Consider the following 144,179-nt stretch of genomic DNA (forward strand, 5'->3'; position numbering starts at 1 on the left):
TTTATACACATGAACATACAAAATTTAGTCTATTCATCTCAAATTTTAATCAAATATATGTAGGCCTACATTCACACTATTTTTACATTGATACATTCGCTTTACTTATTACATTATTATTTCGTTTAATTGTTTACAAAACACTCTCAGTGACTATATCGACAGTAATGCGCAAATAAAGACCCGCGGGTCGCGGGTAACATATGTCTAGTATATTTATAAAGAAACAAAATATAACAGTATTTCTAAAGTTACCTTGGTTGTCCTCATCCATCTTTTCTTGTATCGATGTAAATCTTCAGTGTTCAGTGCGGTAAAGGAAGTAGCTCAACTACGGTTTATTGGCATCTACGAGATATATAAATGTTTGTTTTATTAAGGAGGCAAAAGAAATGTAAACTTACAATAGTATATAGAGTGAGTCCCTGTTTCAACGTTGCTCCTCATATTCAAATCTTACAAACGGCAAACATTCTTTCAATCTTATCTTATAAACATTCTTTCTATCTTATCTTATAAACATTCTTTCTATCTTATCTAACAAAGTACAAACATTCTTTCTATCTTATCTTATAAACATTCTTTCTATCTTATCTTACAAAGTACAAACATTCTTTCTATCTTATCTAACAAAGTACAAACATTCTTTCTATCTTATCTTATAAACATTCTTTCTATCTTATCTTATAAACATTCTTTCTATCTTATCTAACAAAGTACAAACATTCTTTCTATCTTATCTTATAAACATTCTTTCTATCTTATCTAACAAAGTATAAACATTCTTTCTATCTTATCTTATAAACATTCTTTCTATCTTATCTTACAAAGTACAAACATTCTTTCTATCTTATCTAACAAAGTACAAACATTCTTTCTATCTTATCTTATAAACATTCTTTCTATCTTATCTTATAAACATTCTTTCTATCTTATCTAACAAAGTACAAACATTCTTTCTATCTTATCTTATAAACATTCTTTCTATCTTATCTTATAAACATTCTTTCTATCTTATCTTATAAACATTCTTTCTATCTTATCTAACAAAGTACAAACATTCTTTCTATCTTATCTTACAAAGTGCAAACATTCTTTCCATCTCATCTTATAAACATTCTATCTAACCTTTCTTACAAAGTACAAACTTTCTTTCTAGTTTTATCTTACAAAGTACAAACATTCTTTTCATTTTATCTTAATAAGTAGAAACATTCTTTCTATCTTATCTTACAAAGTACAAACATTCTTTCTATCTTATCTTACAAAGTACAATAATATTTTCTTTTTTATCTTACAAAGTGCAAACATTCTTTCTACCTTATCTTACTAAGTACAAACATTCTTTCTACCTTATCTTACTAAGTACAAACATTCTTTCTAACCTATCTTACAAAGTACAAACTTTCTTTCTATTTTATCTTACAAAAAAACAAATAATATTTCTATCTTATCACAAACTACAATTATTCTATCAAAATTATCTTATAAATTAAGTACAAACATTATTTCTATTTTTTATTACAAAGTGCAAACATTCTATCTATCTTGTCTTACAAAGTGCAGCAAACATTATTTTTATTTTATCTTACAAAGTACAAACGTTTATTATATCTTATCTTACAAAGTACAAACGTTTGTTATATCTTATCTTACAAAGTTCAAACATACTTTCTATCTTATCTTACAAAGTACAAACGTTCTTTCTATTTTTTCTTACAAAGTACAAACATTGCTTCTATCTTATATTACAAAGTAGAAACTTTCTCTCTAGTTTATCTTACAAAGTACAAACATTCTTTCTGTCTTATATAACGTTGGTAAATTTAAATCATAAAGATCCAGGCCTTAAGGAAAACTAAATAAACGCACACATATTTACGAATAATTACTTACAACAAGCCAAACGAGGAAGGGTCAAAGCTCTTCAATAACTTCAGGCATTGTACCACAGCAATTTCAGTATGCACTTGTTAGGCCCTTATTTAAGAAATCCAGTCTTGACCCGGAATGTCTAAAAAACTATCTTCCCTTCCTGTCAAAGCTTCTGGAGTGCATCGTGTTAGCGCAAAGTATTTCTCATCTTGAACAGTACTGTCTCTTGGAAGAATTTTCATCAGCATATAGGAAGTGCCGTAGCACAGAGACGGCAGTGGTCAGGGTACTAAACGACTTACTTCACAATTCCGACAAAGGCCACATATCAATTCTTTCCATGCTGGACTTGTCCGCAGCCTTTGATACGCTAGACCATGAAATTATGATGGCCAGATTCTCTGCAAGTTTTGGTTTAGCAGGAGTCGTCCTAAAGTGGCTTGGATGCTACCTGACGGAACGCACCCTAAGTGTCGCTGTTAACGGGACAGAATCAACAAGCTTACGCTTGAAGTAAGGAGTACCCCAAGGATCAGTTCTAGGCAAGGGTGAGCGATTGGATGGTTGAAAATAAACTCAAGATGAACGAAGACAAAACAGAAATAATTAAGATTGGCACTAGGAACAATGTCTCAAAAGTTGAAAGCACATATTCTCTCTTTATCACAAATTGTCATGATCCTTATGTCCATGTAGTGCGGAATCTTGGAGTTTTCTTCGACTCAACACTATCTTTCGACCCATACATAAGTCAGCCCTGCAAAGGTCTTTATCTGCAGCTGCGCAGATTAGGCCAGATCCGACCATATTTAACAACGGAGTCAACAAAAACGCTAGCTGTGGCATTCAAACTCTCAGGTATACCTGATGACTAAATAGCCAAGCTGCAACGTATACAGAACAACGCCGCTCGAATAGTCCTTAAAAAAACTAGAATCTACTACGCTCTTGCGCACGCTCCATTGGCTTCCCGTGAAAGCGAGAATGGATTATAAGGTCGCCACACTTTGTCATCAGTGTATATATAACAACGACATGCCCTTGTAACTTAGCGAACTGATTACTCCATATTTCCTCCAGAGAGTCCTGCGCTCAATGGACTCAACGCTTTTAGTAGTGCCACGTTTCTCCCTCAAAAGCTACGGTCTGCGGACTTTTTCAGTTCACGGACCAAAGGTTTGGAACTCACTCCCCATTGAGCTCAGACAGACAACATGCTACACCACTTCTAAGAAGAACATTAAGACCTATCTGTTTAAAACTTTTTTAGATTAACTGTCATTCTAACTGTCGTGTTTGTGTTTGTAATGTTATTACAGCGCCTTTAGCCTAGATTTTGTTTGTTAACAGCGCTTTATAAATAAAATTATTATTATTATTATTATTAAGTCTCGGTGATATCTATGTAAAAACAACAAAACGATCTGCCGATCAACTCACTTCATTCTGATACATTTAAAAACATTTTACGCATGTCCATTATTAACCTTGTCGTGCATGTTCTTTAGGCCCTCCCAAGCTGCAGATTACGGTGCTCTACGTCAAGCTGTTCAAATCACTAAGACGGTCAACGCCATTCCACCGTTAATAGACTGTTCTAAGTCACCAAATGATCACTCCATAATAACATATAATATCATAAAAGAAACTATGCTCTATAGAATAGCGGGAAGGACTATCTCTGTAGCGCTTCCTGTGGTCAATATCAGTGGTGTAGCTTCCATGGCCCGAAGGGGTTCAATAAACCCGGGCCAACAGCTTTTAGTGGCCCATAGCCTGTGGTGTAGCAACCAAGACGCAAACGAATTCATTGCGTTTGTGCCCATGACTAACGACCAACTGGGGCCCACATAATGAGCTCTAAGATATGACACCAAAGAAACAAAAAAAACTTTTGTAAAAGCAGATAAAAAATAGCTCATTAAATATTCAAAATAGTTAAGATCTATTTACATGGTAACTGAATTAAATGGAACTAGATAATACATTTTATTAATGTTCAATAGTTTGACACATAGAAGTGTTTTTTTTTATGTAAATGTTTATAATGGGGAAAACAAAAAGACAACATATGTTTGTTCGTTTGAACCATATTTTTTTTGTCTTTAGAATTTATACAAACATTGAATTTGAAGACACTATTACTTGATGAGTCAGAACTGAATCAAACGTAATGACTCTATAACCTGGAAATTGTACCGATACAAGTAAATGACTCGATATTTTTTGTAACACACGAAATTCATGTTATTGGAAAGAGGGGGCCCACCAACATATACTTGAACTCGGGCCCACGGGTACCCACTGGCGGATCCAGGGGGGGGGTAGGGGCGATCGCCCCCCCCCCCTCCCATTCGGCCGACTTTATTATAGAATTCACACAATTTGTATACGAATTTATTACTTGTGTAAAATATATACTAATTATTTATATTTCAACCTATTTTTAGATTATTTCGCCCCCCCTCTAGTATGTTGGCCGATTTGATGGGGTCGGCAGGGGGCGATGGTATCATTGCCGCCCCCCCCCCATACACTTTCATGTACTGCCCTCCCAACTCTAGCTCACTGAGTGCTGGGGAAGGGCGGTCCTATTTTTGTGGAGAATCATTGTTTGTGAACAAAATTAGTTGAATATCTATATAATATAAACTACGTATTGATATGTGACCAATTGTATATTATGTCGTACCACACTCTCAAATTGTATCATTAGTAAATTTAAATGAAAAAGGGTTGTACCAGGTGGGAGGGGCGATACATGCAATCGCATTTTCCCCATTGGACAGATCAATACTTTTTGTTTATGTATTATAGTTAAGAAATTACAAAATTTAAAAAAATCTGTCACTAATATAATTTATATGTACTATAAATTTAATTCTTATATCGAGTCGCCCCACCCCTATTCTTTAATGCTAAATGCAATCTTTAGCAGAAATTATTAATTATTTCACTCTACCGCCCCTCCCATTTCCAGACAGAGTTTATGTAATTTCACATGAATTTATCATAATTATTTTTAGAAAGACTTTGCATTGGAAAAGTTAGAATTCAAACGAAATTTTTAAGTATAAGAGTCATGATTGAGATGAGTTCTAAACTCAAATAGAATCGTCATAGTCGCCTTTTCCCAAACTTTACTCAATCTGATATTTTTCTAGTTGAATAAATTTGGGACTATAACTCACAATTTATACTTTAATTTTATTGAATATTATTTATCGATTTTTTTTTTCGGTGGTGATCCTCAAAGCCAAAATCTAAATATGTGCGGTATCTTATCTTTTCAAGGAATAAATCGATTTTATTTGCAATGTATTTAGGGCCTATAAATTCATATTAGAATATTTTTCAAGTACAACATTATTCAAAAGGTCCTTTTTTAATAGTATGAATAATGAGCTTTAGGTCAGGAGAATTCGTTTCTGCATTGAAGAATGCAAGAAAACGCTTTTGGCGTTGGGGCTTCGCCCCGAACTCCATTGGTGTATAATGAGCTGTAGATGTCAGGAGAATGCGTTTCTGCAATGAAGAATGCAAGAAAACGCTTTTTGCGTCGGGGCTTCGCCCCGAACTCCACAAGAGAACCTTATAACGCTGCCCCGGTTTTTTTGTTTTGTACGCACGTTTATGCATAGGGTTAGGGTTTACTTGGCGTTAGGGTTAGGATTTGGAAAAAAATCAACCCCCCCACTCCAAAGTTCTGGATCCGCTAGTGCGGGTACCTTACTACGCCACTGGTCAATATTAAATGTATCCACGTCTGCCCTGGGCTGCTGGTAATTTTTTTCCTTCACTCTTATTAATTAACGGTAAGACTGGGCAATATAATAATGGTTTTAGTGAGAAGTTATTTCTTAACAGATCTGGTGATGATGCTGATCCCAAACTGCATCGGCACCACTGGCGTATCCGGGGGAAGGGGGTCAGTAGGAGTGATTATATATAGTTTCCCCACCCTCCGATTCTAGCTTTTTGAGGAGGAGGGGAGGTCTTTTTTTTTCAGTCACAGTTTGTAAATTAAATTATTCAAATACCTGTAAAATCTAGTATAAGCTAGCCATAGATAATACAACTTATTTGAATATAGATATTCGTCTGTAAGATCTAGATTAGATCTAGTAAATTTCAAAGAGTTAATGTTTTAACTATTTTAAGTGTTTTTAGATTTTTTATTATCTCGTATTGATATTAAAATGATCTAAAGGTTTGGATCCGACCATGCCTGGGTAAGAAAATGACTTATGGTTTTAAATTGGTATAATTTTAAATTTACAATGGGGTATAACTTTAATGCTGTTTTTTCTTTCCGTTAAAAAGTTTTTTTCTTAATATTTTAATTTGACTAATTTTTTTATTTGAAGCACATCGACACAATTTAGGCCATGTCGTAATATTTATATTTGCTTTAGACTTTAGATCCTCTCCTCGATAGACAAATTCAATCTAACTTAGTTCTCTTAAGATACAGATTATAAGACCTCTAGTGACTCAAACATAAGAAGATAGATCCAGATAATCTTTTGTTTACATTTGTATGGCGTCTCTCGGAAATACATTTTAGGCAAGACAGTTTCTGTTGTGAATAGTGCTCCAATTTAATCTAGAACTAAATTTAGAGCTATTGCAGCTCACAAAAAAAGATTTTGGTGCGTTTCCAGAGTAAGAGCATTATTTTTCTAAACTTTCTAATATAGTCCATGCATTCTTCTTCTTCTTTGTTCTCATCTTAAATGTCAGAGGGTTCAGATCAGTAATCCTATCTTATCTTATCTTATATAATATAGATTTTACCTAAAAAAAAAAGATTATTACGTCCTACGTGTCATGCATTTAGAAATGCATATTAACCAATGACCTAAATTCTGTCAAGTCACTGGTTATCCTGGCTAGCTCAGGCAACCCATTCCATGCTCTAATATCGCTAGGGAAGAAGGAGCATATCAGAGATAATAGGCGCAGTTGTTTCCAGATCATGCATTTTTTCGAATAGTGTTCCTTCTACAGGAGGGTTTTAAAGCCAAAGTCTTGTTCAGTTATCTATTCACTTAGCAGATTTCTTACATACAACAATAGCTAATGAAATATACGTTCTTCCCGCACCGTTCGGCGTATTGGACAGCAAGCTGTCTTCATAGAAATAGATCATGGGCAACGTCTGCCGCCTCTTACCAGCCAGTGTTCACTGCTCATGGATGTGTGGCGTCGTTATACAAGGATGTCCCTGTTTCGTGCTTTCTTCGTATCGGCATACAGGTCATTTCAACTCTGAAGATGTGTGTTTCATTCTGACGGAGGAAGTGTCCTGCAAACTAGGCCGTCACTTCAATAAGTGGTACAACATAAGTTGGAGTGTGATAAACATTATTCCCCCCCCCCCACTACTATAATATAGTATGTATATTTAATATACATCTGCCCCCGCCGAAAAAAAAGTTTAAGCATTTTGTTGGCTGCCTGGTCGTATGAATTGTGCTCGAGACATTGTCCCGAGTTGAAACCCTTATCCGTAACAGTTCCGAGCCATTACGCAGGATGTGATAATTATCAATTGAGAGAACATCTCAAACAAGTAAAACATGTAAACTATGAAATGTCAGTTCTCTATATGAGCATCCCCCCCTCCCCTCCACCTCCATAAATTACGGGAGGTGTGTTCGAAACGCATGTATCTATAATAAAGAAATGCCCTTGTTCCTTAGCAAACTGATCACTCATATGTCCCTCAGAGAGTCCTGCGCTCAATGGACTGAACGCCTATAGTGGCGCCACGTTTCTCCCTCAAAATCTCCGGTCTGCCGTTTTTTCAGTGCACGGACCAAAGGTTTGGAGCTCACTCCCCATTGATCTCAGACAGACAAAATGCTACACTACTTTTAAGAAGAACATTAAGACCTGTCTGTATAAAACTTTTTTAGATTAGTTTGTCATTTTAGCTCTCATGTTTGTGTTTGTAATGTTATCAGAGCTCCTGGAACCTACATTTTGTTTGTTAACAGCGCTCTATAAATAAAATTATTATTATTATTATTATTATTAATATTATTATTATTATTTTAACAACACATAAAAGTATTACCAGAGCCTGCTCATCTTTGAATACGGCATTGCATTTAATAAGCAATTAAACCTATCAATGTTATAACAATTAGTCACATGATATAATCAGTTTTTGAATATGAAATAACAAACTAGTCAACATATGACCATAGGAAGAGATCTCACTGGAATTTTTAAAGTTATGCAAACACATTTAAAAACGCGTTTATACACCTATATATTGTTGATGTGTGTTATATATATTTGCACCAGTCTGTGTTTGGGAGTAACATCCCTTGTGACTGTTGTTGTCAACCAAGATGGCGTTAGATAAAACAGCTGATTTCATGTCTTATCTTCTTATCTTATCTTATATAATACAGACGTTACTTCAAAAAAGAAGATGATTACGTCCTACGCGTCATGCATTTAGTCATACATATTAACCAATGACTTAAATTCTGCCAAGTCACTGGTTTTCCTGGCTAGCTCAGACAACCCATTCCATGCTATAATAGCACTAGGGAAGAAGGAGTATTTGTACAAATTTGTCCTAGCATATGGGACGAGGAATGTGCCTTTATCTTTGTGTCTTTCAGAGTATTTTATTAAATTTTGTTTTTGTATATGAAGATTTAAGGAACGAATTTATGTAAAAATGCTTTTGAAAGACAAATTTGAAGCTTAATTTTATTAGATAATGAAATCAATAGACTATATTTTGTAATTTTGAGTGTCAAAGTAAAAAACTATCTGTGCAAAGTGTAGTTTGTGGCAACACAAACTCAGAGGCGGCCCCCGTAGGAGACGGATCCCTGTCGGATCCGCATATTCGCTGGTCGACTGAGGATGGCATCGAGCAGGGTATGAAACCGAGACCATAGAGATAATCAGTCCTGCGCGCTAACCGCACGACCAGGCAGTGCTCTTAATCTAATGACAAACTGGTTACAAACAAATAGCCTACTATTGATAAAATACCTACACATTACGGAATGACAACTACCGGATATGTACAATATGTCAGAAGAGCGATTTTAGATAATCTTTTGGTATTGAGCATTTTCATTTAAATGGAACTAGAATGAGGAAGTAGATCTACCTAAATTAAACTACTAATTTAGCACTCTCAATATCTATATCTACTAGATCTAGATCTAAAATATATATTTGGGATAATGGAGATGTAATTTAGACAAGATTTATATATATAAAAAAACCTAGATAATCAATTAATAGACTAATTGCAATATGAAATATTAAAATAGTAGATTAGTTTTAGTATTTTATAACATTGTAATATTGACATATTGAAAATCTAGACTTAAGAAATAAAAATCCAAACTTTAAGCCTAGAAGTTAAAATTACAGATCTTGATCTAGTCTAAATCTTGGCTGTCTGGTAGTGCGGTTTGCGCGCTGGACTGTCGTTTGGATTCATCGATGGTCCCAGGTTCAAACCCTGCCCGCTCCCATCCACCGTCGTCCTACGGGAGGTTTGGACTACAACTCTGAAGGAACATCCGAAACATGTAAAACAACAAACATTCTAAACTAGACCAAGAAATTCTAGATCTAGATTTTATAATGATTTTAATTAGAACTTAAATCTAAATTTAATTTTAATAAAAAAAATCTAGCTCGTGTAAGAAAAAAATCTAGATCTAGTGTAAAACATCTAGCTCTAGTGTAAAAAAAACCCCTAGATTTTCAGTGTCAAAAATCTAGCTTAGATCTAAATCTAGCTATTATGTCTTTTTAAAATGCGAGTCACATTACGAGGTTTAATAAACATTACTCTACCGAGTTGTTTTAGCATTAACCACTTTTAAGAAGAACATTAAGACCTACTTGTTTAAAACTTTTTTAGATTAACTGTTATTTCAGCAGTTGTGTTTATGTTTGTAATGTTGTTACAGCGCCTTGAGCCTACATTTTGTTTGTTAACAGCGCTTTATAAATAAAATTATTATTATGTTAGAAATGAACGAGTAGTCATTCTCTGGCGCTGCCAGGGTCGAGTTTCGCTAAAGAGAAACAAAATTCATCGTAGTCCCTTTAACAGTTTCCACTGAGGAATTTTCTGATGATGTGGCAGGTCTGCAGCAGTACCGCCCTCTGACAGGCAACGAAGATGTTCCTAGGAATGTTAAGGGCCTTGAAGGTGTCTGTGAGGTCAGTTGTTATTATCCCCTCGGTTGATATAACAATGGGGTATATTGTTATTTTGGACAATTTCCATAGACGCTAAATCTCCAAGCCTAGGTTCCCATATTTTCTTTGTTTTTCTATCTCAGTTTTTCTTAAATTATGAGACAGTGGTACGGCGATATCGATAATGGTAGCGGTTTTTTCTTTTTTATCGATGAACAGCAGATCCGGGCGATTGAAATCTACCGTTTTGTCGGTCAGAATAGGCCTATCCCAGTACAGCAGATGATCAGTAGACTCGAGAACCTCTTGCGGAGAGTATTTATAATAAGGGGGAGTGTCCTTACCGATCAATTTGTACGTCAAAGCCAAGTGTTGGTGTATTAACTTTGCAACTTGGTTATGGCGACCTAGGTAGGCTGATTCTGATAGGGCTGGAGAGTGTTTTTTCTTCCCATTGGCGAATCTCATGCCCTACGTCGTCCAAACCGATATTGACATCAGCATTGTGTAGGTTCAGAGGGGTTGCATCGGAGTCGTATTTCCGTAGGAAGGAAACTAATTTGTTGCTGGAGGCGAGCAGTTTTGATCGTATTTTTAAAACTTGCATCTTACACAATTTGAAGATGTTCTGCAATCCACGACCCCCATCCTTCCTGGGCAGGTATAACCTTATGGTGGAGGACTTGGGGTGTAGGCATCGAAACTTGGTTAGTAATTTTCTAGTGAGTCTGTCAATGTCATGTAGGTCGGTGTCAGTCCATTTGATCACACCGAACGTGTAAAGGAGCACAGGGACGGCCCAGCTGTTTATTGCAGTGATGAGATTACTGCCAGACAGTTTGGTGTTGAGGATTTTATTAACTCTTTGCCTATATTTGCCAAGAAAGTCCTCTTTTAATTTCTTATGGTTTATCTTGGCATTCTGGTTTATTCCAAGATATTTATAAATAGAGGCGGAGTTCAATTCCTCGATGCCTTCAAGTTCAATGTTGGTGTTCGTTGCCTTGCCCTTTTTAATGCTTATGATGCCACACTTATCCAGGCCAAAAGACATACAGATATCGTCACTAAAGCATTATTATTATGTTAGAAATGAACGAGTAGTCATTCTCTGGCGCTGCCAGGGTCGAGTTTCGCTAAAGAGAAACAAAATTCATCGTAGTCCCTTTAACAGTTTCCACTGAGGAATTTTCTGGTGATGTGGCAGGTCTGCAGCAGTACCGCCCTCTGACAGGCAACGAAGATGTTCCTAGGAATGTTAAGGGCCTTGAAGGTGTCTGTGAGGTCAGTTGTTATTATCCCCTCGGTTGATATAACAATGGGGTATATTGTTATTTTGGACAATTTCCATAGACGCTTAATCTCCAAGCCTAGGTTCCCATATTTTCTTTGTTTTTCTATCTCAGTTTTTCTTAAATTATGAGACAATGATACGGCGATATCGATAATGGTAGCGGTTTTTTCTTTTTTATCGATGAACAGCAGATCCGGGCGATTGAAATCTACCGTTTTGTCGGTCAGAATAGGCCTATCCCAGTACAGCAGATGATCAGTAGACTCAAGAACCTCTTGCGGAGAGTATTTATAATAAGGGGGAGTGTCCTTGCCGATCAATTTGTACGTCAAAGCCAAGTGTTGGTGTATTAACTTTGCAACTTGGTTATGGCGACCTAGGTAGGCTGATTCTGATAGGGCTGGACATCCTGCCATAATGTGTTCAATCGACTCGCCCACATTTCCACATTTTCGGCATTTGTCGACAACATTGAGTTTCAGGATATGCTTCTCGTAATTTTTTGTCCTGATTACTCTGTCCTGTATTGCTGTAACAAAGCCTTCTGTTTCAGGGTAGAGATGACCTGCTTTGAGCCATGTTAAGGAAGCAGCCTTGTCGATGTTGTCCCCATATAATGAAGCCGGAAATTTTCCGTGGAGTGTTTTTTCTTCCCATTGGCGAATCTCATGCCCTACGTCGTCCAAACCGATATTGACATCAGCATTGTGTAGGTTCAGGGGGGTTGCATCGGAGTCGTATTTCCGTAGGAAGGAAACTAATTTGTTGCTGGAGGCGAGCAGTTTTGATCGTATTTTTAAAACTTGCATCTTACACAATTTGAAGATGTTCTGCAATCCACGACCCCCATCCTTCCTGGGCAGGTATAACCTTATGGTGGAGGACTTGGGGTGTAGGCATCGAAACTTGGTTAGTAATTTCCTAGTGAGTCTGTCAATGTCATGTAGGTCGGTGTCAGTCCATTTGATCACACCGAACGTGTAAAGGAGCACAGGGACGGCCCAGCTGTTTATTGCAGTGATGAGATTACTGCCAGACAGTTTGGTGTTGAGGATTTTATTAACTCTTTGCTTATATTTGCCAAGAAAGTCCTCTTTTAATTTCTTATGGTTTATCTTGGCATTCTGGTTTATTCCACGATATTTATAAATAGAGGCGGAGTTCAATTCCTCGATGCCTTCACATTCAATGTTGGTGTTCGTTGCCTTGCCCTTTTTAATGCTTATGATGCCACACTTATCCAGGCCAAAAGACATACAGATATCGTCACTAAAGCATTTTACCGTTTTGATTAAGGTGTGTAATTTTTGCTCGGTTTCTGCATATAGCTTTAGATCATCCATGTATAATAAGTGGGACACACATTTTGTACATTTAGTGTCAACCCTAAAACCGTTTGTAGAGTCTTGGAGTAATGTAGATAGAGGATTAATCGCTAGGCAGAACCAGAGTGGAGATAGTGAGTCACCCTGGTATATACCTCTTCTTATGTGCACAGAACCTAGTTTATCACGATTAAGGTGCAGGTTTATTTTCCAATTATCCATACAGACTTTCAATAGTTGTTTTATTCTTGGGTTGATTCTATGGATGTCCAGGGTTTTTAATAGCCAATCATGCGGAACTGAATCGAAAGCTTTTTTGTAGTCGATGTAACACATGTGTAAATTTCTCTTTCTTCTATTAGCTTGATGCAATATAATACCATCTATAGTTAGCTGTACTTTACAGCCCATCGACTCTTCAATGCAACCTTGTTGTTCATCTGCTAGTAGCTTATGGGCAGAACAAAATTTATACATTTTACTTTTTAAAAGTGAAGTTAATAGTTTATACACCACTGACAGACAAGTGATAGGGCGATAGTTTGATGGTTGGTTCGGATCCCCTTTTTTGGGGAGGAGAGATGTTCTCCCTTCAGTGAGTTCTAACAGCATTGAAGACGGTTCTGATATTAGCTCGTTAAAACTTGATGTTAGTGGTGCATGTACGGCTGTAAGTTTTTTCAGCCAAAAGTTGTGTATATTGTCCGGTCCAGGAGCAGTCCAGTTGTGGGTTTTTGAAATAGCTGCGGAGACTTCCTCAGCTGTGAAATCCTCATCAGACATTTCTGGTATTAGGTTGTTTTTAGTTTGGATTTCCTCGATCCAGTCAGCCTGCACATTGTACTGTAGCGGGTCGGACCAAAGCGCCGTCCAGTAGTCGGTAAAGGAGCCGTGTTTAGTGCTATCAATTTATTATTATTATTATTATTAAAAGAATTTATTCCATATGACGTCAAAGGAAAAAAAATCAACTACGTCACACGGCCTAGTTAGACTAAAAAATGTCATCTATACGAGCAGCTTGTTGAGGGTTCATAGACATTGGTGCACCGAGTGAGATCTTTTAGCATTTCATTTAAAGAATTAACTCCATATGACGTCAACGAAAAAAAATTCCATTACGTCACACGGCCTAGTTAGACTAAAAAATATCATTTATACGAGAAGCTTGTCGAGTGTTCATAGACATTGGTGCATCGAGTGATTTCTTTTAGCATTTCATTTAAAGAATTAACTCCATATGAGGTCAACGGAAAAAAATTCCATTACGTCACACGTCCTAGTTAGACAAAAAAAAATGTCATCTATACGAGCAGCTTGTCGAGTGTTCATAGACATTGGTGCACCGAGTGAGTTCTTTTAGCATTTCATTTGATGGACTAGTTAGACTAACTACATATATATATAAGGATTAAAGACGCTTTTTTTTTTGTTTTGTCCGTCAGTCTGTCTGTCCATTATGTTAATAACGAGAAAAAAAAGACTAAAAGCTATTGAAAATCTGATTAAAATTTAATTTCCTTTCCGAAACATGGCATTAGTTTTAAGTTTCTATTATAGATTGTTCCGGATGTTTATATATTTATAGTGAGAGAAAATAAGAATTCCAGATTAATCAAATGCCGTTTATTAAATTTGTGGGATGGTCTGTTATGAAAATTAGATGTACCATAGCCTTATGGAGATTTTTTCAAACCATACTTTGGTGTTAGGAAGTTGTTTTCCTTAAAAATCGTAGCATAATATTAACGATAATTAGAATATAAGTGTAATATTAGTCAATTATGCGATTTCAAACAATCTTTTGACATAATTTATTTTTTATAAAACAATATCCGGAACAACTTTATAGCTAATGAAATATAAATCAGTAAAGATATTTTTATTTAGCATTTATATGCAATTTACATTAAAAAACCGGAACGATATATTAAAGATCATGTGTTTCTTGCAACGTTTAAGCATGGAAATAAAATTTAATATAAGTTAGAAGAGCAAACAATATTCATTGACATTGATTTGTTTTTCAAAAAACATCCGGAACAATTTATTATAGATACTTAAAATTATTGAAATATTTCTGAATGAAAAATTAAAGGTTAAATCAGATTTACAATTGCCTCTAGTGTTATTTGTTAATCTAATCATGACGGAAAGACCGACCAACAGACAAAACGCAAAAAAATAATCTTCTTTTATTAGGATGCGGCACTAAACAAAAACTCCTTTCAAAATATAACTATCCATTGTTAGGTACTTTTCCTCTTTAGTTCTTTAGCAAAAAGGCTCACAAGTCTAGCTAACTCTGCATATCTGATAGTTCCTGTGGAAAATAGAAAACAGCATTACATTACAAAACGCATTTAAATTATATTGTCTTTTATTAACAAATGTGAAGGGCAAAAGAGGGAGTTTCTTATTGTTTTTTTTTTCAATACCGCCCCATAACGCAAAAGAAGTTATTTTGTATAGTATAACGACAACAGCTCTGACTCAATTATCTTTTTTCTACAACTGTGACATAATGGGGAAATAACTATTTTTGATTACTTGTATAATTAGGAGTGATTCCACTTATGTAGTTTATAAAAGGCCTTGCAAACTGTGTTTAGTTGCCACTTGCTCCTGAGTTACCAGCTTGACCACTTGACCTGTGTTGTGTATAGTATTTTTTCTGTTAGTGGTCGTGTGTCATGGGGTACTCGGAGAAGTGTGCCCTGCTCTGGAGATCTTTGGGCTAAGTATGTCTTTAGTATTAATGTATTTTATATAATGTATTTATTAATAGATATAGCCCCAAATGATTTCCAGGCAGTATATTTTTTTTTACCCTGATGTTCTGCATCCTGGGGTACTCCCAAACGTGACATATTTTTGTAACCTTTTTCTGAGGGATTCAACCTGTATTGAATCATCAGATGGACTTTACATATTTTTATAGCCTTGTCTCTGAGGGATTCAACCTGTATTGAATCATCAGATGGGCTTTACCAAACGGATGGCTATAGGTGGGATTCTATGAAGCTTGTAGGCTCATAGGTTTCCCTGAAGCCTATAGTTCATCATGACCATTTTGTTTGTTTTTTTTTGGCTAAAAGTGGCTAGTGTAAGCCTGAAGCCTGTAACCATAGTGTAGCCAAAAGTGGTCGTATTTCGACCTGAGGCATGTGACCTTTAGTTGGCTGTGTAAGCCGGAAGTTTGTAACCCAATGGTCAAAAGTGGTCATGTGTTGACCTGAGGCCTGTGACCTGTATTTTTGATAACCAGAATGTGACGATAATGTAACATATGACTAGGGCTGTGTGCCATATTATTTTTGAGTATCTTTTGTTTACTTTTTGTTATGTCGGCCTGTGAGTTAATGGCCATGTATTTACACCTTTATTTTATTCATGTAAATAAACCATGTAAATATGTTTACCTGCGACTTTGTAAAGTCTTTTGTTGCATACATTAGTTGAATTGTATACCTGGAGGTTATACTTAATAACCTAGGCAGTACAAGAAGGGACCAGTACACCTCTGGACGAACATGCCAGCACACTTAACACTGACCTTTTGATCTAAATACCTAAATCTAGCTATAATTCTAATTGAATATTTTTAGCTATACCCGCTACTAGGTAATGTGAACTCATATTGGTTCATGAATCCTCTTTAGGTCACAACAGCTTATACTTGTTATGGCTCTTCCGCGGTGTCGAATGCAAACAATGTAATAAACAGGAAGTAACCTTCAACTAAATCAGGAACACCGGCGAAATGCCAAAACAATCAATAGAAGTAGTCGACACTAGTATCAAACAAATATAAATAGTTTAATACTTAAGAAGGGATCCGTCCAATGTCTTTCAGTAAAGCCGTATATCTATTACTTGTTATTCCTACTGTTCTACACAAAACGTCTTGTTTGTAGCGTCACTTAAAGCGTTCTTGTTTTTTAACTATCTGTCACGTCACTTGTCGCTAAGTAAAACTTTCCCCTTATTCCAGATATAAATACTAAATTCTAATCATGTCATAACAACTATTTAAAAAAAAGGGAAGGCTTTATTAATTATGTTTAGCCTAATCACCTTTCGCGATGGAAGCGGTACCTTTTAGTTTTCCCCAAACCAATTTTTCCTTTATATTTTCGCCTACTTCCTTTTTAAAAAATGCAAAGCACATACAATAAAATATTTCGAGCTGGAAATAAAAAAACAAAACATTTTCCCTAATTTCACATTTAGGGACGCTATCGAGGTGACATGTGGGCCCGCATTATATAGTTCCCAATACAAATGCTTTGGAGACATCTTTAGAAAAAAATTTATTGAGCTAGAATTTGTCTATTTACATTGAACCTGTCTGTACATTATTCAGAGGGGAAAAAACTCTAGTGCTTGCATTAAGTTCTTCCATATATTTCTACTTTTATAATTATTTGACATTGAAATACTTACTTTACAAAACCTCGTAACCCAGAGGCTTTATCATGAGCTGTAGGTTTGTCTTGTCCTCCAGACTGAGGTTCTGTCACGGGTTGGAAGCAGTTTTCCTTAGAAGGATCAACACAGTGTACTTGACTAGCAGAGATTAAAAAAAAAAGATAAATGCCGATAGAGTTTAAACCCGACATGTCACATACTTGTTTGAGACTCACTGTGACTTAGTAATCATTTGATTATCTCGTGCTTTTTTTCGCGAGGAGACTTATTAATCTGTAACTGACCATGAGTACGAAACCTCAATTAACTTTGGGTTTCTGCAGATTAAGGAGATACATGTAATTTCTCTGCGTAACAATATATACTTTGTGAAGTCTTATGCATTTGGAACACGGAGATGTGCTTATATTTGATGGTATTGCTATATGTAACTTTGTGGCTACATTAGCCAGGATATATTTAATCATTAAACTCGTCCTCTGCTGACATCTGCCTTATACATAGTATTCAAGTACAACAAGAAAAGACCACGCAATACAACACAAGACTACACACTCACGATAACCTACAATAAAGAGGTTACACGGCACCATTTAAACTCCATCAGGGTGTAACTATGCAAGTGCAAGTTGCCTCAGTATCGACTGTAATGCCATTTTAATGTCGACTTCCAAAGCCTTTTAATGTTTTGTGTATAGAGTAGATTTGAATTCAGAGTGTTCTTTCTTTTTGGGTGGCTAGCAATTTATAAAATAGCTTTTAAAAAGTTTTCTAATAAATGTTAGTAACTAATATACCAAGAAACACTCATAAAAGTATTATATTTTTTAAAAACTATTTTTACAATGAAAAAAAATTTTACGTATTAAATAATTATTTTAAATTTTGCCAAATTAATTTTAAAAAAATAAAAGCGAAAAGCGCTTCCAAAGAAAGAATGTATCTGTTACATGTAAAATTTCCGAGCATCTAAATAGCGATCTAAACCTACAAAACGGTCAGACAGACAGATAGACTACAAAAAAAAAAAAAACAGACAATGGCTCTTCCTTTTGGTTCGTAAAAAAAAATTACACTACCTAAAATAAGATAAATAGAAATAAATTAATGAAAGTAGAAAACTTACCTCTCTTGGACCGGTTGCAGACCTGTATGAACTAATAACGAAGCACTTGACTCGGTGTCGACACTGTAAAACACAAAAAAAAAAGTCCTAATTCAAAACAAAGCAGACCAAATGATAGGTGAAAGTGAATGTAAAGTTAAATGCGATTCTGGCCTAACTGATGTCTTTTAGTGAATATCTAATTAATCTATTTTTTTGTTTAAGCGTCAATCAAATCCTCAAAAAATAAGATTACAAAGAGAGTTTGTGTTGCCACACAAACCCAGAGGCGGCCCCCGAGTGACACGGATCCCTGTCGTATCCGCCTATTCGTAAGGAATATTCAAGACGTGTTTATGTTTTGATTGTTAAAAGTAATAATGTTTCAAAGATTCATTTGGAGTTCTAAATAATTTTTTTTTAATGTAAAATCTCCCGCAGGTCGACGGAGGCGTGCATCGAGCAGAGTATGAAATCGAGACAGTAGAGATAATCAGTCCTGCGCGCTAACCGCAAGACCATGTATTGCTTTTAACCTAATGACAAGTGGTTACAAACTAATAGCCTATTATTGATAATATACCAACACTTTACGGAATGACAACTACCGGATACGTACAATATGTCAGGAGAGCGATTTTAGATAATCTTTTATGTATTGAGAATTTTCATTTAAATGGAACAAAACTAAAATTTAGCACTCTCAATATCCATATCTACTATATCTAGATATAGAATACATATTTGGGAAAATGTAGATGTAACAGACTAGATAATCGATTAGAGACTAATCGCAATATACAATTTTAAAATATTAGTTTTAGTATTTTATAACATTGCAATATTGACATATTGACAATCTAGACTTTAGAAATAAAAATCTACACTTTAAGCCTAGAAATTAAAATTATATATCTTGATCTAGTCTAAATCATTGCTGTCTGGTAGTGCGGTTGGCGCGCTGGACTGTCGTTTGGATTCATCGATGGTCCCAGGTTCAAACCCTGTCCGCTCCCATCCCCCGTCGTCCTGCGGAAGGTTTGGACTACAACTCTGATAGAACATCCGAAACATGTAAAACAACAAACATTCTAAACTTTACCAAGAAATTCTAGATCTAGATTCTACAATGATTTTAATTAGAACTTAAATATAAATCTAGTTTTAAAAATCTAGCTCTAGTGGAAAAAAATCTAGATCTAGTATAAAAAAACTAGATTAGATCTAAATCTAGCTATTATATCTTTTTAAAATGCGCGTCACATTACGAGGTTTAAAAAACATTACTATACCGAGTTGTTTTAGCATTTTATTTAATGAAGTTATTCCATATGACATTAAAGGAAAAAAAATCCACTACGTCACACGGCCAAGTTAGACTAAAAAATATCATCTATACGAGCAGCTTGTTCATAGACATTGGTGCACCGAGTGAGATCTTTTAGCATTTCATTTAAAGAATTAACTCCATATGACGTCAAATGAAAAAAATGCCATTACGTCACACATCCTAGTTTGACTAAAAAATGTCATCTTTACGAGCAGCTTCTCGAGGGATCATAGACATTGGTGCACCGAGTTTGTTCTTTTAGCTTTTCATTTGATGGACTAGTTAGACCAAATATGTATATAACATATATATAAAAGGATTAAAGACGCATTTTTTTTTGTTTTGTCTATCAGTCTGTCTGTCCGTCATGTTAATAGCGAGAGAAAAAAAGACTAAATGCTATTGAAAATCTGATTAAAATTTAACTTCCCTTCCGAAACATCGCATTAGTTTTAAGTTTCTATAATAGATTGTTCCGATGTTTATATATTTATAGTGAGTGAAAATATGAATTCCAGATAAATCAAATACAGTTTATTAAATTTGTGGGATGGTCTGTTATAAAAACTAGATATACCTTAGCCTTATGGAGAATTTTTCAAACCATACTTTGGTGTCTCTATGTATCGCGTGTAAAATAGCGGAACATAATATTAACGATAATTAGATTTTTAATTGATGTTTTACATTATGTCCAACTTATATGCATGCTGAATAGATTTGTTTCTCTTAAAAAAAGTAAACATTATTTTTGGGTAAATGTAGTAGTTGGTATGACAGGACTTACATAACTTAGCAATAAAAATGTAAAAAAAATATTTAAACAAAAAGTTTAAAACCATTTTTGTAAATGTGTTAAAAATATGGTAAATTGTCATCTCCCCTACTAAAGAGCCTCCCGAGTTAGTTACTATAAATAGTGAATAGTTGTAAAAATGGTGTATTTTTTACCTCTCTTGGTTTGAAGTATCTCTTTCATTTTCGGGCAATATAGGACATGATTCGGATTTTGGCAAAACACTGTGAAACAGAAAAAAAAAGTCCTAATTCAGATTAAAGCAAGAAAGAAAAAACAAGGTTAAAATGACAGTTTGTGTAGAATCACAAACTCAAAATGGACCCCCGAAGTGGCTCACCCAGGTAGGTAAAAAGGCAGATTTTTATATTTTCAGAAACAATATCAGAATGAAATTTTATCAAATGCAAAAAAAAAAAAAAAAAAAAGAATTGAGAAAAAAGGGTGTCAGATCTTGCGTAGTGCCCCAACGGTCGAGCAGACCAAGGGATAGGTGAAAGTGAATGTAAAGTTAGACGTGAACTTGGTCTAATTGATGTCTTGAAATACTTATCTAATTGATCTTATTGTTTTGTAAAGAGTCAATCTCTATTTCAAAACTTAAAGGAAGAAAAAAAATTCCGTAAAAAAACAAATTCCTTTAGTTTAATGTTCCATACTTGCAGTGCATTGCTACAGCTCACCGATAATAAGAAAGTGTATTTTTATGAAAACCTTCTTACATAGTTGATTTTAAAAATTTGATTTTTCGCTTTCAGAAAAGAAAAAAAGTAGCCTTTGTATCAGAGCTTTGAATGATCTAAAATATTATGATGTCGGATTTTCATTTTTTATTCTAGTTTCTGAGATCTAACTGACGGACGGACAGACAGACCACACAAAACTAGTAGCGTCTTTTCCCTCTGCTAGATAAAAAAAAAAAGACAAATATGTATTTCGAAAATTGTTACAGATTACATACTCTTTCACAGCTAATTCTTCTTGTTTGCGTCTCCTGTAAAGATAAATTGAAAGTTTAGTTTAGATTAATATGCCCAATATTTTTCACGTTATAAAATATATTTTTAAAACATAAAATATTTTCTTAAATGACTGCTCGTGAAACGGCCTTAAAAACACATTTTTGTCTCTAACTTACAGAAAAACAATAATTGAAACATGGCAAAGCAAACCTTCTTTTCTATATGTTACGTCTACAGGCCAAGTATAACTAGAGATGTATAAAAAAAAATGTACCAGTCACAATTTCCAGATAAAACGTTTAAAACGGTTGACTTCATATGTTTGTTTTACATGATTCTGAAAGCATGTATGCTAAGAGAGTTACTATATAGCTGCACGAAACTAGATTCTAATGGCACCAACACAAAAAACAACTGAAAGAAAATACATATTTTATCAACAACCGAAACGCCTTCAAACCACTATGCCAAAGTCTAAACAATTAAAGACAACAATACTGCACAAAGAACGAAGAAAAAACAAAACCTCAAGAAAATTGCAACCCATATACAAAGTGTTATATTATTATCGAAAATAAACAATAAGATAATCTACTAAGACTTGAAAAACATTATATTACCAGAAATACAAATGATGTGGACTATGAAAAGTAAATAAAAACAACTGAAACGAAAAGCTTAATTAATGAATACTGGTATATTAAGAAAGTTTTTCTTACTTTAGTATGTATTTAGTCTTCAATTTCTTTTTAACATCTTTTTTGGTCACTCGACCTTGCTTGACTCTTTCTCTTTGTTTCTTCAGGTCTGAACTAGAACAAGCAGAACTGGTGGAACTAGCAGAATCAACTTGGGAGACAACATGACTTTGTTCCTTGTTCTTAGTATTCTCAATACAACCTCGACATATATTGATCTATGATATATATATATATATATATATATATATATATATATATATATATATATATATATATATATATATATATATATATATATATATATATATATATATATATATATATATATATATATATATATATATATGTGTGTGTGTGTGTGTTTGTGTGTGTGTATGTGTGTATCGATGGATGGATGGATGTATATATATATATATGTATGTATGTATGTATGTTTGTATGTATGGATGGATGCATGGATGGATGCATGGATCGATGGATGGATGGGTGTTTGTATGTGTCTGTCTATATTAATTTCATTTAAATATATAAATAAAAGAACATTGATAATTAATTAATTAGTATTACTATTAATTTCATTTAAATATATAAATAAAAGAACATTGATAATTAATTAATTAGTATTATTATTGACATGGGCAGTGGCGTAGCCAGCCATGTGCTAGTGGTGCGGGCCACACGGGGCATCAAGTGGTGAGGAACATCAAACTAAGGATATTTTTTTCTCAGTAAAAACTGCACATTGTACAAACATGAACAATGACAAACCACTCTATTTTTAATGTTAACTAATGTTGATTTAAATTTTGCTACTTTGTTATTTTTACTTTCTTTCTTCAATTTAATGTAAGCTGTAGACCAGGTAGAATCAAATTGACACTATGTTTGTTTCAATCTCTTAATGCAATTCACTTTTAAAAGCTCACTTTCTTTGGGGCTCATGATACATGTTGTTACTTCATTGCTCAGTACGCTGCCTACCCCTAGATCTAGATAATTGTTGTAGTTTATTTTATTTCACTATGAATCTTTTTAGTTTCAGTCAGTTTGAAAACAAATTCGTGTAAAGTCTAATGACCACTGAGCAATGAAAGTGATATAATAAAAATTTTGTTATCCAAATTATATTTTATGTGTGTGTGTGTTTTTTCTTTTTCCTCACCAACTAGTTAATTGTGATACTGTAATGTAAAGATGCCTTTCCAAAACACACACGATTCTTAAAAACAACCTGCACCCATTAAACCACTGCTACATAAGATCTGAACGAAGTGGTCGTCTCCTTTCCATTTCGTCATCGAGAAGTACATTGAAGTCTTATAAAGCGCTGGTTGTTAGTGTGTTTGTGTTTCATGTGTAAATATTGTTCGTATGTGCATCTATATTGTTATTGTACATTAGTTACGCTGAGGTGGTCAATTGTAGTCAAACTGTATTTCCATTTGATTGGATCAATAAAATTTATCTTATCTTTTCTTATATCATGGTCATTTCTGAAGACTAAAAAATCCGGTAGGCGCGCCAAATGCTAACTCAGACTGAGAATTGTCAGCTCTGGTTCAAATGGTTGACGGTAGGGATTAAAAGGTCTAAAGTGTAAAAATCTGACAATGCTACCTGAAAAGAATCTTGTACATCATTTCTTTTCTTTCAAAACAGAATTAGGCACTTAATGGGCATTGCGAACAAATAGAACAAGAATAGCAATGAAAAAATCTAGGTAATTTCTAGGAGTTTGTGAAATAACTTTCCAAGTACGATCCACTCCTCAGAGTAGATGTGTTCATACCCAAGCTAGTTCCAGACCAAATAAGTACGTCCCCTTAAATACAAAACAAACTAATTGTGCCGCTAGATGATTCAGTTCTAAATATTGTCTTTATTGGAATATTTCTGCCGATTGCGGTACGTTCCTCATTTAAACGAGTGAAACTTTTCAGACTTAAGTATTAATTTGGGCCATTGATGGGGAAAAATGGCACTATTTTAACAATCACTACACATAAGATCGAAAAAAAAAAGTAGTTTTGCTATTTTATTTCGTTGGAGGGAGGGCCATCATGAGAAACTGCCGCACTGGGCATCATATACCCTTGCTACGCCACTGGACATGGGTCAACTGCAATAAGACTGCTCCTTAAATCAACTATTCAAAACATATCCACTCAGCGGTGTCATACGGCCAACCGGCATCTTATACCATTTCTTTGCCTATGACTCACAGTTATACGATTCATCAGTACCCTCAGAGGTGTCGCATCTCGCATAGAAAATCAGTGGTACCGTTGCAAGGGTGGGCGATTGGATGGTTGAAAATAAACTCAAGATGAACGAAGACAAGACAGAAATAATTAACTTTGACACTAGGAACAACGTCTTAAAAGTTGAAAGCACAGATTCTCTCTTTATCACGAACTGCCATGTTCTTTATGTCCATGTAGTGCGAAGTCTTGGAGTTTTCTTCGACTCAACACTATCTTTCGACCCACACATAAGTCAGCCCTAGAAAGGTCTTTATCTGCAACTGCGCAGATTAGACCAGATCGACCATATTTAACAACGGAGTCAACAAAAACGCTAGCTGTGGCATTCAAACTCTCCCGCCTTGACTACTGCAACGCTGTGCTAGCAGGTATACCTGATGACAAAATAGCCAAGCTGCAACGTATACAGAACAACGCCGCTCTTGCGCACTCTCCATTGGCTTCCCGTGAAAGCGAGAATCGATTACAAGGTCGCCACACTTTGTCATCAGTGTATATATAACAACGAGATGACCTTGTACCTTAGCGAACTGATTACTCCATATGTCTTCCAGAGAGCCATGCGCTCAATGGACTCAACGCTTTTAGTAGTGCCACGTTTCTCCCTCAAAAGCTACGGTCTGCGTACTTTTTCAGTTCACGGACCAAAGGTTTGGAACTCACTCCCCATTGATATCAGACAGACAACATGCTACACCACTTTTAAGAAGAACATTAAGACCTATCTGTTTAAAACTTTTTTAGATTAACTGTCATTTTAGCTGTCGTGTTTGTGTTTGTAATGTTATTACAGCGCCTTTAGCCTAGATTTTGTTTGTCAACAGCGCTTTATAAATAAAATTATTAAATTATTAAACAAACTGAAGAAATGAATTTCTGTTGAGTTAAATAGATATAAATCTAATATGGTCCTGTATCTAATTCGCCGTTTCCTTTTATATCTAATTTTGGCTAGTTTTAGTCATATTAGATATTTAGATTAGATCTAGATTAGCCGTGATTACAAATCTAGATTAAAAATTTACCATCTCCATATGCTATATCATAAGCGTAGCCGGGGGTGGGAGTTAGGGTGTTCAAACCCCATTCCCGATAAGAAATCCCTCTGGGGGGGGGAAGTTTACTGACTGATTTTTTGCTTTGATTTAGTTGGGGTTTTTTTTAGGTGAGATCTTAATACCAAACAATCACTTTTCCCAGCGCAACCAAGGGGGTTTTGAGTTTAAAATCCCCTACCAGGGGTTTTGTTGTTAAATCCCCCTTTTCTATAAAACAAAAAAAAAAGAAAAATGCAAACGACTATTTCAAGAGCATAGGTAAAGAAGATTTTGATTTTAAAACTCCCTCCGAAATTTACGATAAGACCCCTTTGTCACGACTAAACCATACATCAGTCACCAGATTATATGAGCGTAGCCAAGAAGAGTTTGTTGTTTACCCCCTCCCCTCCAGCGGGGTTAGCAGCTAAAAAAAACACCTCTTCAAAATAAAAAAGCAAATTTCATACTCAAAATTCTATGAGCAAAAAAATCCTGGCTACGCCCATGAGCCATATGATATATTAACTGCAAAGATAAGCGCTCCTTTTCCACCCGCCCCCACATAAGAAAAATAAGGTAAAATTTACGGTCTAGATCAGCGGTTCCCAAATTCTTGCCTCGTAGACCCCTTGCCATGTTTTCCAGTCTTCGGTAAACCCCTAGCATTTTTTTTAAATTCGTCAACTTCAAATGTGTTTTCTTCGTTTATAGTTTAACTATACAATATATTTTTATAGCATAGACTTTTGTACTACAGTACTAGATCCAGTTGATAACTCTATTATACTCTATAGCAGTGATGCTCAACCTTATTCGACCTGCGGGCCATTTTAACTTTCGAAACGCATGTCGCGGGAGACATCAACAAAAAGGTACAAAAAATGAAATCAAAATTCACTGAAACTATTTGAAACTATTGGATCTAGTACTTACATTAATAAATGGGATAGTTAAAGTCTATCATTTTTTACGCGTCTTATAAGTTAAAATGGTTTCATTTTTCTACTTAAAATGTGAGCAACATTGTAGCTACCTTTACCACCAACTTATTTTCTTGTCTCTTTTCGGTAAATATTCTCATCGGTCCTCCAATCTCTAGGCGTAGTTTAACCAAGACGCTGCTTAAACCAAGAAGGCCGCCATATTTGTTTTATAATGCCGCTGTATATGTTTTTTTTTGTTTGAAACAGTCAGACTTTCTTTACAAAACAAACTATGTTGGCTTATCATGTTTCACAAAAAAGATCCATTCACTTTTCCTGGTAGATTCTACATTCAGAGTTCCATTTCAAAAACTCAAAATCGCACACTCGTTAAAGGTCATGGTATCAATCCATCACAGAAAAAGTGAGGGCCCTAACGAAGGTAAAAATACATTTACAACTATTTTTAAGGGGGGAGGATTTTCTACTTTTTGTGCCGACGTTTCGGTGGGCCGAATGAAACAACATCGTGGGCCGGTTCTGGCCCGCGGGCCGTACTTTGGGCATAAGGTATAAGACATTGAACGATTCCATTTTCGGGTAGATCAACATAAGTTTTGGTTTTAGTTGATCAACGTTTTGATACGGGATGGCGTCTAAGAAAACACTTAGTCAACTGTCATTACAGGAACTTAGACAGGAACTGAGAGGGAGGGAGCTGAACGTAAGCGGCATCAAGAAGGCACTCATAGAACGTATTAGGCAAAGCATCATAGATGAAGAGCAGGATCCGGACACCTATTTGTTTGAAAAAGAACCGGATATGAGGGAGCATTTTCAATCGATGCAAGAACAAATGAAGGAAGACCTGAAATCAGTAAAGGATGAACTTAAAGACGAATTAGGTAATAAACTGAGCTCAATAGCATCCTTTGTGTCTCAATTGAAAAATGACATAGACAGTTTCAAATAACAATTAAGAAATGAGGTCGCTGAATTAAGGTCCCAAATGGTGGGAGATGTTGATTCTAAAATTCAACAATTACGAAATGAAATGAAGGCGGAGCGGCAAAAGAAACAAGATGCGGGTGCCACTGTGACTGAAATGACTGGGAAGATTAAACCACCGGTGTTTGACGGCTCTGTGTCTTGGTCGGTGTATCGATTACAATTCGAGGCGGCGGCGCAAATCAACAGATGGGATACCCAGGCAGAGAAAGCAACTGGTCTTATATTGGCACTCAGAGGAAAGGCAGCCGAATTGTTACAGACTATGACGGATCGGACAGACTACGATGCCATGGTCAAAACAATGGAACTACGATACGGCAATGAACACCTGCAGGAAGTTTTCAGGATGCAATTAAAGAATCGACAACAGAAAAACGGAGAGACATTACAGGAATTAGCAGCTGACGTAGAACGGCTCGCCCGTCTTGCTTACCCATCGGCAACACAGGAACTTTTGGATGTTCTGGTCACTGATGCTTTCATAGATGGAGTGCGAGATTCGGAACTTAAGAAAGCCATCCAAATAAGCGGAAAACGGAAAATCAACGAAGCCCTCATATATGCCCTGTCCTACGAGGCGGCCGAAGTTTCAGCGAGGAACATACACTATTGTCGGACGTTAAATGTGGCGGAAGAGGAGGATCTGCCGAGGCGGATTCGAAGAATGGTAGAAAAGGCTTTAAATGAACGGGAATATTATCAGACCTCAAGGCGTAGTAAAAAGACTTTCCGTTGTTGGAATTGTAACACTCCAGGTCATGTACGGAGGAATTGTAACATGTTGTTCCAAGGCCAAGGCTATGCATCAGAACGTCAACCGCTACGATTCTACGGGCTTAGGGAGCAAGAACTGGCAACCCAGAAAATCGAAACTCCGAGAATAAAGACTCGTTTCAGAGTGTTAGAACAAAGCAGAACTTTGAGAGTGCAGGGAAAGATTGGCGCTGGTTCTTATAGGTTCCTCTTGGACACAGGGGCTACGCGGTCGATAGTTGGACCCAGTCTGATCGGAGATCAGGAAATAATACGAGTGAATGACTACACTCTTAAAACGGCAGGTGGCGAACTGTTACCTCTATTAGGACAGGTACGGCTTAATTTTGAAATAGGAAGTCAACCATTTAGTCATGATTTTCTGATCGCCAATTTTGTCGACGACTGCATCCTTGGTCTGGATTTTATGCAGGAATTTGGTTTATCTCTAAACATTGGAAGTGGAACTGTACAATATGGACACATAGAGTTCCCATTGCTTGATGATGGTGTGGAAGGCATTCAGGTGAAACGAATCGAACATACGACCATACCAAAATGGTCTAATCTGTCAGTAAACAGGTATCATAAAAGGGACAAACTGAAGTGGAACAAATTGGAAGGCCAGCTACATCCTAGAAGAGCGGAGATTGAAACATCAACCAATCATTGTTGTGGCTATACGGGTAGTTACAAGGAAAGTGTTGGTGGTGGCAGCGCCGTCCATGATCATAATGACAAATCAGATGCGTCTAGCTTTCAAGATAAAGAAAGTGGCACCCTTTTCAACGATAAGCGCAGACACGAAAAGAAAACGCTAGATGAAGAAACTAGAGGAGTGACCTATAGGCAGAGTGAAACTATTGCTTTCGATGTCCTTGCTATGAGTGCTTCAATGGGCGTGACCAAATCAGACAACGTTGGGTCTGTGTCCAATACTTCTGTTTGGCTACCAGTACTAACTGCAGACAGAAATCTAATAAGAACTGTACGGGCGGCATCTCGAATGAACAATGCAGATACCAGAAAAACCATCAACAGGTCTGGACTTGACAAACATGTGTACGTCTGCCTTCACAACGCAGAGTAAAAGATGAATCAATTTCAGCGGAAACTGGACACTGATAATGTGGTTAATGGACATTTGTAGAAATGCCTACCTTCGGGAGATGGCTGAAAATGACAGTGTGTTTATGACCTGGCCTTCAGTGGAACTCTAACTTTCTTGCCACAACTTCATCTGCACTGACAATTCTGTAGCCCTGTCGAAAATCTGGTCATGTTCGGGACGAACATAACTAAGGAGGGGGCAGTGTTATGACTCTACATTACGCACTGTTATTTGGCGCGACATTGTGTACCAGAGGATACGATAGAGAACAGAGGAAGGAAGATGGCCGATGATTAGCGATGTAAACAAGAAGGCCTGAGATGTGACTCTGGGTTTGGCTCTAGATCCAGTTTATAACTGATTATTAAACGTTCTGTTTTATATAACTTTCGTTGAGGTTAATTGCTAAGTTATAGCAGTATATTTAATCAGATAATAATCAAAATAGATTTAAATTTAATACTAGATCTACAATAGACCCGACACAATTTTTTATTTTCATTTTGGACAATTTAAAGAGAATAATCTAACTTATGATCCACTTACTGAAATGGGCATATAAATGGCTCCTTTATCAAGCTTAACTCGGGCTTTATCTTTAGTTGGCCCCATTATGACTAGGTGAGCGCAAGTCATTAGTATATTATACTGAACGACCGCATCTTGCGCACCAGTTGAACTAAAGGAGCAGTAACTTCAAACTGGAACTTTGCGCATCCTGCACTGCAATTTAAAAACAAAAATTGAGATTAAGAAGGATTAATATCAGGTGGCAGAGCCTCGATCTGTTAAATAATTTCTTAAGGAATGTTATATACTCGAAGTCATTTTGGGAATATTTTTGTAATTACGAAAATGAACGATCGGATAAAGACAACTAATCTGAAGAGTTGCTTTAGTGTTCTGTTAGTTCTAAATGTAATTGTACATGGCGATTAAATATAAAGTCTCTTAAGTCCTCCTACAGTCTAGACAAACCACAGCTCACGTCCGTCTTATAGTTTTACATTCCATCTTTTGTGTAAAACTATTGTAGGCCTACTATTATTGGATTGGAAGAAAGTCTTTGCAGTGTAACTTCTTAGATGGTTACGTTCAGACATTAAATTATGGAATTAGTATATGCATTATGGCTTTAGTACGAAACCTCAAGTGATGCAAATCTCTACGTTATAGTGTAAAACAGGCACTTTGTGACAAAGTAAAATGGTGCATTTTTCATAATAGTCTTAAATCGTTGCATTAGTTTTCTCAAGAAAGTTTCCATGGGGCACCTCTGTTTTGCCGAACTGGGTATCCCCCATACGGTATACGTGCCCTGCTCAGCCTGACTGTCGGACTATAAGAAGTTCATACCGGCTTTTGTCATCCATCCATCCCAGTAGTACTACAGCCTGTGGAGAGATGTGGCCTGCTTTTACAGATCCCTCCATTTAGATATCTCCTGGGCCTAACGTCACCGCGCCTTAACTCCAAGCTTTTTAACGAGGTTTATAGTCTCTTAAAAATGCTTTAGAAAACCAAATTTGAATGTTTATTTGAATGGACTATAATAAGTATGTTCATGTATTAAAGTATAAAACTATCTGTGCGAAGAGAAGTTTCATCATCTTAGAGTTGAATTAGAGTTTTAGATCTAGGGATGGGATTATAAAGTAAACAATTAAACGAATTAATTTTTAGTACGCGATTCATTACGGTATTGTCTAATGAAAGAATGTTCGCCAGGAAATCTTTAGTCACAGATATCAGGAACTAATTAATGTAAACAATGTTTTTGAAACACAAAATTGAAGGTTAATTTTATTATATTGTTATGACTTTGCCATGCGCACCGCCATCCAAGCTAGTGCAGAAAGAAGATGCTGTGCTCAAGGCAGATGTCCTTTGTGTTTGTCATGTCTCCGTGTAAATAAACGTCTATGTCTCGTTGAGTTGCCTCCCTTCAGTTTTTACAATTGGTGTCAGAAGTGGGATTATAGGCAACTCAACGAGAGGAGGTAGGATTTACAATGGCAGCTTTGAAACAATTAGACCAACTCTCAGTTAAAGAGCTTAGGAAGAAACTTCGTTACCGATATGAGATAATTGGTGGTACCAAGGAGGTGCTTACAGACTCCGGCAAGCCTTGATAGATGAAGACGAAGATCCAGATACCTACTTATTTGAAATTAAACCGGAAATTTATGAGCTCATTGGCAAGATACATGAAGGTAATGGTGCAATGTGTGAACAAATTAACAGTATGGGGAAAAGGTAGATAAAATGGTGTCTCAAGTAGACTCGTTGGTAAAGGAGCAGTTGCCTGTAGACTCGTTGGTATAGAAGTTGCGTGGTCAAGACTGTGGCTGCACAAACAGTGGTGACGGAGACACTGGGAATAGGAGCGCCGTCTGTGTCTGTTTTGGGGGCAAGTCTTGTGGTTGTGACTTTCAAAACGAGAAACGTGACAACGATTGCTGTGATGATTTCAACGAGATGTACCGAATCGAAGGGAAAGAGACAAATGAAGAAACTAAAGACTGCTACGTGCCTGAAGCGTTTGTTCCTGTTGTACCTGTTACCAGTACCTTAACTGAAGTCCGTTATGTGCTTGAAGCGTTTGTTCCTGTTGTACCTGTTACCAGTACCTCAATGAGCCGGACGGAGCAAGACAACGTTGAGTCTGCGTTCAAGCCGGTTGCTATGGACCTTAATGACCTCTGCCTATCTGCTGGTGCTTACGAGGGAAATTCAAAGCTTGACAAATGCATCCAGAAGTTTAGCATGAACTGTACGTGCGGCGCATCACACATAGAATTTAGATGCCAAGAAAACCACCAACAGGGCATATTGCCCCGGCATAAGTACTTCTACCATCATCATCGACATTGGCATAGACGAATGTCAATCAAACCATTCTAAATCTGAGCTGTCAAGAGGAAGACATTTTTCACTTGAACCTGAAGAGACCTATCTTCTAGACGTGAGACTATTGTTTGAGGATGACTGCGGTGCATTGGACTTTGTTTAAAATGGTGAAAAAAGAGGGTTCTATAATAATAAATATATACGCATAAAACAATGTGACTAGTTGGGATAAGCTATTTTATGTAAACAGTAAGGAAATATGCTTCTCGCCTGTCTCAGCTTTTGATTTCTCACTCTCTTTCCCTAAATCTCCCTTAAGTTCTCCCTCTCTTGTCTCTCTCCTCTCTCCCACCCCCACCTTTATCTTTTCCTCTGTTTCTCTTTTCTTTTTCTTATTTTTTTCTCTCCTTTTTCTCATTCTCTTTAGACCCATCTCTTTTTTTTTTTCCAAGGCGCAATATTCACATATATTTCGACTTCTAAAGCCATTCCCGCCCCCTACACAAATACACTCAATTTTTTTCCAAATTAATTTAAAATCATACTTGTACCCCTCCCCCTCACCCAAAAAAAAAAAGTTCAGTATACAATATCAGTCTTTTCTTCGGCTTTTGATTCAACATTGACTATGAATGTTGAAACAGAATTCGACTTCGTTCGGTCCGCTTTAATATATACAATCATGGGCGTAGCCAGGGGGGGGGGGTCTTGAGGTTAACCCCCCCCCCCCCGAAATGAAATCTCCGGGAACGGAATTAAGTGACTGATTTTTGCTTTCATTTTGTTTATTTTAGGTGAGATTTTAATACTAAATCATCAATTACCACAGCACAGCCGAGGCAGTTTTGAGTTAAAAACTATCTAACAGGGGGTTTTGAGTTTAAATCCCCCTATCAGGGGGTTTTGAGATACAAATCCCTCTACCAGGGGGCTTTGAGTTTAAAACCACCTACAGAGGGTTTTGAATTTTAAACCCCCTACCAGAGGTTTTTGCAGTTAAATCCCCCTCTTATATAAAACAAAACAAAAAAAAATGCAAACAACAATCCCCAAATTCCAACAGCACAGTTGAGGAAGATTTTGATTTTAAAACCCCATCCAAAATTTACGATAACCCCATCTTCAATATAAAAAAAGCAAATTACACACTCAAAATTCTATGAGCGTAGCCAAAGGGGTTTTGAGTTTAACCCCCCCCCCTCCAGTTGGGGTTTGAAGCTAAAAAGTACCTCTTCAATATAAAAAAAAAAGCAAATTACACACTATAAAATCTATGAGCGTAGCCAAAGGGGTTTTGAGTTTAAAGCCCCCTCCTCCAGATGGCTTTTTCTTTAAAGTTTAAAACCCCTCCAGATGGTTTTGAGTTTAAAATTCCCATACAGAGCGTTTAGAGTTGAAAACCTCTCTCTTCAATATTATTTTAAAGCAAACTACAGTCACCAAATTCTAAGATCGTAGCTAAATGGGGTTTTGAATTAAAAACAAAACAAAAAACCTCCAGAGATTTCTTAGTTTAAAACCCCTCAACAGATTATTTGACGAAAAAACTTTCCTTTTCGATATAAAATCTAAAGCGAAATACAGGCATGTAATTCCAAGATCGTAGTCAAGAAAGGTTACAAATTTCTTCCAGTGGCTTGGGCTCCATTAATAAAGTGTGAATAGTCTTCTGCCGAAATTGAAAATGATTAAATGTGTCTCAACAAAGATGACTAAGACAGATTTTAGGAGTCAGTCATAGAGATCGAGTCTTAATCAAAGAAATCATTTGCCGAACTGGGAGTCGAATCCTTAGTAAGGTTGTGACAGAGCGTCGCATGAGGTTTTGAGGGACATGTTCTCACACAAAATGAATTACGCAAAATAAGAGTTGCGGAAACAGCTTGCCAGAAAATGCGCCGAGCGGAGCGTCAGTAAGAATAGCATATTAGGTTTTTGAAATAAAACTTTTTAATACCAAGATAATGCACTGTAGATACCTCAGAATATGCATTTTGTTGGCTTTCAATACCAGAAATAGTGCTCGGCGACGAACTCCCCCAGACCCCCTTGCTAGCAAGGGCGGGGAGTCTGCAATAAACAATAAACGTCTTCCGAAAGGGTCAGAATGTGATAAAGATTTATTATGCACACACACACACACACATATATATATATATATATATATATATATATATATATATATATATATATATATATATATAAATTTTTTCCGCGGGGGGGAGGGTCGGGGGGGATTCCAAAACCCTCCCCGAAAAAAATCCTGGCTACGCCCATGTATACAGTGCATGGCTGGATTTACGACAATCAAAATTTGCACCCAAACAGAGCTTCGCCCTTTACGGAGCCTCTATTTTTAAAAAATATATAATTTTTTAATTTTTTTTTTTTTACGAAAATTCATATTAAACTGATAAATTTTAATAATAATTTTTTAATAATATTTTTTTCATTAATAAGGAGGCGCGGTGGTTGAGCGGTAGTGCGCTTGACCTCTGCACTGGCGGTCCAGGGTTCGAATCCTTGTGAAGACTGGGATGTTTTTTTCGGGATTCTTGGACGCCTCTAAGTCCACCTAACTTTAATTGGTACCTGACATTTGTTGTGGAAAAGTAAAGGCGGTTGGTCGTTGTGCTGGCCACAAGACACACTCGTTAACCGTAGGCCACTGAATCAGATAACCTTTAGTTTAATTGGACCGGTTAAATATAAATTTGCGTCACCTTCCCAACTATTGAATCCTTAGATTGAAATCAATCTCGAGACTGCTCCTATCGACTTTGACAAAAAAAAACTAATTGCATCTCGAGCGAAAGAAGCTTCAACGGTTTGTCGCAGTCTCTTACGAAGCCTCCAAACTTCAGAAACAAAGACTTGCTGACCTTTTCATTTTTAAAAATATCGACTGTGGAAATGAGTCAGGCCCGAATGTCGTCATCTTGTTTTGCATATTTCTGCTGTCAGCGAACCTACGTAGGAGCCAAGTCATTCCAAACTAAATTGAGGCCGAATTAAGAATTATTTGCAATCAGGAATGTCAAATGGACGACTCACTCATTTGACCGTTTTTCACGTTGAACAAAGGCTAGGGATAAAACATTATTTGGAACAAATGATTGACAGTTTTGCAAGTAGAAAGGGACATACGATTCATTTGTAGTATCTTTGTGTAAAGTAAATCTTTTTGCGAATTAGAAATACTTGAACGACGAGTACACATTATTTTGAAAAGAAAAAATTTCCATTGGTTTTTTTTATTATTTTTATTGGGGGGAGGCCATCATGAGGAGATGCCGCACTGGGCATCGTAAAGCCTAGCTACGCCACTGCAATTAATAGACACATCCACTTCCTTGTCGTATTTTATTGTGCAAAGAACGTTTGTCAGAAACATCTTCCTTAATTATTACTGATTTTATCGTGGTTTATGTAGCTTACAGAAAGTCTTATGGGCATGGGCGGACTGTGTATCAAAATCGGCCCGGGCATGACCAGATAAACCGGCCCACAATTGACATAGAGGTAACATCGTTTGTTCTAGTGACTGAGACTAGACTGTTCCCGTTCTTTATTCTTCTTAATACACCTGTTGATTTATTGTGGAATGTGTTTTAATCTATACGTCTGTGTCCAGGAACTAATCAGTACTAATACACGTAAATCAAAACGCAACTTATCTTCTGATCAGTACAAATTATACTGTTAATATAAGCTGTAAAAAAGGGTTAATGCTTGTAAAAAACAGAAAAGTCTCATCTCAAAACTCTTTGAGATCTAGGAGCCTAAAGTCTATAAAGACATTTGATCTAATGTGGTCGAAAGCAACCAATATGACATACCATTCAATTTAAGACTCAACCCATTTTAGCTGACTTAGTTGTTTGTTTTCTGCGTGTGTCTAGCGTGCCAGAAGGTCATGTGTGTGTGTGTGTGCGGTTATAGTACTTCATCAGTGTTATGTGTTACCAGTGTTATGTGAGACGTGCTGGTTTCATTCAATGTCTGCTGTGGTCTAATTTTGTCAAATAAAGCCATGGTATTGGTATACTAGTGTTGTTGTTTCATTACAAGGGCCATATAAGTTTCCAACGTTTTACTTTAAAAAAAATGTCGCGCTTAATGTGACCGAACAACTGTTGTGATTTCATAATTCACAATGGATATACGTTTCGAAGGGCCGTATATATACCGAGGTCCGTAGGTTGGGCGTCACTGATATGAAACTCTCTTATGAGCAGGTGGCTTTTGTTGGAAACACGCTCCATAACCTTCAAGTCGGCAGGTGTTGGTTATTAGGTCTTTGGTTATTAGGTCTTTGGTTATTAGGTCTTCTTACTTGTTTGTGCAGGGTTCACTGTGGCCGCCTCTGTCATCACTTTCTTTTAATGTTCACTATTTCCGATCACTAATCTTCTGACTGAACGGTTTCTACATAAACTAACAGTCATGTCTTCCACTAGAGGGAACGAGCTTTTACATTTTCTCAGACCACTTCCTGACCGAAAAAGGGGGTGGGGGGGGGGGGCAAGAGAAGAGTGATAATTAAATTAACGTGACAAATTTTTGAACGCATTTGTTTAGGGGGCGGGAGGGGCTTTAGAAGTTGAAATCTATGGATAAAGAAAAAAAGAGATGGGTCTGTAGAGAATGAGAAAAAAGAATGAAAAAAACAGAGAAAATGAGAGAGAATGAAGTGAGAGAAGTTTTACAGAAAGAAAGGAGAGTTACAGCAGACTTTCATTTTAAATTTCTAAATGAGAAAACTTTAACCTAAATTGGCAGAGCATTACAAATGCTTAGATTTAAAAAAAAAAAAAGAGATGTTCCTGAAGGAAATAGAAAAAAAAAGAAAAAAAGAGAAACAGAGGAAAAGAAGAAGCTGGGGTGGGAGAGAGGAGAGAGAGGAGAGAGGGAGAACTGGAGATTTAGGGAAAGAGAGTAAGAAATCAAAATCTGAGACAGGCGAGTGAGAGAAGCATATTTCCTTACTGTTTCTTTTAAACAGAGATAGCTTATCCCAAATAGTCAAATTGTTTTTTTTATGAGTATAAATTTATTATTATAGGACCCTCTTTTTTCACCCTTTTTAACCACCCCCCAAGGAACCCTCACCCAACCCGCAACCGCTGACTCCTCCCACCAGCTTACGGACCTGCCAATTCTCAGCTCTTTTTTTTATTGCCTGATGTTTTGTTAGTATGCATGTTTCTGTATCTATCTAGATCTACCATTAGTGAGTGTCGGCCCTACGCTAATGTTTCATCAGTATAATGTTTTACTGCACTGTGTAGGCCCTATGCTGATTTCGTGTCTACCTAGTGTTTGAATTTGCAGGTGTTCTAGCCTAAGTGCTTAGCTATCTAGTGAGACTATCGGTGTTTTTTAAGACCTAATCTAAGTCTACATCTATACAGATTATTTATTGTTTAGCGAAAATCTATTTTCGCGATCTAATCTAGGTTTAAATATAGATTTTAATCATTAAATGATTTTGTAGGCGCGCCTAACCTATGTTTCAATCTATCTTACAAACTTGATTTTTATTAAGTTAATCCATGGTTTATTTATATTTAGAGCCCTATCTAGTGCCGGCCATTTCTATAGTGTACTAGTGTCGTTTTTTTATGTCAACTAGCTACCAGGATTCGCCCTCCCCCCAGAAATTGCTATATTCAAAGAAATAACAACGTATTTGTCATCGGACGTCAAAGTAATATTTTATCATGAAATTAGCACAAAATTAGCATAGTTCTCATAACAGCAGAACATTATACTGATAAAACATTAGCGTAGGGCAGACACTCGCTAATGGTAGATCTAGATTCTAGATAGATACAGAAACATGCATACTGTTGTAACTCTAGTGGCGGACTGAAAGGGTTAATGTGTGTGCGGCCTACTGATACATACGACTCAGGCCAATCACACAGGTCAACGGGTCAACGGCTGTCGATAGACAAGGGACAGTACTGCTAATAACCGCAAGTATGACCTGTGTTGTGGTCATGTGATCAAGAGCCTTCACGGTCGAGAGACAGGGTGTTTAAAAAAGAGACAATTGAGTCCAGGACAGCAAGGCAGTAAGGACTTGTGGTACCTTTGAGTCCTCGAAAATGTAGCTGTACGATCTAAAAAGACTTGTAGTGTTTATTAAGCAGTTCTGTTAAGTACAAGAAAGTATTTGAATTGATGTAGCCAATTGTGTTGAATTGGTTGTTGATGTATTTGTAATTAAATCGCCACTTTGTTACTTGAAGCTCTTGTTGTCAAGCTCTTGAGTTAGATGTGCTGTGTTGTGTTGTTAAGTAGTGTTTGCAGAAGACCCCTGATTGAGAAAATCGTAACAATACTAACAAAACATGAGGCAAGCGAGACATTTAACTTGGGCGGAAATCGTTCTCTTTCGAATATCAACATTCTTCCTAGTCCGATCGTTGTTGGCTCGCACCTTCTGCACTATACTGTGTTTTTACAAAGCTTATTTCATTCAACTCGCTCTGTCTGGCTGTCTGTCTGACTAAACGTCATTTCTCCGACAACCGTTCTCGGATCAAGCTGAAATTTTTCTCCATTATTTTTTTTTAACATAACACAAGAATCAATTTTAAAAAATAACAATTAATAAGATACTTTGGTCGGTATCTCAAACAATGGAAAGAAATAGTACTTAACTGAAGTGGTGGTTTAAGCTGAATTAGTCCCCTTTATAGTTTGTCGTTTGAGGGTTATAACAAATTTAATTACATGACTGATCCAAACTATTTTTTTTTTGGTATTTTGCTTTGTTTCTTCGATGTGTTTAAATAGAGTCATTGGGGCACTGAGGCAGCAGCGTATTTTAGGTAATTTGGGAAGAGACAACACCTTCCAAAATAAAGGCTCGAAACTCTTCTTAAGCACTATTTCACTATTACTATCTTAAGAATGTCTGTTATATCGTCGTTTATGAGTATTTTTTTAAACAATTCCTGGTTAATTGAGAATTTCGATTCGTCAATAGGAGATTCTCATTTCAGGTGGATAAAAGCTCGCTATTTAGCGAATCCGTTGTACAGAATCTGTTGTAAAGAACATAGAGAGTGTGCACTTCAAAAGTTGTGCAATAATCCACTTCTTCGCGCTCTTTTTCTTGTAGCGGAAAATAATGAATAGTATTTAGTTGGCAACAAGGAATTTTTAATAGAGCGTCCTTGGCATTGTTAAAGTATAAAATTTATCGAGTAACTGCCCTTTTTAATTCTTTTTTAAAAAGATGTATGACAAAAGGTCTATGAACAAGCTTTTAATGTTGACAATTTATTGTCACTACTGATCTCAGTCAATTTAAGATAAGCCCCTGTGTTGGAAGAATGTGATCTACTCAATAATCTGCAAGGAAAGCAAATACATTTATCATAACAATCGTGTTGGAAGTTGTTAAGTACTGGGCTTCCCAGCGGGGTTGGGGGGGGGGTCTAGAGATGGGGTACCTGTGAAGATTTTGAATTACAGGATTAACAGGATGTGACAGAGTTGTATTAATACCGAATCAGTCTACGGATGTAAACAACATGCAGAGAGCAGACTGCCGCTAAATATTTACTGCTGTCCTAAACTGAACCCCAGTGACTAAAGGCATAATTAGCATCGACGAGTTCCAATCTAAGTGTTTAAAAAAAAGTAACACTAGCAAATCTTTTTCTCATTTCACTCTGGTGTCCAATTTCAATAGCCCGAGAGCCTCTGTAAAAGTAGTCTTGTAAAAAAAAAAAAAAAAGGAAATAAAGTTGATCGTTTGGGTCTCGTTGTAAAACGAGGTCAAGTTGCCAACTGAAAGTCAGGCACCGCGAACGCAAATAATCGAGTTGTGTACCCTTGTTTATCTTCTGGGAATGGCTTCGTTTCTAGCCCTCTTCTGTGTGATACTTGTAGCCGTTTTAGTCAAAGTATTCCTGGTCGATCGTGGAGTGAACTCAAATATTCTTCAATCAACTGTCAAACTTAATGGGACATACGATTATATTATTGGTAAGATTTAAAAGATTAAATTAAAAGTACTAACCAGGAATAACTGTGATGTGTATATTTTTGCAAGGGTATTTCTAGTATTTATTTTAAAGATAACCTTGAAACTAGAAGAACTTGATACCACAAAAACTGATGACGCGACAGTTTTTATCCAGACAGAAGATAGTTGTAAGACCGAGTTTGGATTCGGCGCTACACCAGACAGAACATTCTTCCCAATAAAACTTTTGAAACTCTCGTTTCTTTCAGAAGCAGTCTTCTACATTTTAATTACTTTTGGATATAACGAGGGTGTGGTGAAACCACACAAAATTAACGAACACAGTAATAACGGACTGATTCATACTTAGTGACGGAACAGTTTATGTAAACATTCGTCCATGTGTAAGTCACTTAACATTGGTGTAATGTGTCCAGCAATACATTGCCTCTCTGTCCTTAGCTAGTGCCAGGTATACTTGAGTGTTGAACCCTGCACCCCCTCCCTCTCTGTCCTTAGCTAGTGCCAGGTATACTTGAGTGTTGAACCCTGCACCCCCTCCCTCTCTGTCCTTAGCTAGTGCCAGGTATACCTGAGTGTTGAACCCTGCACCCCCTCCCTCTCTGTCCTTAGCTAGTGCCAGGTATACTTGAGTGTTGAACCCTGCACCCCCTCCCTCTCTGTCCTTAGCTAGTGCCAGGTATACTTGAGTGTTGAACCCTGCACCCCCTCCCTCTCTGTCCTTAGCTAGTGCCAGGTATACTTGAGTGTTGAACCCTGCACCCCCTCCCTCTCTGTCCTTAGCTAGTGCCAGGTATACTTGAGTGTTGAACCCTGCACCCCCTCCCTCTCTGTCCTTAGCTAGTGCCAGGTATACTTGAGTGTTGAACCCTGCACCCCCCTCTCTCTCTGTCCTTAGCTATTGCCAAGTATACTTGAGTGTTGAACCCTGCACCCCCCTCTCTCTCTGTCCTTAACTAGTGCCAGGTATACTTGAGTGTTGAACCCTGCACCACCTCCCTCTCTGTCCTTAACTAGTGCCAGGTATACTTGAGTGTTGAACCCTGCACCCCCTCCCTCTCTGTCCTTAGCTAGTGCCAGGTATACTTGAGTGTTGAACCCTGCACCCCCCTCTCTCTCTGTCCTTAGCTATTGCCAAGTATACTTGAGTGTTGAACCCTGCACCCCCCTCTCTCTCTGTCCTTAGCTATTGCCAAGTATACTTGAGTGTTGAACCCTGCACCCCCCTCTCTCTCTGTCCTTAGCTATTGCCAGGTATACTTGAGTGTTGAACCCTGCACCCCTCTCTCTCTCTGTCCTTAACTATTGCCAGGAATACTTGAGTGTTGAACCCTGCACCCCCTCCCACTACACAGCTAAAGCCTTCTTTTGGTTTGGATAATTAATACCAAATGTATCCCTATAATTAAGAATTAAGGTTCATTCTAACACCAGAAACTGATCACGTGTGAAATGAGGTGCTAAACAAAGAACTAGCTGATTGGTCAATTAGTAAGAAAGTCATACTAGAGAGTCCATGCCACTGGACACCCAGGATACAAGTGAAATATTAAGAAAAAAATGGACCCATGGGGATAAGACATTACCCTTCAACAGTCAACACAAGTAATGGGAGGATTTATTTTCAATGCTAGAGCTGCGAGTTCAAGCAGTTACACAATTTTATAAACGCTAACGACAGGGGCTAAAAGTGTATCTTCTTTTCTTCTAGCGCTAGAATTCATCTTTAACAAACAAGTGTCATGTAGCTTCTTTAAACTTTTGCGTCATCAGTTTCTGTGCTTGAAACCACTTTTTTGTTTCAAGAGTATCTTCCTAATATTTACATACCAGCATTGTACTCTTACATTAGCTACAGATCGTCTGCTACATTTAACCGCGACATCTCCTTGCTAAACGCCAGTAGCCAGTAGTCGTAATACCCAAAACGTATGATGCAATGAAAATGTATTGTTTACACATTAAGTCTTCCAATATACCTTCCCCCTCCCCTTTGTTTTTTTTTCTTCTGCTAAAGAAAGTATTTAAATGTTTTACTTAATTGTATTCATTTAATTCTGTTACTTTCTAAACTAGTCGGTGGCGGTACAGCCGGATGTGTGCTTGCTGGTCGTCTGTCAGAAGATCCAGATGTAACAGTGCTGCTGCTGGAAGCTGGACCAGACGACACCGGGAATACATTGATCAATATACCACTTTTGGCTGGCTTAATATGGAGGACTCCCCTGGATTGGGAGTATTACTCGGAAGCTTCAAGTGAGACCATGAAACAATTGCGCAATGGAGTAAGTTCATCGATTTGTTCAATAGTTTCACTCAGTGCCAGTCGTTGGAACCCAACTTTATTTTACCATGGGGGCCATAGAAATATTCGATACATTTGTTACGGGCCTTATGTTTGGGGGCCCCGATGGCAGGTGATATGGACCGTATGCCGTATTTTGGTAATTACTTCTTTAGTACAAGTTTTGTCGAGAGATGAGTTCAGTCTGGTATCTTTATTCATTTTGACTAGTTTAAGCTAACCAACTTCAGACCAACGCTTTTTGTTAAATTAAAAGCTTATAGCAACTGTTAGACGCTTCAGCACTATGGCCTGTGTATGTAAATCAAACGGAGGTAACTCTCAAATAACGAAATCCAATAGAACAGGCGAAAAGCCAACAATAGAAGTTAATAGACGCTGATAGCGAATGTCGAGCAACAAGTTTAATAATAACGAAGGGAACTGTCGAATGTCGTCAAGCTACATCTCATAAAAGTTCCTCTCTCTAAAGCCTTCAGAAGTATTGTGTTTACATTTCGCTATTCTTCATAAAATGCAGTTCTTTTTTTTTTTTTTACTAGTCACGTCATGGTCTCTAAGTCAGAAACATTCCCTTTCTAGGAAACAAATAACAAATTCCCAATTGTGCCATAACACAACTCAGTCTGTCTGTTTGTCTGTCTGGTACAAAACATGCACACATTATTTCTCCCACTTTCTATTCTTGGATCAAATTGAAATTTCGCACAACTAGGTATTGTTTCTAACAAAACATGAATCAAAAAAAAAAATTACCAACTAGTTATTAAATGGTTGTAATTAAATAATTTTGTCTCATATGGAAAATCTTACAGTTATGTGACCGTAACTGTAGAGTTATTCCCCTTAGATAAGCCTCTTTTTATTCTGATATTTTGCATGTTTTTGTTTCTTATGACTAATTGACAAGCCTCACCTCCACAGGGTCATAGCAAAGGACAAAACTTGCATATGTAAAGTATCCATGATCGCGGGTGTTGGCTTTGTCGTGTTATACTCTCAAGACTGTCATTTCGATGGTTCGACCCCACCGCCATTCCCTGTATGTGATTTGAACCATGGCGTAAAGATCTTCACTTCTGATGTAATGTCTGATACCTGACAAGTCAACATGTATATAAATATATATATATATATATATATATATAGTTAGTCCATCGTGGTTCGATGATGACCACTTTGTCATCCAGGGAGCTGAGGGCTTTGCACTGGGGTTTTATGCCTCCTCATGTGACTGATGAGACCTATGTGAGCCCCGAAAGTTCGGCCGCACACTGTGCAAGTTATTCCAGCTGAAGCTAGTGTCGTTTGCCTTGCTTTTCTTTCTGGCGTTTTTCTTCTGCCAGCGCTGTTCTTTTTTCCTCAGCAACCTGTGCGCCAGTTTTCACAGCGCGACGCCATGATGCTCTGTCATGTGCCTCTGTCTCCCAGGTGGCTGGGTCTATGCTGAACGCCTTCAGAGAAGCTTTGAGGGTGTCCCTGAAGCGCTTTCTTTGACCACCTTGCGAGCGCTTTCCTTCGCTTAGTTGGTCATACAAGAGTCGTTTAGGGATGCGGTGGTCTTCCATTCTGTAGACGTGACCTGCCCATCGCAGCTGGGACTGCATCAGGATTGTGTGGATGCTTTTGCAGACACGCTCTTCTAAGGACTTCTGTATCTGGTATTTTGTCTTGCCATTTGACATTTAGTATTTTTCTCAGACATGTCATGCTGAAGTGGTTTAGTTTCTTTGCATGTTTACTGTACACTGTCCATGTTTCTGAGGCATAGAGCAATGTAGGGAGGATGACGGCTCTATAGACCCCTAGCTTTGTGTTTGTGGTGATACCACGTCTGTTCCAGACATTCTGCCATAGGATGCACTGGCCTTGGCGATACGCAGGTCGATTTCACTATCGATTTTTCCATTTCTGGAGAGTGTGCTGCCAAGATATGTGAATTTGTCCACTGCGTTTATATCCTGTCCATTTATAGTGATGCTTGGATCCGAGTAGGCTTTCCCTGGAGCAGGTAGATAAAAGACTTCAGTCTTGTTCGTATTGATGGTAAGGCCAAAGTCTGAGCACGCTCTTGAGAAGTCACTGACGATGCTCTGCAGATCGTTTTCAGAGCAGGCATTTAGGGCACAGTCGTCAGCAAATAGCAAGTCTCTGATTACTGCTGCATTTGTTTTTGATTTTGCTTTAAGCCGCCTCGGGTTAAATAGACCACCATCAAATCTGTATGATATATTTATCCCGTTGTTTTCTCTAATTGTGAAATTATATATATATAGAGATCTTACTGGCCGAGAGGCAAAGTTTTGGGAGGCACGGGCAACATAAACGCCATGCAGTATGTCCGAGGTTCCAGACACGACTACGACAGGTGGGCCCAATACCTGGGAACTGACCAGTGGGATTACAGACACGTCCTGCCGTACTTTCAAAAGTCGGAACACATTCAGATCTCAAATCTCAAGGATTCAGGTAAGAAATATTAATTTTAATATTTTCACTTAATGTTAGTGTTATTATAATTTCTCAAAAAGTTCATTGAGTATTATTGAGTGCGCCTCTGATTCTCCTTTCTGGCCTCTCACAGGGTAAAAAGTATAACTTTATATAGATGAAAGGGAGAGAACTGTACACGCTGAAATTTTGAGTATTGTATCCTTGCTGTAGAATGCTTCAGTGACCAACTGTTTATTTTCAGATTACCACGGACGTGATGGACAGGTCACAGTAAACTACATTGACAGTCAACCAATCGTCGAGAAGCTGATAGAGGCGGGGGAAACTATTGGCTACCCATACAATGAAGATTACAATGGCAGAATTCAAGAAGGTAATCCACTTTAGATAAATGGTATAACAAACAAAGTTCTCCACAGGACTCCATTTCAATTACTACTAGATGACCGCGGCGTAGCATACGCCGCTATTTTGCAGGGCCCGCACTTTCATAGGACTCGCGCTAATTTTAAGTGTATAAATTATTAAATTAAACCATTTTATAACTTAAACAGATTTTCCATGGCCTCCTGATTTACCAGGAGCTCCTGAAAATCTTCTGAAATTGCAAAATATACGAAAAAGTCCTGGAAATCTCCGAAAATTATTAAAATCTTTTGAAAACATACAAATCTCCTGAAATGTATACACGAAAATTGTCATTTTGGGGTGTCATTCAATATGGAAAACGACAATCGTACGTTCGATAAAAAAAAAAACGGCATTATGCAATATCCGTGATCTATGTAGGAAACAGAATTCTGATGATATACTGTAGGACTTCGCTACACGCAAGGCTCGTTAAGTAATTCTGTAAGTACCAAAGAATGAATAAAATGCAAAGACGAATTTATTTTCTAATACAAACTCTTAATTTTTACTTATTGTTCTGTAGTCACAGATTAATAATAAATTACTGTAGACGTTACTATTTAATAATGATAATAACGAGACTGTCTTTATCAAGGTAGACATATATAACTAACTTTTATTTCCGTCCGATTCTTTGCTTTCGCATAAAACATAAACAATAAACAATGACGTAATATCTTCTAATATTAGCACATCCTTCCTTTTGAAGCTATAATCACATCCTTCCTTTTAAAGAATTTTGATAACTCGACCACTTCTGGTTGTCTTGACCGGCACAGCAAGTTCTCTAGATGTTGGTTTATAATTGTCTGTTTCTTTTGTTCTAACAGTTTGCTGTTCATTGTCTTCGTCTGTGTCATAGTACCCAGAGATGTCTTCTTCGTAGCTCTTGTTTAAAAACCGTTGATTTCGTCTGTATGTTTTTCCATCATTTGTCTTAATGATGTAAGATCTGGGTGATGGATGTTTCTTAATGACGACTGCTTTCTGCCATGTTTGTCCTAGACGAACTCTCACCTTCTCCCCGACAGAGTAGTCTTTAGGTAACCTGGCTTTTGAATCGTATTTCGCTTTGCTTTTCCTCTGTCGTTCGTTGAGTAATGTCTCTGCATTTTCAGCTACCGATGGTTTCAATAGTTTGGGATCAGTTGGAATGATGTCCCTGAGTCTTCTACTTATCAGCAGTTGTGATGGCGAATAAAGCAGTCCGCTTATCGGAGTATTTCTATACTCGAGCATAGCGAGATATGGATCTTTCCCACTATTGTATGCTTTGTTGAATATCTGCTTTACGATACCAACATACACCTCACTTTGTCCATTTGATTGAACGTATCTGGGACTTGATGTTGTTATCTTGAAACCCCATTCAGAAGCAAACTCTCTATATTGATAGCTATTGAATGGCATATTGTCGCTCACTATTTCTTCTGGTATGCCATGTCTAGCAAAAATACCTTTCATTGCCCTGATAACACATTCTGCTGTTTTGTTCTCCAGTCGTTTTATTTCAGGGTATTTAGAGAAATAGTCCACAACAAGCAAATAGTCATTGTTTCGCCATTCAAACAAATCTGTCGCAATCTTTTTCCATGGTCTGTCTGGTACAGCATGAGGTAGCAATTTTTCCTTCACATTATTTCTTTTGAACGTTGCACATGTTGCGCACTTCATTATTGTCCAAAAAATATCTTTGGACAATCCTGGCCAAAACACACTCTGTTTTGCCTTGGATCTGGTTTTCTCAAGACCAAAATGACCTATGTGCAACTTGTCGAGAATTTCATTTCTCATACTTGAAGGAATTATAATTCTGTTCTCAAAAAACAATATTCCATTCTCTTCATGAATAATGTCTTTAAATGACCAATACACTTTCACTGTTTCATGAACTTTTTATCTTTGGCCAACCTTCTCTGACATAATTCATTACAAGTTTTAATTTAGCATCAGATTCAGTTTTCCTTCTAATTTCAATAATTTTCTGATCACTTCCCGGAAACTGTGCTGTTGCGCTATGAATTCTCATAACCATGTCATCATTTGAATTTGATTGTTCTTGACCATTGATGTACGCACGCGATAACGTATCAGCTATTTGCATTTTTGAACCTGGAGTGTAAGTTACTGTTAATTGATATCTCAACAGTCTTAACATCATCAACTGAAGTCTTGGTGAAATCTTATGTAAAGGCTTAGTCACAATAGTTTGCAAAGGTTTGTGATCTGATTGTACAGTCACAGTTCTTCCAAAAATATAATGGTGAAAATGTTCAGCTGCAAACACTATAGCTAACATTTCCTTTTCTATTTGTGCATATCTGCACTCTGTTTCTGTCAATGATCTTGACGTATACGCAACTGGTTTGTCTTCTTGCATTAAACATGCTCCCAACCCTTTAGAAGAAGCGTCACACTGAATAGTAACTGGCTTTTCAGGGTTAAACAATTGCAGAACTGGAGCTTCACTAAGTGTTTTCTTTATTAGTTGGAAAGCATTTTCTTGCTCTGCATTCCACTGCCACAATACATCTTTCTTTAGCAATTCACGCAATGGACTGGTAATTGTTGACATGTTTGGAATGAAACTTGACAGAAAGTTCAACAGCCCTAGCAGTCTTTGAATTCCTGTTCGATCTGTTGGTGCTGGCATCTCCATTATTGCTTTGATTTTAGCTGGATCTGGACGAATACCATCTGCTCCAATTTGTCTTCCGAGATAATTAACACCAGAAAGTTTATATTGTATCTTGTTCTTGTTGAACTTTACATTGTTCTTTCTAGCTCTCTTCAGAACATTTTCAAAAATTTGATCATGTTCTTTTTCATCTTTTGCTGCAATCAGCATGTCATCTGACATGATATGTACACCTGGTATGTCTCCGAATACTTGATAAGCACGTTTCTGTAATACTTCACTAGCTGAGAATATACCAAAAGGCATTCTCAAGAATCTGTATCTTCCAAACGGAGTATTGAATGTACATAAATAAGAGCTTGGTTCATCCAACTCAACTTGCCAATATGCATCCTTTTGATCAAGTATACTAAACACTTTTGCTACTCCCAGTGAACTATTGATTTGATCAAATGTTGGTATAGTGAAATGTTCTCTCATTATATATTTGTTCAGTTCTCGGGGATCTAAACACAACCTCAAAGAATTATCTTTCTTCTTTGCTATAACCAAGTTATGAACCCATTCTGTTGGTTCATCAACTTCTGTGATCACTCCATCTTGTTGCATTTGTGTGAGTTTTCTTTTTAATTCTTCATAGAGTGATGGTGCAACTCTGCGAGCACATTGAATAACTGGTTTTGCATCTGACGTCAGTTTAATGTGATATTTCATTTTGTATGTACCGAGTCCTTCGAATACTTGATTATATTTTTTCATCAACACTCGTGGAACTTCATTTTGTTGCTTGACATCGTGTACTTCGACATTTCTCTTTGCCTCAATTAGTTTTAAAGCAATTGATGTCTTCAGTCCTAGTATAGGATTTATACTTTTTTTGATCACGTACAGATCATCTTTAACTTCTACATCGCCGACTTTAAATGTGACCTATGCAACTCCCTTCATTTCTAATGCTTCATCCCCCAATGCTCGTAGGGTAGTATTTGAATTCTTTAACTGAGTATCAGTTTCTAAATTGTTCCACGTTGACTCTGATATCACATTAGCTTGTGCTCCTGTGTCAATCTTCATTTTGACTATTTTTCCCATAATATTGACATCAACCATCCACACTTTGACATTGTTGTCTGTACCAATTGCCTCAAACCACAACTCATTTACTTGGCTTGTTGACTTTCATCTTCCAGTAAATCAACAGCCTTGAAGTGTTTTGAACGACATTTTACAGCAAAATGATTTCTTTTTTTACATTTTCGGCATGTCTGTCCGAATGCTGGGCAATTGTATTTTCTGTGAGATCCACCACAAGATCTGCAATCTCTAATGAAACTTGTGACATGATTCTTTGCCATATTTCCCTGTGAGGTTTTGACTGGCTTTCTATCTTCTGTCTTCTTTAATTTATTAGCAGCATCCACATGTAGTCCTTTCATATCTATCATTTGGTTCTGGGTATGCTCGTCAGCACGAATTATGCTTGCTGCTTTCTCTAAAGTTAAGTCTACATCTCTCAGAAGTCTCTCTCTCACTCGATCCGACTGTATACCACATACCAATCGATCTCTGATGAGTTCATCTCGAAGGTTGTCAAACTTGCATTCTTTTGCCAAATTCTTTAACTCAGTATAATACTGTTCAAACGTTTCTCCGTCTTTCTGCTTTCTTGAAAAGAATTTAAATCTGTCATACACAGTGTTGGACTTTGGCAAAAAATAATTCTGAAACCTTTCAATGAGTTTGTCTACAGTCTCATCTTCACATACTTGAAAAGTATTGTAGATGTCTCGAGCGGGTTCACCGATCAGGTGTAACAATAAAGCTTTCTTCACTGGCTCGGGCTTCGTATTTTTTTCAGTGGCGACCATCATCATCATCATCATCATTCCTTTGAGTTCCTCATGGAACATAGGGCCTCGACATAAACACGCCACTCTCCACGGTCTCTTGCTAGCTTTTTGATGGTGTCCCAGCTCTTCCCGGTCTTCTCTGCTTCTTCAAGTACACTGCGTCGCCATGTTCTTTTTGGTCTTCCTCTGCGTCTTGTTCCCTGGGGGTTCCACTCTATGGCCTGCCTAGCTCTGTTGCTGGTATCTTTTCTAAGGGTGTGACCAATCCATCTCCACTTCCTCTCTAAGATCTGCACTTCTATATTTTTCTGTCCACTCATCTCCCACAGTTTGGTGTTTTCTACTTTGTCATACCAGTGTATTTTTAGGATATTTCTCAGGCATCTGTTGATGAAGGTCTGTATTTTTTTTTTTTTTTTTTTTTTTGTTGTGGCTTCAGTTGTTCTCCATGTTTCAGAACCATACAGTAGGACAGCCTTGACATTAGAATTAAAGATTCTTAGTTTAGTCTTGTTTGAGATGTAAGGAGATTTCCAGGTTGGTTTTAGCTGTGTAAATGTCTGACGTGCTAGATTTATACGGCGTTTAATGTCTTCATCTGTTCCACCTGATATACTGACTACACTCCCAAGGTATATAAAATTTTCTACTTGGTCTATTGTCTGAGAATCCAATACTATGTCTCCACTTTGTTTATTGTTTACTTTAAGTACTTTAGTTTTTTGGTGGTTTATTTTGAGGCCTACTCTTTTTCCTACTTCGCTTAAAGCTGTGACCTTTTCTTGCATATCCTGTAGTCTGTGTGATAATAGGGCTATGTCATCAGCGAATTCCAGATCTTCCAGCTTTTGTGTGAGAGTCCATTGGATTCCTTTCCCTGCGTTAGAGTAGGCTTCTTTTGTGACCCAATCCAGTACTAGAAGGAACAGGAGTGGTGAAAGAAGACATCCCTGTTTGACTCCTGTTGTGACTGGAAATTCCTCTGACAGCTTGCCACAGTGGGTTACTTGGCAGGTGAAACCATCATAAAGGTTCTTGATTATGGTTATTATTTTATTGGGGATCCCATAATGTCTCATTACTGTCCAGATAGATTCTCTGTCGACACTATCAAAAGCTTTTTCAAAGTCAACAAAAGTTGCATAGAGAGGAGATTGCCATTCGACACATTGTTCTACAATTATCCTGAGTGTAGCTATTTGGTCAGCACAAGATCTCCCTTTTCTGAATCCGGCCTGTTCTTCCCTTAGGTGTTCATCACATGCTCCCTTTATTCTGTTTAGTAGGATTCTGCTAAAAATCTTGCTTGGTACTGACAGCAAAGTGATGCCTCGCCATTTCTCACATTGTGATAGATCTCCACTCTTTGGTATTTTAATTAGCAAGCCCTTTTTCCACTCACCCGGAGGTGTTTCTGTTAACCAAATTTTGTTGAATAGTTTGTGCATTTGGTCAACTATTTCACTTCCTCCTTCTTTTAGGACTTCGGGTGGTATGTTGTCAATTCCAGCTGCTTTACCTGTCTTAGTGGCGACCATAAACAGTTCAAAACTTTGTCTCCATTTTTTCCATCTTTCAGATAGATTACCGTCTAGTGACAACGGTTTAGGAGGATCGAATAATTCCATCATTCGTACAGTTTCTAGATTCTATGTCTAGATCTAGATCTAACAACATGAACTAAAGACACCACAAATAAAATGTAGCCTACTTTTAGCAATTTAGAAACCACTAGATCTAGAGATCTACCTGTTACCAGCACTTTAAAGCAATGTGACACTAGATTTGACACCTAATCTAACACCAGATCTGACACAAGATCTGAAAACAAAACTGACACCATGTTCTGTTGTCACAGATTAATAATAAATTACTGTAGACGTTACTATTTAATAATGATAATAACGAGACTGTCTCTATCAAGGTAGACATATATAACTAACTTTTATTTCCGTCCGATTCTTTGCTTTCGCATAAAACATAAACAATAAACAATGACGTAATATCTTCTAATATTAGCTCACTTATTATCCGTATCCCTACCCAAACAGGGCCACGCAAAATCCGTTTCGCATTGGGCCCCACAATGGTTAAGTCCGGCCCTGCAATTTTGTGACGGGTAATTACTACTTGTTCTCCCTCCCCCCCCCCCCCACCAACTCTTTTTTTATTTTGGCTTCAAAAACTACACGAGGTAACTCTAGTCCGTCCGATTTGCAAAAATAAAAGAGTGATCTTTCAATTACTTGTTGTCCAAACTCTTGAGCCATGAAGATAATTATATATAGAGAGAGATATAAAAAACTTCGTGTGTCAATAATGATAAAAGTATATCTTGTTGATTTTTCTGAAGTCTATTAAGCGAAATGCTATTACGATAAATGTATTATTAATGACAAACATAATATCCATTAAATAGGAATTTTCCCGTAAATTATAACTTTATATTTCTTGACAGACTCTTTCAAATCCATTTTTAAAACTCCGTGCACTAAGGCTCGTTACTTGGATGAATCCCTTACATCGAGGTCCAGGTATCTGGCAGTGTTCTGTTGAGTTCGCTTGTCTCCGTACAGAACGAGACCCCCGCGTGCACCAGTTCTATCTGCTCCAAAACTAGCAGTATCTTCGAGTGTGTTTCTGAGCAGCCTGCAGTCGTAGAGAAAGTGCTCTGCTTTGACAGTGTCGACATCTGGGATCGTGATTCTCTGGGATCCTAATCAAGTAGGCTCCTATCGGACAGTGTCGACATCTGGGATCGTGATTCTCTGGGATCCTAATCAAGTAGGCTCCTATCAGACAGTGTCGACATCAGGGATCGTGATTCTCTGGGATCCTAATCAAGTAGGCTCCTATCGGACAGTGTCGACATCTAAGATTGTGATTCTCTGGGATCCTAATCAAGTAGGCTCCTATCGGACAGTGTCGACATCTAAGATTGTGATTCTCTGGGATCCTAATCAGTAGGCTCCTATCGGACAGTGTCGACATCAGGGATCGTGATTCTCTGGGATCCTAACCAAGTAGGTTCCTATCGAACAGTGTCGACATCTGGGATCGTGATTCTCTGGGATCCTAACCAAGTAGGCTCCTATCGGACAGTGTCGACATCTGGGATCGTGATTCTCTGGGATCCTAACCAAGTAGGCTCCTATCAGACAGTGTCGACATCTGGGATCGTGATTCTCTGGGATCCTAACCAAGTAGGCTCCTATCGGACAGTGTCGACATCTGGGATCGTGATTCTCTGGGATCCTAACCAAGTAGGCTCCTATCGGACAGTGTCGACATCTGGGATCGTGATTCTCTGGGATCCCAACCAAGTAGGCTCCTACCGGACAGTGTCGACATCTGGGATCGTGATTCTCTGGGATCCTAACCAAGTAGGCTCCTATCGGACAGTGTCGACATCAGGGATCGTGATTCTCTGGGATCCTAATCAAGTAGGCTCCTATCAGACAGTGTCGACATCAGGGATCGTGATTCTCTGGGATCCTAACCAAGTAGGCTCCTATCGGACAGTGTCGACATCTGGGATCGTGATTCTCTGGGATCCTAACCAAGTAGGCTCCTATCGGACAGTGTCGACATCTGGGATCGTGATTCTCTGGGATCCTAACCAAGTAGGCTCCTATCGGACAGTGTCGACATCTGGGATCGTGATTCTCTGGGATCCTAATCAAGTAAACTCCTATCGGACAGTGTCGACATCAGGGATCGTGATTCTCTGGGATCCTAACCAAGTAGGCTCCTATCGAACAGTGTCGACATCTGGGATCGTGAATCTCTGGGATCCTAACCAAGTAAGCTCCTATCGGACAGTGTCGACATCTGGGATCGTGATTCTCTGGGATCCTAACCAAGTAGGCTCCTATCGGACATTGCCGACATCTGGGATCGTGATTCTCTGGGATCCTAACCAAGTAGGCTCCTATCGGACAATGTCGACATCTGGGATCGTGATTCTCTGGGATCCTAATCAAGTAGGCTTCTATCGGACAGTGTCGACATCTGGGATCGTGATTCTCTGGGATCCTAACCAAGTAGGCTCCTATCGGACAGTGTCGACATCTGGGATCGTGATTCTCTGGGATCCTAACCAAGTAGGCTCCTATCGGACAGTGTCGACATCTGGGATCGTGATTCTCTGGGATCCTAACCAAGTAGGCTCCTATCGGACAGTGTCGACATCAGGGATCGTGATTCTCTGGGATCCTAACCAAGTAGGCTCCTATCGGACAGTGTCGACATCTGGGATAGTGATTCTCTGGGATCCTAACCAAGTAGGCTCCTATCGGACAGTGTCGACATCTGGGATCGTGATTCTATGGGATCCTAACCAAGTAAGCTCCTATCGGACAGTGTCGACATCTGGGATCGTGATTCTCTGGGATCCCAACCAAGTAAGCTCCTATCGGACAGTGTCGACATCAGGGATCGTGATTCTCTGGGATCCTAACCAAGTAGGCTCCTATCGGACAGTGTCGACATCTGGGATCGTGATTCTCTGGGATCCTAACCAAGTAGGCTCCTATCGGACAGTGTCGACATCAGGGATCGTGATGCTCTGGGATCCTAACCAAGTAAGCTCCTATCGGACAGTGTCGACATCTGGGATCGTGATTGTCTGGGATCCTAACCAAGTAAGCTCCTATCGGACAGTGTCGACATCTGGGATCGTGATTCTCTGGGATCCTAACCAAGTAGGCTCCTATCGGACAGTGTCGACATCAGGGATCGTGATGCTCTGGGATCCTAACCAAGTAGGCTCCTATCGGACAGTGTCGACATCTGGGATAGTGATTCTCTGGGATCCTAACCAAGTAGGCTCCTATCGGACAGTGTCGACATCTGGGATCGTGATTCTCTGGGATCCTAACCAAGTAAGCTCCTATCGGACAGTGTCGACATCTGGGATCGTGATTCTCTGGGATCCCAACTAAGTAAGCTCCTATCGGACAGTGTCGACATCAGGGATCGTGATTCTCTGGGATCCTAACCAAGTAGGCTCCTATCGGACAGTGTCGACATCTGGGATCGTGATTCTCTTGGATCCTAACCAAGTAGGCTCCTATCGGACAGTGTCGACATCAGGGATCGTGATTCTCTGGGATCCTAACCAAGTAAGCTCCTATCGGACAGTGTCGACATCTGGGATCGTGATTGTCTGGGATCCTAACCAAGTAGGCTCCTATCGGACAGTGTCGACATCTGGGATCGTGATTCTCTGGGATCCTAACCAAGTAGGCTCCTATCGGACAGTGTCGACATCTGGGATCGTGATTCTCTGGGATCCTAATCAAGTAGGCTCCTATCGGACAGTGTCGACATCTGGGATCGTGATTCTCTGGGATCCTAACCAAGTAGGCTCCTATCGGACAGTGTCGACATCTGGAATCGTGATTCTCTGGGATCCTAACCAAGTAGGCTCCTATCGGACAGTGCCGACATCTGGGATCGTGATTCTCTGGGATCCTAACCAAGTTAGCTCCTATCGGACAGTGTCGACATCTAAGATTGTGATTCTCTGGGATCCTAACCAAGTAGGCTCCTATCAGAAAGTGTTGACATCTGGGATCGTGATTCTCTGGGATCCTAACCAAGTAAGCTCTTATCGGACAGTGTCCCCTACGAAATCGTGCCAAAACTGTCTGATCCTTTCCGTCTAGCTGCCACCATTCGTCCTTCCTGTTTGGGTGTTTGAACTCTACCTTGTGTTTTTGTTACATAACATTGATTATGTAGAATGATGTTTATTAACAAATCGTTGTGATTACATTGCATGTATTGATCAGGCATTTCCCGCTCACAAGTTAATTCTAGGAATGGTCAGCGATGGTCAACGAGTCACGCTTTTGTCCATGCAGCAAATGACAGAGATAATCTTCACGTTGCTGTTGACTCTCACGTGGTTAAGGTATTTTTAGTACTTTAATTAATTCATGCATACATAAGTAAATACATAGTACATACAAACGGGTACATAGAACATTTACTTACTAAGCAATTATAAATACGTACATACAGGGGCGGACTGGGTATCAAAATCGGCCCGGGCATTACTATATAAACGGCCCACAAATGGCATGCCATATATTTTCGGTGTGGGGGAATTTTTACCCACAATATATATTAATGTGTGTGTATATGTAATTAATCTTCATTACATTCTGATCTTTCATTCTTTCAAACGTTTTTTCTACCCTAGAATACTCTCTTCCTATAATTAGTGGAAAGACAGTACACACCGTTAAGAGAAAGGTAGGGAGTCCTGGGGAGCGCTGTGAGCTCCTCCAGTGGGGTCCGGGGCAAAGCCGTTATTTTAAGCTTTAAAAAATGCATATTCTGTGTTATGTACATTGCAATTAGCCTGCTACTCTTCCGCTAAAAAAATTTCATAAACTAAATTTGCTATTTACTGGAGTCCAGCGACTGGTAGAAAATGGTAAAATGCTTTAGTTTTTGTATTGGAGGGGGGAGGGTAAACACAAAACCCTTTTTGGCTACGCTCATGAAATTTGGTGACAGTAGTTTGCTTAAGTTGGCTGCACTGGGGCAGTAAGTAAAGTTTCCCTTTCAGACAATGAGGTCTGAGGCAAGTGATGGTTTGAACCCCTCCTCTCCCGACTACGCCCATGTGTTATATTATAGGGGTAAGCCAAATTCTCTACAAAATATATATCAAGTTTGATAACGCATCGAAAACTGGATGGATGCATTCGTAGGATTACATGATGTATTCTATTTATACATGTATGTATTCTGGAAACTATAAACAATACAATAGCAGACTAATGAGTTTGAAGCTTTTTAGTATTAATTATAGATTACAGACTTTTCTTTAAAAAAAGATAGTTACGTTTTTCGCATTTCATGTGTCAATCTAGTCATGCATGTTGATCTGTGACTTAAAATATACTAAATCATTTGTTTCCTGGCTGACTCAGGCAACCCATTCCATTAAAATATAAGAGAAAGCAGAACGGTTAAAGAGGTACTTAATGTGAAAAGCTCTTGCTTCGTCATAGTACATTCTCAAAAACGCGATTGGTATATATATGAATATACCATGACCCATTATTTAAAATATAAATTAAATCTCCTTTCATTAAATATCGGATGTGACAGCGCCATATAAATTATTGTAATTATTGTAATAATTTTCATCATTAAGGACTTCATACTAAGCATAATTTGCCATTAATTATAATAGTATAAAAATTTATTTAGATCTAGATTTTTTAAAATTAAATAATATTTTTTTGTAAGCCTCAAGTGTAGTATTTTTAGATCTATGTTTTTAAAAATAAACAAAAAGAAACTTACTATTTCTTTTCAAATCGCAGAAAGTAGAACTTTATACCCATTTTGAGCTGTGAATAAGTTGGGCGGTTTGCAATTTCTCGGCTGTGTGTTCAAGTTAATTTCTATTAAGTATTGTTAAAGAGCGCCTATTTTTGTTGCGTTATATCAATGTTTTCTAACTTAACCTCTCTCATTCCTCTTTTTCGTTAACTGACAATGGAACCATCAAAAGACGGGGGAGGGAAAGAGCAAAAAAAAAAACAGGGATCGCCATCAAAGGTCCATGCCGACCAGCACAATGATCGGGCCGAACACAGCCTCAAAGACATCAGCAGCCTGTGTCTCTCGTGCATAGCAGAAAGTGCAGTCTAACGTTTTGCAAATGATAATACGTACAGTGTATAGTGTATTTTTCTTGATATTCTTGTTGAATTTCAAACAAAATTAATTGTAATAATCATTAAAAACAAACAAACAAGAAAACGTATTCGAGCCTTTGTGTCTTGCTGATGTCACTTTTGTTTTTAAGTTGTGTGCATTGAAGTTTTTTTTTCTTTGGTCGCGATCAGACCGGCCCATTTGGTACCGGCCCACCGGGCATTTGCCCGTTTGCCCATATAGCCAGTCCGCCCCTGCGTACATAGTACATTCTATATACATAAAAATATATTTATTAACTAATCTAGAATGCACATTTAGGTCCATGTATATTATATATGTTACCGGCAAAGTACAAAATGCATACATTCTATGCCTAGTCATTTTATAGAATGGATGGCGTTTTTAGGCAAATGCGAAATGATTCTTCACTTCCTACTTTGTCTAGACATTCTAATCAATGGTTTAGTTCTGCGTCAGACGATGGACGTTTCGGACATTATATTGAATGCCAGACATAACACTTTGCCGGTATCATAAGCAAAGCTCATACAAGAATATACATAGTAAAATCTTAGTTTATTCATGAAACATACAAGTACATACATAATACATAAAATTACATATAATTACATACATGATACATAAAATTACATATAATTACATTTCATACATAATGCATAAAAGTACATTTAAGTATATAGATAGTACATAATTGGCATTATTTACAAGATTTATTGCTTCTTATTGTCATTTAATATTTGAAGGGAATATAATTTTTTGTCAAGAAAAATTGCGCATTGATTCCCACAGGTGCTCATAGAAAACAAACAGGCCAAAGGTGTCGCTGTGATCAGAAATGGCCGAAAAGAAATCCTCCTGGCCAATAAAGAAGTGATTCTATCAGCTGGGGCCATTGGGTCTCCACAGCTGCTTATGTTATCTGGTATAGGACCCAAGAAACATCTGGACAGTTTAGGGGTAGGTCATTGTCCTAAGACACACTAAGTTACAATTAGAAGTTCTACTTACTGGGTTGATTAAGCTGCGCATACAAATGTAATTGGAAATAAATATTAGGATCTGTCTGTAAGAAACTCTTTGAAGCATTAACATCAAGTTTTTAAATGCGTACAGTTTTACAGTGACATATATTGTTAATGGGACAAATTTGGAAAAAATATCTTTTTTGTCACGTTTTTATAATGAGGACTACATTTGGCTAGAACAGAAACCAAAATTCTTTGCTGAGAAAAAAGTTATATATATATATATGGGAAGAATGTATTGTGCTCCTCTAGCTCCATGTCCAATTTTGTCACCTAACAACCATCTAGAATAGGTCCTGAAAACTATTGCGTCATCAATTTTTGCGGTAGTTTTTCAGTTCCAGAGTTTATCTTTTCGTTTTGTTCTAATTCTAGAAGGAAGCCAATCACGGCAAGTAGATAATAATAACAGATTTAATATCAGATTAAACCCACTGCCTTCTCAAGCTTCTCTATAAGCTTCCATCCCTAGCGGAAGTCTAAGTCTTGTCTTTTCTACAATCATATCCATGTCGGAATCGTGCACTTGTGCACACCATAAGCACCAGTGCAAGACAGGGTGGCTAGAACTAGTTTAAAAAACCCTGCTGCGCCATGCATCTCCAACACAAAATTACATTTATAGTCTAATTTAAAATCAAATTGAAAGTCCTCTAATTTGTTTTCTTTTCTAATTAACAAAAGCACTAATCAATATGATATGAATGTTTTCTTCTTTTTAGATACCTGTTGTTTCCAACCTTTCAGTTGGTGAAAACTTGCAAGATCATATTATGATAGATGTTGGTATCCAGATCCACGAGCCACTGAGCCAGTCAGCAGATGGATTATCCAGCCTCTTGCCATATCTTCAATACCGATTGTTTGGTACAGGTAAAAATAAATGTTCTTTTCAATTCTATAGATGTAAAAAGTCTAACCCAGTTCATGAAACCAATTGGATTATTTACTACTAGTCGACCGGCGGCGTAGCATACGCCGCTATTTTGCAGGGCCGGCCTTAGGTTACCGCAGTGGGCTCCGCACTTATGCGACCGCAGTGGGCCCCGCACTTTCATAGGACCATCGCTAATTCTAGGAGTATAAAGTTTTAAATTAAACCATTGTATAACCCTTAACAGATTTCCCGCGGCCTCCTGTCAATTTACCAGGAGCTCCTGGAAATCTCCTGAAATAGCAAAATATACGAAAAAGTCCTGGAAATATCCGGAAATTATTAAAATCTTTTGAAAACTCATACGAATCTCCTGAAACATATAGACAAAAATTGTCATTATGGGGTGTCATTCAATAAGGAAAATGCCAATCCTACGCGCGATAAAAAAAAAACGGTATTTTCCCGTAATTTTGGAATCTGGTGAAAGAAGCTTCTCGCGCCTCAAACTAATGAAGAAGAATTTTACAATTCTCGTAGATAGATTGAAACATTTGTTAATTCTTGCTATTGAGCGTGATTTATGTAAGAAATAAAAATTTTATGGATATACTGTATGACTTCGCTAAACGCAAGGCTCGTAAAGTTCGTGGATAACTCTATCCGCAGAAATAAAAGAGTGATCTTTCCTTTACTTCTTCTTCTCGTCCAAACTCTTGAGCGAAGAAGAGAATTAAATTCATAGATTCCAATTCTTGTGTGTGACAGAGATATACATGCAGGAAAAAATACGTTTTTTTTTAATTATTTCTTCGCAATAAAAAAAAAGAGGTTTGAAGGGGCAAGGTTAGGTTAAATTAAATATTCTAATTGCTTTGAACAATGGAGCTATTACTCACATCAATAGCAACGGATAATTCTCAGGTTCCGAAAAAAATAATTCCTTGGCCGATTGTTTCTGCCATAGTGATCGTCTTCAAAATGTCGTTTTCCAAGAAGTTGACTTCACCTATACTATCCTTAAGTCTGTTGGAAGCTTTGTTTTTGTATTTTTTTTTTTTTTTTTTTTTTTTGATATTTTTTTCTTGTTTCCTTCAGGTCCTTTCAGTTCCCCGTTTTTGTTGGAGGTTACAGCTTTTAAAAGTACTACAAGGGAAGTAAGAGAAACTTCTTGGCCTGACCTCCAACTTCACTTCTCCAGTTTATTAAAAGTTCATTTTAATTATAAAGAGGAGGTAAGGGAAAGCACTCTATGATACGTTTGTCTATTAATATCTATTATTGAAGATCATAAAAGAATGGACGTGCCAATGATAGAGGTTTTAAACAAGGCAAAAGACAGGGATGAAAGGAGAAAGACGGTCGACAAATCTTGCTTGGTGCCCCAACGGTCCAACAGACAAAGGTAGAGGTAAAGGTAAAGGTAAAAATTAAAGATCAATGAGTTCAGGTAATTATGCCTACAGTCTTAACACTGTCTCGATACTGCACATTTCTTAATAGTCTTATTCATTTTCTGTGGGCGCGGTGGCTGAGAGGATAAGCGCTTGACTTACGAACATGGGGTTCTTGGTTCGAATCTCTGTGAATATTGAGATTTTGAACTTCGGGATTTTTTTAGGGTTCCATTGAGATCACCCTACTCTAATATGTACTTGACTTTATTTGGGATAGTAAAGGCGGTTAGTCGCTGTGCTGGCCGCACCCTGCTCGTTAACGTAGGCCAAAGTAACAGATAACGTTAAAACTATAGACCTCATGGTCTGAAAGAGGAACTTTTGTTTTACTTTTAATTTATTTCCTATTTCTTGAAAATATATTTTCAATGTAGAATGTGACGTTCCTCGCGTATAGAGTAACACTTTTAAGCCAATAATTACTCACCCCCTTCCTTTTATTTTTTCAAATTAGAGAAAGATATAGACCAACGTTTGAAACACTCTTCTGACTTTACAACTAAACTTGTCACATTTCACTTATAATAGTTTAAAAGCTTATAGCAACTCATTCTGTCTGGTACAAATCTTATACACGTTATTTCTCCCACTTCACTTTCTTGGATCAAGTTGCAATTTGTACTTTCGTTGTCCATGAGAACACATGTGAAGACACTCTCCATTGTGTAAACATATGGATTATTTATTTTGTTGATCTGAGTTAGAAAGCAAAATATTTTCATCGCATCGTTTCTTTGGTGTATCCTAGTAGTGTGGTGTATAGATTTATAGACACCTACGAATCAGCGTATGTCCTATGGAAGCGTGGTCGAGAGGTCAAGGTAGAATGTGCGCTTGAACTTGGACTTGGCCACCTAGAAGGGGGCTCGAGGTTCGACACTCAGGCAGAGCACTAGCGGATCCAGAACTTTGGAGTGGGGGGGGGCGATTTTTTTCCAAACCCTAACCCTAACGCCCAGTAAACCCTAACCCTACGCATAAACGTGCATACAGCGCGCGAGCACACACACACACACACACACACACACACACACACACACACACACACACACACACACACACACACACACACACACACACACACACACACACACACACACACACACACACACACACACACACACACACACACACACACACACACACACACACACACACACACACACACACACACACACACATATATATATCGATCGCCCCTACCGCCCCCCCCCTGGATCCGCCAGTGAGGCAGAGTTGTGTTTACCAATTCCTAGATACGCCCTCCCCCCTGGTCCACAAAAGGGATTGGACCAAAAGCGCTCTGAGCATGCTATAAGCATGAAAGTAGCGCTATATAAAAGCTATAATAATAATATGATTGTGGACTTTCCAAAATTACATTGTACATTACAGAGCAAGCTGTATGTGCAATTAACAAAATTAGTGGTCATTAATGAATTTAGTTTTATATAGAAAAGGGGTAGACTTAATTTGCAATTTTCAAAGATCTTGCAGTGATTAAGCGGTACTCTCCATTTACTCAATATAATTATTTTTTTTTGGGGGGGGGGGTAGTTGTTGTTTTTTACATACCAAGAACGATGTGACTGGAAATGTGTGATTTGTGCTGTAATATCAGAGTATGAAATGTGTGCTATCCACACTATTTTCTTATCCATCAACATGTTTCTCTTTAGGTGAGAGCTCAACTGGAGGAAAGCCGAAAAGCCAAATATGGCTTGATATGTTGATATATATATGAGAATAAAAAAAGCAGCATTTCTCAACCTTCGGCGAAAAACAAAACAAATGTGGCAGCGCTATACGGTTCTCATAAGTGTTTTCTTGCTTTTTTCACTGCAGAAACGCATTCTCCTGACAAGTACAGCTCATTATTCATCAATGGAGCTCGGGGCGAAGCCCCGACGCCATAAGCGTTTTCTTGCTTTTTTGACTGCAGATACGCATTCTCCTGACAAGTACAGCTCATTCTTCACAATGTAGTTCGGGGCGAAGCCCCGACGCCAAAAGCGTTTTCTTGCATTCTTCATTGCAGAAACGCATTCTCCTGACATCTACAACTCATTACCCATAAATGAAGTTCGGGGCGAAGCCCCGACGCCAAAAGCGTTTTCTTGCATTCATCTCTGCAGAAACGCATTCTCCTGACATCTACAACTCATTATATATAAATGGAGTTCGGGGCGGTGCCCCGACGCCAAAAGCGTTTTCTTGCATTCTTCTCTGCAGAAACGCATTCTCCTGACATCTACAACTCATTACTAAGAAATGGAGTTCGGGGCGAAGCCCCGACGCCAAAAGCGTTTTCTTGCATTCTTCACTGCAGAAACGCATTCTCCTGACCTGAAGCTCATTATTCATACTTTTAAAAAAACGTACTTTCGAATAATGTTGTACTTGAAAAATATTCTACTTTGAATTTATAGACCCATAATACATTGCAAATAAAACCGATTTGTTCCTTGAAAAGATAGGATACCCCACGTATTTAGATTTTTGCTTTGAGGATCGCCGCCGAAAAAAAACTTATTCGATAAATAGTATTCAAGAAAACTCTAGCATAAATTGTGAGTTATAGTCCCAAATTTATTTAGCTAGAAAAATATCAGATTGAGTAAAGGTTGGGAAAAAGCGACTATGAAAACGTTATTTGAGTTTAGAACTCATCTCAATCATGACTCTTATACTGAAAAATTTCGTTTGAATTCTAACTTTTCCAATGCTAAGTCTTTCTTAAAATACTTATGATAACTTCATGTGAAATTACAAAAACTCTGTCTGGAAATGGGAATGGCGGTAGAGTGAAAACGATTAATCCTCGCTCCTTTACTAATTTCTGCTAAAGATTGCATTTGGCATTAAAGAATAGGTATGGGGCGACTCGATATAAGAATTTAATTTATAGTATATATAAATTATATTAGTGACAGATTTTTAAATTTTGTAATTTCTTAACTATAATACAAAAAGAAAAAGTATTGATTTGTCCGATGGGGGAAATGCGATTGCATGTATCGCCCCTCCCACCTGGTACAACCCTTTTTCATTTAAATTTGCTAATGATACAATTTGAGATTAGAGTGTGGTACGACATATTTACATTTTACAATGGGTCACATATCAATACGTAGTTTATATTATATCGATATTCAACTAATTTTATTCACAAACTATGATTCTCCACAAAAATAGGACCGCCCCCCCCCAGCACTCAGAGGGCTAGAGTGGGGAGGGCAGTACATGCAATCGCCCCCCCTCACCCCACATATTGGCCAAAATACCAGAAAGGGAGCGACATAATATAAAATTTATATATTAATTCAACTAATTTTGTTCACAAACTATGATTTCTCAATAAAAACGGACCGCCCCCCCCACTCAAAGGGTTTAGGTGGGAAGGGCAGAAGAGGTATTCGTCCCCTCCCCACACCAATCGACAGGGAACGACATAATATAAAGATCGGTTAAAATATCAATAACAAGTTACAAGGATATAGATATTTAATTGATTTTGTTAGCAGGCTGTGATTTCTACTAATAAATTGGACCGCCCCCCCCCACTCGAAAGTTAAGGGGGGGGGGGCGGGATTGATACCATCGCCCCCTCCCGACCCTACCAAATCGGCCAACATACTAGAGGGTGGGGGCGAAATAATCTAAAAATAGGTTGAAATATAAATAATTAGTATATATTTTTAACATAAGTAATAAATTCGTATACAAATTGTGTGAATCCTATAATAAAGTTCGTCCGCCCCCCCCCTTCGGGGGGGGGGGGGGGGGGTCGGCCGAGTGGGGGGGGCGATCGCCCCTACCGCCCCCCCCCTGGATCCGCCAGTGAGGCAGAGTTGTGTTTACCAATTCCTAGATACGCCCTCCCCCCTGGTCCACAAAAGGGATTGGACCAAAAGCGCTCTGAGCATGCTATAAGCATGAAAGTAGCGCTATATAAAAGCTATAATAATAATATGATTGTGGACTTTCCAAAATTACATTGTACATTACAGAGCAAGCTGTATGTGCAATTAACAAAATTAGTGGTCATTAATGAATTTAGTTTTATATAGAAAAGGGGTAGACTTAATTTGCAATTTTCAAAGATCTTGCAGTGATTAAGCGGTACTCTCCATTTACTCAATATAATTATTTTTTTTTGGGGGGGGGGTAGTTGTTGTTTTTTACATACCAAGAACGATGTGACTGGAAATGTGTGATTTGTGCTGTAATATCAGAGTATGAAATGTGTGCTATCCACACTATTTTCTTATCCATCAACATGTTTCTCTTTAGGTGAGAGCTCAACTGGAGGAAAGCCGAAAAGCCAAATATGGCTTGATATGTTTACCAATTCTACTACACCCAGAAAGTCGAGGGAAGATAACTCTACGTTCACAAGATCCTTTTGATTATCCTCTCATCGATGCCAACTATTTGAGTAAGCAGGAAGATGTAGAGACTTTGATAAGAGGTAATAGTGTAGTATGGAGTATGTCATTTATCTGACTTATTGTAAGTTATTTCATTTCTAAAGAAGGGAGGTAACTGGTTCGAAATAAAAGGGAAATAGACAATTGACATATAATTTGTTCCATTGAGAAACAAACAGAATGGTGGACGTTATAAAATTATGAACACGTCTACCTGGTACAAGAAAACGGAGTAGTGAACACTTCACACATTCTGAGTATTTAGTTGAACACTTTACACATTCTGAGTATTTAGTTGAACACTTCACACATTCTGAGTATTTAGTTGAACACTTCACACATTCTGAGTATTTAGCGGAACACTTCACACATTCTGAGTATTTAGCGGAACACTTTGCACATTCTGAGTATTTAGCGGAACGCTTCACACATTCTGAGTATTTAGCGGAATACTTCGTACATTCTGAGTATTTAGCTGAACACTTCACACATTCTGAGTATTTAGTTGAACACTTCACACATTCTGAGTATTTAGTTGAACACTTCACACATTCTGAGTATTTAGCTGAACACCTCACATATTCTGAGTATTTAACGGAACACTTTGCACATTTTTTAAAGAGATTAAGTCATGTAGTGGCTTACTAGTTAATTACCCCTGTAGTTCGTGGAACACCTATTCAGGCCTTGTGGAACACTAGGGTTCAGCCGAACACAGTTTGGGAAACACTAATTTCAACCATAATATACTAAACACATAGACGCTGCTTGTACAATAACAAACAATTATTTGTGAAGAAATAGCTTGGTCTATGTTTGATGGTAATTACATGTAAGTAAAAGTCCAAGTTCATATCCTCAGGAATACAAGAATGTGAAAAATTTGTTGACACTGACATTATGAGAAGCGTTGGAGCGGAGCTTACAGAGACGAAACCAGTGTGGCCTTGTGATGAGCACCGGTTTAAATCCCACGAGTACTGGCAGTGCTTGGTCAAGCAAGGACCGATGACTACCTACCATCCCGTTGGCACTTGCAAAATGGGGCCCTCCGGTGACCCAACAGCTGTAGTGGATGCCAACCTAAGGTAGATCTTTTTTATATGAATTAAAATATTTGTTGAATTTAAAAGAAAATGAAGACAAACATAAACTGATAGTTTCTTTTAAAAGACATTAACTTTTTCATACAAATTATCGATTGATTATTTTGGTATTAATAACTCATGGAAATGTTAGATTTAAACGAGGAAAAAAATACCTTTAAAAAGAAATTTATAATAAGTGTAGTTGTAATAATTAGTTTGAATCAGTCTTGGAATTAAATTTGTAATAGACTAACAATAATAGTTTTGAGTGATTAGATATATTTTGACAAAGCTTATATCAACTCCCTCTGTCTGTCTCTCTGGTCAAAAGATTGTGCACATTATTTCTCCCACACAAGCACTCGGATCAAGCTGAAATTTTGCACAATTATTTCTTTTTTTAAAAAAAGCTTATATTAAGGGTAATCGTATCAATTACTTAGCAACAATCATGTAATTATATATCGTATCGGCCTAGAAATAATAAAGCTGTGCCATTAGAAATATTTTTACCGTTTTTATTTAGCTTTTAGCTTTATTTTCAATACGCTATGATCCTATATCTTGACTGGATCAGTTGTGAAACGGGGAAGTGAAGGAGGTAAAAATAAAAAGGGAACCCTTGTTACCCCCCCCCGCCCCCTTCCCTGACGAAAAAAAAAATCCTAGTTAAGCGAATGTATAAATCTACTCAACTTTATACCGTTTCTCTGTGTCAGGATGTTTCATGTTATCCTCAGGGTGTACGGTATATCCAATGTACGTGTAGTGGATGCCTCAATCATGCCATGGATCGTTTCAGGAAATACCAACGCCCCAACAATCATGATTGCTGAAAAGGCAGCGGATTTAATAAGAGGAAAAGCTCCGTTAGAAGCTTTAAGTCTATAATCGTATATATAATCTTATATATTCTTAATAAAAAAATTATCCACAAACTTAGCTGTCATTATATTGTTGTATTCTCCATTAGATCTGTCGTGTAAATAGAGTATCATTAGAGATTGTAAATTCTTTTAAAAGTAAACACACACCCATCTTACCTGTGGTAATGTGGTAACCTGGTTACTGTGTAAAACAGTCAGTGCGTTGACTCCCTCTTTTATATATATGAAAAGTTCTTTTCAAAGCCAACACACACACACACAAACAAATTCTTCAGGCAGAGGCGTAGCTAGGGATTTGGGGGTCGGTGGTTGGGCTTGAGCTCTTTAGGGGCCCCTGCAATTTTGACATTCGACATCATGACATGAAATGATGGCGTAATATTTAATATTCAGTGTAAAAACATTTTTGGACACTCATTCGGGAGACCCCTCAATTGTAAGCCGGGGGCGGGGTGAATTTCAAATTTGGACACCCGCTCCACCTACCCTAGCTACAAAGCTGCTTTCAGGTACCTTTTCGATATCTGACCAGTTGTAATTGCAGACTTGTTTACGGGGGAAAAAAACGTGAAGACTAAATCTAAACAGAATCTCATAGAAAAACGAAAGAGATAGTTTACTCTATAGTGGATTTTTCACCCTAAACATTAATGACAGTGATCCAGAGGCGTAATTTCTTTCGAGTGACGCACTATCGTTCAGTTGAGGCTTTTTACACCACACGAAAATGCTTAGCTGGTCGCGTGGCATGTGCGCTGGACTATCGTCGGGTGGTCTCGATGGCCCTACGTTCAAACTCTGCCCTGCTATCCACCATCTTCCTGAGTGTGACAGGTGGGGAAATGTGACGTGTGTCTGGCACGTTTTATGTCTAGGGGATGATTATTTTTGATAGCAATCACACCCCCACTTATCAGCATATGAATCGGGAGCAGACACGCAACGAGACAAAGCAATGAAAGATAGATACAAACGTTAAAATAAAGGATATTTATTTACATAAATATACATATAATAATAAAAAGGGGGAGGGTTTGCATTTATCTCTAGTATATTCTATGTTAAATCATCACTCTTGCACATAATAAGAGAGTATGTCACTTTGTCCTCTGACTTAGCTGGTATTCCTGTTGATGTCGCAGCTGGCTGTGTCCTGGCTTGAGGTTCTGCAGCTGGAGGTGGCGCTCTAGCGGATCGAGGGACGCCGGCGATATAGTTCTTGGGGAGTCTCAATCCCCAAAATCTAATATCTGTAGTGGGCACAGTAGGGCGGGTGGCCGGCTACCGTGGGCACAAGGTTACTGCGGGCAGAGCTGATCTGCCGTGGGCAGCGTAGTTGACAGGATATGTCCAGTGAGTTGCCGAGGGTTGGCGTAGCTATGACGTCTCGCACAGATCTGACTCTATAGGGACGTCGCGCCTAATAGCTTGACAGGTGGGCTGTCGAATAGGCGGGCAATGCCGATAGCGCCAAGTAGTAGAGTTGAGTAGTGTCGTGTAGACACTGAACCGCAACAGCAAATAAATAGGCAGGTCTCAGTATGACAGTGCAGTGCTGGATAGCACTCAGCACATAAGTAGGCAGACACCTGAGGGAGGCTGCGGATAAACAAAGACAAGTTAGGACATGTCTCTCATGCATCTTATCGATGCCCTCGACTGAGGTGCATTCGTCAGATTGGTAAAATTGCTTTAGAGCATAATTGGGAGAAGATGACAAATGGGGTTTGGAATAATAGATGGCTGATAGTAGCAATATAAAAATGTACATAAGAGGGAAAGTAATAATATAAAAATGTACATAGAAGGGGAAATAATAGTCTCAAATAAACAACACAGGTGGATAGAGAAAGAAAAAGGGGGGGGGGGTTTGATTTGGGCGGTGGTCAGCGATCCAGATGGTTTGTTTACATATGACCGTGGGTCGAGAACAATGGAGCGTGCTTAAATGTCCCTTCAAGCGTCGCAACTCTCATTAGAGTAAAATGAGTAAAGGGGAGATAATTCGTTACAGGGGAGGTAACTCGTATCTCTCTTCTAGACGCAGTATCAGTGCGCTAGTAAGATCATCAAGGCGATCAACCGAGATAAAGGAAATAGACTAAGATGTACAAATATATACATGGTTGCATCAACTATCAATTGAGCAACGTAGCATTAATAGATTAATGCAATACATAAATAAATACATAGCACATGTTTATGTTTTCTACTTACGCCAGTGAGAAATACACAATGCACTAATTAAATATAAATGAACTAGGCAAAATACACATGATAAAATCCAATGGGAAAATACACAGAGTAATTAAGATGGAACTTGTGATTAAGTTCGGCTTACCACCAGGTATTCCTCTAGGAGAAAGAATGTGCGAAGTAGTCCAGACTCGATAGCTCGTATGAGAATGAAAGAGGGTCTGGCCCGATTTAAATCTACTTATATACAGGCCTGGAGAATGTGGGCGGACACAGGAAACGTCCTAGGCTAAGAATTAGCTTACACGTGGGTGGAGTCCGACAAGCGACGCACCTTGGTGTATCACGCGGTATGTTGACCAGGGTAATCTCTTAGATCAAAGAGAGACGTGAGAGAAGGGGGGGGGGAAGGATTAGCTTGTATTCAAACCAAGGTGGTGTCAACCGCGGCTGTCAGACATCCTGTCGATAAGATCAAGGTCTGAGCGTATCTTTGCCCCGGTCAAGGGAAGATAAATGAAAGGACTGGCCTAATTTTCTCCAAGGTGGTGGACTAAGTCTAGCCTGGTAGAGAGGAAAAGGTGTGGCGGGTGAATGATTTAGGGGTTGGATGGGGAAATAATTAAAATAAAATAAATAAATAATGAAAAATAATAATTAATGCTGTGATAATTTAGAGTGACTCTGACAGCGAGTTTTTGACTTGTCACACTGAGGTCTAGGCTAGGATGTCATTATCTTCAAATTTGAAGGAACATCCGAAACATGACAAACATTTGCCAAACTAAAGAGTATGATTTGTCAATGAAGCCAGGACATACGCACCTACCTTATGTGAATGTAACAACTCAGTATCAACCCGTCACACGCAGTTGTAATGTGGAACTACATCTCACTGGTGACTTTCTTACAAAGAAAAATAGGATAAGGAATTTTGAAAACTTACAATGGAGGAAAACGCATGGACCCTGGAGCTTCTAGCGCTCCCAGAAACACTAAATAGATCATGGGGGAACAGAGAACGTAATTTTGGGTGTTTAAAACAATATACGGTTCTATGACAGAATCACGTGATATGTGTCACGTCCCTGGTGACACCTCGTTTTTCATAAAATGAGGACAGTGTACCTATCTCAAATTAGGTCACGCGTACCCATGCTTAATATGCCAGAAATCGCTGGTTAAAACTTAGTTCAAGGCTACAGCAGGGAAATAAAATGAACATAAGTTAAATATAACAAGATTACAAAGACAGTTTGTGTGGAAACACAAACTCAAAATCGGCCCCCGAAGTGGTTCACCCAGGCAGGCTTCAATTTTTTCAGAAAGAACATCCAAACGAAATTATATCATAGAAAAATGAGAGATAAGAATGGAGAAAGAAGGTTGACAGATCTTGTGTAGTGCCCCAACGGTACAGCAGATCAAAGGATAGATGCAAGTGAATGCAAAGTTAGATGTGAACCTGGCCTAACTAGTTCCCCTTTCAGACCTTGTGGTCTATAGGGCAGATGAAGTAAAGTTCATCTGTTTTTGTGGCCTACGGTGATCGAGGGTGTCATGTAGCCAGCCCAACGACCAACCGCCTTTACTTTTCCCCAACTAATATCAGGTACCCATTGGAGCTGGGTGGACTCAGAGGCGCCTAGGGATTCCGATGTTGAAAATCCCAGTCTTCACCAGGATTCGAACCCGGGGACCCCGGTTCAGAAGCCAAGCGCTTTACCGCCTCTCCTGGCCTAACTGAAGTCTTATAATTGATCTAATTGTTTTGTAGAGGGGATCGCATTGACATCAATAAAGAAGTTCACGAAAATGAAGTTGAAAAGATTACTATTCGTTTTAATTTAGGTCTAGCTTATAATGCATACTAATTAGCTTTTTCTCTTTAACAAACTGCTTGCATAACTAATTTTAAAAATAAGATTTTTCGCTTTCAGAAAAAAAAAAGTAGCCGTTGCATCAGAACTTTGAATGGTCTAAAATATTGTGATTTCGGATTTTCAATATCTTTTCTAGTTTACGAGATCTAAACGGGAGGGACGGACAGACGGACAGACTGACAGACTTTTCGCGCAAAATAATAGCGTCTTTTCCCCTTTCGGGGGCCGCTAAAAAACAACAACAAGGTATTGAGATGTCACGGTTATTTTATTCTAAGGAAAGATATAAAAGGAGGAGGAGTAGCTCGGGACGAGAGAGAGGGAGCTAGTATTATTTCAAGTTCAAGTTTAGCGCGAGCACGTTGCCCTGCCTCATCGTGGCGCTCGCGTGGAAACGGCCATTAGAGGAAGTGGCTAGGCTAAATGGGTAGCAACACAAGACTCCCGTGGGAATGCCCACGGGTAGACGAGAGTCAACCCATTGCACGGGCGGAGTTGTAAAAAAGCCCCAACAAACACGTCCCACATCCATGCGCTGTTCCTCAAAGGGACCGTTACATAAATGGCGGGTCTCGCACAGCTAGCTTGGTACAACGAAGGAAAATGGCGGAGGCTCCCGGTGCCCTCGGCCTTCGGCCATGTGCAGCCAAGCATGCGTCGGGAGCCAAAGGCATTGGAAACAGCAATGTTTTATATAGGCATTGACTCGGGTCTCTCTCAAACAGAACTGTTCTCACAGGTTGTTTTTTTTTTACTGTTTGGCGTCCAAACAAGTTTTTTTTCAAACTTAGAGCTCAAAGAGCCTTCGGCTCAGCTCTTGGACATCAACAAGTTCAAGTTTAGACAAATTAAAACTCTAGAAAAGCATATCAGCACTTTGTTACTTCAGTGATTATTTAAGTTACGGCACCTCCGTAACTGCATATGTCAGAAATTTATATTATCAAAATCTTCAAGTCAAACAAACATAATAAACACGTGACAAAATGCACTTAGACATCATGTAGTCATAGGTTGTAGTTAGACAAGATATTAAATGATCTAGAAATGGTTATAGAAAAGGAAGGAAAAATCTTGGATAGTAATCATTGTTTACAAAAATGGCGGGACATGTTGTCATATATGACGGAACCAATTGTTATGGATTGGATTGGGTGAATGGATTCCTATGTAACCACAAATAGAGCCGTTTACACATAGGGTTGAACAGCTCATGAGATGCAAAAGTACGTGTGTTTGGTGTAGTCTTGATATGAGTTGTTGTTGAAATGGTTAGACATCTTATTTTTTACACTTGTGTTTTACATAGATTTACATTGGAATTAAAAGATGTATATACTGTCAATAAAAGTTCAGTCATTTTTTTGTTTTAAAAGATGTTGTATTTAAGATTTGTATAAAAAATATATAAAAAAAAATTAATACACCAGTCCGGAGCTACAATAAAAAAAATTGGGACTATCGCCTGGCTGTTTATATTCTATTACTTAGCAGGTTTATTTAAGAGCTGTGAAAATTGTGTGAACATCTAGATCAGCAGCATTTCTCGAAGCCAGATCTTCCTAGATCTAAATGGAAGTAATTACATTTGCACAAGTCTAGATCGACTGTACCGTTGGTTCCACAAGTATGTCATCAATTTTGATTTTCTACAATGCCAGTTTGTTTCGTTTTTGCAGACAAGAGAGGGAGACAGACAGACAGAAAGACAGACCAAAAGTTAGTCATAGTGAATATCAGCTTCTCTCTCTCTCTCTCTTTCCACTTATTTAACTTCAATGACATTTCACACAAAGATACATGTTCGTGTATCAGCTGGCATGGAAAAGAACTTTGACCTATATTTCACACACAAAAGTTATATATTCTGACATACAGACTGACAGACAGAAAGACAGACCAAAAGTAAGTCATAGTGAATATCAGCTTCTCTCTCTCTTTCTCTCTCTCTCTTTCCACTTATTTAACTTCAATGACCTTTCACACAAAGATACAAGTTTGTGTATCAGCTGGCATGGAAAAGAACTTTGACCTATAATTCACACACAAAAGTTATATGTTCTGACTTCCTCGACTGAGTGAAAGGAAAACGCAAACTACACAAATTTATTTAGTGGTTCTCACATTGTGCAATTCCTGTCTTGCTCTACGTGTATCAGCTCTGTAATCACCTGCTTTTAACATACATCAATGTTCAACACTGACCAACGGTCAAAGAAACAAATAACATCGTTTTGTACAAAGCCAATATTTGTCTGTCTGTCTGATAAAATATTTAAACATGTTCTTCTCCCACTTCCCGACCTCGGATCAATTTGAAACTTTGTCGACTAGACACGAATCAATAAAAAAATTTTTATATAAATTACCTTATTTGATTTCGAAATAACAAAAACAAATGTTACTTAATGTCAGTTCATTTCTACATAAGACGGAGCGCAAAATATTCATGAACATCTATTTATTTATTCAACTGAAACATTTGAGTCGAGGGCGGTAATTTTCGCTACAGGCGTAAGCCTAATTTTAAGACTATAGTTTAAACAACCATAACGGTCAAACCATTTTGACATTGTGACCTAAATCAGGCTTATTTTCCCAAAGATGTATATGAACTGTCCAATGTCTAGAAAATAAATCTTTAGATCCGTTTTGAAAACGCCAGTCCAGTGTCCAGGATCCATCCTGTTTCCATGTTTAGCTCATGAAGAGTTTGCAAACTAATTAGAGGAATTGTATAAAAAGATAAAGCCTTTTGTGTACATGTGCTTCTGGTTGATGTTGATTGGACTCCTTTTCCCAAACTGGTCAAACTTTGGTTTGTTATGTGATGGTTTCGGATATTCCCACAATTTAATTTTAACAATGGTATTTGTTTTGCCATAAAGAACAAGTGCTACAAAGGCCAGTCAAAGTTACGAATAATAACAGTCTACAAATAACACGCTCAAAATAATCATAATGAAAACAAAACAAAAGTAATAATGACTTAACTGATACATTATAATTTGAATTTGAAAGTGAACTTATGGAACAGTGAACAAGTTTGAAATGGTACTTTGAGGGTTGACTTAAATAGTAAAAAGGCTGACCTATTTCTGCGCACGAATTCCACGAGTACCTAGCTATCTTTTAATCTGCGAGCTAGATAGAAGTCCATCACATAGTTTTTCCGCGGTTTACTATTTATTGTTTACAAAGTGCTGGTAGGTGTCTAAATCATTCTCATGTGGTCAAAGTTCTTTTTAATAGCTTATCGATCTAACATTCCCCGTTTTATTGTCTCAGAGTCCAACCCCCCCTTTCTCTCTCGTCTCTTTACTCTCCCCTCCCCATCTCTCTCCCCATTCTGTCTCGACTCTCTCCTCTATCTTTCCGTCTCTCTTCACTCTTCCTTCACCTCTCTATATTCTCTTCTTCCTCATCTGTCTCTCCTCATCTCTATCTCTTTCGTCTCTCTCTCTTCTCACCTCTATCTCTTTCCTCTCTCTCTTCTCACCTCTATATGTTCTCTCCTTCCTCATCTCTCTCTCTCTCTCTTCACCTCTGTCTCTTTCCTCTCTCTCTCTCTTCTCACCTCTCTCTCTCTTCTCACCTCTCTATATTCTCTCCTTCCTCATCTCTCTCTCTCTCTTCACCTCTCTCTCTTTCTCTTCTCACCTCTCTCTCTTTCCTCTTTCTCTTCTCACCTCTATCTCCCTCAATGCATTCTACTTGTTGCATTTTAATTGGGGGGGGGAGATTATGGTGAGGGGGCTACAATGGATGCGCCACAAATTCAATACACAGGTTTCGTGCTGCAAATCAAAACACAGCCTTGGAAAACTTGGAGAGAGGAGGTGACTGCCAGCAGGCGGGTAGTTGAGGGCAACTAAACGCACTCATGTGTGCCAGTGCAATATAGTGGAAGAGTGTGCTGTGTGATACTACACGCTAGCCCCACTAGATCTAGGTCTTTCCCAGTAGTGCATACCTGAGTTTTTTTCAACCTAGCTTTGGCGGGATGTTTCTTTTGGATTCATCTGAATAACTGTGTTGTCAGGCCAGTTGAACTATCACCTCGCCGAAATTTTATGTGGTATTGTATTTGTATTGATGTTAGTGTACAGTTATACTGACCGACAGACAGAGAGAAAATAGAGAAATTTAAAGAGAAAAAAAAATGAGCGAAAGTGAAAAACAAAAAACATTAAACACATAATGAAACAAAAAAACATTAAACACATAATGAAAAAAAAAACATTAAACACATAATGAAAAAAAAACATTAAACACATAATGAAAAAAAAAACATTAAACACATAATGAAAAAAAAACATTAAACACATAATGAAAAAAAAACATTAAACACATAATGAAAAAAAAACATTAAACACATAATGAAAAAAAAACATTAAACACATAATGAAAAAAAAACATTAAACACATAATGAAAAAAAAACATTAAACACATAATGAAAAAAAAAACATTAAACACATAATGAAAAAAAAACATTAAACACATAATGAAAAAAAAACATTAAACACATAATGAAAAAAAAACATTAAACACATAATGAAACCAAAAACTGAGACAGAAGCAGAAAGAACAAAAATAGGAAGAAAACGAGAATAAAATGGAGCAGGGGGAGATAATGGAAAGGAAAAAAGAATAGAAAAAGAAAATGTAATAAGAGGCACTTAGTGTACAGATTACAGCAAAATTGTTTCATTTATGATGCTACTTTGGGTGTAATTCCTGCAATGTCTTCTAGGTTTTTCTAGGGTTTTTACACACTCAATCTAGGTTTTAAATGGAAATAGGATCTTCCCCTTAAGTTAAATATATATAACGAGTATTCTAAATCCAGCGCTACTTCACTTTTGCATTGCTTTGCACAAAAAAAAAATGTCATCCCTGGTTTGGATATTTGTTGTCGTGATCGGTGCTATACTCGTCAAACAGTTTATTCTAAATAAAGCCTCTGTCTCCAATGTTATTCAGTCTACAGTGAAACTCAACAGAATCTACGATTACATAATAGGTAAGACTAAAGCTTAGGTTTTAACACTGGCACAATGATTATAATTATGTTAGGAAAGAACGAGTATGCATTCTCTGGCACTGCCAAGGACGAGCATCGTTAGAGAGAAACAAACTTATTTTAGTCCCTTTACCAGTTCCACTCAGAAATGTCCGGGTGATGTGCTATTATTATTATTATTATTATTATTATCATTATCATTATTTTTATAATTATTATTATCATTTTTATTATAATGATTTTGATGATAATAATGATAATGACACAAAACAACTTATAGTCATTCTTTAAACCGAGATGATTACAAGATCGGGGGGGGGGGCGGAAAGTAGAATGGTGTACGTCCCTCTAGACCAGTGGTCTCAAACTCATTTCAGCATGTGGGCCAAAGTGGAAAACAACCATACAGCGGGCCGCACCACAAAAAGAGAATTTTAAATTTTACGAATACTACTGTCAATGCAGTTAAATGCTAAAATAAAGTTTTTATAATTATTAGTTACATTTAGTGTAGTTTATTACATGAACAGGCAATTTTGTTTACTAAAATAAGTTGACGTTGTCTCTGTCACTAATAAAAAAGCAGAAACTGTAGTTCCCCCCCCCCCCCAAAAAAAAAAAGAACAACTAAAATTACTAGGCCTACTGCAGATGGCTCGTCACTCATGTTTCTGTCCACTCAGCTGAGAGCGTTTGGCAGAGACCAGACCATCGACGTTAGGCCTGAAGTCGCGTGTAGTGGCAAGCCGCAAGGTTGCTCTCAGACGCTCATCAGTCAGTCTTGATCGTAATGCTGTTTTGATCTTCGGTCTGAAAAAAACTGTTCGCAAACCTACGTACTCCCAAACATCGCTAGAATTCTAGCAGCTGCTCAGAATAAGTTTGGAAACCTCTCTCTGGGAAGAAACTCTTAGAAATCTGGAACACCAACATCAGAGTATTTTTGCTTCAGAACAGTGTCACACTGCAGGTCTAGTAGTTCCATTTGGACTTCCACTGGAACGTTTTTCATTTCCACTGCGAACGGAGTGGCAACAAGGAAAAACTGTGGTTCGAGAACAGCGAATTGCTGAAAGCGGTGTTCAAAATCTTCCAGTAGTCTGGAGAGGATGTCTACGTAGTCTTTCAGGCGCTGTGGTTCAACCGTAATGCTTTGTAGAAAAGACAAATAAGCCAGGTTACCATCTGCCAGCTGAGTGGCCTACAAAGTCAGCTTGTATCTGAATGATTTGATGCGGTCAAACATCACGGTAATCAGCTGCTTTGTGCCCTGTAGTTGTGAATTGAGTGCATTGAGATGTTGCGTGATGTCAGTAAGAAAAGCAAGATCCGACAAAACATTGGGTCACTGAGCTGAGGTATGTCTCCGTCTTTCATTGCCATGAACAATGCTATTTCTATTCTCAGTTCAAAGAATCTCTGCAGCACTTTTCCAGAACTCAAGAATCTGACTTCCGTATTCCGTTTCTAAATCAGCTAGAAATGACACAAACTGTCTTTGGTTGAGACCCCGTGCACGTATGAAGTTTACCGTCTTCACGACAACATCCATCACGTTCTTCATTTGTAGACTTTTGCCACAGAGTGCTTCTTGGTACAGAATGTAGTGTCTATCTGCACAAGGTCCCTCCAAGCTGAGCTGATACCGTTTCTATACCATTAATCCAACAACACCAACCTTCTCTGAACACATTGCTGGTGCACATTCCGTAGCTACTGCATAAGTTTTTCCCACGGTAGCCCATACACCTGTCAATACAAGCTTCCAGTTCTTGAAACACGTCGCGTCCAGTCGTCGTTCCTATCATTGCTAGTAAGTCCAATTGCTCTTCAACAATGTTCAAGTTTTCGTCGATCCCATGAATGAATACGGCACAGTATGCGGTGTCTGTTACACCAGTAGACTCGTCCAGTGCAATGGGATATGCTACAAAGTCTTTTGCAGCGGCACTCAGTTACTGTTGAACATTTGTCGCTGACTCGGTGATCCTGCTTGAAACTGTGTTCGCAGGCAAACTTATGCCCTCCAAGAGTTTCTTTTTCTCAGGGCAGATAATTTCACACGCCTGTAGCTTACACTCTTTTACAAACAGGCCTTCAGTGAATGGTCGTGAGGCCTTTGCTATTATCTCGCTAACAACAAAGCATGCCTTCACAGAATCTTCGCTTGCAGTGTGCATACACCTCATTTACTGATTTGTGCAGTTGTAAATTATTTCACGGCTTATATGTGCTCATTGTAAATTTTATCTATTTTTTTTAAATTCGCAGACATGGCCGCGGGCCACAAAAAAATTGTTTCGCGGGCCACGCGGGCCACGTGTTTGAGACCCCTGCTCTAGACAGTGTCCTAACCACCATGACACGATATATCCGAAGAATGTACATAATATGTACTTGAAAGAAATATTTTAGTGCCAACTATATTATATTATTAAATGTAACGCTGTGTTTAGGAGAAGAGTGACTCTTTCAATGTTGAAATAATCTGTTGACGAGGCTCGTTCCTCACGGTTGTGCTGGCCACATGACACCCTCATAAAAACAGGTTACTTTTACAGCATCTGCACTATTGATCGCAAGGTCCTATTAGGTACTTCCTTTTTGCTGTGGTGGTAGAGGAGCCAGCCATTTCTCGTACGGCACACTTTTCTTTCAGAGCTGAGGCCCATGTTTTTTGCACTGTCCATAGGTTTCTTGGTCATCATCATCTCCACGTAGTGCGGTCTAGGACTATGTCTTCCCAATGGTCAGTATCAATGTCCACTGTTTTGAGGTCTCGTTTGATTCGATTTGAAGGCTTGTAAAAGCTTTAAAAACTAAGTCCAATGCATTTTTTGCTTTAATATTTTGTGATGCGATCTGATACAAAGGAGCCTGATCAATACCTAAGCGTGGCGATCTCATATAGCTTCATATACTATCAGGGTCGAATTTTTAAGGAGGGCAGTCGGGGCTACAGCCTCGAGAAATCCACTAGAAAGGGGCCTCCACAAAAGAGATAAAAATATGTCCGAATTTTAAGTTGTTGTTTTTTCTAACATTTTTTTGTTTTCGCATGTTTAAGGTAGGTCAAATGTCATGATTAAGAAGTGTACGCTTGTAGCATGCTCATAAGAAGCAAATACAGCTCCAATTTACGACAGTGCGTCTTCCAAGGGCCTTAACTTCCACAGACACAAAAAATATGCATATTAAATATCTTTTTGAAAGTGAGATTAAATTTTAAAGAAAGCTATTTGTTTCTTCTCAAATAGAGATATAAATATTTTAATTCATAAGTGGATACTTATTAAAGCTTTCGAAAAATTGTGGGGGATCTACACAAAAATTCTGCCCCGGGACATCCGCATACCTAAATCCGGCCCTGTATACTATTTATACTTATAGTCTGAACATTTACTTCCTCCCCGCCTCCTGTTTACCCAGTTTGCCTCACCAGGTTCTAAGTAGACAAGTAGCACAAAGACTTATTCTTCTGTTACAATCACGCAGTTTGGTATCTGTCAGCATTTCTTCACTGACCTACACATCTTATCGCCCCCATCTAGGTCAGTGGTCACCCCCTACTGACATTTAGTCCGATCTGAACTCTCCTAAGCTCAAAGAATAATAATTTCTTCTATAGGTGTGTAAGCTTACTTAAAAAAAAACTTTTAAAGGAAACAAAGCTAATATGATGCGTACTTTAATCAAATACTTTGGACGAGTCACGTAATTAAATTTGTAATAATCTAGACTATCTGTGCGATTAGAAATATTTGTACTAATTGTTTTTGTTTAGCGCAATCTCATGCTTTGAGCTTTTTCAATGCGTTATGATCCTATCCCTTGTCTGGACCAGTTGGGTAAGGGAGGGAGAGGAGGGGGCTATCTTTGTGTATGTTAACGTGATCGCTTTTAAAATGCATTAAAAAAATACCACTGTACGGCTTAAACTCCAAACAAGGGCTTAAGCCTCCTCTAGGAGGAATCAAGTCCGCTTTCTTAAATAATTGGTTAATTTTTTAAATTGATTCTTGTTTTGTCAGGTAATGGAAATAATTGTTCAAAATGTCTACTTGATCCGAGATTAGATTTGGGAGAAATCACGTGTACAAACTTTTTTTACCAGACTTACAGAGTGAGTTCATATAAGCTTTGTAACAAGCAAAGTATACAACAAATCATTTTAAAAAAAAATTATCTAAAGGGGATGAACTCTGTCCTTAAAATTATATCTACCAATAATGTACAAGATATTTCCTTTATTCGATATAAAAAAATTACCAATGATTAATTGTGTAATTGAGTATTTTAGTTTATTGATTCATGTTTTGTTAGATACAATAAATAATTGTTTAAAGTATCACTTGGATCGGGGAATACGTGAAGAAATAGCGTCAACAATTATTTAAGGGGACTAAACCCAACACATTTATCTATATATGTGAATACTGAAGTATTAGTTTCCCTTGTTGCAATTAAACAAAACAATGAATTACCAGAAATTAATTGTCTAATTGTTGTGGGAAAAATAAGGTGTACACATTTTTTATCAGACAGACAGATTGAGTTGATTTAAGCTTTGTAAAAACAAATATTTCAAAAATCTTTAATTTAAAAAAAACGTATCTAAGAGGAACCAGTTTACAAGTATATATTTCAATAATGAAGAATAAATCTTTTTCAATATCAAACAAAATAATAGTTTCCAATACTTAATTAATTACTAATTGGTCAATTTTTGTATTGATTCATGATTTGCTAGGTACAATATATAATTGTTTAAGGTTTTATATTCATAAAAAAATGAGTCTGGAATCATAATGAGTACAATTATCTTTGGGGACAAATCCGACATACTTAGTCATATCTCTTAATACTGTAGGATCAATATCCCTTTTTGGGTATCGAAAAAAAAACTCAAAAAGAAAGAAACACATTTATTTCAAGTTTTATTCAATTATTCTAATGTTGAGAAAACTTGTTGAAATATCACATCTAAGTTTTTGAACGTATAGTTAGTATCTGGCATCCGTTTGGTGTCTTAATGAATCTAGAGTATATGTTTAAAAAAAAATAAACAAACAAAAGTAAAACTTTGCCCCTACGAATAGCAAGAATAGTACACTAGTGACTTGGGAATATTTTATGCATGGAAGATTAACAGGAAAGAGAGTTTAAACAGACAAGGAAAACGGAATCGTTGGCCGCATTAATGACTAGATGAATGTCTGGTGAGAGGTGTGGACACTTGTAGTGTTCAGAATTTCTAACAGACTTTGTGAATGATAAAAGCAAAATTTTAATGACAATATTGTCTTTTTGGTAAAAAATAAAAGGCCCGAAAACGTCAAATTTGTTAATGGAGGCGTCAATAAGGGGATACTGCGGGGATGCGGGCCGTCCCGGGTGACACCGACCCTAGCGACGCCACTATTTGTTGATATCTTAATGTATTTGTGTCCCTTTAAAGAACAAATGTCAAGTTATATATAAATTTGTTTTCTAAACTAGTCGGTGGCGGTACAGCCGGATGTGTACTTGCTGGTCGACTGTCAGAAGATCCAGATGTAACAGTGCTGCTGCTAGAAGCTGGACCAGACGACACCGGAAATACTATGGTAACTACGCCACTCATGTCTACTCAGATACAGAAGTCACAACTTGACTGGGAGTACTATTCAGAACCGACTAACAATACGATGAAGCATTTCCCCGAGGGAGTAAGTTTTTTTGTTCCTTGGGTTCTTCCATGGGAGGAGATGATAGATAGATAGATAGATAGATAGATAGATAGATAGATAGATAGATAGATAGATAGATAGATAGATAGATAGATAGATAGATAGATAGATACATAGATGGATGGATGGATGGATGGATGCATGGGTGGATAGATAGAAAGACAGATAGATAGATAGATAGATAGATAGATAGATAGATAGATAGATAGATAGATAGATAGATAGATAGATAGATAGATAGATAGATAGATAGATAGACAGACAGACAAACAGATAGATTGATTGATTGATGCACACATCTAGTAACACACTCTAGCACTCTCTATTTCTCCCTCTCTCTCTCTCTCTCTCTCTCTCTCTCTCTTTCTCTCGCTCTCACACTCTGATTCACAAATATAAGAAATTGTCCCTATAGTTTTGATTTAAATGCTTTTTATTTTGTCAGCGGGCATTTTGGCCACGGGGCAAAGTTCTGGGCGGCTCTGGTAGCATCAACATAATGCAGTATGTCCGAGGTTCCAGACACGATTATGATAGGTGGGCCAAGTACTTGGGAACTGACCAGTGGGATTACAGCCATGTTTTACCATACTTTAAGAAATCTGAAGACATACAGATTCCAGAACTAAAAGACTCAGGTAAATGGCTACCTCAAAAATTTTATTGTTTTAACCATGTTGTATGTTTGTTAGAGTGTTAGAATTGCAGTGTTTCTCGAGTTTTTACAAGTGACACCCCAAACCACAGACATTACGCTTACTTTCCCCTTAGTCAGCAAGAGGCTGATCTGGAAGAGCGTTGTTAGCTCCCACAGCAGGTACGAGGCGTAGCCCCATGCTCCAAACGTTTCTTCTGCATTCTAAGCATCAGAAATCTTCTCGCTGTTCTGCTATGAACTATTTTTCCTAGTAAAACGAGACGGATAAAATAAAGTAAAATGGAAAGGTTGGGGGGGGGGCGGTATTTAATTGTGAGACTTTGAAGGCAGTAGAGAATTACTTTAGCATAGACCTAGATTGTCGTATGATAACATTAGTTTTCAGAAAGGCGTCTTGTAACCGGGCCTGTTTTGATTACGCAAAAGACATCAATCAAACGTTGGTTCGTCGCTCTGAAAAAAAAATGAAATTGAAAGCCGGTAAAATCACATTGACTAACACGTTTTGAATAATTGATAGCGTTGCAGACTTTCAGACCTCATAGACAAATATTTACTACATGCTACATTTAGTATTGCCCCGAAGCAGGACGTTTGGTGTAGCCGTTTTGGTGCGACCAATTTTTTTGCGCAACCTTTTTGTCGCGATGGTCAATTTTGCACAAAAGTTCTGGTGCGTTGGTCGTATTGGGGTAGCTTAGCCACGTTTTATTGTTTATTTTGTTCTATATTTAAAAAGAAAAATACATATGTGTGTGTTTGTGTTTTAAAGTTTGTTTCCTGTCAAAAGAAAAAGAAATGTGTCTATGAGATTTAGGATTGACGTTCGTTCTTGTTAGGGTTTGGAGTTTTCGTGTTTTTTTTTATGTAGTCATCAAACTGCATGAGTCTAGCCAATGAGATTACCCTCCTTTTTTTTCCAATTAAAAAAAAACAACAAAGTAATGCTTCACCTTTACCTATTCAACCTATGATTACCCAACACACACACACTTCTTTTAATAACAAAATTCTATTGCCAAAAATACAGTCACCAATGGACCTCATTCACCAATCGTAAACAAACAACATTTAGCCACGTGGTGCTCTATCTCTTCTATATAATTTACAATCTTATGTTTAATTCATGATGGTTGTCACGCGCAGTTTTTTTCGTTGTTTTATCAATAAGATCACGTGACTAAATGTTGTTTGTTTATGATTGGTGAATGAGGTCCATTTCTATGAGCGCAGCCAGTTGGGTTTTGGTATTTCGACCTTTTTTTCCATTAAAATACTAAAACAAAACTAGAATTTGAGGTTCAAAAATAACCCGAGATGTAACATTTCACACATTGATTTGTTTTTTTCTGCCAGTCTCTGAGCTCCATTAATAAAGTGCAGAAAAAAAAAGAAAGTTAGCAGAGCGTGGTTTCGATCCACGGACCTCTGGGTTATGGGCCCAGCACGCTTCCGCTGCGCCACTCTGCTTCTCGGTATTGATTAGTGTTTAGTAAAACTTAAACTTGCGTTTGCTCGTCTGGCACCTATAAAATTGGACCTGTTTGGTAATCTATTTGTTTCTCTATTAAGATGCTCTACAACACTGTTCAGTTATTTCTTTGCTCTAGAATTCCCCGTCTCCTTTGTCCTTGATACTACGAGCGTATTAGAGCTTCATATAGCCGACTCATCCCCACTTTTCTTTATCGGAGGTATAAGAAGATTCTTTACAATACAGCTATTATCTTATACAGTTGTTATTTCATCCAGAAATAATCATACGTTTGCCTTGCGTTTTTCTTCTGCCAGCGTTGTTCTCTTTTCCTCAGCAACCTGTGAGCCAGTTTTCACAGCGCAACGCCATGATGCTCTGTCATGTGCCTCTGTCTCCGCAGGTGCCTGGGTCTATGCTGAACGCCTTCAGAAAAGCTTTGAGGGTGTCCCTGAAGCGCTTTCTTTGACCACCTTGCGAGCGCTTTCCATCGCTTAGTTGGCCATACAAGTTATATTTTACTTGCTATATGACTGGTTTCTTGTCATATATATGTGTGGCATTGATGTGCATTAATATACCTGGAAATTCCTTAAAATCAACAATTCAAGTAACGGTGTCTCAGCCTCGCTGGCGGCATCCATTTGACTAATATTAATATTAAGATTGCAATTTTATTTTTCTGAAATGTTTTAACCTGATTGCGTATGTATATTTTCACTTCCCGCTTCTTTCAAGTTTTGACAAACTTGACTTAATCATGTGTACCCCCAAGAAAGCATATCTCTCCAAAAAATTTTGGTTTTCTACTGTTTTACCTGTCAAATTGAATAACTGTAAGATAACTCATAAGATTGTAACTAAATTTTCAGAGTTCCATTTAGAATGATTTAGCGTCAGTCAGCACCCAAAACGTTATAACTATAAAATAAATATAAATAATTCAAATGCTGACAATTAATTTCAATCTAAAATCAAAAGTAATCCATGAATGTGTTATTAGATATAAGATAAGATAAGATAATGTCATCCACAGAGTATCACGGACGTGAAGGCACGTTGACAATCACCCAGCCCACCAGTCAACCCATTACAAGTAAACTGATCCAAGCTGGCCAATCAATTGGTTACCCAAATGTGGATTTCAACGGGAAGTCATTGGAAGGTAATGAAGATGTATGGTGCTTCAATTGAGTCTGAAAAACTTGTTACAACGGTTTATAGTAAATCACTCTGTCTGGTACATCTTCCCCGCCCCTTCCCCCCACCTCACTACGCCTCTGCGCCCACCCATTCTTAGATCAAGTTGAAACTTTACACAATTATTTGGTGTACTAGCAAAACAAGCATCAATAGAATAAAAAATAATTAATTAATTTTTGGTAATTCATTATTTTGTTTGGTATCGAATAAGGGGAATTAAATGCTACTTATTGTGAGATGTGGCTGTATATGCGGAGTTATTTCCTTTGGGCAAGTTTTGTCTTCCACTTCCCATTTTCAGATCAAGTTGAAATATGCATAATTATTCTTAGTGAGTGACAATATATGAATCTATAAAAAAAAATTAACTGCTTAGTTTATCAGACATAACCGTTGTCCGCGGTGGTCGATTTAGGTGCTCTTTTCCACGCATATGTACTAGATTTAAGTTCAAGTTCCTTCTTTGTACTAGATTTAAGTTCCTTCTTTGTACTAGATTTAAGTTCCTTCTTTGTGCTAGATTTACGTTTATTCTCTGTTCTAGATTTATGTTGTGCTCTTTTGTGCTAAAGCAGAATGTGTTCTTGCAGGTATTTCTGTGGTACAAGTTAACATCAAAGACGGTCGACGTTGGTCAACAAGTAATGCATTCATTCATAATGCAGGAGACAGAAATAATCTGCACGTGGCCGTCAGCTCGCATGTGTCGAAGGTATTCCCTTTGAATATTTAAATAGCACCTCTTTGAAAACAAAACTGATCAGGTGTCAGCAATATTTGTAAGACATGTAAATTCGTCAACAGGTGATCATAGAAAACAAACAGGCGAAAGGTGTCGCTGTGATCAGAAATGGTCGAAAAGAAATTATCCTGGCCAATAAGGAAGTCATTCTATCAGCTGGGGCCATTGGGTCTCCACAGCTGCTTATGTTATCTGGTATAGGACCCAAGAAACATCTGGACAGTTTAAGGGTAGGTTACTGCAAGCCATTAGTTTTAGTTCTTTCATAAATTTAGTAGACTGCTTACTAAACGTTGTTAAAATGTTTATGTTAGATTCTGTTATTCGTATAGATATGTCCTTAATCCCATAGACTCTTTTATTCATGTAGATATGTCCTTAATCCCATAGACTCTTTTATTCATGTAGATATGTCCTTAATCCCATAGACTCTTTTATTCATGTAGATTTATAGAGTTACGCGCTCTTGGCAAGATGGCTGCTCCCTGTTTACTGTAATCAGAGATGAGTTAAATTTTTCGTTTTGTTGTATTAAATCAAACCAAATTCATTAAAAAAGCTATTTAACTAATAAACTAATATCTTTAAATTATATATTTAACTTAATTCAGCATTTTTTCTACTAATTAATTCAAATTAACAATTCTTAGCTTAGGACTATTTTGTCTCACTAATCCTCACTAATCCTTATAATTTATTAGAACTAGAATCTAGTCTATATATAAAAATTTATTATTATTATATCCTTAGATTTTAGATCTAGTCTGTCTAGTGTTAGACTTAGACTTTAATTAAGGCTTTAGATCTACTAATCATCTACTAATACTACTAATAATAACTAATAGTAATATTCTATGTAGTTAGTTATACACGTAAATATATTGATCTAGAATTAGATCTAGAATCTAGATCTAGTCTAGGTCCACATTTTGAATTTAATAAACCATTTGATTTGATTTAATTGTCATTGTAAACTAGCTTTCACTTTAGATTTAGACTTAACTTAGGCATTGTAAACCTTAAACTAGATTTAGACTAGACTCCTTTAAAAACTAAAATCAAGAACAGTCATCATGAAATTGCTCTGGCTATTTATCCTAATAATCACCAAATGCACACTAGCTGAACACAGAACTAGATCTACCTTTGTCAACACTAAACTTAAAAAGGAAACAACAGTCATAATCAATCATCACACTTTAGAACAATGCAACTTCAAAAATAACCTAACATACACATCTATAACATTAAAGAAGATTACCCATCACAAATGGAAGTTCTCAATCAGACACAGCAGAAATAAATACCTATCACTGTTAATATTAATGGCAGGAGATGTAGAGTCAAATCCAGGGCCTAGATCTAAAGATAGATGCAACATCTGCAAAAAAATATGCACCCTGAAACAGAAAGCCATTCAATGTGACACGTGCGATGAATGGTACCATGCATCATGTCTCCATATGAATACACCTGTGTATTATGCCTTAGGCAACAAAGACGCATCATGGCACTGTGTACCGTGTGGGTTACCTCAGTTTACATCAGGACTGTTTGATTCCTTTGATGCGGACACTTCTAACCCATACAACATCCTAAACACCATCCCGAACCAAACTCACCAACCACTAGCCAGATCCACTCCTGTTAAACCTAAATCTACTAAAATTAATACAACAGCCTCACTAAACAAACCTACTAAAGAAGTAATACCAAAATACCTTAAAACCTTAGTTATAAATTTTCAAAGCATTAGGAACAAAACAGCAGACTTAGAAATTTTATTAGAATGTGAGAAACCAGACATAATTGCAGGAACAGAAACTTGGCTGCATCCTGAAATTTATAATGCAGAAATTTTCAATAGTAATTATGAAATTTTTAGAAAAGATAGGGCTGATAATCATGGAGGAGTTCTTTTAGCAATAAAAAACACTCTTATAGCAGAAGAAATTACCTTACCTAACTCAAAAAATGTAGAATCAACATTTTGTAAAATTAATACCACCTCAACATCCCTAATAATAGGCAGCATTTACAGACCACCAAATTCTAGTTTAGAATACATGCAGGAACTATGTAATCAGATTACTACACTTAAAGAGACAAATAAAAATGCAGTTTTTTGGATTATGGGTGATTTCAACCTACCTGATATAAATTGGAAAACACTAACCATAGATAAACACCAAAACCTTAAGGACATAAATGAGCTTTTCATAGAAACTTTACACAACCTAAGTTTAGATCAAATCATTAAAAAGCCAACTAGATTAAACAACACATTAGATCTCTTCTTAACCAACAGACCTGGATTAGTAGTTGATTATGAAATTATCCCTGGTCTATCAGACCATGAGATCATAAAAATACACAGTCAGATAAAAGCAGTAGCCAATACAAAACTCAAAAGAAAAATCTTACTCTGGAATAAATGTAACCTAACACAACTACACCAAGCTGCACTAAACTTTCAACAAACATTCTTATTAGAAAAAGACATTAACCAACCAGTCGATGACCTCTGGAATTTCATTAAAATCCATCTTAAAAGCATAATAGAAAATCATATACCAACTAAATACACATCAAACAAAATAAATAAATGCTGGTTTAATAATAGACTAAAGAAGCTTTGTAAACAGAAGGAAAACCTCTATAGAAAATTTAAAGAAACTAATGCAGAAAGAGTTTACAAAAAGTATATAAAAATTAAACACTTAACCCAAAAAGTAAGCAGACAGCTGCAGAGTGAATACATAAACAATGTAATATCTAAAGATAACAACAAAAACCTATGGTCATACATTAAGTCTAAGAAAATGGAAACAACAGGCGTAGCGCCATTAAAAGATGAACATAACATAATACATAATGATAATGAAACTAAAGCAAACATTCTAAACAAATACTTTGCATCAGCATTCTCAGCCCCAGGAGACAAAGACATATTACTGAATTTGAACCAAGTAGACAACATAGAAGATATAGTAGTACAAGAAAATGGAATTCAGAAACTATTAGCCAACACCAAACCAAATAAAGCTTCTGGACCTGATGGTATTCCAGCTAGATTACTCAAAGAACTAAGTAATGAGCTAGCCCCAGTGTTCAAAATACTCTTTCAGGCTTCACTTAACCAGGGCAGAGTACCAAAGGACTGGAAAGAAGCTAATGTCACCCCCCTATTTAAAAAAGGAGAAAAATCTGACCCAGGGAACTACAGACCAGTATCACTTACCAGCATCACATGTAAAATCCTAGAACACATAATATGTAGCAACATCATAAACCACTTAGACAAACATAATGTCCTCACACCATACCAACATGGCTTTAGGAAATATAGATCATGTGAAACACAACTAATAGGACTAATTGATGATTTTTCAAAAGGTTTAGATAATAGTGAACAAATAGATGCTATCTTACTAGATTTTTCTAAGGCTTTTGACAAAGTTCACCACCATAGTTTGCTTAAAAAATTAAAATATTTCGGCATTAATGGTCCACTGCATCAGTGGATTAAAGACTTTCTGATAGGGAGAGAACAAACTGTAATAATAAATGGCTCTAAATCAACACCGATAACAGTAAACTCAGGTGTACCTCAAGGTACAGTCTTGGGTCCACTACTATTTTTAATTTACATAAATGATTTACCAAATTGCATTAGTTCAGGAACAAAAGTCAGATTATTTGCAGACGATTGCATAATATATAGAACAATAAAAACAACACAAGACACAGATATTTTACAAAGAGAATTAGATGAATTACAGAAATGGGAATCAAATTGGAGCATGTCTTTCCACCCAGAAAAATGTCAGTTGTTAAGAGTAACAAAAAAACTAAAACCAATTAATTCCACTTATCTTATTCATGGCAAACCAGTATCACAGACTAAAAACGCAAAATACCTAGGTGTTATAATAAATGAAAAACTATCATGGAATCCACATATTGATGAAACTACAAAAAATCAAACAAAGCATTAGGATTTATTAAAAGAAATTTCTATAAATCAAATAAGAACATAAAACTAAAATGTTACTTAACCTTGGTTAGGCCAATAATAGAATATGCATCCTCCGTTTGGGACCCCTCAACTCAAGAAAACATTAAGAAACTGGAACAGACACAAAATAGAGCAGTGAGATTCATAACAAACGAATATTCACATTTGACTAGAGTAACACCTTTAGTAAAATCACTAAATTTAGAAAGCCTTCAGGACAGAAGGCTCAAAAGTAAAGTAGCAATCATACATAAAACACTGAACCATAATCTTCAAATACAAAAACAAAATTTAATAAAATACTCTGAAAGACACAAAGATAAAGGCACATTCCTCGTCCCATATGCTAGGACAAATTTGTACAAATACTCCTTCTTCCCTAGTGCTATTAGAGCATGGAATGGGTTGCCTGAGCTAGCCAGGAAAACCAGTGACTTGGCAGAATTTAAGTCATTGGTTAATATGCATGACTAAATGCATGACGCGTAGGACGTAATCATCTTCTTTTTTGAAGTAACGTCTGTATTATATAAGATAAGAAAGATTTGTCCTTAATCCCATAGACTCTTTAATTCATGTAGATATGTCCTTAATCCCATAGACTCTTTTATTCATGTAGATATGTCCTTAATCCCATAGACTCTTTTATTCATGTAAATATGTACTTAATCCCGTAGATTCCCTTATTCATGTAAATATCCTTTTAATCCCTTAAACTATCTTATTAATGTAGAATTCTTCAAATCCCCTAGATCACCACTTATTAATGTAGAACTCTTCAAATCCCCTAGATCACCACTTATTCATGTAGAATTCTTCAAATCCCCTAGATCACCACTTATTAATGTAGAACTCTTCAAATCCCCTAGATCACCACTTATTAATGTAGAATTCTTCAAATCCCCTAGATCACCACTTATTAATGTAGAATTCTTCAAATCCCCTAGATCACCACTTATTCATGTAGAATTCTTCAAATCCCCTAGATCACCACTTATTCATGTAGAATTCTTCAAATCCCCTAGATCACCACTTATTCATGTAGAATTCTTCAAATCCCCTAGATCACCACTTATTCATGTAGAATTCTTCAAATCCCCTAGATCACCACTTATTCATGTAGAATTCTTCAAATCCCCTAGATCACCACTTATTCATGTAGAATTCTTTTTAATCCCCTAGATCACCACTTATTCAAGTAGAATTCTTTTAATCCCCTAGATCACCACTTATTCAAGTAGAATTGTTCTCATATCCTTAGATTCCAGTGTTTGCGGATCTTCCAGTTGGTGAGAACCTCCAGGACCATGTGATGATAGACATAGGTGTCAGTACCAAAGAAGTTTTGACCGTCTCACTGCCAAATGTTGCCACTCTTTGGTCATACCTACAATATGTACTGTTTGGTACAGGTAATTATTATTTTGTCAACTCATTTGCATATGTTCTTATGATATTTTATAGTTAGAATATCTTGCTTTTAGATATTTTTTATAGGTGACTTGTAGTGTGTTTAAAAGAGTGGGTTCTTTAGAATATAGACATGTGATATATGGGACACACTTCAATGTGAGATTGAACATTTAAGATTTGAGATCATGAGTCTGATCATTTGAGTCTGGACTTACTAAAAGAAGACAAAAAGAACATTAGATCAGCAAATAAAGGATACCAGAGGTCTCCTAACCACAGTGTTACACAACAAAAACATAAATAATACTTTCAAAAAATAAAACATAGCTTATATGAAGTGTAATTGTATCAATTAGTTCGGATCAGCCATTTTATTAAATTTTTGACAGATATAGAATGACAACAATAAAATATTTCTACCAACTGTTTTTATTGAACGCAATTTTATGCTTTTAGCTTTCTCACAGCCCTACGTATGATCCTAACACTGGACCAGTTGGGAACAAAAGGAGGAGGGGGAGAGATACTAATGTGAATGTTACAGTAATAGCTTTTTAATTGCATGTTATATAGTAAAATAAAAAAAAAGGTTGTTCGACTCGATGCCTCTAGCTAGTTATCTAGTGTTAGCTTCAAACTTTAAAACGGCGACCCAATTTTCTACACAAAGTATAGAGGGTCTAGTTCAACGTATACCACCACATCTTTCAAGTACAATTTCTTTCCCTTCTTCGATTTGTACCAAAAAAATTAATTACCAAAAGTTAATTAACTACGAGAAATAATTGTGCAAGATTTCAACTTGATCAGAGACTGGGTTAAGGAGCGATAACGTATACAAACGTTTTACCTGACAGACAAACAGACAGAGTTGATATAAGCTTTGTAATATAAAATGATAATATAATTTAAAAAAAAAATAGTTTGTACTAAAATTTTCATTGAAATTAGTCTTATTGTGGATTGAACATTTTTTCGGACATCTTTCATACATTTTTGTTAGAAGGTGTATAAATGAGACATAAAATCTAAAGAGCGGATAGTTTGACTTTCATACCTTGCTATGCACACAGGTCCAATGACTTCCCCTATGTTCCTTGAGACCACAGCTTTTAAGAGTACAACCAAAGAGTCCAGGGAACAATCTTGGCCAGATGTTGAGCTTCATTTTACAAGTTTACTTTTTCCAAGTCTGGGCGTCATTGATAAAGTAAGTAGTTGAATGTCAATGATGATGTAAGTAGTTGAATGTCATTGATAAAGTAAGTAGTTGAATGTCAATGATAAAGTAAGTAGTTGAATGTCAATGATGATGTAAGTAGTTGAATGTCATTGATAAAGTAAGTAGTTGAATGTCAATGATGATGTAAGTAGTTGAATGTCATTGATGATGTAAGTAGTTGAATGTCAATGATGATGTAAGTAGTTGAATGTCATTGATAAAGTAAGTAGTTGAATGTCAATGATGATGTAAGTAGTTGAATGTCATTGATAAAAAAAGTAGTTGAATGTCAATGATGATGTAAGTAGTTGAATGTCAATGATGATGTAAGTAGTTGAATGTCATTGATAAAGTAAGTAGTTGAATGTCATTGATAAAGTAAGTAGTTGAATGTCAATGATGATGTAAGTAGTTGAATGTCATTGATAAAGTAAGTAGTTGAATGTCATTGATGAAGTAAGTAGTTGAATGTCAATGATGAAGTAAGTAGTTGGATGTCAATGATGATGTAAGTAGTTGAATGTCAATGATGATGTAAGTAGTTGGATGTCATTTTTAATGTAAGTAGTTAAATGCCATTTATAATATAAGTAATTCGATGTAAATGATCATGAAAGTAGTAGGACATCATTGATGATGTAAATAGTTGGACATCAGTAATGATGTAAGTGGTTGGATATCAGTGATGATGTAAATAGTTGGACATCAGTGATGATGTAAGTAGTTGGATATCAGTGATGAAGTAAATAGTTAGACATCAGTGATGATGTAAGTAGTTGGATGTCAATGATGATGTAAGTAGATAGATGTCAATGATGATTTAAGTATTTGGACATCAATGATGATGTAAGTAGTTGGACATCAGTGATAATGTAAGTAGTTGGACATCAATGATGATGTAAGTAGTTGGACATCAGTGATGATGAAAGAAGAAGGATTTCAATAATGATGTAAGTAAATAGACGTCAGAGATAATGTAAGCATTTTGATGTGTGTGTGGTGATGTAAGTAGTTGGATGTCAATAATGATGTAAGTAGCTCAACATCAGTGATGATGTAGGTAGTTGGATGTCAATGATGATATTAGTGATGATGTAAGTAGTTGGACATCAATGATGATGTAAGTAGTTGGATGACAATGATGGTGTAAAATGTTTGATGTCAATAATGATGTAACTAAATGGATGGAAGTAGTTGTATGTCAATGGTGATTTAAGTAATTGGATGTTAAGGATGTTGTAAGTAGTTGGATGTCAATGATGATGTAAGTAATTGAATGTCAATGATGATGTTAGTAATTGGATGTCAATGATGATGTTAGTAATTGGATATCAATGATGATGTTAGTAATTTAATGTCAATGATGATGTAAGTAGTTGGATGTTAATGATGATGTTCATAATTGGATGTCATTGATGATGTTCATAATCGGATGTCATTGATGATATTAGTAATTGGATGTCAATGATGATGTTAGTAACTGGATATCAATGATGATGGAAGTAGTTGGATGTCAATGATGATGTAAGTAGTTGGATGTCAATGATGATGTTAGTAATTTGATGTCATTGATGATGTTATTAATTGGATGTCAATGATGATGTAAGTAGTTTGCTATCAATGATGATGAAAATAGTTGGATGTCAATGATGATGTAAGTAGATGGATGTCAATGATGATGTAAGTAGTATAATGTCAATAATGATGTAAGTTGTGCTATGTCAATGAAGATGTAGTAGGATGTCAATGATGATGTAAGTAGTTGGATGTCAATGATGATGTTCATAATTGGATGTCAATGATGATGTTCATAATTGGATGTCATTGATGATATTAGTAATTGGGTGTCAATGATGATGTTAGTAACTGGATATCAATGATGATGGAAGTAGTTGGATGTCAATGATGATGTAAGTAGTTGGATGTCAATGATGATGTTAGTAATTTGATGTCATTGATGATGTTATTAATTGGATGTCAAAACTAAGAGGTGCAGATCAAACACTTGTGGCTGGAATGGCTTCCTGCCCCATATTCGCTCCACATGGTGCCTTGAAGAGGACAGATGTCAGTGAACAAATACATTAGCTACAAACTTTTGACCAAGAACGGGCAAAACGCAATAGACCCAATCTATGCCTGCTTTTCAAACTGCATATCAGAATTTAAAGCGATCTTTGACATCCTAGGACCTAGGTAATAATATTGTGCTCATCATCAATCACTAGGGAAGAGCTTACATTACTTGCTGTGGAAACCTGCTGAAGGTTAGATTTCCTTTTCCTTGTTAGCCAATGCCCTTTCTCTCATGGACGATTCCGAGAAGGTGTTATACAGAGGCTAGAAAAGAGTACCCTCACCTTTATGAACCTTTCGTCGGTTCTGCTGCGCCAGTCTTTTCAACACAAAGTGACAGGTCTGGGAAACATACTGCGACCTTGACCCGTAAAATGCTAGCGAAGCACGAAATATGATCAGGTAAAGCAGACGCACCATCGTTATTTTGTTACATCACGAGTTGCGGCGGAAATAATTGCCTGTCCTAAGGCCGCTACACTTCTTGTTAGTCACCTACTGACGTGAGGTGTGCGTGGCTAATAGTGAACTTCAAGGGCAATAAATCACACAAATAATAACTTTTTATTTGGTTTTAGTCTAAAAAAGATTTCTTTCCAAAAACAAATTGTTAAGAAAGATACAATGAATTGATTTCTACAGGAAACAAAAGAATATCTTGTGTATTTTCACACTCAAAGTAAATCGCAGTCATCTACTCACTTTGATAACACTTTGATTGTGGAAAAACGGTCCACGTTTTTTTTTTAAGATTCACTAACAGAGAGAAAAAAAAAAGAGAAAGTGATATGAAAAATGTGGTGGCTAAAGAAGAACGTGATAAAGTGAAAAAGAGGAAAATCGAGAGAGATTTTGAGATAAATAGACCAAAGATTGCCAATGAAGTCACATGGAAAGTGGACTGTCAAATAAGTCAAATACAAATCACTTTGTGTTACAGACGAAAGGGCTTAGATATTGGATTCTACAGTGTTGAGATTCTACAGTGTTGAGATTCTACAGTGTTGAGATTCTACAGTGCTGAGATTCTACAGTGCTGAGATTCTACAGTGCTGAGATTCTACAGTGCTGAGATTCTACAGTGTTGAGATTCTACAGTGCTGAGATTCTACAGTGCTGAGATTCTACAGTGTTGAGATTCTACAGTGCTGAGATTCTACAGTGCTGAGATTCTACAGTGTTGAGATTCTACAGTGCTGAGATTCTACAGTGCTGAGATTCTACAGTGCTGAGATTCTACAGTTTTGAGATTCTACAGTGTTGAGATTCTACAGTGTTGAGATTCTACAGTGCTGAGATTCTACAGTGCTGAGATTCTACAGTGTTGAGATTCTACAGTGATGAGATTCTACAGTGCTGAGATTCTACAGTGCTGAGATTCTACTGTGCTGAGATTCTACAGTGCTGAGATTCTACAGTGCTGAGATTCTACAGTGCTGAGATTCTACAGTGTTGAGATTCTACAGTGCTGAGATTCTACAGTGCTGAGATTCTACAGTTTTGAGATTCTACAGTGTTGAGATTCTACAGTGTTGAGATTCTACAGTGCTGAGATTCTACAGTGCTGAGATTCTACAGTGTTGAGATTCTACAGTGCTGAGATTCTACAGTGCTGAGATTCTACAGTGCTGAGATTCTACAGTGCTGAGATTCTACAGTGTTGAGATTCTACAGTGTTGAGATTCTACAGTGCTGAGATTCTACAGTGCTGAGATTCTACAGTGTTGAGATTCTACAGTGATGAGATTCTACAGTGCTGAGATTCTACAGTGCTGAGATTCTACTGTGCTGAGATTCTACAGTGCTGAGATTCTACAGTGCTGAGATTCTACAGTGCTGAGATTCTACAGTGCTGAGATTCTACAGTGCTGAGATTCTACAGTGCTGAGATTCTACAGTGCTGAGATTCTACAGTGTTGAGATTCTACAGTGCTGAGATTCTACAGTGCTGAGATTCTACAGTGTTGAGATTCTACAGTGTTGAGATTCTACAGTGCTGAGATTCTACAGTGCTGAGATTCTACAGTGTTGAGATTCTACAGTGATGAGATTCTACAGTGCTGAGATTCTACAGTGTTGAGATTCTACAGAGCTGAGATTCTACAGAGCTGAGATTCTACTGTGCTGAGATTCTACAGTGCTGAGATCCGCACACAAATAAGTATAGGCTTTATGAAAATACTTCCATATTCTCTACTCTGTGCATCTGATACACCAAAAAGCTATCGAATTATTGACTGGTATGAAAGTATGAAAATATCCAATACATCAAAGTTGTATACAGAGCAATGAGATTGTCATCGTCCTGCCCACAACAGTTATCTTTCAGTCACAACCCTGAAACCGGCCCTACAACAGTAATATCTGTTGTTGTTTTTTTCTTTTTACAATTCCTCTTTTCAAGTTATGGAGAAACCTGGAGGCTGGGTGGGTGGGTGAGCATACAGCTGATCTCGTAAGTTCTAGCAGATGACGGTGTCACGGGTTCGAATTTTAAAAAATATTTTTTAAACATTATTTTATATATATCTGAAGTTTAGTATTGTCCTTTTTGAGAAATAAATGTAAAATATTTTTTTAATGTTCTTATCGTTTTGAAGTCAAAACTCTGAAACAGGCGCCACAACAATTACTTTCTAGATGCTTTAACTGTCCACTTCTTATCTTATATAATACAGACGTTACTTCAAAAAAGAAGATGATTATGTCCTACGCGTCATGCATTTAGTCATGCATATTATAATTCTGCCAAGTCACTGGTTTTCCTGGCTAGCTCAGACAACCCATTCCATGCTCTAATAGCACTAGGGAAGAAGGAGCACTTGTACAAATTTGTCCTAGCATATGGGATGAGGAAAATGCCTTAATTTTTGTGTCTTTTTGAGTATTTTATTAAATTTTGTTTTTGTATTTGAAGATTATGGTTCAGTGCTTGGTGTATACTTCCACAAGCTACTACAACCGTGAACAGAAGTGTTGCTTCTTACATTACATCTGTACACGAATGTTACGCTGCATAGGTGCAACAGACATATTTATTTTTTGTCCTACAGGTGAAAGCTTATTTTGAAGAAGGGCGCAAGGACAAAATAGGTTTCACTTGCCTAGCCATGTTACTGCGCCCTGAAAGTCGAGGGAGGATTACGCTGAGGACCAATGACCCCTTCGATTACCCCATCATTGAGCCCAACTACATGGACAAGCAAGAGGACATTGAAACTCTCATTCGAGGTGAGTTCTAACTCTGTAGGATGTAGGCATTTTGTTTTTTTACTCTATGGGAGATTTGTTTTACTCATTGGTGTGTAACTATAAATAGCTAGTTGTTGTTTTTTTCGGTGTATCCGGCGTACAGTATAATAACGTGTTGATAATCTATGTATACTACCAGGTTTAAACTCTTGTGTGTGTGCATGTGTGTGTTTGCAGTTTTGAACAATGTAAAATTAAAATTATAAGCTCTTTTCTTTGGAACACAAACTCATTTTATTATCAATATTGATTTTTAAAGTTGGCGTCCTTGACATCGTTTAGTTTGACTCTATATTTCACAATCTCTCCTAATCTTCCTCTTTTTTATTTTTCAATAGGGCTCTTCCTATCGCCTCCACATATCTCTTTATCGCTTTCTCTCCTTTTTCTATGTTACTTTTTATTTGTTGTTGTTTATAGCGTTAGAGAAAGTAAAACGGATTTTAAACATCGAAATGCAGATGAAAAGGAGATCACTGTGTTTAACTTTAGCAGAAATACCCCTAATGAGAATTAAAGTTTTTATTTCTAAAATTCAACTTTAAGAGACACATTTCGTTTCGGAAGATTTCTAGAATTTAAAGAGGCCAATCCTTAAAGAAATAGTGTCACAATACATAGAAATCAGGCAGGCAGGGTTCGGGCTTGCAACCATTATAATGACAGTCCAAAGCGCATACCACACGGAACGAAGTCAACTTGGTCCAGACTAACGTATACCACACCCAGCACCATTACAGCCTCAGTTCATTTGTTTTTATACACGACAGATCAGTGTTGCCACTTACTCGAAATAGGTTTCCTTGAAGTTCCAAAAACATTTACCATAAAAAAAAATATTATTCGCATGTTTATAAAAAGGCGAAAAAAAATCAGATTTGGTAATTAATTATATTATTTTATATCTCGAACAAGGGAAAGAAATTGTACTTGACTGAAGTGGTGGCATAAGCTGAATTAGTCCCCTTTGTAGGTCGTCGTCTGAATCTTCGTGAACGCTACATGAAAAATAGGACGAGACTTTAGAAACAATAGATAACTATACAATCTTCCATGTTTTCACAAGCTTTCCACTAGCGGAGTGGTTACCGTGTTGGCTTGAGAAGAATGAGAAGGCTTGAGCCATGAGTTTGAATTCAGGTCATTCCCCCTAATTTTTTTTTATTAATGCTCTTTTATTGTTAGTCTAGTTAGATCTATTACAAATTTAATTACGTGACTTATCCAAACTTATTGATACAACTATGCTTAGTATAAGCTTTTTTAAAAAGTATTTTAAAATATTGTATTGTTTAATATTATGATGCATTTTTCTAAATATTGAAAGCATTTAGTATGTCAGCGAATCTTTTTATTGAACTAATATTTAACATTTTATATTGTGCATTATTAAATGTGATGATATCAAAGCAGTCAAACAAATCATAGGGATATATTTTCAGCATGTAGATTGGGCATGATTATCCAACACTGAACTAGTACTTTGACTGTCTTTGACCAATTATTTGCCTATTCTTCTCTTTAGGTATACAAGAATGTCAAAAATTCGTGTCGACTGATACGCTTAAAGCTATTGGGGCAGAGCTGACAGAGACAAAGCCAGTGTGGCCCTGTGATGGACACAGGTTCAATTCCCATGAGTATTGGCAGTGCATAGTGAAGCAGAGGCCCAATACCGTCTATCACCCAGTTGGCACTTGTAAAATGGGCCCCTCGGGTGACCCCACAGCTGTGGTCAATGCAGATCTTAAGTAAGTGTCTAACAAGAATACATCTATTTTTTGTTGTTCTTCTTTTTTTTTTTTACTTTGTAATACTCCCTTGCTTCAGAAGATGTGGTTCTCAACTTAATGTACTTGTGCGCCTTTTATGTCCTAGAGGCTCGGGCTACGCTACCCATCCTCAACGTTGCACCCGGTGGGTAACGATCGCAAGAGGAAACGCTTAGGTCAACTAGGGTAGCGAAGCCAGACTCTCGTTGGAGTATCATTGAACACGACGGGATTTCAAAGAGAGCTCTTACAACCATGTCAACAATCCACACTTTGTTCAAAGAGAGCTCTTACAACCATGTCAACAATCCACACTTTGTTCCTTAAGTGACCGTTTCGAAAATGACGATTCCCACACGGTCAACGTGACAAGAGAATTAAAATGGAGGATGCCCCCCCCCCCCGGTGTGCTCGACCTTCCGTCACGTCTCTAGCCCCTGCCTCTGGAGCTTCCCAATTACTGGAAATATTAACCCCGGACAGTGTGCATCATTTAAAGGAAGAGCATGGTAGTAGAGGAGGTGAGGAGGTAGATGGTGGAAGTGGGTGCTCAAAGATTTTTTTCAATGTTCTTCCATCGTCATTTATACAATTTGTCTAACCAGAATAAACCAAAAGGCAGGCGCCCCAAATGCAGACCACGAGTACCTTGGCTTGTTGATGTAGAAGCAGATCTACAAGAGCTTAAAGTCCGGGCATGGAGACGTAAAGCCCAGAACGGAATAGAGAGATGTACTGAAGCAGGCCAGGGCCCTCTGTGGGTTGTAGCACCACTGGGATTTATGGAATAATGTTTTAATACCAAAAAGATCGATGATCATAGCATGAATTTTTTTCAAATTAATTAATCTTAATTGAGAATTGTTACTTTCTATTTACAGAGTGTATGGTATATCAGGTCTGCGTGTAGTAGATGCTTCAATCATGCCATGGCTTGTCTCAGGAAATACCAACGCTCCAACAATCATGATTGCCGAGAAGGCAGCGGATTTGATCAGAGGAAAGCCTCCATTGAAAGCATTAGGTCATTTGTAGTAGTACATATAAATATTTTCCCTTAATTACTAATTTCTCACCTAATACGTAATTATAGTAATTATATATACGTATGGTGTTAATTCAAACTATCCAAAGTCATGACGTTCTTTATAATGGCACTATAGTATTAGTCATATAATATTGGCTGACATTCTTAAGATGACATGGAAATCAATAGTTAAGTTTAGGACTCAAACATCATAGTTACAATAAGTCCATATTTAGATTTCAGTATGGTAGCCTAAAATTGTAGCCTAAAATTGAATCTAATTTTTTTTTTTAATTAACATAATATTAAGATAAAGTTCAGTCGTAGATTTAAATTGATTAGCCACAAATACTTCTGTTAAATGTTCAGTAAGGACAGTATTTCTATGATGTATGATTGTAGATATCATGTTCTATACATGTACAAAATCCATTACCGACAACAAACTAGGTCTTTAAACTAACTCACAAGTACGAGCTTTTATTTTATGTGTGACACCCAGTGAGAGACTTGACTCGCAGTCTTTTATCCCATTCAGACCATTGATCTTCATTGTCCATATAATTTGTTATTGTGTTGTTACTTGTTGTCTGGTGTTTCTTTTTTTTTTTTTTTGTATGTTGCATGTTTTTGACAGTTCTACATACGGAAAAATATGTAGGTCATAACTGGGTCATAAAAGAATCGAAGATAATGTTATTATTATTGTTATTATTATTATTATTATGCTGCCTTTAGTTTTTTATGTCTTGCTTATGGATCTCATTCACCAACCGTAAACAAACAACAGTTAGCCACGAGATTCTCTCTCTTCTATACAAATTACGATCTAATTTTTAATACACAATGGCTATCACGTGACCGTTTTTTTTCCCGTTGTTTTATCAATATTATCACGTGACTAAATGTTGTTTATTAACGATTGGTGAATAAGGTACATTGTTGTCGTGAGTTGTTGTATGTTATTGTTTATGTTTGTTTTGTTTTGTTCCATGCACTTCTGTGTTGTTGAGTATTGTTTCATGTTTTTGAGCATTGTTCCATGTTAGTGAATGTTCTTTCATGGTTTTTAATATTGTTTCATGTTTTGAACGTTGTTTCATGTTTTTGAATGTTATTTAAAGTTTTTGAATATTGTTTCCTATATTTGTAATGTTGTTTTATATTTTTGTAATGTTGTTTCCTATAGTTTCCAAAATTTCTATGCTCACGTTTTACCTATTACTTATCCAAACATTCCAGTATCCTCTTTAAGCCTAACACTTGGGCAGCTTTTTGCTATGGGTCAGTGCTAGAAGTTTCTGAGTTGGATCACAAATAAATGACACGAATCTCTAAAGCATGAAATAAAAAACATTGAACATGCTTCGTTCTTTTTTTTTTTTGTTGTTGTTTATTATCACAAAGGTCATAACCTTCATAGATAAAAAAAATACATTAAAATAAATAAAGCAAAATTGTTGTGTTTTTTTTAATCATCTTTTAATGAGATGACACTTATCTAGACTTATCTATAATGATAGAAATGACTCATATTTGACCTATGAACTTTTATAAATGTGACGACAGTTGTAGGTAACAAGTGAATTATCAAAGTTGACATTTTTTTTATTAATTTTGTAAAATTAGAATGTTAAATTGTTCTTGTTTCGTTTCTTTACAATAATTTATTTCATTCTATTGATTCTTTAACGATTATAAGAAATAATTATTTTATCTGATGAATGATGAAATGTTACTTTGAAAAATAAAAAATACCTTGCAGTATGAGATAGAAAAATTCATTAACTCTGTAAGAGACATTGTGGAGTGCGGTGGTTGAATGGTTAATCGCTTGGCTTCCCAACCTTCGGTCATTGGTTCAAATCTCGGTGAAGACTGGGATTTTGAATTTCGGGATAAGGAACGCACCCTTGAGTCCTCTAAACTCTAATGGCTATAAGACTTAAGTTGGGGAAAGTAAAGGCAGTTGGTCATTGTGCTGGTCACATGACACCCTGCTTGTTAACCATTGGCCAAAGAAACAGAGGACCTTATAGATTACAAGGTCTGAAAAGGGAGCTTTTATTTTTACAAAGTGGCATTGCAGCTGTGTAATCTATTACAAAGTTATTATGAAATGTATTTTAGCAATACTGTTATAGTTATTGATAGTCTCAGGTTTTGTCATAGTCTTCACATGAGTCCGGCTTAATTAATCATAAATGTTTGTGTTAATCATCATATGCCATATTACTATTACATGTATAACAAACATGCAGTAATGAATTAGGTTTACCGTCTATCAAAGTCATAGTGATAACCAATACCATGGGTAACTTACGGTATGTGTTAATGTGTAGCCATCAAAATGTAATATTTAGATTTCTGTTCCCATATGTTAGGAGACCAGTTTTCTTTTTACTATTGTCCACCAGGTCGGACAAACCTCTACGCCCTTGTCAGTGCTAGATGGCTGTAATTATTAATTCGATTGCTGGACACACAATCATCACTCTCATACCGCTATCGTACTAGTTGGAAGAGTAAGGGTCACTCTGAGACACTTATCAATATGACAGTTACAAACACTCATCTTTCTGATGTGTGTTATACGGTTGTGAACTAGCCCTTTTGCTATGAAATAGACTTTTTTTTTTAAGTCTTAAAGACATTAGGTCAGTGTTTCTCAAAATGTTTCCTTAAAGGAACACTTCGCTTATTTTTTTAGAGAGATTTATTCTCGATATGGCTTACTAGCTTATTATTCCAATAGTTCGTGGAATACCTGTTCAGGCCTCTCGAAACACTAGGGTTCCTCGGAACACACTTTGAGAAACACTGCATTAGGTCAATATAAAGTTTCACGGTGTAATTGATATTCAAACATGCACGCAAGGTAATGTGAACGTATTCTAAGACATAACGTCGTCAAACCAGGTCCTGTACTTCTGTAACACATATCTACATATAAAGAATGATAAGGGAGGTTACAGGTTCAGCCTTTGAACACAGCCATTGTAATCCTAAGATTTCGTCCCTTGCTGGGCTGCTTTAGTTTCATCCATTTCAGCCTTCAATTGAACACTGAGTCAGTTAAGACATAAAACGTTTGTTTCTTGAAGACGTTAGAAGAGTGAAACTATTATTATATTATTATTTGTGTTTGTTGGTTCTGTTTCTCTTATTACTTATATTGACTTATGTTTTAATAGTTTTGTAAATAAAATTGTATAGTAAATGAATTCAGTGTTGCTGTTAACTTTATATAAGAAAAACATATAGTCGTAGAAATATTTATATTCTATATTTATACAAAACGAATGTCCGTGGGTCTCAAATCTCAAATTTTATCATTAGTAAATTTAGGGGGAGAATTTGTTTACCAGTTGGAAGGGGCGATACACGCAATCGCCCTCCACCCATTGGACAAACAAATACTGTTTTCTTTTTGTCTTTTTTGTTAAGAAATTACAAAATTTAAAAAAAGTATCTGTCACTAATATAATTTATATATGCTATAAATTAATTACTTATATCGAGTCACCCCACCCCCTATTCTTTAATGCCAAACGCAACCATTAGCAGACATTATAAAAAGGAGCGAGGAGTAACGTATTCACTCTACCGCTCTCTCCCCTTTCCATATGAAAACATGCTGTTTTATAACAGAGTAGTCAAATATGGCGACAGAGTTTATGTAATTGCACAGGATTTACATAATTATTTTAAGAAAGACTTTGTTTTAGAAAATTTAGAATTCATACAAAATTTTTAGTATAAGAGTAACAATTGAGATGAGTTTTGAACCCAAATATTATTTTTATTAGTCACCTTTTTTCCAACTTTTTCTCAGTTGTTTGAGACAAACATCTATAAAAAAGCTAACAAGATCCTCGAAATAAAGAATCACCCTTTCTGTCAGGATTTTGTGATTTTACCATCACAAAAGAGATACAAGACACCGATAGCAAAGACAAACAGACACAAACACTCTTTTGTTCCCCTGGCAATCAAATCATTAAATAAAAACAATCTGGTACAAACTTTGTCACATGTAAATTATGAGTGAGTCTGGTGTGAATGTACACTTTGGTTTCTTATAGTTATAATGTTTTTTGTTTGGTGTAATGCACAAATTGTAAGACAAATTTCCATACGGACAATAAAGATTATTATTATTATTAATCTGATATTTTTCTATTGTATACATAAATAGGGACTGCAACTCACGATATATACTTGAATGCTAAAAATGCGACAAAAAAATACAATAGAATCTAATTGGTCCACTTAATTTCACCTCCCTATTCCGAAATTTTTTGTTTAGAGTTTTGAATTCTAGTTCTGTAACAAAATAAAGTTACAAACATGCCTATTGAGCAAACTGTATCACTTACAAATGCGCTTTTTAAAAACATGTTTTTTTCGAATAATATTGTTTTTGGCAGCGATCCACAATGCCTTAATTTAAATATGTTTGGGTATCTTATCTCTTCAAGATACCAGTTGGTTGTATTGGCAATGTAGTAAGGGTCTGTAAATTCATATTTTTAATTAAAACATTTTCCAAAAGTTCCTTTTTAAATAGGATGAATAATGAGCTGTAGATGTCAGGAGAATGCGTTTCTGCAGTGAAGAATGCAAGAAAACGCATTCGACGTCGGGGATTGGCCCCGAACCCCACTGGGAAAGCATATATATATATATATATATATATATATATATATATATATATATATATATACATATATATTGTACGCGCGTTTATGCATAGGGTTAGGGATTACTGAGCGTTAGAATTAGGGTTTGGAAAAAAATCGCCCCCCTCCAATACAAAGTTCTGGATCCGTTAGTGGCCGTGTGTCACATGTTATTTATAAATGGACTTACTGCACTATGTGGCAACATAATTCTAAAAGGACATATGTATGTCTGCATGGTGAAAGAAATGTTTGTAAAGTATGCATGTGTTTATTTGTTTGCATGTGTGTATGCGTACGTTGGTAAGCATGCGATCTGTATGGGTGTAAATGTACCATGGTATATGTATGCATATGATATATCATGTATGTTTGTAAATGCTTTCGTCCGTACCTAGACAGCATAAAGGGTCGGCAGCCCTGATTAGAATTTTTCAAAATCCTTCGCTGGGACATTTACGTTGTGCCTCAATACAAGAATCGCCAATGGATTGTTTCAGTTTCACAGCTGGTGTATATAGTCATGAATATAAATTGTATGGAATACGTTTCTTATACAAACACAGTTTTACATTTTCGTAAGAAACTGAATGTATTATTGCATATAATCTTATCTGATAAGTATGTAGATAAAAATATAATGCTCTGAATATATATTCGTACGTTTTAAATATTTTTAATACACAAGTTTGTTTTTTTATTGTTGTTGATTTTCTTTTGTCTTATAAACTCACGTAAATTGTGTATATCTGTATTACATTAAACTGTATATATTGTGCCAGTCATTGTAGAGAACACTTGACATTAAGATTTCTTTAGTTTCACACAAATCTCACTATTTACAAATGAAACAAAATAAACATGACAACTAATTAAACTTGTGTTTCTCATCCCCTTCCTACATGTTTTAAGTGACACTTTCCTTGACTGCTTTCACAGTATGTCTATCACTTCAACATGAAGTAACGAGATTTAGATTCAAGTGTTTTTTTAAACCATCTAGCATTTTTTTTTTAAATTCCCGAAAGAGATAATGTTTAATTTGACCACAAAAGAAAGAAAACAACAGGAACTAACGGCCAACCTTTAGGCTCTAAGTAAACCAAGAAACTTAGTAATAATAATTATAATAAGTTATTATTTCCTTTGGGAAATAAGTCTTACACATTTTATAAAAAAATTCACTGTAACGACAGCAAACAACTTGTACGTTTATGATACAGTTTCATTTGAATTCTCCATATCTGTACATTACAGTTTACTGGAATTGCCAAGTGAACAAGAAAGCTGTTTTGTGATATGTGGAGCTTGTTGGGTTTATAAGAGGTATTTCCTGGTATAATATCGACTTACTTACTTACATTGGGCGGCAAGCTGTATTTATCAAATCTGTCACTGGCAATGTCTGAAGACTCTTCCCGCCTGGTGTCCTCTGCTCTGAGGACCTCCATGAAAGTGTGGATCCAAGTTATACGCGGACGTCCCTGTCTGTCTTTTCCTATTGGCCTCCATGTCATTGTAACTCTTGGTATGCGTACTTCATTCTGTTAAAGTACATGCCCTGCAAACCTCATGCCGATGTTCGGTCACAGTTTCATCAAGTGGTCGAGTTCCAGTTCGGCCTAGGAATTCTTATTTCAAGACGCGATTTTTGTAAGTGAGTTCTTCAATCCGTCTCTGCCATTTTCGTTAAGCCACATTTAGTCTTTCCTCAATTTTTGCAGATGACTTTCATGTCTCAAAAGTATACTTTGATGTCAGGATGACGATTATGTAGAGTATGTGGATTTTTGTCTCTAGTCCAATAGCTTGGCTTATTCAAGCAGGCCCCAGCCTTTGGAAATGGCTTCTCAAGCCAACGCGGTAGCCCCTCTGCTAGTGGAGAGCTTATGAATATGGAAGATTGTATAGTTTTCTTTTGTTTCTATTGTCTCGTCCTATTTTTCATGTTGTGTTCATTAATATTCAGACGACGACCTATAAAAGGGATTAGTTCAGCTTATACCACCACTTCAGTCAAGTGCAATTTCTTTCCCTTGTTTGAGATACCAAACAAAATAATTAATTACCAATAGTTAATTGACTTATTAGTTAATTTTTTTTATGAGTCTGGTGTTGTCATGTAAAAGAAATAATTGTGCAAAATTTCAGCTTGATCCGAGATTGGGTGTGGGAGAAATAACGTGTACAAACTTTTTACCAGACAAACAGAATGAGTCGTTATAAAAAAAGAAAAAAAACATCTACGCCTTTGATTCACACGAACTTGTCAAGAGACGCACTGTTTGTTTCACTTGTTCACATGAATCCATTCGTTTTGTGAATTAAAAAAAAAAGAAAAACATTTCAATGCGTTTCCCCTCCAAAAAAAACGGCATCCCGTTTCGACATAATAGAACAGTGGTTCCCAAACTTTTTCCTTAACTCTACACATTCGGATTATTTAGCGGAACACTTTGCTTATGTTTAGTTTAGATTTTTTTCTATTCTTTAAAATAAAAAAAAAATTAAACCATATTCTAAATTAAGATTTTTCAAAGCATAAGGCTTTAAAAAATATAGATAAAAGGATACAATGATATGTATAAAGTTTAATGACCGTGATGATATTTTGTCCTGGAAGAGTATAACAGTACGTTATTGGTAAGCTTTAATTTTAATATCTAGTGTGGCGTCAAGTCTGTTTCTATACGTTGACTTTAGTGCAACCTAAGAAAACCCTACTGCGCACAGGTAGGTAACTGAAGTAAAATATCGAGCTGCTTGTTTTGAAATGTTGTGGTACTCATCAAGAGAAACTCGACCAGAAATCAATTAATGGTTGATCTTTTATTGTATCTTTCTTGAACGTTAGAGTCAGAATCTAGGTCAAAGGTCATAGTGATGTTATAAGATGTATTTTGTTACCAAGAATCTTTTAAGCGGCCCCCGAAAGGGGAATAGACCCTATTAGTTTTGTGTGGTCTGTCTGTCCGTCCGTCCGTCCCGTTTAGATCTTGTAAACTAGAAAAGATATTGAAAATCCGACATCATGATATTTTGTGCCATTCAACGTTCTTATGTAACGGCTACTTTTTTCTTTCTGAAACCGAAAAAAATATTTTTTTAAATCAACTATGCAAACAGTTTTTTTTTTCATAAAAATACACCATTTTTAAAACTATTCACTATTAATAGTAACAAACACTGTAGGCTATTTAGTAAGGGAGTGGACTATTTTACATATTTTTAACACATTTATGCAAAAATTTTAGATTTTTTTTGTCAAATTTTTTTTTACAATTGTATTGCTAAGTTAATTAAGTTCTTTCATACTAACTACTACTTTTAAAAAAATGTTTACTTTTATTTTTACTTAGAAAGAATCTATTTAGTATGCATATAAGTGGAACATAATTTAAAACAGCAATTAATAAATAGTTTTTCATATTACCATGTGAACTGTAGTAGTACACTACATCCACGGAACATTGAACTAAAGGATGGGGAGAATTATTTGTTTTTTTAGGAAAATTATGTGTTTTTTTTTTCTTGAAGCTTTGAATAAAAGATTGATCTTTTACAGAATAATTAGATCAATGAGATAATCATTATATGACATTAGTTAGGCCAGGTTCACATTGAACTTCTTCATTTTCACATATCCCTTGGTCTACTGGATCGTTGGGGCCCCACACAAGATCTGTCACTATTCTTTCTCCATTCTTCTCTATCATTTGCCTTTGATATGATTTAATTCTGATATTTTTTTCTAAAAATATTAAAACCTGTCTTTTTACCTGCCTTGGTGGACAACTTCAGGGACCGATTTTGAGTTTGTGTTTTTTTCTGCATTTTTTAAAGATATTAATTCTCGTGTTGAACTACTATTTAACTATTCCAGTAGTTCGTGGAGCACCAGTCAGGCCTCAACGAAACACTAGGGTTCCTCGGAACACAGTTTGGGAAACACTGTAGAAGTTTGTATTTTCAAAGTTCTTAAGAACCTCTCCTGTACCGGATATTTCCAATTCTATTATTAGTTTAAAGTTCATAGTCCAGAAAGCAAGTGACGCATCTCTTGGAGCGTACGAGCATCAGTTCACGTAGCCAGCCCTTAATGAGCGCCTCCAACTTGTGGTTCTTATCTTGTTGCCTGAATACCATACCTTGTGTCCGGCAGTGGGAGGGAGGGGGCAGCAGGAGTACATCTAGTTATGTTTCTAGCAGGCACAGAGCTTTTAATTCCTCATCATTCTTTTTGTTTTTTTTGTCCTCTATTTCTCTGTTTGTCTTTGTCTCTTTCCTTTAAGTCTCTCTCTTTCTCTCTCTCTCTTTGGTTCTCCTTTTTTCTACTAGGTTCTATATGTTTATCTGTTTCTCCTCATTTTCTCTCGCTCTCTGTCTCTTATTCACTCTTCTCCCATGTCTCTCTTTCTTTCTCACACTCCTTCCTTTGCTTCTTTGCAGAATGTGTGTGTGTCGCTCTATCTCTCTCCATCTCTCCATATATATATATGAGTGTGTGTGTGTCTGTAAGTAATGTACCCGTTTCAGGCTTTGCGATCTATGGGCAGATGATATAAAAGCCATCTGTTTCTGAGCCACGGTTAACGAGATTGTCATGTGGCCAGCACAACGACCAACCGCCCCAAATAATGTCAGGTACTCATTAAACTTCATAAAGATCCCGAAATTAAAAATCCCAGTATTCACCTGGAATTGAACCCGGGACTCTTCAGCCTTCAGTTTGGAAGCCAAGCGCTTCATTATATATATATATATATATATATATATATATATATATATATATATATATATATATATATATATGTATATATATATGTATGTATGTGTGTGTGTGTGTGTATGCACGAAAGGTGAAAGTAGCGCTATATAATTACTATAATTATTATATCTGACGTGCGCTCCTCTTGTGATACGTTGGTGTAGTCGCCAGGAGAATGCAATTCAGAAGTTCCGAAATTTTACTAGTATGGAATTTGTTAAGCAAAAGTTTTTGTGTCAAGGCACATAGATAACACAGCAGACTGCACCGCGCATCCAGATGAGAATTCCCCTCCCCCCCCCCTACCCCCCCCCCCCCCAAAAAAAAAAAAGAAAAACAATTAAACTATATCAGCAGCCAATAACTGAAGCAGCTTCCAGAAGCTTAAACCTTGCTGGTATTTATATAAAATAGAGAAAAAGATTGGTGAAAGGGGGGGGGGGATTAGTTAATAAATGTGTTTCGATACATTTAATTTCTTAATACTGTATCACTGCATACGGAGAACTATGTCTATGTTGATATCTCACACCGTGTGTGGTGTAATTAAAGCTCAGTGTAGTGTCTCCTCGCCTGTGTTTCAGCGTGTACGCATTCAAGCGACAGACAAAGTACGTCGCTCAACTGTGACATGTCATTCTTACTTAGTGTGAAGTATAGGAGGCTCTGGTGAGGAGCGAAGTAATGTCACTAGACGTGAAGTGTCCTAAGCGGGGCAGTGTATCTTGATTGCTAGCTACTTGACTTTATTTGTCATGGGAAAGTTGTCAGTGCCTTACTTTATGTTGGAGCGGACTGACTGAAAGATGCGCAAACACTTATCCTATAATCTTAATAGTCTTAGTGTTATAGATATGTGATGGCTGTCTCAGTGGCTGGCTTGTCTGCGCTGCGGCTTAGAGACAATTTGGTTCGGAGCTTTCATAACATCAATTTTAGTTGCATCAACGTAATGAGGTTGTAGATTCCTGACTATAGTCTCTGTCAGTCCATCTTTCCAACTCAATCCTTCCTTTTTTTACAAAGCTTCTATCAACTCTGTCTATTACAAATTCTCAGATCAAGTTGAAACTTTGTATAATTTTTCATTGTCTATAACAACACATAAATGAACCAAAAAAAATAAAATTGACCAATTATTTTATCGATTAGTCGTAATTAATTAACTTTTTTATATAGACAGTACTTACTAAAGGGAGATCATGCGTTGTGTGGAGAATCAACCATCGCCTGAAAATGTGAAACTAACAATGCATGACGATAAAACCTTTTTTTTCACAAGCATTTACCTAGCTCAGTGCTAACGTGTTCGCTTTCCATCGAGGAGGCTCTCGGTCTTAATTCGAATTCAAGTCGAGCATTGCTTTTAAAAAGCCAGCGTGGAAACCTCACCCCATATACAGCCTCCTTCCTTTTTGAAATTTTTTTTTTTTTATTTTACTTCTTTGAGTTTATAGTTTTCCAGCACATTTATAATCTTACGACTGATCCCATTTGTTCACTTTCCTATATTTTATATACCAAACAGATTTGTCCCTTTTAAACAGATAGAACGAAAGTGTTTGTCTTTATATAAATATTTTAACGGACGAAGGCATTATGGCCCAAATATTTTTGTTTGTTAGGGTTGGTGTGGGTTAGGGTTGGGTTTTGTTAATTTAAAAAAAAAATGTTTTTTGCTGACCCTGAAACTGGAAAAGCTTCTGTTAATTTTGTGTAGTCTATTTTTATTTTTTTTTTTGAGTTTGTCTTTCCCTTTGCCTGTAAGATTAAGATCTCCAAAAACTAAAAGTGTTTTTGAATATTCTTTTTTACCTTATCTTGTTGCTAAAATATTATGTGCAACTGTTACTTTTCACACTCTGAAAATGAGCCCTATTATTGTTATTGTTGTTGTTTTTTGAATAATTATAGTCTCTTCTCTTTGTCATACAAACACATCATTGTTGTAAGCATTAGGTAGCAGATATATGTACAGTGGCGTAGCGGGGATGCCAGACGCCGAAGTAGTAAAGATTCATTTTTCCGTGATAGAAGTCACGATTCAGCCATACAAAAAGCTAAATATAATGTAAATAACATCTAGACAAGTTGTGACGGAAATATTGTTTATGCATTGTTTTGCTACCCATTTTGTCCCCCCCCTCCCCCTTTAAACTACGGCCCTATCCGACCTCTCCCCCCCCAATCAGGTATGCCACTGATAATATAGGCAACTAACAATATTATGAAAGGAAATCATTAAATTGAAAGGGAAATGGTTTTAATAATTTTCTCTATACATATGCATTGGTCATCATCATGCTCACACAGACACACACATACATATTACACATACACAGTACACATACACATAGACATATACACAAATACATTACATGCACACACACTACTGGTGTTTAATGTTAGATGCAAACTGCTAAGTACTGGCGTATTGTCGGGAGGGCTCTAGTGCAAGATAGAAGGCACCTTGACCTATAGAGCACTACATGCTCAGGGTGTGGCAACACCTTTAATGATGAGGTCACATTTTAATGGACGGGAGGGGGGTGCAAGGAAAGTGATTTAAGTTGGAATGAAAATAAGTTTCACTTTAGAGTGTAGAGAGGAGTCCTCTGTATTCCTATATAAAGTTATTAGATTCTTCCACATTTTTATTTCTGTTTTTGTTCCTGAAATCGGTCCCAATTTATTTGCATGCTAAATTCAAAGCTATTTGTTTAATTATCGCTGTATTTTTCCCCTTTTATTTGTTAGAGTCATGCGAATTGAAGAAAAATCACTATTGGATTTAATGTGTCTGTCGTGCTTAAATCGAATCTCATCATCGTGGTGTCAGAAGTGAAACATCTACATTTGTTCTTTGAAAAGCGTTTTGTTGTGTGATTTTTTACTATGAAATATGCAAACTATTTTTTTTAATTTAATTACCAAATATGCCGAAAGCGTAAATTAGCGTTTCATTGTAAATATACTCAAGGAGACGCCCCTTCATTTTTTTTTACCTATATATTGAACTTTTGGCACCACCTTAACACTCTGGTCACACTTTGTTTAAACTTCACTTTAAAAAAAAAACAAGAAATGAAACTTTTTTTTCAAATCACACCAAATCTTACGCATTCTGTAATATATAGGCACAAATATACACACACGCGCACATACATACACCTTTTTTTCTTCTCTGTTCTGAGGCGCCCTTGTGAACGCCATGGTCATGAGAATGGCACAAATATTTTATTCGACCGTGTTTTTCAGTGAACTCTGCCTGCTCTCCAATTTTAACAATAGTCTTACACTGAAGAGACAATCTGGTCTGTAGTGGGAGAAAGAAAAGCAAATAGCAACACAATTTCCTTACGTGTGAATCGACACGTAATTCTACACTGCTGATAGCTACAAGTGGAAAGACCCCCACCCCCCTCCCCCCACCTCGCCTCCTAAACTTCTTATGACGTAGCGACCTCGTTTTGCCAGGCTTTAGGTTTTCGTTTGGTGTGAGTTTTAAATGTAGAGACGAATGTCTTACCCCCCCCCTCTCCCCCACTTCCCGTGGTGTTGCTCTCTCATTCATGTCTTCTGGCACGACTACCTTCTGCTGGGTCACGGTGATCAGATAGTTGGACCTGGTCTTTTGTTTTTACTGACGTCAGAGCTGGGGGGTTTATCTTGCGGTGAACAGATATTCTGGAATCTCGAGATTAAAATATGAGTTTGATCTCTCTCTGTCTTCTCTCTCTCTCTCTCTCTCTCTCTCTTTCTTTCTTATATACATTCTTTTACTTATCTATCGCCGATTTTTCATTGATTTCTAGATGTGAAACTAATTATCTCCGGTCTAGGTTTGACTGTCAGAAAATATTATCTACTGTCTTCCTTCTCTCATTCTCTCTACATCTGTCTTCTCCTCATTTAATAGTCATCTCCATCTCTCCTGTCATTCTCTCTTTCTCTTCTTTCTCTCCCTCTCTTCTCCCTCCTCTATCTCTCTTTTCTTTCTCCTCTCTCTCTCTTTTCTCTCTTCTCTCTAGCTTCCTCTCTATTCTCTCTTCTCTATCTCTATTTATCTCTCCTCTATCTCTATTTCTCTCTCCTCTCTTTCTTAACCTCCCTTCTCTCTCTCTCTCTCTTCTTTCTCCTCTCTTTTCTCTCTACTCTCTATCCTCCTCTTTTCTCTTTCCTCTCTTTCTTTTTCCTCCCAATATATTTCTTCTTTATTCTTTCTCCTTATATTCACTTTATCTTCTCTCTCACTTCTTTCTCTCTTCACTCTCTTTTCTCTCCTTTCTCCTCTCTCTCTCTCTCTCTCTCTCTCTTCCCTCTCTGATTCTCTCTTTCATACCCACTACTCATGTTATATAAAAATATATTTAAAAAAAAAATAATATATATATCAGCAGTACATCTACACTTGCCTACAAATGCAATCAGTGACAATATAGCTCCAATCATTTCGTCACTGTTTCCAACTGTTTCCGAGAGACGAATTGTTCACTACCATCTTCACAATACCATCACTAGTGAACACGTTTACCAAGCAGTAACTGTCAGTGTTGGCTTTACAGAACACTCTATATTATTTACGTATTACAGAAAAACAAATTATGAGTGGCTTGCAAGGGAAGTGATCCTAGACATTGTACGTCAAAATCACTAAGACAAAGGTTATATCAACGTTGTCTGTCTGTCTGGTACAAATCTTGTACACGCTATTTTTCCCACTTCTAATTCCGTGATGGAGTTGAAACTTTGCTCATATATTCAATGTCGATGACGACACAATTTTTTTTTTAAAATTACAATTAGTTAACTAATCATTTTTGTTTCGTATACAAAAAGGGAGGTATATCTTAAAGTATTGGCTAATATTGAAGTAACTGTGCGGCTCTTTCCTTATATAACTTTTGTTTTTATTCTAACGGGTGAAAGTAGATTTTTGTTACAATATTTTCTTTCGCTATTGTGTAAACAACAACAGGATGTTGCATTAAAATCTTGAGTGTTGGGAACAACCTTTTTGTTTTTCAACCTGAGAGCGAAATTCCGTAAAAGAAAATTAAGCGATGTGGCCACCGTTTGGTTTATTTAACAAAGGGAAAGTCAAAGAGAAGCCGTTTTCACATGTCTATCCACACATGTTCAAGTAGTGATTTATAGTAGTTTATAGTCCATTGTCATCCAAGCCTACCATGGACTTTAGAAAGTATGCATAAGGAGATACAACGGCAAAAAAAAACTGACCATGAAAAATATTTTCCTTTCTCTTAAGCCATGATTTTCCCTGTCAGTATAGTGACTCTACTCTATACTTTGTCAAGAAATGACCTATAAACAAAACAGCTTTTACATAATCAGATGTCACTGACCTAGCCAAGCTAACCATTACATCTGGTTGAAGTCTTATTGCACTTCTAACAAAAAATTCCCATTCTTTTGAATGAAGTTTCTGTTGGTACTATTACGGAACCATAAATAAAACCCTAATCACTATAACTTTTCTAGAAAAATATATGACAAAGAGTGAGGATGTAAATATTTTGACATGTGTACTAAATGTCTCATACAACTTAATGCAGTGTTAAGTTTTTATGATTGCTGCGTTCTGTGTATACTAAGTGCTTGAAGGTCTTCCATGAGTATGTTTCTTTATATTTAGGAAAATACACGTTTGCCCCTCAATATACACGTTTGCCCCTCAAAATGCACGTTTGCCCCTCAAAATACACGTTTGCCCCTCAAAATACACATCCAGGTGTGGCATTAAACATTTCCATTTTGACATGTAGGCCTCTCTGCTTAAGCATTTCATAAGATCACTATTTATTTACTTCAACAGTCAAACAATTGTCGTATTTAACTATTGCCATGTCAACATGCTCGACTGCCATCAAAATTTGAAACACTTTTGTTTTAGTACAGATGTTGAAATTGTCGACATTTTCAGGTACATAAAATCCTGCACGTATAATTAAACAATACAACAGAAAAAAAATATGCCCATTTTGACTAATCTCGATCTTTCAACTGCCACGTATTCTCCTATATTTGAGACAATTAATAATGAAAACTATTAAGGACTATAGTAAACAACTTCTCGATAATGTGATGTGTAGTCTGGGCGCAGATCTGTTTACACGTTTGTCTTGTATGGTACTGTCATTGTTTGATTTTGTAACTGACATTTTTTTAAAGTTCTTAAGTTACTTCATAATTACTTGTATAATTTCTTAGTTATAAAATTTCAATTGTAAAATGTAGATCATTTACTTGCAATTAAGTTTCCCAGATAATTAGTTTCCAATGCTAAAATTGTAATGTAATTATCGCTTGCTGTAGATCGCAACTTAATAGACGCCAATCAAATACTAAGGGACGGATAGCGTGTTCAATGGTATCCCTGGTGTTACTGTGGCGATGAATGCTTGGCACGGCACCCCAGCATCCTCACATCTGATGTTGTTGTTGTTCATCCCCAGCATCCTCACATCTGATGTTGTTGTTGTTCATCCCCAGCATCCTCACATCTGATGTTGTTGTTGTTCATCCTAGTCTAACAAAACATTTGTAACAGCCCTTGGGAGTTGACGCCTTAGAATTCCAGAATCTCGACCTTACCCTAACCATAATCTTCCGCCCTTTGCCGAAATGGTCACCACAAGAAATTAAGTGATATAAATTATTCCAGATTTTATGAACTTCCCCTACCGTCTTTAAGCTTCAATATAAATGCACTTTATAATAATAATAAATGTAAATACATGCCATATTTGTGAAGAATGAAAGTACTACTACGTCTATTTCTCTGATTATGTTTTTAATGTGCATATGTCGTTTAAAATTGTATAGTTTTGAAATGGGTGAGACCCTCGGTAGCTGTTTCTAGGTCGCTATTTATCAGTGTCACATATGTAATATATACATATCACAAAGGTTATCTGTCGTGAAATTTTCGTAGATAAATTGAGTGACTATTTTTCTTAACGTTTTTATACCTTTAGTCTCTAGTAGTCACTGGCTTAGCTATTAAAAACTAAATTTCTTAATAGGTCAAAAATTGGGATAGAGTAAGCGATCAAAGTTATTCAAAATTCCAAAACTACATCTCGGTACAATAAATAAGGCTTGTCTTCGAGTCCGAAGATTAGTGAGGAGTATATCGCAGAGTGTAGCTACGCAGCCCCAGCTGTGACCTACATATTTTGCCACACAAGACGAGCATAACCAGTGTCCGCAGGTAGTCGATTTAGATTTTCTTTTCGCCGTCTGCGTCTGTCCTCGGAAGCGGATTTTCTTTTGGTCTCAAATGTGCATCTTGCGGCCCTTGTGAGTGACCTCCAGCTGTCACGTTCTGAGGCCGCATGCAACCAGGGGCTCTCTTCTATGTCAGCCAAGGCAAGTTGGCGCCTAAGCTGGTCTTTGAAGTGTTTCCATGGGGCGCATCTCTGTTACGTCGACCACCTATTAGCTCACCAAAAAAAGACTGCCTTTGGTAAAATAATAGCAAAACAAACACACACACACTCAGGGCCGGATTTACGACGGTATAGACAGTACAGCCTCATACGGCCCTCAAATGAAGGCCTCCACAAACTAACACATTTAAAAACTTTAAAAGATATTCATGTTAAATATGAACTAAATTATGACAATGAAATCTTCTTATCTTATAAAATACGGACGTTACTTCTAAAGATAGTATTACCTCCTACGAAATTAAATGTAAATGTATTCTAATGTCTCATTACCTTAACATTAAGTAAGTTCATTTTAATTTCAGTCTTCAGAAGGTAGTACCTCCACCAAAAGAATCTAGCCCGCAGCCTCCACCTAAATCCGGCACTACATGAAACACACTTTGAACAGAGTTGACGTGTTAAAAGTATTTATTAGTGGCCGTATTGAGAACTGATTTGATTGTGATGAGGTGATTATATAGATCATAGTCTGATTTAGTTAATGATTGAATGATCAAGGTGTAATGATTAAGCACTTATGTGTGTAGACCTAATGATTGAAAAGACGATGGGGCAATGATTGAATAGATAAGGCATGGTGATATTTAGTCCTTACGTCCGGTATTCCTTCCTCTTTTTCAAGCCAGCTACGCCAATGTTAAAAGATACGCCCCGTCTGTACTGCAAAGACAAAGTTTAAATAGAGTTTTATTTTAAGTAATGTCATTCTTTTAATATTTCTTTTCATGTTTTCAATGAATGTCGCCGCCGTCACATTACTGGCTTTAAGTTCGTGTTTGATGTGTCTATAACTATAAAAGATTTATGAGCCTCTCCTCATAAAAAGGTGTCCTTTTGAATCACTCTCTTGAACTCTGCCCTCCCAGTGGCGTTCTGGTGCAACAGTCAATCTTAGGTCGTTGTGAATCATCACTAGACAGGGGTTTCCCGATAACCCGGTTCCCATAATTAGCCTCTTAATCTCATTCCCATCGAGCCTGACCTCATTAAAACTCGTGCTTCGTCGTGGAGATTTGTTTCCCCTACATTCCGAGCTCATTCGTCGCCAGCTATTCCCCTCGGCGAAACGTAACCTCGATTCGTAAGCCGCCGACGGACAACGGAAAACTCCGAGACAGCTTTAAGGTTTTGTTTAGTTTTTTTTTTTTTAATTTCGTCAGCTGTGAACGTGTAGAATCTCACATAGTCTGTGAGGCGAAGAATTCAAAGTTTACTTTTTTTTAAGAGTGCATTCATTACATTAGCAGTTTTGCTCCACTTAGTGACGGGCCAGTCGTTTCACGCCGAATTAAACGTAAGCTTTGAGAGGCTGTGTTTAGTAGACTAAGATTACTTTCCGCGTTTTCAGTGTCTTGTGTTTATTGTTTTGGTTTGTTGCCGAGCGTGGGATTTTTTATTAAGCGTGACCATTGAAGGTACGTCACGCCAAATTAAGTTCCCCCATTCCAACCAGGTCATGGATCATAGATCACTAAGTGAGTAGATTATTCAAATTAACTGCATGTATAATTTATATATTTTCATGTATTTACAATCATGTCAGTACATTGGTAAGGAAAACAATACTTAGAACAAATACATATAGAGTGAGATGAATTAAGAGTCAAATCTGCAAATCAGTTTAAAATAAGATAATGTCTTTTAATAACAATATATAACCATATATAGATTTAAAACTAATTTTAAAACGTAGACTTAATTAATTAATTAATTAAGTGCTGTCCATAAAAATTAATGAATGCTCGAGTCGCTTTGAGACCATGAAAGAAGTTAGTAAAAGTATTGAAAATCTACCTAAAATGGACTAAGTCGTTGATGTGAAATTTGAAAGCGTAGGTTCTGTCAGCTTTTCTTTGTGACTTTGTGGTGACACTTTGTGGCGACACTTTGTTGTGACACTTTATGATGACACTTTATGATGACACTTTGTGGTGACTCTTTGTGATGACCCTTTATGATGACACTTTGTGATGACACTTTGTGATGAGACTTTATGATGACACTTTGTGGTGACACTTTGAGATGACACTTTATGATGACACTTTGCAATGACACTTTATGATGACACTTTGTGGTGACTCTTTGTGATGACCCTTTATGATGACACTTTGTGATGACACTTTGTGATGAGACTTTATGATGACACTTTGTGATGACACTTTGAGATGACACTTTATGATGACACTTTGCAATGACACTTTGTGGTGACACTTTGTGATGACTCTTTGTTATGACCCTTTAGGATGACACTTTGTGATGACACTTCATGATGACACTTTGCGATGACACTTTGTGGTGACACTTTATGATGACACTTTATGATGACACGTTGTGGTGACACTTTGTGATGACACTTTGAGATGACACTTTATGATGACACTTTGCAATTACACTTTGTGTTGACACTTTGTGATGACACTTTATGATGACACTTTGTGATGACACTTTGCCATGACTCTTTGTGGTGACACTTTGAGATGACACTTTGTGATGACATTTTTTGATGACACTTTGTGATGACACTTTGTGGTGACAATTTGTGATGACACTTTGTGGCGACACTTTGTGGTGACACTTTGTGATGACACTTTGTGATCACACTTTATGGTGACACTTTATGGTGACACTTTATGGTGACACTTTATGGTGACACTTTATGGTGACACTTTATGATGACACTTGTAGTGACACTTTGTGGTGAGTCTTTTTGTGACACTTTGTGGTGACACTTTATGAATACACTTTTTGATGACACTTTGTTGTGACACTTTGTGATGACCCTTTATGATGACACTTTATGATGACACTTTGTGGTGACACTTTGTGCTGACACTTTGCGCCTTCCTCTTTAAAATTTTCTACTCTAATTTCCAGCTAATACACACATACACATACACACACATACACACACACACAGACGCCTATACACATTCATCCACATATTCTCTAACCCTAACCCATTCCACATTTTACCATTTACAGTTTAACCGGGAAACCAAGAATAGGTTACTTTTGTTTTAATTAAACTTATTGTCTGGAGATTATTAGCACCAACCCAACATAACAGTAAATGAAAACAAGTAAAAATTCTTTTTTTTTCCTAATTGTTGATTACAAAAATAGCTAAATATGTAAGGAAACAAAAGCTTCTTTAAATACAGACAACTTGTTATGCCTTGTTATTTCTTCGTTTTGATGATACTCCATAAATAGGACATCTACATTGTTAGAGTATGTTCCTGAGCATGCAGTGTTAGTGCAGCTGTTGAGTCTCTGTATATCGACACTGCTGATTCCCGCGTCTGATATGTTGGAAATTGCCAGGTGACTCATAGTGACACTTTCATATCCCTGATTAGTTGACAATCTGGTCTGCGTTTATCTCTGTGTCAGTAGTTAGCGTCAATCACGTGACTAACACAGACAGACCCTTCTATGATTGTTTCTTTGTTGACAGGTAATTAGTTATGATATCCACTTCTATGCGACGCCTGTAGATCTGTAGTCTGCATTTTCATTAAGGTCAAGCTTTTTCACGTTTGGTAGTAGAACTCTGAAAGGTCAGTTCGTAATCCTAATCCACGGTGCATCCAATCTGCAGTACTTGTTTTTGTACAAGGTATAGCTGAACAGCATTGAGCGACAGTAGTGGGGCTTCAAATTCAACCTTTACCTAAAATGTAAAGTATCCCCTTTCAGATCTTGAGATCTATACAGTAGATGATGTAAAGGTCATCTGTTTCCATGGCTGACGGTTAACCAGGGTGTCATGTGACCACGCGTCTTTACTTTATCCAATTTGATTTGGATGGACTCAGGGCGTCCTGAAAATTACCAAATTAAAAATCCATGTCTTGAACGAGATTCGAACCTGGGCACGCTTGGTTCGGAAGCCAACCGCTTATGACTCAGCCACCACGCCTAACTTATAGTAAAATGGCAGCCTTGGGAACACATTTAACAGACCTTTTAGAGATTGACAATGGACAGAAACTGAACCACTAAAACCCTGGTGTCAGTGAGACATATATTGTCATGGGCATGAAGAGACAAATGCGGATCACGTGACCCTCGCCCCGCCCCTTAAAAAAATGTATATAGACATTTCTATTTGTCATTAATTTTATTTTTTCGAACAAGTGTCTTTGTATTTAAAATAGAAATCATCACAGCACCTCATTTAAAACATTTCTAGACTCGATCTTGAATAGAGCGACTAGCCGATACATTCAAAACAATCAGTTGATGAATAAGCATTACACGATTTAACATGTTTAATATCACTACGTTCCATTTCAATATCATTCAAAATCATTATAAATTCTATTTTGCCTTATCTTATAAAATACAGACGTTACTTCAAAAAAGAAGATGATTACGTCCTACGCGTCATGCATCTAGTCATGCATGTTAACCAATGACTTAAATTCTGCCAAGTCATTGGTTTTCCTGGCTGGCTCATGCAATCCATTTCATGCTCTAATAGCATTAGGGAAGAAAGAGCATTTGTACAAATTTGTCCTAGCATATGGAACGAGGAATGTGCCTTTATCTTTGTCTTTCTAAGTATTTCATTCTATTGTCACATCACTACATTCTATTTTAACATTATTTAAAATCACTATAAATTCTATTGTCACATCACTACATTCGATTGTGCTCTGTAGTTCAACAAATAAGGCAAGTTGAAAAGACTTAAAGAGCTAATCCGGCTAGTAAAAGCTTCTGCTCAGTGTGTGCAAGATGGGCGCTGTCATCCTCACAGTGCAGCTTGATAGCAGTCATCTCTTTAATTTTCGTTTTGGGAGAGTAAATGCCGAAAGTGAAATACTCTGCCATCGGTGATGTTTATGTCCTCAAGAAGAGTCGCCTTATTTTTTTTGTTGTTGACCACTTTACTAGGCAGCATATTGTCCAACGATGTGCCACTGTCTAGAGAAGTAGCGCTTTTTTGTTGCCCCCAATTGGTAGTATGGCTAAAGAGGGCTCTTCACCTACCAACAAAAACCAATGTTTCTAAAGTAGTGGTTCTCACCTCTGAGACCTGGATGCCCTCTATTACTCTATAGAAAACGTCTAAGGCTACAGGAAAGCTTCAGTTCAAAGAACCACTACTTCGCTGGGTCAGACGCTTATCCCCTAAGCCAAAGGCGATCTTTTTTTAAAGAGGTGTTCGCGGAAGCGCTATAAAGAACGACTCGGGTGCCATTTTGTCCTCTCTGGCATAGAGAAATAACTGGCAGCAGATGACCTCTGAAAGAGACACTCGGAGAGCTACAGCGAAGGCCGCAGGACAACTATTTCACCCCCCCCCCTTTTTCCCTAAAAAAAAAGCCCGTACAGAAGACTGGCGCTGAAGACAAAAAGAAAACGGACAACGGCTTAGCCTGAATTCGATGGCAAAACAAATTATGCCTGTCGAAACTGGGTTTGCGTAATTATTTGAGTTACTGCACTCATCCTTAATCTTCGGAATCGAAGACATTGTAATTATTATTGTTATCAAATGAGAAAAATTACTTTTAAAATCTGTTGTAAGACGATTGTAAGTTATCAAATTTAAAGAAATAAAACTTTGAACTTTACTATTAACTTTAGAACGTTGAATAGCACAATAGAATGTTGGGTGGCCCTGTTTTTACAATAGTAGAAGGCCCTAAATTTAGAATATTGGAAAACCTTGTCTTTCGAATGTTGAAAGGCCCTATGTTAATAAATGTGTGGGCCTATCTTTAGAATGTTGAGAGGCTCTGAATGTTGGAGCCCTGTACAATTCTGCTATGAAGGTCCCATTATTACGACTTCAAAGGGCTCCGTCAGATATCCGTCTTTACAACTAAGGGGTAGGTATGTGGGGGGTATGTGAGATTCTCCGGTGGGATCAGGATTGAAGTTTCTTTATTTCCTGCAGTTTTATTGAAAAAAAAATCCAGATATTAAAGCAGTTATGTACCTTTCTTTAAATTGATGGAAAGTTTTTTTTAGCTTTTTACAAATGACAAATTCAAAGGAATTGGTATCTCTTGAAAACAAAATTGCAAGAACCCTTTTAGCTTTAACGCTTTTGCGGCGATGGGTTTTATTTTACCTCAATTATATTTGCCAAAAGTTCTTAAAGCTAGTAAAAAAATGTATTGCAACTTAGGTCATAACTGTTAAAAATGTAAAGGAAATCATTTAAAACAAGGGTCACTTATTTCCAATGTTACAGTATCCTCATTTTATTTTAAAGTTAAGGAATTCTGTAAAAAAAAATGCATATATATTTATGACTATAATTGTTTAAATGTTGCAGCTGTAAAAAAAACTTGATTCTCTCACTGAAGTTTGAAACATGTCAAAACAAAAAGTAATATTTCCTCTTGGAAACTATTATATAAGGCAATGTATTTGATTCCAAAGATTTAGGGTGAATGCATTTTTTCACTTGAGCAAGCAGACCTAGTTGCGACCTACATAGTTTGTCATCCCTAGTGCAGACAAAGCCTTTGTCCGCAGAATGGTCTATGCAACTTCTCATCTCGTCGTCTGCGCCTGTCTTCGGCAATGAATGAACAACTTTTGACCACAATTAAGAGAGTACAAAGATTCAATAAAAGAATTAATGTTACATGAAATGATCCCTTGTCGTTAGCTAGATAAGCGGTAGACATTACTCCATTCAAAACGAGGCCGTTATTTATCCAACTTTAATAAACATTTCCCCAAGCAATAGGGTGTTTCCGGCCCCTCATTTTAACGCCCTATAAATCTCCCAATTCGACAGCATAACAAAAGTTTAAGGTACCAAAATACATTTTTTGTTCAATACACTCTTTGTTGTTGACCTACCTGCATGTCTAAATCGGGACATTCAATCCGGACATTAAAACACTACCAATTTGGCACACTGACAGTAAATCGTCACTGTCAGCAAGTCTTGGTGTCACTGGTGTGGACTCCTCTCTCCCCAATCTAGAATTATCTGTACCCCTCCCCCCACACACAAACTCTAAGCCCCCCCCTTCTCCCTCATACACACACATGTCAAATGTTTACATAGTGTGGTTATGGTGTCACACCTGTAGTCCAAACGTCACCCACACCCTCCCTATTGAGTGTTCATCTTCGGACGCGAGTCGGCAACTTTACAATAGCTGGACTGGATGTATACATTCGTGAGCCTATTACAACTCTGATTCGTGAGCCTATTACAACTCTGATTCGTGAGCCTATTTCAACTCTGATTCGTGAGCCTATTACAACTCTGATTCGTGAGCCTATTTACAACTCTGGAACAGGGAAAATCGTTTTAAAGTTGCCATTTATCAAACTTGATTTCATGTGAGTACTAACATTAGAGCACTAAAGGCTGTTATTGAGCATGCATCGTTATTATCTGATTTCTTGATTTTTTAATTTTGTCAAACATAAAAATGTCCTCCTGCACACACCGACTTCATTTGTGTTACAAAATATGCAACCAAGAATAAAAACTTTTGGAATGTTTCTTAATCTTCGGACTGGGAAAGAAGAAAATCATTCGTTATGATTTCATTTCATCATGTTAAGAAAATCATCCTAAATATTATGGTGCATTAGTCATGACCATATGTCAAAAAGTTTGCTATTTAGAGGTTTTCCGCCATGTACGAATATCTCCTTGTGTATGTGTGTGTTGATGTGTTGGCCTGTGTATTTGTGAGTATTGGTTTCTGTATGAGTATTGCACACAAGTATATACATTTATAGAGATGTTTGTTTGGTGGTGTTTTGTTTGTTTGTTTGGTGGTGTTTTGTTTGTTATTTTAGGGTAGTTGCTCCTTTTTTCCCCCTTTCTTTTGTTTTACCTTGTTTTTATGTTTTGTCAATTTGTTTTGTTTTGTTAATCATTTCTTTCTAATTTAATTTTTTTTTAAACTTTCTTTTATGTTAGATTTTTAACGGACCACGTAATGAGTTTACTGCAGTCTGTCCGTCTGTCACGTTTAGATTTAAAAAAAAAAGAAAAATTATTGAAAATCTGATCTCAACCTATTTTGTGGCTTGCAAAACTTAAGCGCAAAGGCTAGTTTTTGTCTTCTGAAAGCGAGCCGTTTTAATTTTAATTTTTTTTTTTTTTTGCAAGCCTTTTTTTATATTTATTTAGATACACCTTTTTTAAAACAATAAATAATATCAAAGGAGATTTAGGAAAGAAAAATTATAACTATACCGTACACTTAATAACATTTATGTATACAGTTTTTCAATTTTCAAAAAGAGTGATATATATATATAATCATTGTTTTGTTTTTTTTTAAGCGTTTTTTAATTTTTTTTTCGTTCTGTTTCGTGTTTTTTTTTCTTTTGTTTAAGTTTTTGAACATTTCGTTCCCTTATAACAGTGATGACAAAAATACGGCCTGCGGGCCACATTCGGCCGGTGACAAGGTTTTATCCGGCCCGCCGAAACATCGGACCAAAAATGTAAATCTCACAAAAATGACTTTAAAATGTATATGTGCCTAAGTTAGGGGCTCTCACTCTTTCTTCCATGGATTTCATTCTTTGGTATTTTATTATTCCTATTATGTCCTTTGTTCTTGAACTAGCACTGTACGTGACATCTTCTGTGTGCAACCCAGGGCATTACTTTGTGTGTGCAACCCAGGGCATTACTTTGTGTGTGCAACCCAGGGCATTACTTTGTGTGTGCAACCCAGGGCATTACTTTGTGTGTGCAACCCAGGGCATCAATTTGTGTGTGCAACCCAGGGCATCACTTTGGATCGTCTTTTGGTATCAACGCAAGTGGTACTGTACCATTGAAAAGGTGTGCGTTAATGAAATGAGAAATTTGAAGCAAACATAAAGTAGACTCAGAATGTAAAACTTCCAAGAACAGTGAAGAAGTATCGTTGGATGTCACAGAGGTCTTGCAGCAAGAGTTATTAGAAAAGTGTTCAATTCATTTTTTTATTCTTTTCTTTGATGTGGCCCACAACATGAGTATCAGAAATTTAAATGGCCCTCGGGCCGATCTGCGATGGGCATCGCTGCCTTAAAACATTTGTGACACACTAATGGCTCAGTCGCTGAGAGGACGCTGAACCCAAGCAACTAAGTTCAGGTCTCAGAAGGTTGCACAGGTTGGTTCACCAAACTCTTACTCAAACCTGTTGCTTTTTGTTTGCGTCTGCCAAAACAGTTCATTGCTTTTTATCATTCCTTATCGATCTCATGTCCGGCGGATGGAGGACAATCGTATCCCGAAAATCCTCCTTTATGGACAACTCGCGACTGACTCAAAACAAACTGGTCGTCAAATGGTACCTCAAAGCAGTTGATATTGATGATGACCTCTGGAAAAACATTGTCCTAGACCGCACTACGTGAGATGGTGACCAGGAAAGTTATGGACAAGGAGAATAGCATCGAACTCAACTCTGGAAGAAAAGCGGCCGAACAAAAAATGGCCGGCTCCTCCACCATCAAAAGGAATGTCAACTTCACATGTGGACGGGATGTCTCACGAGAATAGGGTCTTACAGTCTCACGAAAAAGTCTTCTACGAGATGAACCATAGTCGACCTGTGACTGAAAAAGACCAACATCAATCTCAAAACAAAAGATTCGACTCATTAGATCGGAACTGATAACATTTAAGGACAAATATTTAACACAAGAAATAACAAAACCTTTAAGAAACAGTCTTGAAAATTAACCGTATTCTAAATAATTTTTGTATCTTACTTATAAAGAAAAAAATGACACATACACAAAATATAGACAAAGAGAAGTTGTAATTTTAAAAATGTTTTCTCCTGAGATTTGTCTGCTAATTGGACCAGCATAGGGCGCTCTTTGTAACTTAGGTGCAGCACTGAACTCTCACAAGTGTTCAATGCAGTGACCAAGATTTGCCTCACTGCCCATGCGTGACGTGTGAATAATAATGTAATAGAAAAGAGAATAGAAAGGGTAAAATTGTCTATTTTTAGAAAATGACTCTTGAAATAGAACAGAAGTTTATTTTGTCTGCTAACCTCCCTTTCAAAAGCGCAAACTTACATTGTTATTCCAACGATAAGTGCAGTGGTTCTCAATCAATTAGCGCTTGTATTGATCTTTAATTATTCTTTCAATTACATTTACTGTTACATTTTTTTTACAAAGGTTATATCAACTAACTCTGTCTGTCTGTCTGTCTGGTAAAAAGTTTGTGCACATTATTTCTCCCACACCCAATCTCGGATCAAGCTGAAAATTTGCGCAATGATTTCTTTTACCTGACAACACAAGAATCAATAAATAAAAAAATTCGTTAATTAACTATTGGTAATGAAATATTTTCTTTTGTTTGGTATCTCAAACAAGAAAAAGAAACTTTACTTGATAGGATCATAGCGTAATGAGAAAATTAAAAGCATGAAATAGAGCTAAACAAAAACAATTAGTGAAAATAGCACAAATTTATTGTTTTAGTCAAGTTCTATTACAAATTTAAATTATACTTCGAATAAGCTCTTTTGTAAAGTGTTTTTTTTTTATATTTTGTTTGTTTGTTTGTTTGTTTTCTTGTTTTCTATCTCATCTTATAAATTACAGACGCTCATTAAAATGAGAATACGTGTTAAAATAGTCGTGAGTGATGATTAGAGAATTAAACTCTGCCAAGTCATCGGTTTCACTGGCTCATCCAAGCAACCTGTTCCGTGCTCTGCCAAGTCATCGGTTTCACTGGCTCATCCAAGCAACCTGTTCCGTGCTCTGCAAAGTCATCGGTTTCACTGGCTCATCCAAGCAACCTGTTCCGTGCTCTGCAAAGTCATCGGTTTCACTGGCTCATCCAAGCAACCTGTTCCGTGCTCTGCCAAGTCATCGGTTTCACTGGCTCATCCAAGCAACCTGTTCCGTGCTCTGCCAAGTCATCGGTTTCACTGGCTCATCCAAGCAACCCGTTCCATGCTCTGCCAAGTCATCGGTTTTACTGGCTCATCCAAGCAACCCGCTCCATGCTCTGCCAAGTCATCGGTTCTACTGGCTCATCCAAGCAACCCGTTCCATACACTGCCAAGTCATCGGTTTTACTGGCTCATCCAAGCAACCCGTTCCATGCTCTGCCAAGTCATCTGTTTTACTGGCTCATCCAAGCAACCCGTTCCATGCTCTGCCAAGTCATCGGTTTTACTGGCTCATCCAAGCTACCTGTTCCGTGCTCTGTCAAGTCATCGGTTTTACTAGCTCATCCAAGCAACCTGTTCCGTGCTCTGCCAAGTCATCTGTTTTACTGGCTCATCCAAGCAACCTGTTCCGTGCTCTGCCAAGTCATCGGTTTTACTGGCTCATCCAAGCAACCTGTTCCGTGCTCTGCCAAGTCATCTGTTTTACTGGCTCATCCAAGCAACCCTTTCTATGCTCCAATAGCAATGGGGAAGAAAGGGGGCACTTGTATGAATATTTTATTGCGCGTTGATTTACGTTGAAAAAATAATAAATAAAGAGAAAGAAAGAGATGGAGACAGAGAGAAAGTGAGAGATAGAGATGGAGAGAAAGAGAGAGAAAAAGATGGAGACAGAGAGGGAGTGAGAGATAGAGATGGAGAGAAAGAGAGAGAAAAAGATGGAGACAGAGAGAAAGTGATAGATAGAGATGGAGAGAAAGAGAGAGAAAAAGATGGAGACAGAGAGAAAGTGAGAGATAGAGATGGAGAGAAAGAGAGAGAAAAAGAGAAAGCAAGAAATAAATAGAGGAAAAGAGAAAGGGGTCTTTTTGAAACCCTAACCGTTACAAAAATGTGCAAACGAAAGCTGTGATGTAACTCTAAGTTTCCCATTGTGTTATGCGTGGCTGAGAGGCCAATAAGAAACCGCTTTGCTACGGCTTGGTCACCTAACAAGTGGGCTCGTGTTCAAATCCCGACTTCTACTATGTTTGTTGTTTTTTTTGCAGTTCTGCCTAAAGGCCTAAAGGCAGCACTGAAACCATCTCCCAGAGACTCCCCTCCTCCCACTGTTTCACTAAAGAGATTGGAACACCGCGTACTGAGTATGCTTTAAGTATGAAAGATGCACTATATAAAAGCAACTAATAATAACAGTGGCGTAACTAGGTTGGGGTCCCTCAAGGCCCCCACTTGAGGGGGGCTACAAAATGAATGTCTTAATTTTTTTCACATTAAATATTAAATATTACGCCGATGCCATGTACTCTTGCTATTCATGTGGGGCCAAAAATACTAGAAGGCATTTATCTAGATTATTTCTAGATGATGTTATAGATGACCTTTGCTGCACAGAAAGCACGACGTTGAAGCGATATGAATTGAGATTTGTCACTTGGGCATAATCTCGCCTATAAACAATGGAATAATTCATTAAAAGAGTCTTAATAATTTTTTTCATAATTTTGTTCATATATTTTACCAGTTGGAATTAGGACTTATATATTTATTGAAATATCATGTCATGATGTCGAATGTCAAAACCAGGGTCCCTAAAAAGGCCAAGCCCTCCGGGCACCCAAATTCCTATCTACGCAACTAAATAATAATAAAAATAATAATACTTATTTCATTTTTTAATAATATGGGAGATTTTCAATCTAAGGGATAGTCACAGTTATCTTCTCATTATTTACATTTTGCTTCTTTAAGCAACAAAAATACTAAAAGAGAGAAAATAAATAAAGCGATATGAAGAAATGGGTGGAACTATAATGGAACCTAAATAATATCCATTAGAGTTTGGTGAACTCAGAGGCACCCTAAGTATCTAGAAACTAAAATAATTTCGTTATTATAGTCATTATTATCGTTTTGTTAATTAATTTGCATTAATATCATTATACCGTTATATTTATTTATTATTATTATTATTATTATGTTAGATTCGAACTTATATTCATTCTCTGGAAACTGCCAGGATCGAGCTTCGTTAGAGAGAGAAACAAATTTAATTGTAGTCTCCCTTTACTAGTGTCTACTGAGAAATTTTCAGGTGATGTGGCACGTCTGCAGCGGTACCGCCCGCTGTTATTAATATTGTTTTATTGATTGTCTGTCTAACAGGATACCAACGTCAATGTGGCCTCTAGTCAGACGTCTTTCCCGTCCATATTTTGACTTTATCTTAACACTTAATCTTTCATCGACCCACACGTAAAAGGATACACCGCCCCTACTCCTTGCGGTTTGAGAAGCCCTGACACATAAGTGTAGCAAAAAAATAAAAACTAGAAACGGAATTCTGTCAGTCAAGGCGAAATGTGACTGTTTCCACGAGGACCTATCTCCACTGACACTCATCAGATCACTAGCTGTCACCTGTACGTTCTAGCCTCAAAGGAGGTTTAAATATAACGACATATTATGTATTTATACACTACCACACCATCACCAGTAACTTTGTAGACTTTTTCTCTGCTTCTCCCCCCACCCCATCAATATATAGTAAGATAACATACATATCCGAAAATTCTTTTTATATTACATTTCTTTTAATTACAATAATCTATAAAATTATTGTTGTCTGGTCCCTGGCAAATGTTTTGCAAAGAATTGTTGGAGAGAGAATCGTTTTAGATTTGGAAAATAAAGGATGATTACTGCAATACGAGACCTGCAGAAGCGTATCCTAGCAATGGAACTACGAGGCTACAGGGATATCCTGGGTATCACTTACAAAGACCGCATCACAAATGAAGAGATTAGAAACAGGATTAATACAGCAATCGGACTCCACGATGACCTGCTAACCACTGTTCAAAAGCGCACACTTAAACTCTATAGCCACATCACAAGATCCTTAGGGAACAGTACCAGGTAAAAGAGAGGCAGACAGAGAAAGCGATGGGAAGACAACATAAAAGAATGGGCAGGCCTTGTTATTGAATTAAATATTATCTATGCCAAAAGAGAGAGAAGAATGGAGAAAGAAGGTCAATATATCATGTGTGGTGCCCCAACTGTTCAACAGACTAAACTAAAGGATAAGTGAAGGTAAAGGTGATGCAAACGTTGTCTAGCGGAGATCTATGTAAGATTTCCATAAAGAACTATTTTGAATGTATTCACCAAGTAAACGAATACTTTTAACAATTCTTCTTACAAGCAACATTTACAGCATAATTGAAGCGTTGAATTCGTAGATGTGTGAGCGCAGTCAATGCTCTCCACTACTTCCGTTTAGAAGCTGTCAGATGAAACTCTAAAAAAAATAAATAATAATATTGGAAACCTAATCATGTTAACTGGATTCCTCAGATGTTATGTTGGCTTCTATATAGTTAGTGGAGTACAATGAAGTACACGAAAATAGGTCATTCGGAGACAATCTGTGCAGTGTCTAATAGAGAGACCCAAGACCTAGAGAGACCTAAGCCAGCTGCTTTGCAGGTCAATGTCCTTAGTTTCTTGAGTGAACTGTTCCATAACTCTGCTAGTATTTTTCTATTTGGTCAGTAGTGTCCCTTTAATTGCCACAACACTAATGTCCCGAGGTTATGAAATGCATACATCTCAAAAAGAAATGTCAATGACTTTACTTGTACAACTAGTGCTCTTTGATAACTTACGTCAAATTTGATTTCAAAAACAGCTCTTGCTGCTAAATATGTTAAATTTTGAAGCAGTTTTGTCTGGGTTTATGAACAATTAGCATTAAAATACTTTGTTAGAATGTCAATGAAACTACAAAATTAAATATGACTATCATTTATTTATTTATAATTTATATCCAATTTTATATTTTATATTTAACGAAAATTTTGCTTGAAAAAAAAAAAAAACACATTTATGTTTATTGGTTTGATTTCAGTTTTGCTGCGAGAGATGTGGAAACTATCTGTGGATTAAAAGTTTTGCTGCGAGAGATGTGGAAACTATCTGTGGATTAAAAGTTTTGCTGCGAGAGATGTGGAAACTATCTGTGGATTAAAAGTTTTGCTGCGAGAGATGTGGAAACTATCTGTGGATTAAAAGTTTTGCTGCGAGAGATGTGGAAACTATCTGTGGATTAAAATTTTTGCTGCGAGGGATGTGGAAACTCTCAGTGGATTAAATAGAATACATGTTTTCATATGATCCCGACAACGATCAAAATATTTATTCAATTTGGAATGTTTTAAAGGCCTACTTTCTAGAGAAATAAAATTTCTTTACGTGATCTGTGGGGAAAAAAATTGCTTGTTACAGTATAGTACTTCACTATAGGTAACCAGCTTTAGTTATTATCGTGGATTCTATATTTACTATTACTCATTTGTTTTAATTGGAATAATATTATAATCAAGTGTTGGATATTTTTCGAGAAAACAAAAAGTGTTTGTTTGGAAAGAGAGATAACCTGTGATATTTTAAAATCAGTGTGATATTTCTCGGATTATCTTTCCTGGAATGTTGTGCTTGGAAGTACTGCTTACTCATCATCATTCACTGCTTCGTTTTATGGTTAGGAAAGATGCGGATACTAAAGGTAAGTAACCATTGTAATTCTCAGGAATTAAAACTTTATAAAGAGTTACCTCCTTTAAGATCTTTTGTTAGTAGGGTCGATTGCACAGCTAATAAAGCAATTGTTAAGTTTTTAGAATGTAGAAAGGAAATGTTAGGATTAGAGGACATTTTATTGTGGAAAAGAAATCTAAAACAAATAACATACACATTTTTGTTTCTTTTTTAAAGACAGTTCCTCCTTTATGAGGTTATAACACCAACAAAAAGTGATTCCTTTGATCTTAACATCTAATTAATTTTTTTTTTGTTACCCTGTTCTAATTCCTCCATCCCACATCCAAACATATCCTGGCTTCTTCCTTGTACGAACTTTATGATGGTGCCTCGTGGTGCATGTAACATTCTGTATTTAATTATAGATATAGTAATAATTAATGTGTATTAATAAATTGTTAAAGTATCATAAACATATGCACATTGTCACAAATTAATTCTATCATTAAGAAGAGTGATGATAAAACAAAGTCACGAGTCAAAGCATATCTACAAGTAAAATAAGTAACGGGAACAAACTGAACAACAGCACCCTTTTTAAAAAGCTTAAACTTTACAATGCAAGAGCTGCTTCATCTGATCATGCCATGAGCTGATTAAATAGTGTTACAATAATATATTCTGTTAGTTTGAGAAGTCTGTTTCTATACCTGTGCCCACTTAACATCTGAAGTGGGCAGAAAAATAAAAACTCAGTGAGTAATTCTCATCACAGTTTGGATTTGAAATATGAAATTTAGGCATCGGTAAAACTTTAAAAAGAATTTCTTTTCAATTGTGTAAACAGAAGCCCCTTTAGAAATCGCTATTGACCTACGATAATGAAGCAGATATTCTAACTGATGCACACTTGTTTTGTTTGTCGCTTTTGTTTGTCGTTTTACCAAAGGGAGGCTAAAACCTGAGCTGTATGAGCTGTCATCTCCTAGCCAAATTTATGTCTTTTTGCACAGTGAGATCTAAAAACCAAGCACTTGACTTTTTGTCTTCACATCGTGCCTGCCTTTAATAGTAATGATAAAAAATAGTTTTAAAATAATAATAATAATAATAAAGATGGGTTAGGGCCTTTCTATTTTTTTTTTTAAATGTATGTTTTGAATCAAATTCATTATAGAATGTCATAATCGAAGAGGTGAACGTATCCATAGAGTTACGGTTCTTGATATTATTACACACCTTTTCAGAACATTTACTACGATTGCAATACATAAAAATACCATGGATTGTCTCCCATTTTACTCTTTTAAATAATAGTTGTTTGGGTATACCCATACCACCCATAAAAGTGTTTTCTTTAAATGAAATAATAAATAATTATTTTTTTTCAAAATATAAATCTTAGAAATCAGAAATATTATATATTTTACCTGTCATTTATTTCACACGTTTCTTTCTTATTTGTTACGAATATTTCCCTTAGATAGGAGGGCATTAAAGTTAAGATGACAGTATTATTTAGTCTGTTAATAACTGGTATTTTCTTTTAGTTCAGTGGGAGGCGTTTTGACGTCTCAGTTTTGTGTGTATGTGTGTATGATTGTGTGTAAATGTTCACATGTGTGCGTCTTTGTGAGCGCGTTCGTTTATGGTGTGCGTGTTTGTTCATTCTTGAGTGTCTGTTAATTATTTCCAAAAATAAACTCTTTCTCTCTCTCTCTCTCTCTCTCTCTCTCTCTCTCTCTCTCTCTCTCTCTCAATACCTCACCCCCCCCTCTCTCTCTCTCTCTCTGTCTCTCTCTCTCTCTCTCTCTCTCAATACCTCACCCCCCTCTCTCTCTCTCTCACTCAGTACCTGATTCCCCCTCTCTCTCTGTCCCTGTCTCTCTCTGTGAATACCTCATTCCCCCCTCTCTCTCTGTCTCTCTCTCTCTCTCTCAATACCTCACACCCCCCTCTCTCTCACTCAGTACCTCATTCCCCCATCTCTCTCTCTGTCTCTCTCTCTCTCTCTCTCAATACCTCATTCCCCCCCCCTCTCTCTCACTCTCTCTTTTCTTCATTAGGCACAGTTTCTTAAGCTTCATTTATTTTTCCTTTTAATGTGTCTCTTCTTTTTTTCTTATGTGTTTCTTCGCTATTCTATTTCTGTTTTAATGTTATTACAAAGCTTACATTAACTCAATACGTCTGTCTGTCTTTCTGTCTGTCTGTCAGTCTGTCATTCAGGATTATTTTTACACGTTATTTCTCCCACTCCCCATTCAAGGATCAAGTTTAAACTTTGCAAAATTATTCATAGTCGATAACAACACGTGAATCGATAAAGCAAAATTTACTGGAAGCCAAAATAAATATATTTTTTTTTAAATTAATAGGTGGTTATTAATATTTTTTGTTATATATAGAAAGGAAAACAAACACAGTTGAGAGAAATGGTAGTAATTAAACGGTTCTTTCCATTATATAAGCTTTGTTTTTAAAAAGTTTTACTCCCACACACATTCTCGGATCTTTTCATAATTATTTTGAGTACCTAAAAAAACGAATCAATTAAAAAATAACAAAATAAATAGTAACTAATTATTTTGTTCGGTATCGGAAAAGAGAGATAATTGCTACTTATCAAATGATGTGGCTGTATATATGGAGTTGTTCCCTTTCTTAATTTTGGTACAAGTTTTTTTTTTCTATTCTCGGATCAAGTTGAAATTTCGCTAATTATTCATAGTTGATGACAATACATGAATCAATTTTAAAAAATTAATTTACCTCTCATTTAGTGGTAATTATTTAATTTTGTTTTACATAGAAAATAAGGGAGCTTATTCTTGCATTATTGAGACATACGATAGCGATTTTACAGTTCTTCCCCTTCAATAAGCTTAGGTGTTTTTTTTTAGATTTTTTTTTTAATTTTGCTTTTTATATTTTCCTTGTTTAATTTTGAATTTAAAATCACTTGACAACGATAACATCATATAACATCCTAGATAACATCCTATTCTAATCCTAGATAACCCAAGAAACTCAACACATGCCTAGTTAGAGGGTTGATAATGCTGTCTCTATTGTCAACTTGTTCTTTCATAATGTCATCATGTCCCGCTCTAGCCTACACCTCTCACCCCTCCCCCTTGCACACAACACCACTGCATTGATCAAACACTTGAAGAGATAACCTCTGCTTCACTTGATTAGCCTGGATCATATGACTCTCCCCTCTTATTGTTGCAATAGTCAGTGCGTTACGACGAACCGCACAAGATGCCGCTTCTCACACTTGTGTGTTTGATTGGGAACCTGATTGTCAGCGGCGTCTCACCTTTTGATTGGATTGGGAACCTGAAGTCTGCGGCGTGGCTTGTTTTACAAAAATAGTAGTAGTAAAGTAGCCCTTTCAGACATTGCGATCTATGGGGCAGATGATGTAAATGTCATCTGTTTCTGTGGCCCACGATTAACGAGGGTGTCATGTGACCAGCACAACGACCAACCGCCTTTACTTTTTTTTTTCCTACTAATGTCAGGTACCCATTAGAGCTGGGTGGACTCAGAGGCGCCCTAAAATCCCAAAATTCAAAATCCCGGTCATCATCAGGATTTGAACCCGGAACCCTCGGTTAGGAAGTCGAGCATCAACCTCTCAGCCGCCGCGCCTCCATTTACCAAAACAGGGAGTACATTAAATTGACTTCTCTTTAACGTCATTGGAAGACTAAGACTAAGACTGCTTTATTGATCCTTACGGAAATTTGTTGTGATTACAATGACTCTTTTCTCATATAAAGACAACACAACAGAAAAATACACATAAATACAACAGACAACATAAAGAGTTCATTCAGCGACTACACACAGGTATCTTGGTGCATTTCATGTTCCCTGATCAATGAGTGGCGGTGATAGAGTCTGACCGAGTGAGGTACGAACGAGTTTTTGTACCGCTCCGTTCTTGTTTTGATTGACAGCAGTCGCCCACTTTGCGACGACCTGACGTAGTTCTGATGGAGCGGGTGGCCGTTGTCTTCCATGATTTTTTCGATTTTTCTTAGGCACTTATGTTCAAAAAGTTCCTTTAACTGTGGTAATGTTGTGAGCGGACTGCTTTAATAAGTAGCTGAATGGGGAAGCAAAAACCTTTTGGAAATACTATTGTGGATTATATTCATATTTGGCTTCCACTGAAGTAAAAATGTAAAATAATTTTAGTGCAAATTTCATATCCAAGACGCATTCAAAGATGTTATAAAAGACATTTCACATCAATATTTCCGTTGTCTGTTTTATAGTACACAAGCTCGTTAACCTTTGACCTCAAAAACTCAGATGAACGTGACCCCATTCGCAAGCACTAATTTTTTAAAAATATGAATTGTAACGGCGATATTGTGTGATACCTGACTACCATGTAGAATTATGCATTGCAGTGGCGTCACTAGTGGAGGGCAGAGGTTGAGGATAACACTGGATAATAAACTTCAGTCAGGGTTGGTTCAAAAGTGAAAAAAAAGTTTATTATAATTATTTTTATTTTTTTCATGTGACAAACGAAGTAATATTCATTCTCTGCCACTGCCAGGGTCGAGTTTCGTCACAGAGAAACAAAGTTGATTGTAGACCCCCTTAACTGTGTCCACCGAAGAATTTTCCTGTGATGTGGCAGGTCTGCAGCAGTGCTGCCCTCTCACAGATAAAGAGAATGTTCTTAAGGATGTTTAGGGTTTCAAATAGGTCATCGAGGTCATCTGTCACTATCATTATTATATAATTATTATTATTATTATTATACATATCAACGGTGTCGCTAATGGTGAGCGAAAGGTGTCAGTTATTCCCCGTCATTTAATCGACGGATCATTGAATCCCCTTGAAACCCAACAGGCAGTGACCAATAACTGAAAAAAGCTGTTTTGAAATATTATTTTTTTTATTATTATTATTTTTTATTCCATTATGTTTTATAATATTTATTATTTTCATTATATTACTATAATCCCTGCTAAATAATATCACCAGCAGTTATTACAAAACATGCTTCTTTTTATTGGACTAATTTATTTGAGGTTGGGCAGAGAGACACCTACTCTAGCGACGCCTCTGATGCACTGTATTATTTCTCTGCTGGACTGTCCTTAGTAAATGATCCGCCCTGCTGAACCTCGCATGTTTGTCGCATAGATCTATTAAGTTGCTCTAGTTTAGCGTTAATCTAAGTGTGTGTAATTGTTGACAATCAGTACAAGACAACAACCAGGCTCTGTGTCTACGTCTGCAGACTACACTTCTGAGTGTGCTGACACGTGTGTACCTATATGTGTATATGTATGTTTGTGTGTGTGTTTAAAACGCACACAAAAGATAAGCTTCGTTTTTATCTGGCGTGTTCTTGGTTTGCTTGGCTACATTCGTCTTAACCAATCTATGGCGACATAGTAAGCTTGAACTGTCAAAGAAAAGTGTTAATCTTTTGATTCATTTTCTCTTCGTGTTGCTTGCTCTGTTTTTATTTCTATTTCTTTGTTTGTTGTTTTTTGTTCTTTTTTTTTGTTGTTTTGTTTTTTTAAATAACATTGTAACACTACAATTGTATATATTTTTGTTATTTTTAATAGTTTAGGCACTTATCAATATTTCAGAATTACAAGTTGTTTTAAGACAAACTTTATAAGTAAACGATATACAACAGTGGCGTAGCTAGGTATTTAGGGGCTCCCGGAATTCTGACAATCGACATCATTACATGAGATAATGTACTTAACAAATATATAAGTCTAAATTACAATTGGTACATGTATATCAGTAAAATAATCATTAAGGCTAATAATACCGTTGTTGATTGTCGAGATAATAAAAACGTGACAAATATCAATTCATGTCACCTCACATCGTGCTTGCTGTGCAGCAATTGCAGCTTTATCTAGATCAATGCTGTCTTGTATTTTTGACTTCACGTGAATAGCAATATTACTTGGCAGTGACGTAATATTTAATGTAAAAAAATAATTAGGACATTCATTAGGGTGCCCGGGAGGACTTTCGAATTTGGACACCCCTCCTCCTCCCTCATTCTAGCTATGCCACTGAGTGACAGCTATTTATGACATAGATTTACAATTTGTAAGACGTACAGAAAATATCAAGTTAGATAGATAGATAGATAAGATAGATAGATAGATAGATAGATAGATAGATAGATAGATAGATAGATAGATAGATAGATAGATAGATAGATAGATAGATAGATAGATAGATAGATAGATAGATAGATAGACAGACTGACAGACAGAGATAGATAGATAGATAGATAGATAGATAGATAGATAGATAGATAGATAGATAGATAGATAGATAGATAGATAGATAGATAGATAGATAGATAGATAGACAGACAGACAGACAGACAGTGATAGATAGATAGATAGATAGATAGATAGATAGATAGATAGATAGATAGATAGATAGATAGATAGATAGATAGATAGACAGACTGACAGACAGAGATAGATAGATAGATAGATAGATAGATAGATAGATAGATAGATAGATAGATAGATAGATAGATAGATAGATAGATAGATAGATAGATAGATAGACAGACTGACAGATAGATAGATAGATAGATAGATAGACAGACTGACAGATAGATAGATAGATAGATAGATAGATAGATAGATAGATAGATAGATAGATAGATAGATAGATAGATAGATAGATAGATAGATAAATAGATAGATAGATAGATAGATAGATAGATAGACAGACAGACAGACAGACAGAGATAGATAGATAGATAGATAGATAGATAGATAGATAGATAGATAGATAGATAGATAGATGGATAGATAGATAGATAGATAGATAGATAGATAGATAGATAGATAGACAGACAGACAGACAGACAGTGATAGATAGATAGATAGATAGATAGATAGATAGATAGATAGATAGATAGATAGATAGATAGATAGATAGATAGATAGATAGATAGACAGACTGACAGACAGAGATAGATAGATAGATAGATAGATAGATAGATAGATAGATAGATAGATAGATAGATAGTGATAGATAGATAGATAGATAGATAGATAGATAGATAGATAGATAGATAGATAGATAGATAGATAGATAGATAGATAGAATACATATATTTGATGGATGGTGCTATTCAATCAAAGAAATAGATCTAGATCTGGGCTGTTCTGTATTGTATTCATTTATCAAAGCGATCTTTCCGGTTATGCAGGGAGTACAGCTAAATCTCCAGGTGTAAGAGTCTGGCAGAATTTGGTACTTAATATCAAATGACCTAGATCTATAAAGCTCTGAGCTCAACAGTCGTTGCAGATCAGGTTTCCGGAGTGCTATCCGATAATACACCGCTGTTTTATTTTCTCCATGGTACTGTTAAGCGTTGTGTCAAACTGTTACATTTACCTGTAGCATTTGTCAATGAAAAACAGTCACTATTGAAGGGCTGTCATTAGAGTTTAAAAACCTAATTTCTGGGTGTTTGTTTGTCTGTTGATTTGACTAGGACACCTTTAGTTAATTTAACTAATCTAAGAGTTATATAAGGATATATCATCTAATATGGGTAAAAATGGTAACAAATATACATTAATTTTTTTAAGTTTGTATGTATGTAGACCGATATGTATTAAAAAATGTGCATTTTGATTATATTTTTATTTATGTATACGTAAATTGATGCATCTAAGTTTGTATGCAAACATTTATTTTTACGGATATATGTATTTAGTGTCACGTAGTGTGATATATATATATGTATGTATGTATGTATTACGTATGCATTGTTGTATGTATGTTTATAGTTTATATTACGTATATATTGTATATATATATATTGTTATAACTCTGCAATGCGTACCGCCATCCATGCTAATGCTAGAAGGTGCGCACTGTGATAGACTAGACCTAAAAGGATGTCAACATTAGAAAAGAGAACGATTTCCGCCCAAGTAGAGAGCCAATATGGAGAGACTGTGCCTAAGATAGATGTTGTTTTGTGTACCTGTGATGTCGTGTAAATAAGCGTCTATGTCTCGTTGAGTTGCCTCACTTAAGTTATTACAATATATATGTATATAGGTTTACTGATGTATGTATATATGTATACAGGGCTATATGTATTAATGTATGTTTCTACTAATTTACTTATGCAAAGTTAAGTAAAGTACCCATTTTAGACCCTTCGATCAATAGGGCACTTTATATAAAGATGTTCTATTTCTATGGCCGACGGCTAACGAAGGTGTCATGTGGCCATCACAACAACGAACAACCACCTTTCATTCCCCCAGAAAGTGTCAGGTAGCCATCAGTGTTGGGTGGACTCAGGGGCGTCCTTAACATCCCAAAATTCACATAATTCCATCCTTCACCGAAATTTGAACCCCTGTGTAAAAGTGTGTATGTCTGTATACAAGTACGCATGCATGTCAATGAGCTATCTCTAGAAGTGTAGAAGACTACGAGACATCCGCAGAAGTTGATCACAAAGAATGAGTTGTTTAAGAATACATTAAAAACTGTGACTTGCGAAGGGCCAGTGCCAGGTACATTCATTAAAAAGTCGAAACCCCCTTTTTTTTTTCTGCTCCGGCAGAGCGAGTCTTGACCTGCTGACCTTACTTCGCCACTGACCCTTCATTATCTACATGCCACCAGCACTGACACCCACCCACCGCACCCCCTCTGACCTGCCCTCACCTTCTCCCCCAACTAGTGTATATCTACAGTCTTACTGTCACGTCATTTACATATGACATTGACCTCTAGGGCAGGTCCTGGGAATTCCGGAACTGAAGGGTAAAACCAAGGTCAGAGAAGAGGGATGCCTCCTCGTTCCGGTGAACAAGTGAGGTGGCGCATTGTGTGTGTGTGTGTGTGTGTGTATGTGTGTGTCTGCTCCAATGAACTCAACTCTCTAACCGACCTTACATCCACATAGAAAAAAAAATTACTTATGAAATATTTTGTAATCATTTATAATTGTATAATATTGCCATGACGTTATACTTTGGATATGTTCTTTGAATATGTTCTTTGAATATGTTCTTTGAATATGTTCTTTGCGGCCGGCGAATGGCGCTTCTTGTCTTTTTTTTTTGTTTTTTGTATCTAGTCTTTTAAGTAAATTAAATTTATTTCTATAACTAGTTGTATAATTGAAAGGTGGTGTATAATTTTTATTCTCATCTGTAAACAAAGATTAATGAGTGTGTTATGAGGACTATTCAATCAATGTCAAGTACGATAAGACCTGGATGAACTTAGAAGGAGATCCCTGAAAGATGAACACTAGTCCACAGTGTAATTTGAATATCAAATTAATTATGTCTAATTTAAAAAACATGACTATCCCTTGAGGCGTGGTGGCTGAGGGATAAAGCACTTGGCTTCCGAACCGTGGGGTCTTGTGTTCAAATCCAAGTGAGGACTTTTGAGGATTTTTAGGATGCCCCTGAGTCCACTCAACTCTAACAGGTTCCTGATTTATTCGGTTTGTCTTTGTGCTGGCCACATGAAACTCTTCTTAAATAGATGAGATGTACATCATCTGCCCCAGAGATTGTGAAATATGAAAGGGCCACCTTTTTGTTTCTATTCTTTGAAATCAACTGCTCAGTTTTGTTTTTCAGTTCACACTATAAACTGAAGTGTCATTTCATCTTACTAGTCCGAGATCAAACAAGCGCTTGGCTAGCTAACTAAGGGAGCTCGAGTTGAGATCCTGTTGTAGACATTATATTTTTTTAAAATATGAAATTTATATCCGGATGAGTTGTGTTTGCTGAGTGCAGGGCCGGCCTTAGGCATAGGCAAACTAGGCAGCCGTGAGCCGATTAGGGCCTCCGATTAGGTGAGGGCCTCAAACAGGACAAAGATTTTTTTTTTATAAAAAATTGCAAATCATGGATCAAACTCAAGCATAGCAGAACTCTATGGCTTCCTTTCTGTAAAACAAAATTAATTAATTAGTACTAAATTATTAACTAATTAGTAAATTTTTGGAATGATTCGTGTTAAGCCATCCACTATGAAAAAGTATGCAAAATTTTAACTTGATCCGAGAATGGGAGAAAACACATATTCTAACTTTAGTATCAGACAGACAGACAGCGTTTGAGTTAATATAAGCTTTGTCATGGGCGTAGCCAGGATTTTTTTTTCGGGGGGGGGGTGTTATTTCCCCCCCACCCCCGCAAAGATAGATAGATAGATAGATAGGATAGATAGATAGATAGATAGATAGATAGATAGATAGATAGATAGATAGATAGATAGATAGATAGATAGATAGATAGATAGATAGATAGATAGATAGATAGATAGATAGATAGATAGATAGATAGATAGATAGATGTACACACACGCATAATTAATCGTTATTACATTCTGACCCTTCATTCTTTTGGAAGACGTTTATTGAACCCTACAATGGGATCTTCCTGAAGTAAATGGAATACTTGTAGACTCCCCGCCTTTGAAGCAAGGGGGTCTGATGGAGCGATATTTTCGGTATTGAAATCCAACAAAATGCATATTCTTGGGTATCTACAGTCCATTATCCTGCTTTTAAAAAGTTTTATTTCAAAAACCGTATGTGCAATTTATACTGACTTAGATCCTCCCACGTCGTTCGGTCCACTGGGCGCAGGCTGCTACCACAAAAATCTGTCATTGGCAATGTCTGAAGCCCCTTCCTACCTTCTGGACCTCCATGAAAGTGTGGCGCCAACTTGTATTTGGATGTAACTGTTTGCGCTTTCCTCGTAATGGCCTCCATGTCATCGCAACTCTTATTATGCGTAATTCATTTTGTCAGAGAACATGTCCCGTAAACCTCATGCGACGCTCTGTCACAACCTTACTAAGGGGTCGACTCCCAGTTCGGCATAGGATTTCCTTGATTGAGACTCTATCTCTATAACTGACTCCTAAAATTCGTCTCAGTCATCTTTGTTGAGCCACATTTAGTCTTTTTCAATTTCGGCAGATGACTTTTCACTGCACTTTATGAATGG

The 144,179-nt window shown here is 36.9% G+C and overlaps 4 protein-coding genes and 1 non-coding gene across 7 annotated transcripts in view; 3 read left to right on the top strand and 2 right to left on the bottom strand.

The window, feature by feature from the left end:
* Positions 1 to 14,882: 14,882 nt before the first annotated feature.
* LOC106076132 (uncharacterized) lies at positions 14,883 to 29,775 on the bottom strand. Its single transcript, XM_056034220.1, has 7 exons — positions 29,664 to 29,775; positions 22,034 to 22,230; positions 21,314 to 21,346; positions 20,508 to 20,576; positions 18,248 to 18,310; positions 17,137 to 17,259; positions 14,883 to 15,013 (listed from the first exon to the last, which is right to left on the bottom strand). The coding sequence occupies exons 1-7, from the start codon at positions 29,751 to 29,753 to the stop codon at positions 14,986 to 14,988; spliced, it is 603 nt and encodes a 200-aa protein (XP_055890195.1). The 5' UTR covers positions 29,754 to 29,775; the 3' UTR covers positions 14,883 to 14,985.
* A 9,982-nt stretch (positions 29,776 to 39,757) lies between these two features.
* On the top strand, positions 39,758 to 67,926 carry LOC106074690 (alcohol dehydrogenase [acceptor]-like). Of its 2 annotated transcripts, none has more exons than XM_056033323.1 (11): positions 39,758 to 39,974; positions 42,052 to 42,260; positions 44,557 to 44,749; positions 44,976 to 45,107; positions 55,429 to 55,550; positions 58,130 to 58,297; positions 59,088 to 59,232; positions 60,338 to 60,474; positions 64,990 to 65,167; positions 65,989 to 66,214; positions 66,955 to 67,926. In XM_056033323.1, exons 1-11 carry the CDS (start codon positions 39,839 to 39,841, stop codon positions 67,103 to 67,105), a joined length of 1,797 nt encoding a protein of 598 aa, XP_055889298.1. In that variant the 5' UTR covers positions 39,758 to 39,838; the 3' UTR covers positions 67,106 to 67,926. The 2 variants fall into 2 exon arrangements, with proteins under 2 accessions (XP_055889298.1, XP_055889297.1); XM_056033322.1 differs by having other exon boundaries at positions 39,759 to 39,974; positions 59,088 to 59,238; positions 66,955 to 67,923.
* Positions 67,927 to 76,003: 8,077 nt separating this feature from the next.
* Positions 76,004 to 104,014, top strand: LOC106073416 (glucose dehydrogenase [FAD, quinone]-like). The gene is made up of 11 exons (XM_056033132.1): positions 76,004 to 76,204; positions 81,704 to 81,912; positions 82,379 to 82,571; positions 85,102 to 85,230; positions 85,859 to 85,980; positions 86,073 to 86,240; positions 91,290 to 91,440; positions 92,515 to 92,651; positions 97,793 to 97,970; positions 99,517 to 99,742; positions 100,645 to 104,014. Exons 1-11 carry the CDS (start codon positions 76,069 to 76,071, stop codon positions 100,796 to 100,798), a joined length of 1,803 nt encoding a protein of 600 aa, XP_055889107.1. The 5' UTR covers positions 76,004 to 76,068; the 3' UTR covers positions 100,799 to 104,014.
* Trnam-cau (transfer RNA methionine (anticodon CAU)) lies at positions 83,990 to 84,061 on the bottom strand. The gene has a single exon. It is a non-coding gene; the product is annotated as a tRNA-Met (tRNA).
* Positions 104,015 to 118,860: 14,846 nt separating the features above from the next.
* LOC106073420 (uncharacterized) overlaps positions 118,861 to 144,179 on the top strand; it is a 94,740-nt gene continuing 69,421 nt past the window's right edge. Inside the window, exons 1-2 of one of the 2 annotated variants that reach the window (XM_013233961.2) lie at positions 118,861 to 119,190; positions 132,494 to 133,150. In XM_013233961.2, the coding sequence (XP_013089415.2) occupies positions 133,136 to 133,150 (15 nt within the window). In that variant the 5' untranslated portion in view covers positions 118,861 to 119,190; positions 132,494 to 133,135. Of the gene's footprint in view, positions 119,191 to 124,789; positions 125,039 to 132,493; positions 133,151 to 144,179 lie in introns of those variants that run through there. The other variant, XM_056031855.1, reaches the window with a different exon arrangement.

The sequence above is a fragment of the Biomphalaria glabrata genome, chromosome 6 (assembly GCF_947242115.1).
Source record: "Biomphalaria glabrata chromosome 6, xgBioGlab47.1, whole genome shotgun sequence".
NCBI classification, from domain to species: Eukaryota; Metazoa; Mollusca; class Gastropoda; family Planorbidae; genus Biomphalaria; species Biomphalaria glabrata.

What these genes read in the sequence shown, in the direction of transcription:
- LOC106076132 (XM_056034220.1), bottom strand. Translation starts at nt 29,753, where the DNA reads ATGACTTGCGCTCACCTAGTCATAATGGGGCCAACTAAAGATAAAGCC. An exon ending in CCATTTATATGCCCATTTCA is followed by an intron (nt 22,231 to 29,663) that starts GTAAGTGGATCA and finishes TATATATCATAG; the next exon opens with ATCAATATATGTCGAGGTTG. An exon ending in GGGTTACGAGGTTTTGTAAA is followed by an intron (nt 15,014 to 17,136) that starts GTAAGTATTTCA and finishes TATTTTCCACAG; the next exon opens with GAACTATCAGATATGCAGAG.
- LOC106074690 (XM_056033322.1), top strand. Translation starts at nt 39,839, where the DNA reads ATGGCTTCGTTTCTAGCCCTCTTCTGTGTGATACTTGTAGCCGTTTTA. An exon ending in CAATGGCAGAATTCAAGAAG is followed by an intron (nt 45,108 to 55,428) that starts GTAATCCACTTT and finishes TGTATTGATCAG; the next exon opens with GCATTTCCCGCTCACAAGTT. An exon ending in AACATCTGGACAGTTTAGGG is followed by an intron (nt 58,298 to 59,087) that starts GTAGGTCATTGT and finishes TCTTCTTTTTAG; the next exon opens with ATACCTGTTGTTTCCAACCT.
- LOC106073416 (XM_056033132.1), top strand. Translation starts at nt 76,069, where the DNA reads ATGTCATCCCTGGTTTGGATATTTGTTGTCGTGATCGGTGCTATACTC. An exon ending in AATCTACGATTACATAATAG is followed by an intron (nt 76,205 to 81,703) that starts GTAAGACTAAAG and finishes TTTCTAAACTAG; the next exon opens with TCGGTGGCGGTACAGCCGGA. An exon ending in CAACGGGAAGTCATTGGAAG is followed by an intron (nt 85,231 to 85,858) that starts GTAATGAAGATG and finishes GTGTTCTTGCAG; the next exon opens with GTATTTCTGTGGTACAAGTT.